General features: G+C 37.2%; 1 protein-coding gene across 3 annotated transcripts; it reads left to right on the forward strand.

Moving 5' to 3' along the window:
- The first annotated feature begins 13,416 nt into the window (after nucleotides 1–13,416).
- Nucleotides 13,417–121,408, forward strand: SCAF8 (SR-related CTD associated factor 8). Of its 3 annotated transcripts, none has more exons than XM_067293590.1 (21): nucleotides 13,417–13,595; nucleotides 35,299–35,382; nucleotides 37,376–37,420; nucleotides 41,597–41,758; nucleotides 44,272–44,428; nucleotides 45,465–45,595; nucleotides 49,019–49,195; nucleotides 56,379–56,458; nucleotides 56,859–56,976; nucleotides 59,757–59,888; nucleotides 60,042–60,154; nucleotides 60,643–60,836; nucleotides 62,082–62,182; nucleotides 63,728–63,841; nucleotides 64,517–64,673; nucleotides 65,881–66,011; nucleotides 67,523–67,667; nucleotides 68,210–68,290; nucleotides 68,911–69,132; nucleotides 69,779–71,492; nucleotides 120,705–121,408. In XM_067293590.1, exons 1-20 carry the CDS (start codon nucleotides 13,566–13,568, stop codon nucleotides 71,476–71,478), a joined length of 4,074 nt encoding a protein of 1,357 aa, XP_067149691.1. In that variant the 5' UTR covers nucleotides 13,417–13,565; the 3' UTR covers nucleotides 71,479–71,492; nucleotides 120,705–121,408. The 3 variants fall into 3 exon arrangements, with proteins under 3 accessions (XP_067149691.1, XP_067149690.1, XP_067149689.1); XM_067293589.1 differs by lacking the exon at nucleotides 120,705–121,408 and adding an exon at nucleotides 111,384–112,545 and having other exon boundaries at nucleotides 13,418–13,595; XM_067293588.1 differs by lacking the exon at nucleotides 120,705–121,408 and having other exon boundaries at nucleotides 13,419–13,595; nucleotides 69,779–74,109.
- The last annotated feature ends 16,389 nt before the right edge of the window (nucleotides 121,409–137,797 follow it).

Below are 137,797 nucleotides of genomic sequence, written 5' to 3' on the forward strand. Positions count from 1 at the left end.
ACCTGTGGTTATTATGCACTTTATCCATATAAAGCCTCAGCTATGTTGCCTTATGTTACAGGTTTGATCCTACCTCATCCCCTACCAAGGGATAGCTGTATAAAGAAGCCTTAAAATTCACCAGTGCTAACAATAATTGAGCCTTGTGTAGCCCAAACAGGTTGGAGTCCTGTCTTTGTGCACTGAGCAAGAAGTAGTCCTTATCACACATAGCCTGTGACCTGACAAGACAGCTCAGAATGTGAGAAAATATCTTTGTTTTAAAGATGAGGAAACTGAGGCAAAAAAAGAGTGGGTTTCTAAAGGCAACAATGGACCTATGCATTCCCATTTTCATATAGAAAAAAAAATATATATATGCTTATACTTTGCATCCTTTCACCTCAAATAACTAGGAGATAATGCAGGACATCTCCACCAGAGGTAGTTCAAGACTTGCATTTATTTCAGTAGAGCTCTGTAAGAACACAGTTATCAATGGACAAAAGCTGAGTTCACAAGTTCTGGGCCTCAGCTTGTGAAACACCCTAGATATAATCTTGTTACTAAACCAAAACTTATGCATGCAAATTTCATTTGAGTTGGAATAACTAAACTGAATAAGTCAAAACTATAGCTGAACTGCAAGACTCCTGCAAATTAATCAGGGCTTTGTTTTGGTGTGGCATATACAATAAGCATAGCACTGAGTAGCATAAAATTAAAAGCAATCCTTTATTATTCTGATAGTTCTATAGCAGAATAGTGTTTTTTGTTGTTGTTGGATTTTTTTGTTTGTTTGTTTTGTTTTTTTAAATCACTCCTGGCTATGGGAAATGGAAGGGGGAGATAGGAAGGTCTTAGGAAAAATGAACATGCTTAGTTGGCCTGCTAATGTTGATCTGTCTCTCTTCAGCTCCATTGTTAAAGCATACTATTGGAGAGGATGTACTGATTGGGGGAGAGCCAAGGCGAAGGATGGTCAGCACCTGTGAAAAGGCAGGCAGGTATGGTCTCCCAGATTTTTATGGCGAAGTACATTAGGCAAGCATCATTGGAGGTTTCTGGTTATTGACTGTTGGCAAAATTGCACTCTGAGGATGGTATGCATGGTGCATGGGACTTTTTTTTTTTTTTTTTTTGAATGGAGTTTATTTGCATGGGGAGTGAGGGGGGAGAGAAGGAATACAAGGGACAGATAGAAGGAATGCTTGGAGAGAAGGGAAGCCATGCTTCCCTCCACAAAGAAGTGGAAAGAAACAGGTTGCCTGGAAGAATGCTCTTTCCTGTTTTCTTCCATCCATGTCAAAAGTGGTCGTTTCTGAAGGAAAAGCCCCACTTCTCAGAAGTGCCTGCTCCATCTCTCTGTGCTAACAGCGTGGTGGTTTCTATTGCAAGCACACCCCGTTTCAGTACTGTCTGCAGAACAGACAGGTTAGCCCCTCGCTTTCCGCCCGGACCGCGGGGACTGTTGAGACGCCTCGCGGCTTTCGGCCGTGAGGCCCGACCCTGCGCGCCGCCGGCGCCCGTTTGAGCCGCCCGGGCCCTAGGGGCAGCCCGCCCGGGCCCTAGGGGCAGCCCGCCCGGCGCCCGCCGGCAGCGGGGCGCGGCCGCGGCGCGGTGCCTGCGTGCCGCCGCGTCGCCCTCGGCCGCTAGGTGTCGCTGTCGCCCTTCGCGCGGCGCGTCCGCGGCGGCGTCCTGGGAGCCGCGAGATTCCCGGCCGAGGAAAAGCTGGCACCGCTCTGGGTGTGATCTCTCGCGGAGGGAGGCGTGGAGCAGAGCTACGTGGAAATGCCTCCCTGCGGAAAAAAGCCCGGGGGGGGGGGGGCGTTCTGGTCAAGCAGCCCGCTGGCTAGGCCCGAGCTTGAAACAGGAGCAAGGGGACTGCCTCTCGTCGTGCTGCTTTCAGGGGTACCAGACTGCACTTGCTCTCGGAGCTTGCACGGTTGTCTCCACGGAGAACTGGAGTTGATTTTTTTGTCTTGTAGAAAGCAGCCTGCAGTGCTCTAAATGCAGGCTGAGCCCAGAGCTAAAAAGCAATAATGTTTTTTTACCCACAGCTATTCAACGGTTAGAATTGCCTTCAGAGTTACTTAGCTGTTATTTTGCTGCTAGATGTCTGAGTTTGGTTGCAGGCTGAGTTATCTGTGGCACTGGCTTACTTGCAGTCCACAAATTCTTGATTAAACTCTGCAGAATTGTGCTACCTTCAGATGAAAGTTTGATGGTAAAGAAGCATGACAAATATTGAGAATAGACAATGTGTCCCAAAAATGCCTGGGAACCAACAGTTCAGGCTTATGTAAGCTACTTTAACCTGTGAGTGGTAACTGCTATTGCAAATTTTCCGTTAGGAATGATGTCAGGCATTTAGTAAACATTGTCTGCATATTCGGAAAACTGAGGCTCAGGAAAGCTTTTCTCAGAAACAGCTCTCTTGGTATGTCTTATCTGTAGGACATACAAACATATCTTAATATTTGTATGTATATATATTTTAATATAGCAAGAATAAGGTAAGATTAACATCAAGTGTAAAGTAAAGCAAAAGTTATTAATCCATTGTGTTTTTTATTTATGCTATTTGTCAGCTTTTTGCATTTTATTTGCCTCTGTCCTATCACCAGAATAGTTTTAGATCACAAATATTCATAAAAGACCTTTTTTTTTTTTTGATAGCAGGTTAGCTTTTTGTCAGTTTAGTTATACATGGGTATATGTGTATGAAGATGAAATGCTGAGTTTGGTAAAGAGTGAAAGCAATTTTGGGCCTGTTAAGATGAATACAATATTTCTGGTTGCATAAAAGGTTTTAAATAACCTGGTTTTATCAATCTTGCAAAGCAAGCATAAGACTGAGAAGGATGACCCAGCTCAAACACTTAATTCCCCCAGTGGCTGGGCTTCAGACTGGAGAAGAAACTGGCTTTTTTTTCTTTTTTTAAAACCTTAATTGTGCATGTATGTGGGGGGTGGGGGGGCTTTAAAGCAGTATTGTAATTATTGTAACCAGATCCTGTATTTTGGTTTTAAAACTAAAGAATAATAAAAAAATTAATACAGAAAACTCTGTAGATCAGGCCAAAGAGAGCTTAATTAAACTTTCCAGTTTCACTCCTGAGAAATATCAGTCAAAGGATAACTGTGAAAGAATGACTGTTTTTTTCTGTGCTCACTACCTTCTAGACCCAGGAAGCAAGTTTTGCTGTTAACCTGAAAAGCTCCACAAGCATATCCAAACCCTGCCTCTGCTGGAGCCTATTGTGCTTGTGAATACATCATCTAGTAACTTTGAGTGATTTGGGCTAGCTCAGTCACTGCTTAGTGAGAAAGTAATTCCTTGACTAATACATTTGCACCAAGAACAGATCTGATAAAAAAATGTTCTTGAATTTTCATGTTCTTGTAGTGGGTTATTTTGCCTAAATAATGGTACTTTCATTTAAGACATGAAGAGTCATACTGGTGTTAACTCCTTAATGCTTGCCTTTTGAAGAGAATGACCGTTATAAAACTTATCAAGCATGACAAGATGACTTCTGCTGTGTTGCTTTTTAAAAACCTGTGAGAGTCAAAAATCCAGGTTCTAAAGCTACAAAGGCTTATAAAAAGCTGGCAAAGGACCTTTTGAATACCTCACTCTATAACTTCTGATTAATTTAAGATCTATTACTCTAGTTAAAAGTATTTGATCATATTAAGACCAACTCTTACAATATAAACTGAATATAAAATTTCTCAGTCTTTACATCCTTGTAGCAATAATGTTGCACCTGTGCATCTGGAGTGCCATAGAGAATTGAAAGGATAGATGGGCCATATACCTATCATATCTAATACAAGGCTATAAATGCCCTTAAGGAGGCTGCTAAGTTTTAAGAGCTGCGGAGTAGAAAGTGGAGCGTACTCTGGGACAAACATGGTACAGTATACTTTGTTAGCAAAGTATATTTACTTAAAAGGGTTAGGTAGAGCACAAGCTGTCCTGTATCAAAGCTAAAGCAAACAGAGGGGTCTGGATTATGGACTATGAAGTAAATACCAGTATTCAGAGAGAGAGAGAGTGTCCATTCTTGCCCTCTAACTCCAGCAATATACCTGATTCCACTACTTTGTGTACTAGCAGCCAATATGCTTTTCCAAAACTCTTTATGCCCTCCTGTTTAACACTCACAGGAGGGTAGTTGTGCTGACCAGAACAGTGCTTTATGCTGGTGTTTTGGTAAACAAAGCCTTGGACTGGGAAACTGTAGCAATTGCATAATGTTTTTCTCAAAATGAGTTGTGTAGTATGCAGTATCTGTTAGTATTATGTAGTATGCTGTATCTTTTCTCTTTTTTCTCCCCTCCAAATGATAGATAAGTTACCCTAAGAAAGAGCAACTTTGTATCTGTTTGATTGTGTCTGCATAAGGGCTTGGTCCTGTATTTTAGTCTTAAAACTAAAGAATAAAAAAATCCCCATATTAATACAGAAAACTGTAGATCAGGCCAAAGAGAGCCTAATTAAACTTTCCAGATTCATTCCTGAGAAGTATCATTCACAGGATAACTGTGGAAAAAAAGAATGACTTTGTAGTTTTTCTGTGCTTGCTATCTTCTAGACCTTTTGTAACCCAGGAAGCAAGTTTGGCTGGAGGCAGATGGAGGAAATAACTTCTCATGAAGTGCCATTAGATGCTTTCCTGATGGTAAAAGCTATGTAAGAGTTTTGAACTGGGTAAAGTTCATCAGGAACCTCATGGACACTGAGTTGCATCCTGTAATTACTCTTTGGTTACAAATTTGGGAGATATTCTCAGCACTTAGGTGTGACAGGTCTTCTGACTTTGCATAGCACAGCATGCACAGACCATATATCAGGAATGTTGCAATAACGCCCAGCTGGGAATGTCCCTCTTAACACAGATTTTGCCAGAAGACAGTGTTTCTGGTTACAGCCTCTTTCCTGCTCTGAGATCAGAGCTTCCAGTGAAACAGAGCAGGAAAGCTGAAGTATCATGCTAGTGTAACTAGACTGTTTTGGGAACCACTCAGGTCTAGAAGGCGTTTTCTTGCTTTTGTGCTTGGCAGACTTAAAGACACCAGGGAATTTGACTGCTAAGCTCTGCGTACCTGAGCTAGCCAACTTCCAAATTTGTCATCATCATGAGTTGAATTCTGCGTAGTCACTGGAATGTCTCTGCACTGCTGAAATCCAGAGATATGGATCTGGAGAGTTTAGTAGTCTGGACACACATGGGACAAGCTAATTTTCCCCTGGAAACTGCCAGTGTTTGGGAATTGCAGTGCTGGCATACCTGAGTTATTGCATGTGTCAGCTCAGCACAGCTGGGCTTAGGCGCTCTGATTCGGCACTATCCATGCTACAGTCTGGGTGGTGTTTTGCAGAGCTCCACAGTGCTCCTTGTATGCAAATTTCCTCAGTTTCTCATTCTTGGTAATGAAGAATAATCATTACCAAGAATATTATAGGTATTCAACTCATTTTTATAGATTTAAACATCAAGTTCAGTGTTAAATGTAGCTATGCTCAAGTGACAAGCATTTCCTTTCCAGGGTGGAGTTCCCAAATAATTTTGGTTAGTGACTGTCTTGCATTAGTTTTTGGCCTAGAGGTAACAAAGGCATGTAAGCAGTGTGCAGTTGTGGACTCATGAATCTTGAAGACAGCTGAAGGCTTGAAAGGTATTGCTAGACATTAACCCTTTGGCTTTTGTGGACAAAGAATACTGTACACTGTATTTCTTTCCCTCAAGCTGTATGTATGCAACACTACCATCTCCTGCTATATCAGACTCTGCTTCCTCTTTTCTGCCTATACTTTCAGAAAGCAGAGTATCTGATTGGCCAGCATGATCTGTGGGGTGTTCTTTTGTTTTGGGGGGTGGTTTTTTTGAAATATCTGCTGTGAAACTTTAAATGTTTGGGTTTTTTCCTTTGTGAGCTTGGACAGAAAAGTTTTATTCTTGGAGGAGGAGGAAAGGGATTTGCTGACATTCCTTTGGTTTAGTTTTCATCTACCTGTTTCACAGATGACCTAACTACTGATGAAAACTAGTAAGCATGTGTGCATGCCTTGCCTAAAGTATACTGATAGCGTGATCTAATAACAATCAAGAAGCACAATCATTTCCTCATGCAGAATTTGAACATTACAGTTGAAGGTTTGGGGGTTTTTTGCTTGTTTTTTCTCAACTTTATATGCCTTAATTGAATGAACTATGTTTTATTAGGGCATCTGGAGAGAAATCTAAGTGTTGACACAAATGGCTGAATGCCATGTCACAAACATATTTTGAAACAGTATATGTTCGTGGTATAGAGACTTAAGTTTTCTTTATCCTTTTTTACTGCCATGCTGGTATCTTTACTGAAAACTTGCACTTGAAAGTATTTGCTATGTTAAGTTTGTTCTGCAGAAGTAAGTAGCAGTGTGGGGCGTTTTTTTTGTTTTATTGTTTTTTTTTTTTTTTTCTTACCCTCCATCACCCTCTAAATAAGGTGGTGGTTGTCTAGAATTCTTTGGTCTTATGTTGGCTGCGACCATATATGCACACTCCCACACAAACACTCACTCATTCATCTATATTCTGCTTGTTTTCTCATAACTCTTTCAGTGCTGAGCTTTCATTTAGACTGATGTACCTTTTTTCTTTAAAGCACAGGTGCGTATTTGTGAAGAAAACAGATTAATTTCTCTGTCTGTCTTAGTAGCTTGCTGTATAATCTGTACCAACATAGATTTCTGATGTCTCTCCTATTGCTGTGTGAGTTGCTAATGAACTTGGTCTCACTGACCAAGATCAACAGTACAAGTAAGTGAAATGAAATCACTTTATTGTTTTCCTGGAGCTACCATTTACTAAGGATAAAGAAGTAAGGACTCTATCTGTTTAGACAAAAAAGTGCAATTGATATGACTGTAATGAAGTCATAACTCACCAAAAGTTCCGAAACTGGAAAATCAGGCTTAACTGGTGAACATGAGGTGAACTGCCAATTTTATAAGAAGGTGTACTTCATCTCTTATGACTTTCTTCCTCAAAACACAAGAACACTTTTATCAGTAGTGAATTAGGCATTGCAGACAGTCAGGTTTAAGTATAATATAAACCTTGGCTATTTATTTCTGCTGTTCTACATAATACTGTTTTGGTAGCTATCAGAATAGAAACATGTGGTGAGTGTTTAACCACTGCAGGAAATCTTATCCAGTTCCATATTTATCTGTGGTAAAGATTTATGCCTAGGATATCTGCCTACTGATTTTATTCTGTTTATTATGCTATTTTGCGCTCTTACTTTTGATAGAAAAAGTGATCTTAAGCCTTGGCTGAGATTTTGATTTCATGTCTATGCAGATTCTTTTATTAAGATAACGAATGTGATATTCTAGGTCTTATTTGTTAAGCCTGAAAGGAAGCCAAAAATGCTTGAAGGAAAATATCGAATTAACCACTTTCCTACATTATCTGTTTGAGACAATAAAGAGAAATGACAGAAACAACTGTTAGTGTATTGTGCTCACTTCTGTTATGCTCTGTAGAGTCAAATAAGATTGCCTTAACAGACTGGGAGAAGGAATTCTGGTTTTGCAGCCTTATGGCATCAAGCTTTATGGTATGTATGGGTAGGAGAGAGGAGGTAAAATGATGTGAAGGAATGATTCAAGTAATTGCTGGTGATGGACTGGCTCTCTGCCTGTGTGTCAAAAGAACATGAGCCAGCAAGTAAACACTTTATCTTATAAGCAGTTGTATTCTCAGTCATTATCTCTTACTCTTATTTAGGGCTTTTTGACCCTGGGTTGGATGGTTGTTCTATAAACAGCACTATTCCAAATAAGTTTATTTTGCTACTTCTAATGTCTAAAACTTATCAATGAATCTTCCTTGAATTTTCCTTGAAATATTTAAGTCTATTTTGAAAGGTTTATTTTTTGGTGCTAGAATTGAGTTCCTCAAGAAAATTTTAGTACATCTGTTTTTTTACATAGATGTACTGAAAAAAAAAACTATAATAGTTCTTATTTTAGCTTGAGCTTCCCTCAAGCACAAATGGCTACTTGTAGCTGGAATTGGCTAGGAAACATTTATCTTTTTCTGTATTTGAAAGCTGAGACCATAAGAATGTTCTATGTTCCATTCTTGTAGTTCTGCTGTTTCATTAGAACAAGATAAGCATGCTATAATTGCTACTCCAAACCATTGTCTGACCTCTATTTTAAAAGAACTGTCTTGTTAGGAGTAAAATGTAATGTTGACTATGCAGCTGTAAGAAACAATGATCACTTACCTTGTAATTGTACACTGTAACCTGAAACAGTACAGCACAAAGTCCAAACTTCAAGATTAGAACCCTGTACAGAATAAGAAAGTGTTAGGAAATGCTTCCTGGCTGGGCTTATGTTAGCAATGTTGGAAACAGCCCAGTATGTGTGACCTGTATTGCCAGCACAGTTGCATCCAGTTATCTAAATCTCCCAACAAGCAAGTCTGAAAGTGGTTATGAAAAGTATTTTCCACATCCTTCTTCCCCTTTCCTGATAAAAGCAGTTCCCTTTGAAGTCAATGTAGACTTAATAAAACATGCATCTGAAAGCAGAAGCTGGCCTGTCAACTAAAGCTTGAATTGCCTTTGAGCACATTTCTTCCAATGAGGTGATCTTTGACTTCCGTGGTGTCATGATGAAAGTCTGACGCTATTGGGCTAGGACAAGAGCAAGATATTCAGAGTAAGTCAATCTTGACCAAAGGAACTGGATAGTAAACTGACTGTGGTTTCCAATAATCAGGCTATCATGAACGAATGGTTACAAATAAAGAGCTTCAGACTTTCTTTTGTAACTTCTGAAATTCATAAGTACTTAAATTCTTCATGAGAATCTGCTGCAAATTCAGGAAAAGTTCAATGGAAGATTTAACTATATACCTTTAATGACAAATCAAGAGCTTTTAACGTAGTTGTAGTGGAGTGGCAACTTGAGTGGAAATGAAAAAGAACCTTTGTGTCAGAAACGTCTAGAACAGTTCAAGGAGTAGTTTCAAATGCCTCTTTTGAAGTGGTCACCTGAACAGAGCATCCTGAGTGGATATAATGACACCACATGAGCAAAACTGGCTGTGTCTAAGTGAAAAAGAGGCACTGAAAACAAATTCTCTTTGAATGATCTGTTTTTATTACTTTGAGATTCCTAATATTGTAAACAAATTGTACTGAACTCCCACCTTGAACATGTAACAATTTAAATCTGAAATACTTCCAACTCTCATGTTGTTGCAATAAACACTTTTAACTGCATGCTTGCTAGAAAAACAGGACGGTAACAAATATCAAATTTCGTTCTACACTTTTTCCCAAGTCTGAGAAATATATCAAGTGGAAGGAGAAGTTTGTATGAGGAAGAGACTTGAGCAGGAGTTGTAAGAGAAAATGGTATGAGGCATGGGTATGGAAGAAGGATGAGTTAGGGTTAGTGAAGGATAGAGGACAAGAATGTGCTAATGCTCAGTCAAAAATGTAAGCAGCGCTTTGAAGAGACACTGAAAAATTAAGTAGAGGCTGGCAATGTGCAAGCGGAATGACTTGTTTTGACTTGCAAATGTGTGTTTTAAGTGTGGAGAGAGTTATTGCAAAGAAAACTCAGTGCCATCATTCTACCAGAAGCCACAGGTGGCTAATAACAGATCTGCTTTTCTCTGCTCTCTCTGCCTACCAGTGAACTGTCTCTCCTCACACTTGCGTGTGATTTTGAATCTAAAAGGTGCTGCTGAGAAGAAACAACAGGGAATTGCTCATTTGGATGGAGGACTTCTTATGGACATTCGCAAGTCTGACACTGGTCTACTGAGTCTGTATTTAGACTAGTCAGAAGTAGGAAAAAGGAGGACATAAATATTTTACCTTTTATGAAAAACTTGCTACAAGACAGATTAAAGGTCTGTTCACTCTTGCTTTTCTCTCAAAATGCAACAGTTTGCATCCAAACAGGAAGCATGCCCCATCAAGTGGGAATCCCACATATAAAAATTATTCATTGACAGGTTGGAAAGCAAGTATGCTCTTATTTGCAGAATTGAAAAGTTTCTGGTATGGGTTTCGGTAGTTATGCAGTTATAACTGAAGAAGAAAGCTTACATTGCTAATGAGAGCAATGCAATGATGAGAGCTGTCACTCATTCTGTTCCAGAACAAGATGAGAAATCTCTCAGTTTTGGTGTGTTATGACTAAGAGTCGGAGTCATGGAATTGACACAGTCTCCTGGGGCAAGGTGGCGTTACCCCATAATAAGCCAATTTTCCTGCACTAGTACTGTTTTGTTACTACTTCATTTTTATGCTTGCTTAATTTAGCACATTTAGTGCTATAATCAGGGAGACATTATAGCATACATTCTGTTGCCTAATTTTTATTCTTAGATGAGAGCTAACTCCTTATGAAACCAGGGATCTACTTTATTCATGTTGTGTTTCTACAGCTCAAATTCAATAAGGTTGTTGTTATGTTACTTAAAATCTGCAAGTGGTAAATATATTTGTTTAAATGCTTATTACAGATCAAAACCAAACAGCCTAAAAATGCATTTAGTTCAAATTAGGACTCTCTGCTTTTGAGGAAAGGCTGGTTGGGTCAAGGCTTCACACATATATCTGTAAGTGAGAGTCCTGCCCCATCTTCTTTCTCCTTTATTCACTATTCCTTTTCCTTCACTAGAAGAACTTATGCTTCTGGAATACATATTCCGCAAAAGCACCTGCATGGGAGCTGTGTGGTCACTTTGAGGGCTATTTCAAAAAAGTCTTCACAAAACTTTCTTGTGTGGTATTCCATATGTTTTAATAGGCAAAAACAGACCTGCTTCAATTTCACCTAAAAGGAAAGCTACCAGATCCTGAAGGGTTGTTCATAACTGCAGTATTTATTTAAGAAAGCTTTCCAAATGAGTATAAAGCCAATAGTTTTGCCAATTACTGATGTAATGTAATGAATCCCATGTAAAGCCTCTACAATAATTTGAACATCTTCGCATCTTATTTACCCTTTTCCTGTGAAAGAAAAGAAAGAACAGAAGAGGAGCAAAGGCACCTTGTCCTTCCTCCTCTTAAATCATCTGTGAAGAGAGGGCCAGTTCTGTCCTTTTGCTGGCAGAAGACTGCCAAATTGAGCTATGCAGTTCATGGAATCACAGTGTTACTTGGCTTGGACTGAGAGCTCCTGAGCTACCTTCCAACTTCCTGTTCAAAGGAGGGACAGCTGTGAGCTCGGACTCAGTTACTCAGGACTCTGTCACATTGGGTTTTGAAAAAGGATGGAGACTGCATAACTTCTCTGGGCAACCTGTTCCAATGCTCGACAGTCTTCGTGTTTGTTTTTTTTTTGTTGTTGTTGGTTTTTTTTTAAATCCTTGAGTCAGAACCTCCCCTGTTTCAATTCATGACCACTGTCTCTTGCCCTCCTGCTGCGTACCTCTGTTAAAGAGCCTTACTCAGTCATTCAGTAACCACCTTGTAGATACTGCAAGGCTGCCAGCAGGTCCCCCTCCAACCCCAGTACTGTTTCCTCTCCAATCTGAAAGGTCCAGTTCCCTCAGGCTCCCCTAATAGGGTGATTGCTCCAGCCCCCTGACCATCCTGGTGGCCTGACACTGCAACAATATTGGTTGCTAGACATGGGCCTTCTCTCTAAGTGGGCCTGTTGGAAAAAATTCCAATTTTGTCTGTGACAAGACTTAATCTTTCCTTACTTGAAGTTGTGTTTCCATAAGATATTAGGTCTGCCTTAAATTCTGGGTTTATCTTAAATTCTAAGGTACCTTGTTTGTAAAGTTTTTGGGGGAGGGGTTGGAGGGGAGGGCCTGTAACAGGAGTATTAATTGGCATGGACACTCTTTATGGCTCAGGTTTGAGGAGTGCTCAATGAGGGTAGGTTTGTACTGTCTATCCTAAGAATGGTCTAGAATCTACTGGAAAATAAAGCACAACTTGGATTGGAATTTAATTCACTAGCACAGCTTTTCTGTGTGTAGCACTGAAAAGACAATGGTACTCTGAAAAATAGCAACTAAAGATAAATCTAAGGCTTTATTCTAAATGCTTTTGAGCTCTGATAAAGATTGGCCTCATGTCAGACTTTTTGGTTCAAGAAAGCAAGTACTCATGTTTGATAAAGCCAATGTTTTGATTTGTTAGCTCAGGTAAGTTGTGTTGTGCTGTAAGCAGAAATGGGTATTTTGTATAGCTGAAATCATTGTAGGACTTCACTAGCAGCTACTGGAAAACTCTGGGTAACAATAGTTTTAGCTATTATTTTCATATCAGAAACAACCTGAAAATAAGCAGTTAGTAATAAAACAGTAAGCTTGACACTGGATTGGAATTTTTTTGGTGTTGGTTTGATTGTCAAGTTCTAATATTTATGTAGTAACTGCACTTGAACTTGTGATTTAGTTTTTCTCCTTTCCTCTTGATATTTTTTGCTAATTGCTTTTTTTTAAAACCCCTCATGTCCAAATGATTCTCTTCCCTATTGTATTTCTTCCAACTTACAAAATGTCTTTTTTTGGAGGGGGGGGAGGGGACCTGAACAAATAGGGTGCTACAAAATACTAAACTTTATAAGTGTCCTTATTTCTTCTCAGCTTCCTGCAGGTTTGTGGGCCCAAGGCTGCTGTATCCTGACTGTAGCCTATCTCCCCCAGTGCCTGGGGATAAAGCTTTACCAGCTAGGTGCAAGGAGGAAACAGTGCCGAAAGCAGTCACCTTCCTCCCACAGCTAGCTTTCTGCTTACGTGATCTGGCCTTCGGTTGAAAACATAACAAAAACGCTGTCCAGAGAAGCCCTCAATCTACCTCAGCTATTTAATAATATGAAGTTTTAACGTCATGGAACTTCGGCTTATTTTCTTTAATCCTTCAGTTTATGCTTACTTGACGCGGCCCTCACAGCAGTATGCCTGCAAGCGCGCACGCCGCGCGGCAACCGTTAGCGGAGGGTGGGCCCCCCCCTCCCCCCCGGCTCCGCACGGCTGGGGGGGCCGCCGCGCCGCCGGGGGGCGCTGTTGCCTAGGCGGGCCGGCGCTGCGGCCTCCCAGTAGGGAGGGGCGGGCCGGGGCCGACATCCGAGCAGCGCCTCTATGGTGCGGGCAGGCGCTGTGCGGGCAGGCGCTGCACCGGCAGGCGGCGCTCTAGCCGCCTCCGCCGCTCTCGGCTCCTCTCGGAGCTGCGCTGCGAGGAGCCCCCGTGTGTCCGCCATATTGGCGTCCGCGCCGCAGCTGCTGCGTGTTGTTCCTCCATCTCCTCCCGGCGCGGCCGAGCGGAGCCGAGCGGGGGAGGGGACGTCGGCGCCGCCGGGCGGGAAGCGGGGCGAGGAGGCCGCGCGCTGCCGGGGGGCACGGAAACGAGCGGGGCCCGCGTCCCTCCGCGCCCGCCCCCTGCGCCACCCGCCATGGCGAGCAGGCCTGGCGGCCCCTGAGGAAGACGCACACACAGACCGCGACCAGCCCCCTCCCGTGCGCGGCCCGGCCCGGCCCGGCGCAGCCGCCATCAGCGGAGAGCAGCCGCCCGGCTCCCGCCTCCGCCGCGACATGGAGGCCGTGAAAGCCTTTAATAGCGAGGTGCGTAACCCCCTCCCCTCTGCTGCCCCTCGAGGTCGGGGAGCGGGCGGGGCCCTAGGGCCCCGGCGCCCTCCCTGCCCCCTCCCGCTGCGCCCGCCTCGCCCGCGGAGGGGGCGGCAACCGCGGACTGCCCCGCCGCCGCCGCGGCCTGGCGGGGCAGGGCCGCCGGGCAGCGGCAGAGAGCGGCCTCCTCCGCGGGAGAGGTGGCGGGTGGGGGCAGCGCTCCCCGCAGGCAGTCCCGGGCCCCGGGGGTTTCTGCCCCGCGTCGAGCGGGAGCGGGTTGTTGTCACAGGCCCTGGGAGATGTGATGGGGGGAGCGGCGGGGACTTTTGCCGCCGCTCTTCCGCTGCGAGGCTGCGGGGGGACTGAAAGAAGAATAGATCTGGCGGCGGGATGAGGGGAGAGGAAGGGAGCGGGAGGAGGATGAAGTGGCAGAGGCCTTTTTCCTGTGCCTGGCTTGCGGTGAGGTTGGCGATGCCCAGCCAACTTCATGCAGCGGGCTCGAGGAGGTTGTGCTAGGCGATAGGGGAATTTTCTGGTTTCGCAGGCATGGGACTTGGTCTCTTTTCCGAATAGCTCATCTTTTCTGCCACCCTCTTTCTCCTCTCTTGTTAAACGAAAGCCTGCAACCCGCAATGCATGCTTTAACGCCTCATGAAGCTATTTTTTAATCCGGGGATGGGAACATAAAGGCCTGGAGACTCATTTTAGTGATTGAAAATAGTGTATTTATTGTGGTCAGGATAAAAGCAAACATTCTATACTTGTTACATAGAATTTATGTGCTGCACCAAAATGCTCACTTGAGAATGGTATAGAAAACCTGTAAACGTGCACTAACAAGCTCAGATATTGATACAGAACTTGGTTTCTTCTTCATGCCAATAGTTTATGCTACTTTTATTGTAAGATAGTTCTTTCATAACTGTTTTGTTCCTCAGTATTGTAAGAATTTTTTATCACTTATCTTTGAAAGTTAATGCGAAAACAAGGAAAATAAATTCATTTCTGTATAAGAAGTCGTATGTCATAAGAAAACTAGATTTATATTACAGATCTGAAGTATCAGCTCTGGTTACAATGTTTACTTTTCCAGACCGCTTACATATTAGAGATCCCAGATAGCCCTCTCTTTGCCCTGAGTATGGAAATGGCATGGTTTTAATCACTTAAGTAGTACAATGCTGTTTTGTTTTTTTAAATAATGCTAATTTGATTTGTAGTAGAATGATGTGCTAATCATGCTGTTTCTACAAGCCAAAATAAGATAGGTTTTTTTAAATGGGCAGATACTGTCTGATAACATAGCTTGAACAGCTATAACTGATGTACGAGTGGTCTATGCAATTCCAGGTATTGCATGTTATCGAACTTTTAAGTAGAGGAAATCATACTGTGGCCACTGGAAGAAAAATAAACACTAGAAACTGTTTTTGCTCTATTTTATTTTTTAATTAACTTAGGTGCCATATTTTTAAGAGTATGGACAAAGGAGAGCCTGATCACAAGAATAAAAGAGCATAAGCAGTTCAGAATCTTTTTCTCATGTACACCTACTTGTGCGAGCGAAAGTCTTCAGTTCCATATTGAAAAAAAAACCTTATGGCTGACTTTCTGAGCATTCGGGTATAGGGACTGTCAAAATAATTAACTCTAAAGATTTAAGCTGACAGCTGTACCGAAAAAGTAGAGCTTTTGAATCATGGCTTGAATCTTCGAAATGCATGAAAAAGAGTAGACTTTGGGTTGTAGGAAAAGCAAATATGGAAGATCACGCTATGATATTTTAACCAGCTCTTTTCCTCTGGCATGAATAGACATTATCTACAAATAGACTTATCTTTATGAATTCTCTTTCTGTTTTGTTTTGACCTGTGTCTCTGTATTTGAATGCTAGTCTACACTGATTTTAAAGATGCTATAACCCAGACCCTCATCCTGGAAGTAAATGCTACAAATCTTGCTACATTTTGGGAATCCTGAATATAATTGCTAGCCAGTCTAACACCTCTGTACCCAGTGCAGAACTTGGCTTCAAACTGACTTGTCATGGCTGTCTCTAACTTAACTGACCTATACATACATTGCGTTTTAGAACTGTGAAATGATTAATAAACATTTAAAATAGCTGAACTGTATGAGTCCATAGATTGTACTCAGTACTATACCTGCATACTTATGATTAACTTAACAAAATATTTGTATTCCACTTTTAAAATTCCTTATTCTTTTTTATGTTGTTTTAAGGTCATGTTAAACTCCAGAAATGAAGTTCGAGTTTTGTTCTAGAGAATTTTGTCTTAAAATAGATGCAAATTAAATTTAGCAGCTGATGGGCTAGGCTAAATTTGTAGAAAAACTTTTACTGTGCTTTCTCTTATACAGTTTGGATTCAGTTAGTAATTTTACAACAGTTTACATAACTTACTGGCGAAATCCAGATGACAAGTTTAGAAACAACATTCCAGATACATTTAAACACTTAAGTCTGCTGATTGGGAACTTCTGTTTTTTTTTTGTTTTCAAGGGAGGAATTGTGTTTGGGTCCTGCAATGAAACTAAAATAAAGGCAGCTGCCCATCTGTGTAGCATGGCTTACTTCAAATGTATGTGTAAGCTGAGCAAGATCCTGTCCTATAGCTATCCTATATGACAGTCATCATTGAAGCAATTAATATGGATTTGTCATTAATTTCATTAGAAAGAAATATTTCAAGTATGGTGGCCTTTTTCTTTGAACTCTGACTACTGGAAATAATGCCTGTTATTGTGAGAAGTTGTTCCATAACTAGTAATGCTACTTGTCATTGTCAGTGTTGTACCTAATTGTATATAGAGAATTAGCCCTGAAATTTTTGATTCTAGGAAGGATGAACTCAGACACGAAAAATCATGCTCACAGATAAAACATGCTTAGTATTGTTGTTGTGTAGTAGTTATTATTTTACTATTTGATTAAAAATGCTTAACAGTTGAACAGAAAAATGCAGTATTATATAGGTGATTTAATATACTTTTTAGTTAATTGCCAAGGTTTCGTACTGCACAGTTGTCATCTGCTATGGTTGACATTACACATGCTATCTGTCGCAGAATCGTTTTACTTCAGGTCTCACTTCAAGCTCTGAAATTTTACTGAAAAGCACAACATCAAACTCAAGAACAGATCTTGATGGAACAAAACATTTTAGGATGTTCTTTATACATTCTATAAAATGTATTTTGTTAAAAAGGAATTGAAATAGACCAGAGGCAAGCATACATGCTGACACAGTTTCAGCACTCAGATGATAATGGTTTAATTGCAAATTTACGTATATAATTAAAATGCAGTATTTGTTATAGAGTTGGTTCAGTAATAAAGAGTTGCTGTTGGCTTGACATCTAGCCATTCTAAAATTGGTCTCAGGTACTGTGCCTGAAAATGAAAAATTGTTTTGTATGCTATACTCCCTAAAGTTTTCCTGCAGTACTTCTGCTTTTTGCAGTGGTAACTTTGTGTTTCCAAATTATTTTTCACTTTATTATGTGAAGAATGTATACAGACAAGCATGAAAGGAGACCAACAGACTCTTCAACTCTGAAAGCACGTGTGTTTTTTTTCTCTGGATTTATTTTGTTTTGCATCTGTAGAATAAATGTGAATAGGATTAGAATTCAGTTTAGGGAAAATGGAGATAACAGACTGGTGTTAAATACAATATAAACTGGGTATTTGAGGTAATTTTTTGTTAGTCATGTTATCTGCATCTTTAAGTATTGAATAACAGGAATCTTGAAATGTATTTAAGTTGATTTAAGTTTAAAGAACAAAGTCAGCTTAGATGGTTATTTCTTTCAAAACTCTCCAATAGTAATACATTGATCTAGTTGAATTAAACACAGTATTTCTGTGCATTTAATATTAGTTATTCAGTCACATACGGGCACGTCTACTGACTTCTTTAAGCCTTGCTGTCTGTGATGATACCCTTACTGTATTTTTGCATGCTATTTATGTAAAAAAAAAAAAAAAAAAAAAGCATAAGCTGTGTTCACTTTGGACAAATCATGGAAAATTACTTTGTCTTTTTAGTCTAAATATGTTTTAGGTTGTGAGAGCCATAATTAAAACTGTTTCACAGAGTTGCTAGACTGATGTTCAACTGTTACCAACAATGGTTGTCCTCACATGGGTCATCATAAAGTGGAGTCACAATGAGCTTTTGGTGCGGAGAAAGATTGTGAGAGAGCCACGTAAGATGCTAGGATGTGATAAATAAATAATCATTGTTAATTTAGGGTTAACTGGTACTACTGAAATTTATAAGTGATATGGACATAACTTATTAGTCAATGATCATTTGCTGGTTGTGTGGTCTATTTGCAGTTAAATGCCTATTGGTCACCTTTATCATGATGTTTCTTTAGAAGATATATTTTAACTGATGGTGGGGAAGAGTTCAGTCAGCTACAATTTCAGAACTATGACATTTGCAAATAACCCACATTTTAATTATGGAACATTGGAGTATAGAGACGCACAAGTACAGAAAAGTAAATCAATTACTTTGTTTTAGAATACTGTATTTTACTGGCATATTCTAAAAGACAGGCAGCTTTTTCACAAAAGAATGCCAGTTGATGCTAAAGTTGATGCTAGTTTAGCATCACAGAGATGTTAAATAGAGTTTCACCTTGGCTGATGCACCTGAAACATCTGCAAAACTTTTTCCTAGCTGCTGAGAAAATGAGATATTGTGTCTCTTTCCTCATTTCTCTTGTTATTAGTTTCAGTGGTGAAAAAGAGTACCCTTCTTTCACATCCTCTGCTATTTTAAAGGATTGTGTAACTGTGATGCTTTTGAAGCTTTCTTGATTAATTTCACTTAATCATTTCATTTAATCATTTAATTAATTATTTTCATTTTTGCTGTCAGGAATATGAAGAGCACTATCAGTAAAATTTAAATGTTTTACCCTGCCGCTTCCCAGGAGGAGTTGAACTGTGGCAGCTCTCAACTATTTGCCCTTTGTTAAAAGGACATAACGAAAGCAGTTTTCTCATCAGGAAATAATAAATATGATGTTGATGTTCATCTGGTTAAATGTTTCCATGTGTGCTGAATAAATATTTACAGTTTTAGTATCACATTCTTGTAGACTGATTTGACCTTTGCCTTTCTCCAGATGCAGAATCTTGAGTTTTACCTTTGTAAAGATATGATCATGCAGGGATCTGTTAAAGGGCCAAAATGCTAGTTTTCTTTTGTGCATATCTTGCTCAATACCCTCTGATTTTGATAATTTGTCCTCATTTCCTTTGTGAAGTAGTATAGGGCAGACTGATTATTTTTCTACCTTCCATACACACACTCTAAATTAGTTCTTAAACTTGATCTACATTAGATCCCTATTTACTTGGGAAGATAATGCAGATCTCTGGATTCTGTTAATGCTCTTGAGTCATTATTTGGTAGTTAAAGTGTGAGTATCAGTCCTGCCTGCTACTCATTTAGAGAATAGTGAATCATATTGCAGTCTAACACAAATACAGTTCTGAACTCTCATGACTTCTGGTCCTTTGCTTGTCACATACTTCCTGAGACCTCACCTTGTGCTACAATCTTTTGCAAACTACTTGAGATTTTCTTAACAATTTTTACTTGAGTTTGCCATGCACAGTCTGTTTTCCTCTGGCAGTTATAAGAGTGGACTCTAGTAATCAAAATGTCTCTCTTATAAAAAAAAATGATTTAGGACAAAAGTATTTGAGAAAGCAGGCCTTAAAGTATGGACTAGACATTTGATCATTTTCATGGGGGTCTTTTTTACTTGGGAAGAGGCCCACTTTTCTTCTTCTCTGTAAAACTGGTCCATCATTCTGTCTCTGGATAGCCACTGAGAAATTTACCTCCTGAGTGGCTGATTCAGCATTCTTCAGATTCTGCATTCCTGGCCTCAGCAAATACTGGTGTAACTTCATGGTAAGGCCTAGGATAATGGTATGTAATTGTCTGTTAATTTGTGTATTCAGAGTTTGGCTAGCTTGGCTTTGAACTCAATGAACAATATTAGTCCTTGTTCCTATATCACAACATTTCATGAATTGCATACGTATTTCTTTCCTTCTCTTTCTTCACTTCTTTGGAACTATTTTTCTGCTGTTTGTATGCAGTATTTCTCTGGGAGCACTGACAGCAGCAGTGATCAACTAGGTACTTTTTTAACCTTACTCAACAGCTGCTTCTACTCTAGAGAGTAAGTGTTCTGTAAAAGAGTAAGCGGGTCTTTAGCTATGACTGCACTAGTTCTTGTCTTCATCTGTCCTTGCCAGTTCTATTGAGCAAATGGAAACTTTTCTTTAATTTGAGAATTCTTATTTTGAGGAACTGAGATGAAATAAGGGAATTGTCACCACAATGCTGTGTCAGATTTATCCCACCATAAATGCATATTCCTTGTAACAGCCCACTCCTTGTGCTTTCGTGCTTCTGGCAAGTGAGCTACCGTTTCTGCAAAATGGCAACTACAGGTATATAACAATTTACCATTGGCTTTCCACTTACTTCAAGAATTTGCCTACAGAATTTACCTAATTTTACTGGATGCAGGTTTTGATGTTATGAGATTTTAAAAAAGTCCTAAATGAATAATACTGGATTGTTATCTTTTTTCCTAGCCTTGTGATCATATAAACAGGTAGCTAATGGATATTTTTCTGTTGCTTTTACATTTGGAAATATAATGCATATGGTTAAATTAATAAAATATGTATGTTGAAGGTAAGACTTGGCACTCAAAGCAACAAGACCTTATACATAGGTTAAAATATGTTACTGCATTTGATCTTTATGGTTAATGAGGATTGACAGATAGTGCTCTGGTTCTCATTCGCAATGATAGCACAAAAGATGTGTAGAAGAGGTGGGGGCAGAGCTTAGATCCAGGAGGCAGTAGTAGCGAGGAATGGTGATTGAGCAGTAAGAGGGAGTAGCAACAGTTGATAGATTAAGGGCCCATATTTTGGTAGCCTTCACCTTGCTTATTGTGAAGTTCTGTCTTAATTATAACATCAGTTTTGTTAGAGTGGAGTAAATACCCTTTTTCTGAACGCCAATGGCAGCTGCAGGAGGTATTTTATGGAAGGCACTGAACACAGCTGTCTTACGTTGTTGAATTGGAATTTATAGTTGAAATAGCATGCATTTTTGGAAAAAATATTTCAGAAGATCCATCACCACATGTGTTTTGGCCTAGGATTCAATGTTTCCACATATTAATTCATTTATATTTGAGTGGTGGGGGTTTCTTTGGTTTGGAGGTTTGGAGTTTTTTTAGGATTTATTAGTTACTTTTAAAAACTGAATTAAAATTAATTATGTTCATCCTTTGCTTCCATCCCTATTATTCTATAGCTCATTTTTCTTTAAAGAAGTATAAAATACTGTGAATTGAAAACTACTCATTATAGAACTGTTGGTTTAAAAATCCTGGCCTCACAGCATGGCTTTATGGAGCTGTAATGACAGACTATTTAGAAATTAGTAGGATAGATAGCGGATACAATTTTCATACTCTGATATTGATGTGATTGCGATTTTAAAAAGGGAATTAATCATATTTATAAATGTCTTTGGATTTTCCAAAGGTTAAGACCAAAGAGCTTATAATATATTAAACAGATCGGTGGAAACCCACAGAAAGGTCTGATCAGGCTAGAGTTTTTCAGAATACTAAATCTCCTATACATATTATCAAACCAAAGTTGGTTCTCATGAAAAAGAAATAGTTATTCTCTGAATCTGCTCTACTACAGCTTCAGATAACATGTTGGTCTTTATAGCTTGGTTGCCAGATATGTAGTAGTAGTTGCTTCTTAATTTTTAAAAGCTTGAATGGAAACACTTAACAGGAAAGGAAGAACATTTCTATAATGAATATGCTGGTTTGAGAAAACCAACCTGATGTAAATTGTATTTTTGAATTTAGTTTAAATCATGATGTTTCTTTGGTAGTGGAGGGGAAATTAAACCATATCTACGGAGAAAACATTTTGGAATCAGTAAGCCAGAACAGTTTTTGTTGTGTGCCCTAAAATCAGTTGCCAAAAAATATGTGCAGGTCTTTGATTTCTGTAACATTTAGGAATTATCACTATATTCCATATCTCACAACTGTAGAGGTGTGATTATATTTAGACTTTTGTAAGGTACATGACTTCATACTGCAGCACATTTTACCAAAGTAATGCATTGCAACATGAACCAAGGGAACTTCTCAAATGTGATCAGTCAGTGAGTTAGATCCTGGATGTCTACAGAGATTGACATTGTGCCTGAACTTGTTCAGTTCTCCTGTTGATGATCTAGAATTAGCTATAAAATCATGATAAAATGTTAATGATAAAAACCAGCAATATGGCAGTAATGAAGAAAATGTAGAAGATGAATTACCCCTTTTATATTCCCTTTTTTCTTATGCGATCTGCTTTCAAGGATCATCTGGACATTTTGATCTGCGATAGATCTGAGGTAAAGCCCTCAACTTGCCTAGCTATTTTAGGTGAAAAATTTTTTTTCTAAGCTTTTTGTTCCCTTATAGTAAACCCCCTAAGTTCATGAAGGAACAAGAAGAGAGAAGAGGAGAGTGAAGAGAGGAAGAAGGATTGTATTTTATGGCTTGTAATGGGCTAGGGGCAAGTAAAGAATGTTGTAGAGGCTATTCTGAACTAAACATCTGTTTCTTAGTTGCATGCAATCTAGGGGACTAGACTTGGATCCAGGTGGTTTCTTTAAATTCCAGTGTTATGTTCATAGTCTATTCATGCAAAGCAGCATTCAAACAAAATCAGCTTTAATGCAGTTGAATACAAGGGTGTACATTTAGGGAGGGAGAAGTGCAGGCTATATTTACAGAACTCATAAGCCTTCCTTGAAGGTAGTAACCGAAGAGAATTTAGAGGATATGGGGAAAAAAGCAATCCCATGTTGGTATGAATTGAATGTGAGCTTTCTGTGTGACAGTGGAAAAGCTACTGTGATTCTTGGATGTAAGAAGTAGCAAGTCTGTAGGATAATTTTATGTATGTATATTAGTTCTAAAAATACCATATGGTACTAAAAATAGCCAACATTTTTAAAAACAAAATATAGAAACAAAGGAGAGCTGGAAAATTGTTGGCGGGGGGGGAAATATTTGAAAGAATTATCTGTTTACCCTCTCTGAAAGAAACACAAGATATGACTTCGTTACATCTTGTAGAGAGAAAATAGAAGGTACTAAAACTCATCTACTAGAGAAGAAAGTATTATTAGAAATAGTGCTTAGAGTTGGAGTCAGACTTCAGAATTTTAGATGCTTTTTTTTTTTTTGAAAACAACAAAAGTAGTAGGTTTGTTTCATCCTTATTTTCAAATCAAGCCTGAATTCCCTTTTGGAGGCATGTTTTAGTAAAATACAAGGTATCAGGATGGAGTAGCTTGTAAAAATTTCGCGAACAGCAGAATTTTGGAGCTTGGAATAAATACTCTAATATGCCTTTTGGCTCTAAAATATAAAAAGTAAAATGGAATTTTGTCCATTCCATTTCAAATTGCTACGGTTCAGTAAATTTGAAAGTTGTGGGTATGTTTTCTCAAAATGAAGTAGATGGGAGAAAGACTGTACAGAGGCAATGATGGTAATACCTGACTTTATTACAGACTAAAATGTTACTGGTTAAAGAATGGCTTATTGGCTTTTCATCTTGTTTTCCTCGATTACTCAGATGCTCAGTTAGGAAGAATATTCTGATATTCTCTTCAAGCAAACCTTTGTGAAGAATGGTGTGTAATATGACTGACATGTAGCCCTTAAACTTTTTGAGACCATATTCTTGGTGGCTTTTAAGTATTTTATATATAAATTAAAAGCAAACCTAAAAGGAAAACACATACTGGCATATCAAACATACTGACTTTTTATAAATATATAATTATTTATATAATATATTTAATATTACATAATATTACACATATTATATATAAAATTCACTATCTAAACTTATAAATTGACCTAAAGACATAGTTTATGTGTGTGTTAATATAAACCACATCATCCAGTGTTTAAAAACAATTGTTGGTAAAATGGTTGCTGTTGCATTGTAATCCTCTGTTGTATTGCATTGATTACTGGAAGAAAAGAATTCTTCATTGTTCTCACTCCAAACTTGGATATATTATGGGGAATGGAGTATCTGCTATTCTGATCATCCTACATGCACACCTGATCCATAGTTTGAAACTACACAGTGTGTGAAGCAGTGGAGTGGTGATGGGGTTAAAATAAGAGTTACTGCTGGTAGGCCCTAGTCAGCACCAAGAAAGCTTCCTTTTCACTGAGGAGTGGGCTTATGTAATGCTTAGGTAACTTTTCCTAGAGAATAAATCTCAGGAGAGTGTATAAAATGCAACATGATAGAAGCTTGTTGATTTTTGTCCTTTTTTTAAAGCAGTGACTGACAATGCTTTTTTCTTTGTAGTGTGCAAAGATACAAGTATTTGGTAAGCAATTCAGTGACTATTTCTGTTTATACTGTTGGATTTATTTCTAATGGCATTGAAACATGAAAGAAATTCACCTAATTTGTTAGGTTAATATGTACTAAGCGTGACTGATGAGTATTTATTTTGTCTTCTGAACATCAAATTTAGGACTTGCTGAACATTTATTACATATAGTGTCTGGTTAGTGTTGCATCCTGGTAGCAGGCATGGCCAAAAGCTGCAGAGAAAACCGTAAGGATCTCAGTAGAGGTACATGTAGTTGATTGCCCTGATACTGGCTCAGGTTGTGATCTCATAGTTAGAGTTTGGTGTGAGTCCTAAAGCAGGCAGCTTAATATCAGTATCAAAATTGCCTTAGTTGTTGTAACAACAAATGTCTCTATCATCTATATGAATATCAGTTTCTTTGGATCACATGAAACCAGGGTTTTTCTTAGTTTCCAAGCCTTCTTATGGCAAAATTAGTCTCATCCCTTGCCATTCTTTTCTTGCTGGCTGTGGCTACAGGTGTGAAAAAGGCTACATTACTTATGCATCTGTATTTTAATAAAAGGAATACCTTACTTCAATTTTGTATTCAAAATACCACTATAAATACCACTTGCATGTTGAATAAGAGTGGTGAAAGATTTCAGAATTAAATGCTGGGCTTTACAGAAGCATAGTATGCCACTGTCACTCATGGAGGTGGGATAGCTTGCTCTGTAAGCAACTGATCGTGCACAGACTAGGTAGTTGGTGTGCATGCTGAGTGGTCTTAACTTGAGAAACTTTATAGAAAGTGGCTTAGCTCCATTCACTGCAATGACTTGTAAATTACAGATATTTACAATAAAATTCACTTTCAACATTTTTAACACTCTTTGAAATACAGTTTTACCAATAAAAATATTTGTTTGCGTTACTGAATAATCAAATTTTGAAATATGCTGATGAGTTCTCAGGCTTGCCGTAATCGTTCTCTGGAAGACCATTTCTCTTAGCAGAATTAAAATAAAAACACAGAGCAGAAATTCAGTGCTTTAACTATAGCATCAATCTGATCTGTCCCCCATCCCCAATACATAATTTATACAGCTCATTAAAACTTTGAGCAAGCCCATCTTTTTTCCCCTAAATTTGGAAATAGGACAACAGTTTATATAAAATGATGTTGGGGAAGGGGACTACTAATAATGTTGTTAAGCCTAACTCATATACACTGGAATACTGGCTGTTACCTAGTTACTTAGCTCTCGTTATCATTAATTTTTGCTGTAAAAATCATTAAATTGCTGTATCAGATAGAGAAAAATACAAAATTGTGAACATAATTGTCTTTATTTGCCAACCTGCTCATTTCAAGGATATGATACTTGAGTCCAGATTTATGTAGTAAAATCTGTGTAATTGGTTGCACTTGCAGACTGTTATTTCTGAAGGAGATCTATGAGGAACTGAGACATTTTCCCTTGTCCAAGAAATGCATACAAAATTCCACTGATGAGAATGTCATCTATTTCCAGATAATATGGATTGCCTGGAATGGAGAGGGTGGTGCAGGAGAAACACTTGTTTTAGGATGTGATAGTAAAAACTAAGTCTTAAGGTTCTTTTTGACCAATGTAAGAACAGAAGAGATGGGGGTGATAAGAAGTAGCAGAATTTGAATTTGTTTGAAAAAGTACACAGATAAATATGATAAAATGAGGAAGAATTGATGTGGCTTTTATGAAGAAAAATAATATGTCATTTATGTATTAGAGTTCCTTGAAAGGATCAGCAGGCATGTGGACACAGGAGAACCAGTTGATATTATTTACTTGGATTTCCAAAAGATAGTTGACAAGATCCATCCCTCAAAGTTTGAAAAGAAGCTGAGTTGCTGTGGAGTAAGAGAGAGTTCTCCTTACATGTGAAGATGACTGCTAAAAAGCAAGGTGGGGGAAAAGTCCATATGTAGAAATACTGTAAATTGTCTTTTTGCATGATGGAATCCTATAGGAATCTGTGCTGGAAATACCTGCATTTCAGTGCATTCATAAATGGTGTGGAAAAGGGGTAATAATGAGGCAAAAAAGTTTGACAGTATTAAGTTATTCAGGGTGGTGACAGTGGAGAGACAGCCATGATGGACTGTAGAAGGACCTTGCTGTATTGAATGAGTAATAGATTACAGATTGCAATTTAATTAAGCTAAATGTACAGTAATGCAGACTGGGGAGATGAGGATGAAAAAGGCAATCCTTGCATTATATACACGATGATGGGCTCTGAGATGCCATCATTTAGTAATTAATAAGATCTTGCAATTGAAATGAAAATGTCTGTTCAAAGTTCAGCAGTAGTCAAAAGAGCAAACAGAATTCCAGGAATTATTAGGAAAGAAATAGAGATCTGTTATACTGCTGTTACGCCTTTATCTTGTGCCACTGTCTCTCATTTCCACCTTATAAGACTGTATTGGCAGAACTGCATGTGCAGTGAGGGGTAAAAAGGACAGTCAAAGTAATGGAACAGGTCTGTGTGAGAAATTACAAAATACTAATACTCTTTTCAGGGTAGAACAGAACTCTGGTTCCAGAATCACTGAGCTCTGGGTTATTGGTGGCTAACATGATATACAGGGAAAGTATCGTTAAAAGGTCAATTGTATACTACCTTCTGTAAACATCAACTATTAGATGCTGATCCTATTGGTTTTCCCTGCACTAAATAACATCCCTTTCACCATTCCCTAGCTCAAAGAAAGGCAGGAGAGGTAAAGAAGAAAAAAGAGGAGGTAAAAATAAATTAATGTAAGATGGGAGAAGGAGGTTAAAAATCAAAACAAAAATATAAAAAAGAGGGAACCAGAGAGGGACAGAGCAGAATAACCCTGACAGTAACTGCAGCTTCTTGAAGGGGTGCAAGTAGCTGGTGGGTGCTTCTGGTGATGCTCTGCCCAGAGGCATGATTAGACAAGGAGCTTGAAAGCCTCCTGCAGTTGCCAGATCTCTCATCAAGGTTCCTGCTCCTCCTGGCATTCAAAATGGCCAGGTTGGCTTGGGCCATGTGAAAGCTGAGAAGAGCATCCTGTGACTTGGTGAGGCTTTCCTTGGATGCGGACGGTACATAAAAGAGGGAGTGGAGAGTGTATGTGCAATGTCAGGAGATGCTGTAGGACCTGGAAAAGGAACCTGTCATACTTGATATTTATATGCCCTAGGGTCTTCCTTTCACCATAGGACTGCTGTGAGTCAATATCCTGTGAGAACACCTGATCCTCTGTGGTTCAAATCCCTCACTGAGGATTTTTGAATTTACAGTCCTGCTGAGCAGTGGAATTGATTAACAGTATAAGCTACCCTTGCTGGGATTTTTCACCCTCCTGCGGTAGTAAATCCTGCTACTTAATGTTTTAGTGTTATGCAAAGCCAATGAGTTAGAGGGGTGGAGCAGAGTTGATTCAGGATGGTTTTTGAGGCATGATTTAAAGGTGACCTGGTTGGCTGATACACAGTCTACTCAAGAGGCTGGAGGGGAGCCATTGAGCTGGAGACAGGATGCAAGTTTGACCTTCTTTGTCTGTCTGTTATGTTTCTGCATAGTTGACTTATGGTAAGAGCTTGTGAAATAGAGAGGAAAATACATTTTTTACAATTCAGTAACAAAACAGGTTGAGAAACAGTCTTACAGAAATAAAATCAAAACAAAAATTCACTCTAACAAATGTTTATTCTTTAGATCAGCTCCAAGACTTTGTGTTAGCTATCTAATAAGCTGGTGTGTGCTTATGGCCTTGTGACTGGCATCTAATTCTTATCTTGCAAGATCATTACCCTGAGAATTGCTTTCATAGAGACAGATTAAGATTTGGTGATAAGTGTATCTTTATAGACTCATTTTGTCCCTGAAGTGCCATTCAGGTTCAGGCCTCCTCTTTAAGATTTCCTGTGATTTATATTCAGTGTTTAATCAAATATGAATACTTTTATCAAAGGTTTACTGACAGCCCCCATCTAGTTATGAAAATGGTGATGTGCTTAGAGCATGACTAGAAGGAGTCATCATACAGCCAAGCAATAAAACAAATCTCCCCCCTCTCCCCAAACTTGTTGAAAATTGGTCCAGTGTTTTCTTTAGGTGTAAATGCAATGGGAAGATTAATGCTCATTTTTATTTTGTAGTTTCCAATTTTGTTTGCCATATATTTGGAGCTGAGTATGTTAAACCATCCAGAATACCTGAAGTAGCCAGTTCACTCTCTTGTCCGTGATTTTTCAGAATAAACTGAGCGCGTTACATTTTCGTGAACGCTACAAACAAATGTATAGTTGTATTAAGTGCACTGAGTTGAAAAATCACTGACACTTTTTCCAATAATGTGGAAGTATTGTCTTTATTTTTGCTATGCTTTTTGTTAGGGAGAAAAATAAAATTATTCCCCACAAGTAGTATGGGAAAACTGCATTTAATGTTCTTTATGACTTGATTCTTTAACGCCTGTTTTTCAAAAACTGTTCCAACAGTTTGGAAGTGGTTTCTCTTTTACCAGCACAGTAAAACTCCTCATAACTTGTCTCTGATTGTGTTAGACCTTTTTTTTTCCCAAAAAAACCTCTGTAGAAGTTCAGTCTTTGTCTTTAACATTTGTGCTCAGAAGACATTAGATTTTTTTCCTTCAATATCAGACACACTATTTTCTTCTGTGGCTCAGTTAATTTCATGAATGATGATGCCATCAACCTTCAAAGGAGGAAACTTTCACCTTTAGTTTTTTGAGTAGCATGCAGTAGTTCAAGAATGGATGGTACAAAACAAAGCTTTGCGTAATTTTGTCATGGGTTTTAATACTCTTTAATCAGGTTTTAACTTTTTAATTAATTCAAGTCAAGTGGTCTTACTGAAATAAGAGGGGGGAAGAAACAGTTATCCCGAATGTTGTATTTGCATTGTGATGACTTCACTCAGGAGAGCCTTTGTGTCAGAGTGAATCTTGGGTGAATACACAAGTGTTCGTAGCAGCACTGTTTTCCAGGAAAATATGAAAATACCTTTTTTTTTCCCCAGCAGATTTTAAGAGAGTTGGGAAACAGTTATTAATTTTGTATGGATTGGCATATTCTTTTTAGTTCTGGTGCAAAATCAATACTGAATGAATAGGAAAAAGAAATTGATCTTACAACGTGTGAGGTGGTTTTTGAATTAGGTTTTGAACAGATACATGTGTATATCATCAACTATTGATAGATATGCCATGTTCTCAGAGCAATTTTTATTCTCTGAGAACACATTTTAATAAGAGACCCCAGATTGAGGTATTCACTACAGCAGTGCCTCAGATTTTAAAAGCAAGTTTCTGTACTTACTGATGTTTCCCATAAAAAAACTGATGCAGTCTCTTCAACTATGCAAGTCCTTCCAGCTGTGAACTTATGAAAATAACTAGAGAAAACTGGTTTTGTTAGTAGTCAGATGTCTTTTCATAGTTATCAGATGCTTAAAGAAATACTGATCAATTTTTTTCTTTCCAGGCAGGTGTTTATAGGGGTGTTTGATAGGAGTTCATGTTTATCCAGGAAAGTAAATAAATGACTAGTGGATGGAATTAAGTAGATTCTCTTCAAAACACACCAAATCATGTAGCAACTCAACTGTAAAGCACGTTTTTTGAAGTTTGTTTGATGGTTTGTGTGTATGTGTTCCTTTGCTTTCTTCTCCCAGCTTGTATTGTAATGTAACTAGCCTATTTCAAAAACTCTGAAACTTCCAGGGTTTGTCTGCTATTTGAAGATTACAGCATTTCACCTTTGACCTTCTTAAATGAACTGGATTTCCACTGTGGAAAAAAAAAATGCAGCTGCCTGATGTGATAAGGCTCAAACTTCATTTGAATAAGTTCTTTTTGAACTGAGAGCTGTGTTTTATACTAGCATACAGATTGTTAACTGTATTTTATACAGTAGGTGTGTTCATTACAGTATCTGGGTGAAGACTGACCATGCTGGTAATAACCATTTAAAGGTGAGTCACATCGCCCTGAGGCACGCCAGAACATCCCTCAGAGGTCTGGAATTCCAAGGAATACAAACTCAGAAACCTAGAGCCACCTTCACCTGCTTGGCTTTACCTTACTTCCTGCTTGGTGCACTCCTCCTCACCCCCATCATCCCCAGTGGACCTTCTCCATTACTCAGGACTGTATAGACATCTGCCATCCCCACAATAATCTTATCTGCAGGCTGAAGAGTCCTAGTTTTTCACTGAGAAGCTACTCCATAGTTTTCATTATCCCTAATGATTTCCTGTAAATCTTGGAGAGTGGAGAGGAAGGCAGAAATTCAAGCAGTATTCAAGATGAGAGTGCACTGTAGGTTAATACAGTGGCCTAAATAGTGTTTTGGTCGTAAGGTTCTGTTTGCTATTTTTACTGCTATTGAGATATTTCTGGTTTACTGTTGAACTGATGCTTTCAAAGAAATGGCCCTTGTATCAGCAGATCTCTTTCCTGAATAGCAGTAGTCAGCTTCAAAGCCTATGTCTATTACTTCATGTATACTTATGCTTATTTTGTCTGCCATTTTATTACTTGTTAGTATCGCTTATGTTCTCTTGCAGCTTTTGATAGTTAAACTTCATCTTTCCTATCCAGAACAGCATAGATGCTCTGGCAGTGCACTGGGACTTAGCTTTACTATAAATAGAATGACTGTTTATTCAAATTGTTTGTCTCCTGTTTTTAAAGAGTAATTTATCAGGTTATTTGTCATGTCTTTTTTATTATTTTTATTAAATGCCTTCTGGTAGTCCAGGCGGACTATGTCAGTGATTTCTCTTGCCTGTGTGCTCATTGAGCCTTTGAAAGAATTTCAGTAGACTGAGATGTGGGCCTTCCCTTACAACAGCTGTGTGGAGTTATCTGGGTACCTGCTAATTCTGTTCTTTCAAGTAATTTCTATAAATTTTTCTGGTGCAAGCATCAAACTTGACAGATCTGTTGTTTCCTAAGTCTCCTCTTGAGCACTTCTCAGAAATTCATGTTGCCTTTCCTGTATTTTGGTGCTACAAGATTGGGACTGTTTTAAGTGAGAATTCACAAATCAGAGTTAGTGGTTATTTCATTCTTGAATTCCTTCAGAATTTAGTTCTGGCAGTTCATTATTTTTCACTTTGTGAATTTGTTTTGTAGCCTGTTATAAACATACTTCAGGAGGATTTTGATATGGGAAGTCTCCACAGTTCCTCCTCGGTGAATAAATCTAAAAGCAGGGTAGGGGGCTTTTTCTGTAGAGCTTTATCTCATATGAGTCCTCCTTTATATGCTGATTATCTTTTGGCCCTAGAGGAACCCTCTCTTCCTTCTGTCTCTGGAAAAGGGCTTATTGTTATGCCTTTTCTTGGTTGTTTCTCAAACTTCTTTGCTTTATTTTTTACATTTAACCTGATAAAACTTATAGTTGCTTATTGTTTTCCTCATTTAGGCACTACTCATTTTCTGAAGATATCCTTTTACTTCAGATAGCTTCATTGACTTTACTATTTGGTCATCTTGGCATTTTTTTTTTCTAGTTTTCTTAAAGGCTTTTTTGATGCAAGGGCAAGCAGTTATCTTCTGCCAGTGAGCTAATTTCTAGCAAACTGTTTTGGCTAAGCATTTGTACAAAAGGCATACAAGAAAAATGAGCCAGAAGATCAACAGAAGTTCTTAAAATAATAATAATATATATATTTTTAGCTCTTTACTTTCATATATTATAATCCTGAATAAATTGCAGTTGGTTTGTTTTAACTAGATTTGAAGAATGTCAGATTTCTTTAAATGTGTGCTGTCGTAAAGAATTTTCATGCGTGCTAGAGACAAACCCTGGGTTTTGTTCCTAGAGGGGCAACAAAGCCTTGCTTCTCTGCCTAACCAGCCTAGCCATAGCGCAAGTGGAATGGAATCCCTGGTTGACATTTTATAAGCATAATGTATGAATTTGGTGAAGCTAGAGCCAAGAACATGTGTGCTATCAGTTGGTATTCAGGGAGGTATTTGTGCATGTTAGGATATCTCTGCATTCAGAAAAGCTGTGTTTTGGCCCCCTTTGATTTGAATTAAAGTATGCTCTGAATTCATATGCTCTACCTAGTTGAATTCTGTTCAGTACTAAAAGATTCAGTGAGGAAGTTTTAAGAAATGCCAAATCTTTTCATTTTATAGATGGAACTGTTACGTTAAACGTGCAAAAATTGTAAAAAAATATTCAGCACTGGGCTGTCACTTTGTCCTATCTAATATTACAAATGTTGCTTTTTCAGACTTCCTCGGTAAGGAACTGATAGATCTAAATAACCAGTTCTCCAAGTGAATATTGATTTCAAAACAAAATGTGTTTATCAGAAATTAAAAGCTTCTTAAAGACAATTAATGAAAAATAATTCAGAGTAATCATTTTGTCTTGGCTTCTTCCAATACTAAATTTAGGATTTGCATTTCCTTTTAAGCCACTGTTAGAATCTGGAACAAGTCAGTGAATATTTCTGTTTGTACTTTGTCCAAAAAGCCTGTCTCTAGAGAAATATATTCTTAATTTTGCTGTTTCTTTGGTGCCTTTTTTTGCTTCTAATAACAGATAATACAAACTAGAAAACTTATGCTATAATTGTCCTTCTGCTATCTGGAATAGAATAATGGGATGCTATCAACATCCTCTATTATCCTGTTGCTTTGGGACATACGCTGAGATGTGTGGTAGCAAGATACCTGACTGCACATAGTCTGTGCTTTAGAATCAGTTGTGACTGTTCTGTGGTTCCCAGCACTGTGGTGTTCTTGACGCTTTGAACTGCCTCTTCCCGTTTTTCCTGATCATTTCAAAGGTAATGGACTGGTCAGGTGTGATCCCAGCACATCTGTGCAAGTCAGCGGTTCTGCCTTCTCCTAGCTCTGTGTGTCTGTGGTTGCAGAGCTACTATTCCTGTTCTCTTTGGTGTGCTTTTGGAATTGGCCAGGTGGCTTCTTGGATTTAGGCTGATTTCGACCTGTGATTTGCTTTTACTAATAGTTTGGGTTTTGAGAATGCTGACCAGGAATATCCAAACTGACTCTGCTAAGGCATTTGCATGAAAGTTAGCCAATTGCTTCTGGGACGCTAGTGGCACCAAAAACAATTTAGCTGTACTTGCACATGATTCCACCCAAGCCAGTAGCCAGGCCATGGATGGCCAGCAGTCTAGCAAATCACCTATGGATATTTGAAATTTGAGCACTGAACTATTAGTATAAAACAAAGAAGAAACTGACTGGAGTCTATTGATTCTCCTCCTCTCTTCTCCCTTTCCCCTATACCAGTTAACAGCATTTATATATTTGAATTCTAGAAAACTTTCACTTTTTGTTGTGTAGGAAGCACCTAAGCACTTCAAAATATTTTGCAACAGCAATTAGCACCCTGTAAAATGAGAGGTAATAATAGGGGTTTTTTTAAGTGAATGTTTAGCTGTGAACTGGTAATAAAAATTTCTCTGCTTTAATGGAGATCCTTTCAAGCTAAAAAGACTGATATCTATGCTTAGACAAACCAAACTTTTTCTCAGTTTGACTTTGACAGCTGTGCAAAGTTTTAGCTAAAACCTTTTCTGACAGGAGAGTACAGAAGAAGCATTTCACGTTTGCAGTGAGAACAAATCCTTATCTCTTGGGAACTCAAATACAGCTGAAGAATATCTTCTTGTTAACTTCAGAGCAATAAATTATTATAAGCAGCTTGGGGAGCATGGCCTATATTTAAGATTTGTCAAATCCTTTCCACTGTGTGATCCTGTTTACTGTTGCATTTTACTTTGTTAAATGTAAACCATTTTGAATGATGTTTTCTGTGCTAGCTGTTCACCTACATATGGTTGAATTTCAGGAAGTTAAAGGATGAAATATACTGTATTGCTCAGCACATGTAGGGGGAGGGTTGTTTGTGGTTTTGTTTTTGTTTCAGTGACCATTTTATGGAAAAACTCCAAATTTTCCTGAAGCTTTAGGAAAGAAATCTTAGATTTTGTATGGATGTTCATTCTGGTATCAGGGTTCTATTTTCAATCTGAAGAGCTTTTAAATAAGTTTTGTAAACAAAAATAGAATGCAAGTTAGGTCAAGAGCCTTAAAACTGGTTTGGCATTTTGTATCTGGCGATTTTGCATATGAAAGTAGCAAAATGTTGGACAGGCCTGTGTTTCATAACATACGGAGTTGAAGGAATAAAGAGCAATATTTTTTCACAGCCATATACTGTGAATAATCTGAGGTTTTCACAGCAAGTAAATAGCCTTGGAATATGGATTCCAGACATTTAGTGTGAAGGAAGGAGTTGTTTTCAATTATCACCTATCACTCATAGCTATGAAGTTAGTTTATGTACAGTTCTCAGTGTGTAGCAAATTTCTGATGAAAATCTGCCATTCTGGATTGCTTCTGTCAGGAAGATGTATGTTCAAATAAAAAGAATAAAGTTACTGTTGCATCATGGGGAAAAATTGATGCACAACTCCACTGCTTGTGTATTGTGGCTGTTTTGTTAGTTAATACTAATGAAGTTGTGTAACTATATTATAACTGAGAACCCAAACAAATGCTTGCTTAAGCATTTGTACAATTTATAATCCCTTATTTCTCTGACTACAGTGAATGAAGTAAGCATTTTTTCCAAATCTGCTGTTTCAAGTGGCAAAATTACTGCATGTTCCTTTCTCACTGGGCTGGAATTTTTTGTTTAATGTTGGATTTTTGTTTTGTTGGGTTCTGCAGGCAGATGATGACAGATAACATAAGTATTTGGTTAAAAGTCTGTTATGCTTGCGTAAAGGTCATCATGTATACTACTATAAGTTTTTTGCCCTGGAAAGAAAACCTTAAGGAAAGCCAACATGTTTGTGTGCTGTATGTATTACCTTTGTAACTCCACCTGCAGCTGTCTGCTGTATTTAGTGTTAGTAAATCTTTGTATACAGTGACCATTGCAAAGAAAAACTTGTTATCTTTTAAGCATTTTGCATGTTACATTATATTTTATTGGGCCTTTTTTTTTTTTCTTGAATGGGGATGCCTTTTCTGGTATGACATAATTAAAATCAAGTAAAAATGAAAAGTGTTTTTTTCTTGTGACAAATACTGTATTTTTTTACTATTTTATAATTGCAGAATATACTTCTGCTGAATTACTTTTTTTTTCCTTTTTCCTCAGTTGTACTCGCTAAATGATTACAAGCCACCTATTTCCAAAGCTAAAATGACACAGATCACCAAGGCAGCAATCAAGGCTATAAAGGTAAGAAATTGGCTAACAAATTTTCATTTTCTTTCCATTTCTCATCTCTCAAAATAACTGCATAGCTTAAAGAACTTGCTACTGAACTTTCTTCCCCCCTTTTCTATGTACGATTTCCAAGTTATGATCAGATGTGATGGTAATGGATTTGCAGAGGTGCAGTAGAGGGCTTAATTTGTTTTTTGACTTTCATTTACTGATTGTCATATGCGAGAAGGAATTATCCCAACTTGGTTCTTGGATCAGATCTGAAAGAGAGATTTTTTTTTTTCTATGTTTAAAAAGGAAACTAAGATTGCCCAAGAACAGGTGAATAAATATAATACTAAAAAGAGTTTTCTTTATATTTTCAGAAAACATAAGATATGTATGCCTTTTGGATTAATACAATTGTTAAAGATTTAGTTCATTTTCATAAGTTCCTGGCATACCTTTTCATGTGCGTTGTTCGTAGATTTTATTTTTAATGTTGTTTGGATACAAATGTTCTAAGTTTTAGTGTTAGTGTATTAATTAAAGAATTCTCTTGCCACAAAATAAAATTAATTGTTGAACAGCAATGAAGCAGCAAAAAACAGCACTGTAAGAACAAGGGAGAAAAGTAGTATGCCATTAATGTTAACCATTAAAACAAATGGGAATTCACTGAAAGCAGGATAGGTGAAAAAGAGGAAAAAATAAAAGCAAAAAGGCCATTAATTTAGGCTCTTCCTATCTGCATTTCTCTGCTGAGAATGCAGAGATGTTTTCAGGTTAATGGCATCCATATTGGCACTTTCTGTAGTTCAGAGAAATAGCGGGTCAGTCACAGAAGAATGAAATTCATTGGGTTTCTTAAATAAGAGAAGTCTATGCAAAGTGGAGTCTGTGGGTTGAGACATAATAAAAATATTATACTTTTTTGACAAAAATAGTAACAAATGATTCTATAAATGATTAAATAATATCAAAATATTATATCATCTATTTCACTTGGAAGTCTTAAAATGTTTGAGTTTAAAAAAAAGTTTCACTATTTATTCTGTGATTGAGTAAAGTGAACCTTAGAGACATCATAACCTGTCAAAGTCATGTAAGTTGTAATTCTAATTTTCCAGATATTAACTTGCAACTGTCAGTCCAGTACCTGATCTTCCTGACTGTGCTATTTTCCTTAGGATATTTAATGCTAGAATGATGTACCAGGAATTGAACGTATCCAGTAACTTGAATCTGGGATTGACATATTTTATTTCACAGAAATTAAAATCTTTCCTAAATGTATGTGGAGCCTACTCCAAGTGTAATGTATACCAAGCAATTGTTCCTTTTTGTTACTGCACAACAAACAATGACCATATGCAACGGTCAGGAGAAAACAGAATATAAAGTAACTGTTACATTTGCTCACCCACTGTATTTGAGGTGTGCATTTCAGTGCACCTTATGAGATAATGGAAGAAGGTAGCTCATGCTTCCATTTTTATCTTTTCAATAAAAACATTTAATTGTACAGAGCTTTATCACTATTGCAATGATGTGTAAGATTAAAAAAAGATTCTGAAGAAAAAGTATTTGGTGGATGTGATCTTCCTATACTCGTGTTTTTAGGTTATGAAATGTTTATGTTATTAAAGTGAACTTGGAAAATAAATAAAATATGGTGAAATTATATGCTTACTAACATTGGGCTAACATCTTCAGTCATGTACAGTGAAATAACTATAGGTTTTTGAAGGAGTAATTATATTATTCTCATATCTCCCAGTAAACAAGTACTTACTTAAAAAAAATCCATTTAAAAAAAACTCAGATGACAAGAACAAGTGAGGTTTAGTTTTCCTTATGCCATTAAATACTGTAAGGAAGACAGTGTACTCAGCTGTAGGTATTGAATTGCTGGTTAATCAACCAGAGTTTCTAATTCTGAGTTTACTGTAAGTATTGCATTACTTGAGCAAGTATATGCATTTTCAGGTTTTCTCCTCTGTTGAAATCCTCTTTTATTTTCCAGTTCTACAAACATGTTGTACAGAGTGTTGAGAAATTCATTCAGAAGGTAAGTAAATCACAGGTATTTCTTGTCAGCACACAGAAAAATTCCTCATTTCATATTATGCAGAGTATTTAAGACTGTCATGTTTTTTGCTAGTAATCAGTTCAGCTCATCATAACCCATGGTGCATAAATACAAATACTTTGTGCTCATTTTGTACTTGTGATATACTTTGGTCTGGATGACTGCTGATACAGTCTGTGGACTACTTCTCTGTGTGTATTCATTTAATGTTGAAATAGGCTGTCAGTTAAAATATAGTCCATGTAAACAGCTAACAGCAAAAAAATTGAAAGTGGTTTGTCAAGTGATAGTTGCTTTTGCTTTTCTGCCAGGCTTTTCCATACATTTTAAAGTTGAAGGGAAGATAATCAACCAGTCTCATCATTTGTGTCACATGAGATATAGCATTTCGGTCAGTGGTTCCTGTCAATAACTTAAAACCAAAAAAATTATGGCTAGACTAGCACGACTCTTTGGGAGGATGTGGTATTAACTTAAAGATTCTGAACAACAGAGAATTATATTGCACTTTGTTTTCTTCCAACAGTTAATTGTTCTCGGGTAAAACTTCATTTTACTTCCAGTTGGAAATGTATGGATTCCAACTTGTGATTATTGTCTCCTTGTCTGCATTGTACTGGATTGCTCAGTTGGTCACATTTGTACTGAATTTCTTCTCCTCTTGTAAATAGTAGTAAATTGTGGTCAAATTGCCTCTTTATTTTCTGAAGCAAGCTAAAGAAGTTAGTCTCTTAAAGTTACAGTGTAAGATGCATTCTCCATTCAGTTCTCCAGTACACTAATCAGTCTAGATAGCTCCATGTCATTAACCTGTCTTCTTCCTTAACTGTTGTTCCTTGGTGCCCAGTGTATACTGTGATGTCTTTTGGCAGTAGTTGGATAGTGTGAATGGGGTTCAGCTCCAGCATGGTGTTTTTCACTGTCTGAAAATAGTTCATGAATGAATTATTTAGGTAATAGAAGATTAAGCCTTATATGGAAAAGGTGAGGTAAGCCTGTGTGTCATACCTAAGTTTTGTGGCACTAGTGAAAACTTAGTAGCATACTTTCACCATCATTGCTAGTGTCTTGTCAAATAGTTATCTTTTGGGGCATTGCCTTTGACCTCTTTCTACTTCAGAGGAAAGGGACCAGTATCCCCTGGTCCTTATTTACTATTATGGGTAGACATAGGAGGATGTAAATATGTGTCTGTCATCTTATCCATCTGCACATCTCTGATCAGTACCATTTTGTGGTGTCATATCCTGAAATTAATCCTGAGTTGACTGAGTTCCAAATACTGATATTTAGTTGCAGTGGTTGCTGATTAACTATTCCATATTCAAAGGCAAGAGAGGAGGTTTCTCCTCTGAATGAAGAACTGGCAGTTTGCTGGGAATTGCACTGGTTCTTCCTGACTCTTCCACACACTAGCAGAGTATGGAATATATTTACACATTCTGTGTTCAGTGTCCCAAACTACTTGATAGGGAATGTACTGAATTCTGGATCATTCATTGCTGGTTATAGAGAAGGCAGATCTATGTTGTGATTGATAACCTTGTCTAATGATCCCTCTGCATTAGATGTTTTCCCTTGGTGGGCTTAATAATTCTTTTTTAGTCTTTCATGAATAATTTAATGAGGGCAGTAAATTATTAATAGCATGAAATAGTAAGTTGGTATTTGAGTAGAATCATAGACAAAGAGGTGAAAGCTCTTTTCTAGCTATTAGATGTTTATGGACTGATTTTATGTGTCTGGATGGTTGGATTATTTTTCTGGAAGCGGTCACCTCAAGCTAAAGCTCAGACCAATGAATCTTCCATTAAAATCTGCTATGGACTTGTCCAGAGTGATGTCAGTTCCATCTTAATTAGTTTCTTGTGGGTTCTTTCCTACTCCAGTCATTTCTTTCCTCAAAATTCATCCAAAAAAATTATTGAAACTTCATGTAAAATAATTCTTCATGACATATTTTACGACACTGTGTATCTCACTGGACTATTGTCATCTTGACTGACTCTATGTCTGGCAAGATAGCAATTCAAGGGTCATGTGACTACATTCCATATACAGGGATATTCTGTTGTGAGATAGAAACTCAGATCATTTTTCTAAGTAGCCAAATTTAACTATTATCTTCATATGTAGACATATTCACGAAGTGAACAGTTGGTGTATTACAGCTGTCTTATCTGGGTTTGTGCATACTTAGGTTCACTGTCCCAGTTGTAATTTTACTTCTTTATTTTTTACTTGTATTTTATTTTTATTTTTTATCTGTATTATTGTATTCATTATCATCTTTTCTTATGCTTAGTGTATTCCATGTTTTTAAATACTCCACCTAGCATATTTGCTGAGTTTTCTTACTAAATTTCCATGTTGTTTACTAGTTTGAACATTGTGAAAGATTGTATACATGTATGTTATATATACAGAATACTCTATTTTTGATGATCATTTAGCTAAAATTTAAGTAGCTAGGATACATGAAATTTATTTTCTGAAGACAATATAATACCTCCAGTTGCATTGTAATTTCATAGTTTTAATACAGATTCTTAAAAATAAAGAATGCCATACACATTCTTAGAAATGAAGAATGCCACAACTGTAAACACAGATCTACGTTTACAGCATAAATAAATCCTATATTGAGTTTGCAAATGTTAGCAAGTCAACACTTTTCAAAGCAAAAAAATTATATCTAGGCTCTAATTAAACTGATAGTCTGGAGAGTTTGTTTTTAAACAATTTAGACAATTTTTGTCATGCTAGTATTAAAAAAAATAAAAAGCAAAGGCAAAATTGGCTTTGTGTACCAAAGATTTCCTTTATACCTGAAGCAATAGGTTTATGTTTAGAAACTTTCGCCTTCTCTCTAAGTTGTGTTAATAATAGAGGTGAAGATAATTTGAAATAGCTAGTCTGTATGTACCACCTCATATGGAAAACTCAAGAATGAAGTTACAGTCAGTCCTATTTAACATCTTTTTATTAATGACCTGAAAGAAGGAATAAATGGCACACTGAGGAGGAAGCTATACATACCGAGGAAAGAGAAATAATATATAAGGACCTAGCAAGATGGAAAAAAAAAAAAAAAAGTAGAAGGTGACAAAATAAAATTCTGCTTGGAGAAGAGGTAAATTAATACATTTGAAAATATGATCTGCAATATACACTAAATGCAAGGGAGAAACCTGGGAGGATGTGATGCTCCTAGACTGGGTTCTGCATTAGAGATAATGAATTTACAGTGTTACATAATACATTTTTAGACTGTCCAGACCAGAGAGGGAAGGGGTGTACTTTCTCGTGTTTTCCATGATATCCTGTGTGATAAGAGTGTGTAGCCAGTGGTCATAAAGTAAATCCACATCATAGTATATTCCAGTGATGATTTCATTGTAGTTCTGTACAACTTTTCATTCTGTCTTTAAACTGATTGCAGTAGTCTGATGCAATTTTTTGGAATTAAAAGACCAAGATTTCAGCTATAATTGTTACCTAGGTAAAATTACCTAAGTAATTAGAATTGCAGTTGGAACACATGTGCTTTATAAATACTATGCTGTTTGTAAATTTATGTCTGTAAATTTTCCACAGTTTTAAAATAAGCATCATCAGTATATTCTCAACCAAACAGGTGCCCATGTAAATACCTTCTTGTACAAGGGGAGCATATAGCACACACTACTTAGTGATTCAAAATAAAGTTAACCTTTTGACTTAGATAATCAAGAAGGAGAAAATATTTTGAATAATGTTTCTGTCAAGTTCCAGTGTACTACTTAGAATTTTTTCATGCTTTGTGCTGTTCTACCTCATTTAAAATAGTGGTGCATTTTAAAAGAATACACAATTCATGTGCTAGATTTTGATAGCTAGAGTCTAAGAAGTTCATTTTTTTAGTGGTAGGAAATTGATTTTACACCGTTTACATATTTTCAAAATATGCAAAAATGCTATAAATTGAACATTAAAGCTTAGATATTTCTGTCTGAGACAGTTTGATACTTCAGGAGCAACTTATAAGATAGAGAACATTTTGCTGATACCTTGAGTCATTTAAAAATTGTAGTGGACTGTCCATATTTGCTCTTAGGTGTTAATGGTTTGTGTTATTTTTCACATGTGCGTATTTTAAATTTTCATTCTTTGTAGTGCAAACCAGAATACAAGGTGCCTGGTCTCTATGTCATTGACTCCATTGTGAGACAGTCCCGACATCAGTTTGGGCAAGAAAAAGATGTGTTTGCCCCAAGATTCAGCAATAACATCATCAGCACTTTCCAGAACTTGTATCGTTGTCCTGGGGATGACAAGGTAAACCATTTACTCTTCTTCTAATCTAAACAGTCTTTAATATATTATCTGTTAAAAGTAAATTTTAACTCACTTTTTGCTTACTACAGTGAACCTGATTATAGACTTCTCTTTATGCATTTATATATATTTCTTTTAATTTTGCTTGTCTCAGTGGAGTCATGGAGCGAGATGCATCCAGCTACATTAAAAGGGGTCTTTCCATAAGGTTTTCAAGAAGACTCAGTGAGTGGTAGTAAGATATTTTGAAGGGGAGAAATTAAACAGGCATTTGGTAGGACAGGGAAGTGTTGTCAGTCTTCTGTTCTCTTCCCTTTTTCACTGAGAAAATGAATGAGCAGGTTTTTTAGTGTTAAGGAATAAGTATCTTTCTTGATAGCAGTATATTCAGTGCAAGCTAGTGTGTTTTGCTCTGCAGCAACAGTAGAAAAGCAGCAAAGTGTCTTTAAAGTTATCTTTCTTTTGGAGCTAAAACAACAGTTGAGTAAGTTCTAAGTTGATTACTTTGACCCAACAGCTCAGCTGATCCCTTGGACCACAGTAGTCAAGATTGCTACCAGATTATCTTTACGCAATTTGAGATTGGTTGGGAATAGCAGAAGGTGCAGACAGTTTAACTTCCTTTGTTTTTGTCACAGTGATTTTACAATAGCTGGAGTGTCTTAATATTAGCACATTGAAAAATTACAAAATGATGGGAAATGCCAAGGGCATCATCTCCACATATATTTGTGTGATGCAGTTATTAAATCAAGTGGTAGGTGAGGCAGGAAAATGCGAGAAGAGAAAGACTGCTTATTCTTAGGACAGTTAAATGCCATCCTGCAGCTGCATTTTTCAGTCACTGATCTGAAAACCAAAGGCATCCATGAAAAGTGACTAAGGCAAGTTCAGCCACTGCATGCCTCCTGTAACTGCCTTAGGATTCCTGCCTTTGTATGGGGGTTAGGACCTCTACAAGAAAATATGTCAGGATCTGCAAATTAAAATTAGTTGAAAAACTCTAGCATGGATATCTGTCTTGTTTTCTGCAGTGGAGTTCTGAGGTGCTGCTGAACCGATTAAGCTAAATGACATTTTTCCAATCTGGTTTTAAGTGTGTCTGAATGATCAAATTGTGCTACTTCTGTTCCGTGATGTTTTTAAATATATATAGGTGTGAACTTCTGACAGTTAACCTAAATTTTTATTCAATTAATTGTATTCCTTAAGCAGTATTAGTTTGTTTTGTATAATAATAAATATTTAGCTTACTACTCAGGGAAATCTAGTAACACAAAGATAATTTGTCCTGTTCAAGAGTGCAAGGATGGCTACAAGTACTCGTTTACATCTGGCTTTAAAAGATATCATAGTAAATTTATTGTTAGGTGAGAAATAGTTCCGTTTATCCTGTCATTTAATGCTTCTCTGATATCTCAGTGCATGAGAACTAATGTATTACATTACAGGTGTTTGATGTGAAAAAGGATAGTGTTCGATAAAACATAAAAGTCTGTTTATGGTCTGTAAAGCTCCCGTTGGTTTCTTTCTAGGGTATTTTTCACTTCACCTAGGGAAAATACATTTTGCAATCTGAAATCTTGCTGATGTGTTGCATATGGGTTCAGTATTATAGGGAAGACTGACTGCTGTGGAAGTAGTTCTACCATATATCTGACCCAGCAAAAAATTGTTCTAATTATTAAAGATATCAAAATCTTGCCATTGGGTAATAATAAAGCTTAGAAGAGAAAAAATTTGGGAGCAGATCAAAACAAGGTTGGAATGGAAATGTATTTGCAGCTAGAACAATGAGTTACCTTTAATAGAGTTGTATAAAGACTTAATTTTGATTTTCTTTCCCCATGATCCACATTTTTATATATTACTATGTGATTATAACTGGATGGGAATTGTATTCCAGTTTAAACTTTTAAATTCTTCACTTTATCAAGAAATAATGTAAGAAACATGGCCTTTATTTTTAGAGGACTTGTGAAATATTGAGCTTTTACTTTTCTATAGAAGTAGTTAGTAGTCTTATTAGAATACGTCCATTTTTCAATTGGTGCATGGGTAAACCAGAATTACATTAATATGTTGACCATAAAAATATAGGAGGAGACTAAAAATTCCCTGTTTTAATTATTAGTAATTCTTTAAAATCTTTCCTTAAAATTATTTTCCTTCCATAGCACCTTTCAAGAGTAAAGATATAAAGGACCCAGATATACTGGCTTTGTTTTGTTTTGTTTTAATCTATTTGATTTTCTGTGGAGAGAAGGCAATGTCACTGTGTGCATAGTGTGTCCTCACTATTCCCTAGGTATCCTGTATAAGTCAGCCTCAGGACTGTGGGTTAGATGTCTTTGGTGTGATCTAGTATAACTATTCCTATGTTTCTTACTGTTTGTAACCAAAAGGTACTTAAATCTAGACATACTAATATTGCCAGTTGTTAATTCCATAATTGATAATAACAAGAAATAGAATCTTGACTCAGATCTTTTGTTATCCTTTCTTCATTTTAGAGTAAAATTGTTAGAGTGCTAAATTTATGGCAGAAGAATAATGTGTTCAAGAGTGAAATTATTCAGCCTCTCTTGGATATGGCAGCAGGAATTCCTCCTCCAGTTGTGACCCCAGTCTTGCCCAGCACTACAGCTGCTATGAGCAACAATACACCAGGTAAACAAAAATAGGCTAAGAGCCTACTCTGAATTAAACACTTGTGTCAGCCTTGGTATGTTGACTGTCAACATGCTGAAAAATCTCACTGGTTTCCTTTAGACAGCTAGAAGTAAATGTATCCAGCATTCACATCAAAGGAAATAGTAAAAACAAGAGCTAATCTATTGTGTTTACTTTCCAACTATGTATTTTTAAATATTTTCAGATTCTGTAAAAGTGCAGTAAGCATAATTTTACACTTGAAAGTCAGAACAGTAGGTCATTGACAGAGTTAAAACCAAAATAATACTAATAAAATCTCGGTTTAATAGTGGTGCCACAATTGAGAGAAAAGCTTACTGAAGTTCACTGTATCACAGTCACATGAAAGACAAATCCATCCGTTTTTAGTAGAATCCTCAAGGCTCTGCCTGAGGATAAAACGCAAGAGTCCAGTGAGTTCACAAGTTACTGGCTATCTCACGGACATTTCTGAATAGATTGGTAACAATTGTCATTTGATATGTCTTGCTTCTGTTGAATGGTTTGGATTACTGTGTGAAACCTATTTAGGTTTCTTGACATTCTCCTATATTTTGCATTCATCAGTGTTTTTCTTCGTAGTTCCCACAAGTCAGCAGCAGGAAGAACTGTGAACTACACTTGCACAATGTTTTTGAGTAATCCTGCTGCTTGAGGAATGCTGATTGAAGTTTGTGTTCATCCTGTGTGTGTGTGTGTGTATGTGAGAACAATGTTTTCAGCTGGTGTTAATACAATGCCTTTCTCGGTATTTAATAATTGGCAAGAAAATATATGCATCTTTTATTTTTTATTTCTTTTAATTTAATTTAATTCTTTCCTGGAAAGATTATGGTATCTTTATCATTTGATTTCTTGCTGTCCATAAATCTTTCCTATAAAATAACAGGAGTGTTTGTGTCTAGTTTGTTATTTTATACAGTATTCTTTAAAAAATAAAAAAAAAAAAAAAAGTTATCTTTAACTCTATATGTTAAAAGTATTTTGGCATATTGTATTTTCTCTTTTTCAGGAACACCTGTGACTCCAGTTACTCCAGCCAATGTGGTGCAGAGTTTACCTGATCCCTGGGTATCTCAGATTGCTAATACAGATACACTTGCTGCTGTAGCACAAATTTTACAAAGTCCCCAAGGCCAGCAGGTAAATATTTTGTAAGCAGTTGCACTGTACACTGTTTGCCCTGTGTCTTTAGCTACACTTAAGGGAAAACAGGTTTCATGAATTTCTCTTAGTTTTGTGTCCAGTACCCATGTTAATTATCCCATAAGGTTGTTCATCAGAAGTACGTTCCAGGTAAACCACTTAAAGCTTCCTATTACCTTTTGTAAAACCCTGTTGGTTCCTTAAAAGTATCCCAGAATGTGACTTCAGGTACTGGAAAAAGCCGAGCTTCAATACATACAATTTCTTCTGTGTATAGTATTGGAGACAAATCAAGCAAGAGCAGTATTAAGATTTCATGGATATAGTTCTGAAATAGAATGCCATTTTAAGCCCATTTCTCTGCTAGATGCCTCCTTGAAGCTAAACTATGCACAGAATTTAGTGAGAGTATACTCATTGTGGAAATATGTTGTGTGTTGGTTCTTTTCTTTATCTTGCATTTAGCTTTAAATACAGTTTTTATTTTGCAACATTCAAAAATAAGATCTTCATTTAGAAGAAGTGATTAATTCTTGTGTTCCACAGTTTCCAAACGTTCGACTCAGTAAAGTGGCTGCATGTGCAGAACTTGGGATGGCCCAAGTCTAGGTCTGGCACTTTGATTTTTGTTTGGACTGTAGTTATTGGCTGAGGCATAGGATGTACCTGTTTAGTACCTGATAGGGTATGAAAAAAATACTATGCATGTAAATCGGGAGCAGCCACCAGTGAGCTGTTGTGAAGCACTGATTCGGGCAGCAGCAACTTCTTTGCTTAAGTGAGATGGTTTTACAGTGTTCAGCTAAGAAGTGTCATCTGTAATTGTTCATAAGCCATGTGCAGGCAGTTTTTTAATTAGATCACACCAAGCAAAATTGATAGGGTCATTGGAAAGGAGAGCAGGAAGAGTTTGTGGGATACTTCATGAAGTGTGGAACAAAGATAGTGGAACCGCGCTTAAGCAGAGGAGGGATGTAAAGTGAGAAGACGAAATACAAGGGAAGTTAGTAAGGTAGTTTTAAAAATTGTTAGCTAGAGGAAAAAAATAGGAAAAATATTTTAAAATTAGGAAGAAGCAGAGGAGAAAGATAAAAATTAATGAAAATGAGACAGGAATTACAGTTTTGAAGACAGCAGGTCACAAAAAAATCACATTTGCATATTTAGCTCAAAAGGGTAAAATGAGAAAGAAAATGGATTTAGGGGGAGAGAAAAGATGGGCCCAAGAAAAGTATGGAGACAGACTGCATACACAAAGATATGTGCATATAGATCTTTAGGATTTGTAGATGAACTGCAACATTTGCTTCCATCCCCTTTCCATCTCTTTTTTTTCTTCCTGTTCTCCAAGTCACTTCCTTTCCCATAAGCTCCAGCCAAAGTACTTGATTTCATCTATAGGTTGTGTTTTATGGGTGAGAAGAATGCATGCAGGTAAGATGAGAGTCTAGATACAGGAAAGGTCAGAAGGAAGGGAGGTGTGACCAACAAGAATATGGAAGCGTTTGGAATGGTGACCATCCAGGATTTTCCCACTCTAGGGCTTCCATCTCTGCTTCTTCAGTTTGATTCCTTCCTACACAGAGCAACATAGAGCAAGGTGGACCAGCCATATTTGCTTATCTTTTATGGATCAACCAAGAAAGGTGTATGGGGGGCAGTTCTTCAGCTTTGTCTCTTGCAGTAATCACTAAAAGCTCTTCTGGTGGAGTAAAAAAGTAACAAGCATTTTCAGAGGCTTTGCTGGATAAAGAGTCTGAATAACTCATTTTAAAGAAGACTTGCTTCTCAATGTCAGAGGCTGTCTCTAAAACAATCTTTGAAAAAGGTCATACTTTTTTGATGCAATGTTGAAGAGAAGATGAACCTAATCAGCTTATGCAGACTTTCTAGTGAGCCCTAGCAATAAGGGAGTAATCCCAGAAACTTGAACCCTAAAAGAGCTCGATGTTGAACTCCCTGAAGAGATTAAATATGAATTTGAAGATAATCAGGGACTTACTTGAGCATAGTTTGGACTATCTGGATCTGCCCAACCTTTATCCAGAAATATCCAACGAAAAGGCTTCAGGGGCTTACCTCGTGGAAGTATTAAAGGACTGCTTCCTCTAATTCTGAGGTACTTTATCAGGGCTTCTCCATAGGGATAATATCTTTTTCTTGTGCATTAAGATAAATCTGTACAGTTTTATGGGGGGATCTCCATTTAAAAGATGTATAGATCTCCACATGAAAATGTTAGCCTTGCTTTCCTCAGTGGCACAACTCCTTTTAAAAAGTTACATACAAATAGTAAGCCAGGATAAGGAAAATATGAGATACCAAACAGTTGGATGGTGCATTTGTTTTAAAAACCCTTAGAGGAAGATGTATTACTTTTCTTTATTTTCCTCCTCTAGATATGTAGGAGGAAACTCTTAGGGCATCCTGATATACTCTGATCAAATATTTTAGTTTCCATTCCAGTAGATTCACTGAGCTTTTGAAAATTCTTTCTCTGCTGATGTTTACTACTTACTCCAGTAGAATACTAGACTTCTCCTGGGTTGCACAGTGGGGTTGTTAAAATAAAGTTTTTACATCTGCCTTCTGGCATTCCCCATACTTTGTTCTTTAAATCAGAAAACTGTGGATGCAGCCATTTGCTGTATTGTTCTTTGCCACAGTGGATGGAGGAGTTTGGGGTTGTTGCTGTACTTTATCTTGCCCCAGAGCTGCTTCTTCTCATTCGACATTGTATCTCCTGAACTGTTCTAGGTAATTTTTATCGTAAGATAGTGCTATACAGAACCCAGCATCTGTGCCATTGCAAGAAGTCAGATTATATTCCCAATTTATGCTAATTTGCTTTTTATGGTTTTGTTGAAATGGCTGGAGTTGCACTCTGTCAGTTCAAACCTGAGTTTCAGCATGAGATTTTCCTTGTGACTAATCCAGAGACACTAGTGCAAACTCTTAATATAGACATTTTGCATCAGCTTAAAGTGGAGCTTGCAACAGTGTAATTATTTTCTCTGTAAAAATGTTGCTACATCATACAGATTTTCCTAATATAGGTGAGGCCCATAGGAAGCTGGAGTAGGCTAACATATTTTTCAGGTCAGAAGGAATCAAACTGGAGAAACAGAAGAGGGGGAACCCTAGAAAGCAGGAAATCCTGAGTGGTGACTGGTCATCATGCAACCTGTCAGAGCAAGTTAGGAGGAAGAAGCATCTGCATGTCTTGTCAGCCACAGAAAACAAATTAGCCAGTAAGTGGGAACATAATTTGCCATAACTGAAAACAGATTAAGATGAAATAATAGCCAGAGGTTAGATAATACTTCATTCCTGAGGTTTTTTTCCTAATTGGAGGGGGAAAAGACTAGTTTAATTTTTTTGCTTAATTTTCTTGTTTAATGCAGTTGTCCTCTCTTTCAGCTTCAGCAGTTAATACAGACACTGCAGATACAACAGCAGAAACCTCAGCCTTCGCTACTTCAAGCCCTGGATGCTGGTCTTGTTGTTCAGTTACAGGCCCTCACTGCACAACTTACAGCTGCAGCTGCTGCTGCCAACACACTTAATCCACTGGAACAGAGTGTCTCTTTTAATAAGGTAGAAGTAGAGTAATAGAAGTTTGAAGAAATATTTATTGTTAAAATGTATGTGTGTGGGAAAGAATCTTCTTTTGGATTTCACTGTCTAAATTTAGAAGTTTTAAAAATACATGAATATACTATAAAGTGCTTTATCTTGAAAAATCCAAAAAATTGTCTAGAGAGAATTGTATAAATGAAAATACATAGTCTTGTATGAGTTTAAAGCTAGATAACATTTATATGAAGTTGGATTTAATTTAGCAAAGTTAAGCCATTATGTGTTTTTTCCCCCTTTATAACACAGCAGGGAAGAGGAGCTCAGATTAGCTGCACATAGAGGAAAATTGAGTGTGTCTTATGTCCTCCACTTCCTGTGTATATGACATAAAGTAGGAAATGATTTCTTAAGACATAATGAAAGGGAAACATGTAGAAATGTATATACCCTGTTTTCCCAGAAGATTAAAGGGTTATTGGACTTACAATTTTCTTACATTATAAGTGCCAAAAATATTACTAATTTTAGCCACAAAGTGATAGTGAGTGAAAAAGTAAGTTCATGACTAGCCAAGTGACACTTCTATAAGGATGTCAGAAACAAAAAATAAACCCTTTAAGTAATTTTGTGTGTATTGCAAAGTATGTATCTATATTAAAAATAAATAAAAGTAGGGAATGCAGGAATCCAAGAGGAAAGCTAATACAGTTCAAGGCCAGGTGGAAATAACCATGCTGGTAATATGTAATATTAGCTACAGTATTAGCAGTTGAATATCAGCTAGAATATGAAGGAAGAACTTCTACTCAAGGTACAGAAATATGTTGTTTCAGTATCTTTGGGAAAAAACAGCTTGTGAGTCAATAACCTCTGTAAGATTGTCACTGAGTCAAAAAATAAGAAGTCAGAGAAGCAAAACATCTTTTTTTTTTCTTCTTTCTTTTTTCTGGACAGTCTCTTTTCTGGCAATGATCTGGCCTGAATTTGATGTGTGCTGCGTCTAAAGTTGCAGACCAATTTCTCTTAAATTTCTAGAAGTTGGTGCGTTAAACTCAAGTCTTTGAAATAACAGAGTCGTCATTACTGGTGAAAGTAATACAGCTGTAAAAATAACCGAGGACAAAAATATGGCCTTTACTGATGCTGTAGTGCAACTGTAACCATCTACTAGAATAGCTTATAATCACAGGGAATGAATGGATCAGTAATAGGGACTGCCTTAATTTATAGGTACAAAACACAATAAAAAGCACATGGTTGTATTGTGTTTTTATTCCACAGACTTGAATTCCAGCATTTATGTGGATAGGTGTACTAATAGGTGCAGCTGTCTTGAATGTTGGAGAGGTTAACTGGAGCAAATTGAAGGAGTTGGCATTGGGCTGGCTGAGATGTTTATGTACCTTGTGAGAGTTCAGCCTGAAGTTCTTTAGTTTATGGCAGTAATAGTATACAGGAGTCTTTTTGTCATGAAAGTTCTCAGCAGAGTGAATGTACACGATTGTGATTTCTGGGACTCTGAAGGTAAGTGTTGCAGAAGGAATTCTTGTGCAGGAGTGGAAATGTGATAAACTGCAAGCTCTTGGTGGGCTTATAGTGTTGATTTGTTGTTCCGGGAAGCTGGGGAAGAGTCCTTGTGTTTACGACATGTGATCTGTACCTCATTTCTGCACTGGAGTAGTGTTAGGTTTTAATACATTTCAAGTTCCTTGTTCAGTGTTCTGTAGCATCTCTATGAATAAAGTGGTAATGTATATCTTATTAGTCCATTGAGGCTTTACTCAAAGATTGTTTAGGTTGCATTGCAGAGACAGCATGTACTTTTAGAATGTTTGCTCTTTTTTGTGACATTGCTGTTACCATACCTATTTTCTCCTTTTTCCATGGCTTGAGGATTTGCAAATCTGGCTATTTGAGAAGTATATAAGGTATTAATGGGCAATCTTAATTTTTGCAGTGAAAAGTTCGGGAGATAGTTATTTTCCCTTTTTTTTTTTTTTTTTTTAATAGTTTCTTAGTGCTGATATCTGCAACCCAACTCCCTCTCCCCAGTAGCTGAACAGCATGAGTCATAATGATATTCTATTTACTAGAGTCTTTCCTTCCATTTCATTATATAATTATTAATAATTTTTCTACTAGTTATGGCAGCCTTAATAAAAGAAGTGCTAAAAAGGCAGTGTTTTGTAAAATGTATCTACATCAGTATTTTAGTTTGAGTTAGCATTCCAAAAAAAAAAAAAGTTAAGTGGATTTTTTTAATGGGGGAATGCTTTGCTTCCTCACTCCAAATCTTTGTTAGTGATCTCCAAGGATGCTCTGAAGTTCCAGGGTTTTAATATGTGTTTTAGAGAACTTGCAGTAATAGTTTTATATTTAACACAAAATGCCTCAATTACAAGTGAAGTTACTGCCAGAGATACAAGTATCAAAAAGTGGGTGTCAGAACAGAACAAGAAACAACAACGCTATATTGTTAGCAACTTTTGTTTGAGCACCAAATGTACACTTGCTTAATCCCTGGGGTTAGGGTGTACAAATGTTCTTGTCTTTAGAAGAAAATAAGATGGCAACAACTTTCTTATAACAACAGAGTTATAGACAAATGACCCTTGTTTTAACAATAAATACAATTTCTGTAAGTGAAAATTTTGTCTCAACAATTTTGTGTCAAAACAGAAAATGAAAGAGAACCAGTTAATATACATTCTTTGACTTCTCAGAAAGCCTTCTACTTCAACAGTTCTTCATAAGAGACTGAAAAATAAAGTAAATAAGATGATGAATTAAAGTATTTCACAGGAGAAATATGCATATTTAATTATCCGGAGGAAGGAGGTAGAAAAGTCTTTGGACTAAGATCAGTCTTGTGAAGACAAAAGGACTTTGAAGAGCTAGGGTGTATGGTTATCAGGCAGCACCTAAAGGTCGAAGTTGATGAGTCCTATTTGACGTACATTGTGAAAGAAGCAATTGAACAGGTTGTGTACTTTTCTGGTTACAGAATAATTGAACGTTATTTTACATAATATAATCAAAATTGCTTGTTAGTGCTCAGCAACAATTATAACTTCCTTTAGATACTTTTCCAAAAGGTAAGCAAGTAAGTAGGTGAAGAGGAGGAGTTCACTGACAACCGTTGTCAAAAAAGGCTAAAAGGTCAACCTAGGGAACTGCAAGCTGGTCAGCCTCACTTAGGTTCCTGGAGCCAGTCTTCCTGGGACACGTTTCTGTGCCTGTGAAGGAAGAGAAGGTGATTGGGAACAGTCAGCATAGATTTACCAAGGACAAATCATACCTAACCAATCTGATTGCCTTAGATGATAACTGAATGACTGAATTAGTGGATGAGGGGAGAATAGTGGGTGTCATCTGTCTTGACTTTAACAGGGCTTTTGACATTCTCTCCCACAATATTGATATATCCAAGTCAGGACATTACAGGTTGCATGGGTGGACACCTGGATAGATTAAAAAAAATGAGCTGGATAATCAGGGTAGTGATTGATGGGTCATACTTTACCTGTAGATCAATAGCAAGTGGAATACCACAGGGATCTATCCTGCAACCTGTCCTGTTTAATATCTTGGTCAAAGAGCTGGAGGAGGCAGAGTACGCTCTCGCCAAGTTTGCAGACAACACCAGACTGGGGGGACCTGTTGATGTGCTAGAGGACAGAGCTGCCATCCTGGGAAACCTAGACAGGTTGGAGGAATGGGCCGACAAGAACCTTATGAAATTCAGCAAGGCCAAGTGTAAGGTGCTGCACGTGGGAAGGCAGAGCCCCCTGCAGCAAGGCAGGTTTGGCATGACTGGGGAGAGCAGCTCTGCTGGGAAGGCCCCAATGGTGTTGGCAGACAGGGAGCCCATGCCTGCAGATGCCCTGGCCGCAAAGAGGGCCAGCAGCATCCGGGGCTGTAGGAACAGGAGTGTGGCCAGGAGGTTGAGGGAAGTGATCATCCCCCTTCACTCAGCAGTCGTTGGACTGCATTTACAGTACCATGTCCAGTTTTGGACCTTCCAGTACAGGAGAGATGACAAACTGGAGTGAGTTCAGTGGAGGTCCACCAAGATGGTCACAACTGGAGCACTCAACCAGTGAGGAGAGGCTGAGGGAGCTGGACCTGTTCAACCAGGGGAAGAGGTGGCTTTTGCGGGGGGAGGGATCTCACAGCAGCCCCCCAGCACTACAGGGAGATCAGCAAGAAAGTGGAGCAAGGCTCTTCAGAGCAGTGCATGGCAGGAGAACAACAGACAGCAGGCAGAAGTTGAAATGAGAGTTTCAGACTGGATACAAGGAAAACCTTTTTCCCTATGAGGACAGTCAAGCAGCAGGACAGGTTACCCAGGGAAGCTGTCATCTCTGTCCTAGGAAGTTCTCAAGACCCAACTGGATAAAGCCCTGAGTGACCCGTTCTGAGCTCACAGCTGACCCTGCTTTGAGCAGGGGATTGGACTGAGACTTCTTGAGGTGCCTTCCAACCTGAATGATCCTGTGATTCTAAAATATGTAAGGAATGGAGAGTAAAGATGTTTTGATCTAATGGAACTTGATGAAGTATTCTTACCTGAGATAAAGTGACTAATACTGAAAATTTTAAGAAAGATGCAGCAGCAAAATGAAAGAATCTAGAGAGTCATGAAAGCAGTCATTAGAAATATTGAGTAGTTTCTGTAGAAAAGACTAAAAAGACTCTCACAATTGTTTAGTTTAGAGAGTGGAGGAGGATAGACTGTAATGACTGAAGGCAGTGTCCAAAGGTGTGTGGCAAATGTTCTGAGCTGGCAAACGTTAAAAAACAAACAAACAAACCCCCCAGCTTTTATGATACATAAGCAGTTTGAAGCTTAATTCTGTTTCCATGGTACAGTGACAGTAAATTGGACAACAAATATAAATATCACTGAAAGATACTTCTGTTGAATATATAGGTATCTACTTTCTTTTTAAAATCTCTAATTTTAATAAATTTGGCAGTTCTTCATATCCTTTTTCTTTGTTTTCAAGGTCTTGAGCATCCGTAGTATCTTGTAATAATAAATTGCACAAGGTAATGAGCATTGTGTGAAAAATTATTTTATCAGCATCAAATATGTTTATTTTCTGATTTTGCTGGATGACCTTATCCTTATTGTAAAGGGAAGTGCTTGATTAACCTCACCTGTACCTCTGTGTCCTATTCCTTTTATTCACATTTCTAAAGAGAATAGTCCTGATTCTTTAGAGTAATTTTGTTTGTTTCCTTTGTAATAAAAAGCTTTTTTCATGTCTTTAATCATTCCCGTTGCTTTTTCTGAACATATTCTATTCTTAGGTAGTTAAAGTAACAGGTGTAGCACTCATGGAAAGTTCTATAGTTTTACATGTGTATGCTAAGTATCCTAATGTTTCATTTGCCTTTAATTTCTTTTACTTAGTTGTACAGAGCATTTAAGATATTCCGTTAAGATTTATTTTAAGATTAAGGTATTTTAGTTCAAATCTTTCCCTTTTATGCCTACTATTTTATATTTATGAAAAGCATATTTAAATGGAAACCATGCTGCACATCTGTTTATCTTGGCTTGAAGTTCTTTGCTTTCTCTGGTACCAATTTACCTAAATACATTTTTTCTTGTCTTCAGTCATTGACTTCTTTCCATTTGATCCCTTCCTTAGGTGATTAATATTTAAATAGTGCATATTCTGTTATTTTCCTTTCTACTTTGTCATGATGGAAAGCATATAACTATTAATAACTATTTATAGATGAGATTGGGCATTTTTCTCAAATGCATACTGTAGCTCAGAGAAGCAGCATTTTGCAGATGAAAATAACATTCTAACAGTAGGAAATGAATGAAAAAAGAAGACCACTTTCTCTTAAAGTTTAGTTGATAAAAGTTAGTTGATAAATTGAGGTGCGTATGGTGCAAGTCCAGGATTTTAGCATTCCTTCTCCCATGAGATTGGTGATCTGTGTCTCTGCTGTGTTTTCTCAAAGATGTATTCAGTCCTGCTTTCAGGAAGTCTCTGTTCAGATTCTCCTATTCCTACTTTTCATACTTTATGTATGTTAGATTATTTCATTGGGAAAATAGTTCTAAAAATTCTTGATTGATCAGAGTCTCTCAGTCAACTTATGCTTTGTTCTTCTTGCTGAACTCTTCTAATTGAGAATACATAGGGCACCCTGAAAAAGAAGAAAGGCTACTGAAACATAATGACTTATTATTTGAAAGGTTTTTGCCCTGATATTTCCAAATGACTGGCCTATGTTCTCCTCTCAGTTTTTCTTCTGTGAAACCAGTGTTCTGAGAACAAGTTATGGTAGTTTGTAGTATAGTGTTAACTCTGCTTTACAGAAAAATTCCAAGCTGTAACCGTATGTGGACATGTGGTTGGTACCACAGCTGTGTCAATGCACAGTTATTGAAAAAAACACAATTTCAGTGAGAAATAACATTTGTTGTATTTCTTCATCTTTGTTCTTTAGTTTTGCCTTTAAAAAAGTAGAATGCTAATGAAATGCTTCTGGGCTGTTCAAAAAGAAAAAAAAAGAGGCAAAACAAAATTTTTTGTTTGGTAGAAATACAACTTAGACGTCTTTACAGATAAAACAGGAAGCTTATCCAGCTTTTTTTCCGCCAGCAGCTCCCTTGCTTTTTATCCCTTTGGAGGCTTCTTCCTCTCACATAACTGTTTGCTTTGCTTCTTCCCAGGCTATGTGAGAGGTTGTTTATAAGAAGCAGTATATTTGAAGGAATGTACATTGTTTAAATGACATGTATGTGTAAAAGTACCGTAATTCTTTAGGAAATAATCGTGCTGTTGCTCTTCTCTTGATGTGAGCAGAGTGGTTTGCTAATTGCCAAAGGATTGAATAGTTTGGCTCTTTGTAGTAATTCCTTCTCATTAAAGGTATCTTTGCACATCTTTTCTAAGCCTTCCCCCAAACTAGCTGTTATTTACTATGGATAGGACACATGGTTTTACTTGGAACAGCAGCCAGAACTCAAGAGAGCCAGGGCCAAGACTGGGGATTTGATGCTTTGAAGTGTTTGGTAGTACTACCAGTATGATATTTAATTTTCAGCTCAGGTTCTTTGCCAAGCTTGCTTTTTTCAATTCAGAAAAAAAGCATCTTTCTTTTGAAAAAGTAAACAGAAAGACATGTTTTATACGGAATACTCACTAATGCTTATTTTGCTTTCTCCTAGAAGCTGATGGACAGGTTTGACTTTGGGGAAGAATCTGAACAAAATGAAGAACCTAAAAAGGAAACTCCTACTTCCCAACTGTAAGATCAAGCTATGTTTCTTAAGGAAAATGCTAAATTGAACATTAATATTAAATAGTAAGCAAAATGTTTCTTTCAGAGCATAAGTATACTAAAACAATAGGAAGAGAAAAGGCATTTCACTGAATTAGATGAGACTTGTATACTTTTTTTAAACTTTTGATATAAGTCTGTGTGCCAGAAGTTTTGATGACTTCATCTTAAAGTTTACACATGCTTTGCATTGTTAGTTATATTTAAAACTGTAATATGATAATGATGGCAACTAAAGATAGTATTAGATACATTGTCTTCATTATTTTATTTTTTTAGTTCAACTTGAAACTCAATTATGAAGGTTTGTTTACCAACTGTTTAAACCAAGAGAAAAACTGGGATTATTAAAATTATTTCATTTTAGGCCTTTAGTACCAGAATCTGTGAACAACTCACTTTTTCATCAACTAGCTGAACAACTACAGCAACAAAACTTAGAACATCTCAGACAACAGCTTCTGGAGCAACAGCAGCCTCAAAAGGTAAGAACTCCATCTTGTGGTTGTCATAATAATTATGTTCTCCACTAATAAAAATGCATACTTTGCTTCAGGACAAAAAAAATTGTCTTGTTTCTGCCGCTTCTCTTATAATGAGAGTGTTTGTCAGTAGCTGATCATCTGACAGAAACTTGCAAAGTAAGTGGAATAAGCAGAAGAAAGTGCATAAAGCAGAAAAAATCAGTACAACCAAATGTGTGGGGTGTACTTTCTGCTAATGTTTTGAAAGAGTACCCTTCAGCTGAGTTGCAGGCTGACTGTGCTTTTGTAGTTTAGCTCTTACATAAGAAAAAAGGTTTTTTTTTCCTGCTGTTGTGAAGTAGGAGATAAGCACTAAAGGGGATATGCTGCTATCTCTGAGGGGAGAGCAGTGTGCAAGCTGCTGCTACAGAACCAACAAGAGGACAGAATAGTAGATTGTGGCATACCTTAACTTTCCCCTTTCTAGCTTTAAGTCATGGCTGATAAGTATCTCATTCTGTTGAATAGTCTGAACTAACGAATATATTAAAGTCATGTATTTTCTGTGAAATTAATAGTTAAGAACTGATGGTAGAAGCAGCCTGAGTTTCCTTCTTAAATATGTGAGTTGTGTCCTCTTTACTGTACAATGAGGTAAACTGATTTATTCTTCTGAGGGTAGTCCTCTTTGTTTAGCTGCTCTTTTCCCCTCCTGATTCTAATTCCTGATCCCACTAGAAAATAAAATGTTTGTGCTGTCTTGATACTGGCCAAGTATAGTGTGGACTTTCTATAAAGCATTTGGATGCAATTTCACAGGATAATAAAATTGTTAGGCTGAAAGAAAATGTAAGGGACCACCAACTTAACAAACGCCCATTGAGGACTTTAATTTAACTTGTGCAAAGGTGTAGTCACTCAACTTTCACTCAAAAACGTCTTGTGGCTTTTGACTTTGAGTTTTTAATTGTTTGGAAAATTAGTAGTTTTATTTTTACTAAATAGATTTCATTTTCCTTTCTCTTGTAAGTGCAGTAACTGAGAAAGCTTGTACAGCGCAGCTACAAATTGAATAGTTTTTGATATAGGTGGATGATCTAGCAATTTCTGGCCTTAACCATATAAAAAATGTATAGGAATATAACTTTGCAGGGTGTATCTTTGATGTGAACTTTGATGTGACTTATTTAAAAGTAGGTATCTAATTTGAAAATAAAAATGCTGACTACCTACCTTTGTTGTAAAGTAATTTCCTTTGAAAAAAGTAGAATTACAGTTTAAATTAGATTTCATTTACAAAATTAAATTACAGTACATCTGTAGGTAGAGTGTTCATATGACTCACTCCTTATTATCTGTTCTTCTATTCCAAGTGTTCTTCCAGAATTTGTTTCCCTTTAGGTCCCCTTATCTTATTGTCTAGTCAATATGAAGGGCAAGTTTCATTTTTACCCTGATTGCAGCTAAAAGATATAAATTTCTGCCAGGACTCCTCAGTAATGACTGCAGCAAGTTATAAGGAAGGTTTTCTTTAGATCCATGTTTAAACATCAGTGACAAAGATTAAGGGAAAGAGGAGGAAAGAGGAAACACAAAATGAAATTGTTAAACATAAATAAGAGCAGAGGGAGAGGAGGAAGACGAAAGAGATGGAAGGAGCAACAAGGCATATAGGAACTGATATCAAGAAAGAGACAGTTGAAGAATCATTGAATATAAGGAAAATGAGGTGAGGCAAGTGGATGGTGTTAGAAGGCAAATACATTAAGCAAATTGTAGTAGGAAGAATTTTTAAAAAATTCTGCAAGCTGCCATTATAAGCTTTGTAAAAATATGAAGATAAAACCAGAAAAACTTTGTACTACCGGCCATTCTGCAAACTTTCTATCATTCATTCTCCTACCAGATAGAGTACTTAACACATTTTTGATTAAAGCAAAAATGTAATGAAAATTGCTGAAACATTTAAATGTAATATTGGATTATAGGTTTAAAACTACTTGTAAAAGTTGCCCAGCTTGCATTCCTGCATGTACCTTTGTATCTTCCAGATATATAAACTAAATCTGTGCTTTTAACCTAGTACTTGTAAACAGGGTATTATGTTTTTTTCCTTTTATTGCAAATTAATAACACCTTTAGTGTTTTACATTTTAAAATTACATACTTAGCTTTGGGGTTTTTTCAGAACTACCTGTTTTGTTAGATTGCTTATAATTGACACACTGACATAAATGACACAGCAGCCTCCTTTATCCTGTAGTAATTTATCGTCTTAAATCACACAATGTGTGAAATGTTGGAACTAAATGTAAATGTTTTAACTAGTTCAGTTGGTATGGTGAATATTTTCATTTTATTTATAACAAAATATAATTTATTAATGCATGTGCACAAATGAGCAATGGGTATCTTTGAGTGTTGCTGTGTATGTGCCTGCCATTGCTATTGTTTGTCCTGTCAGTTTTTATTTTCCAGCTAGCCAAGTAAAGCAACAAATAGTGTACTTTGCTTTTTGATTCATCAAATAAGTAGTAATATTTTGTATAGTCAGGAGTATTAAAGTCTTTCAAAAATATGTATTTTATGACAATACATAAAATGAAGTGGAGTGACATCTGGTTCAGCTTGTAGTTCTCAATAGATAATTGCCCAACAGTAATTGGAATTGGGAAAAGAGACACTTGATAAACTGTTTTTCAGAAATACTTGAACAATTATTTCATGTAAGCTTATATTTTGACATAATAAGCAGTCTGAATTATGGGACTTTTTATGATATATTATTATTTGTTATTCAGGCAAGCCCTGAGGAAAATCCAGAGGGAAATTTTGGCTCAGAGCATTCTGCAACACCTTCACAAGGGAGCAGTCAGCAGCAATTTTTAGAAGTGGAAACAAATGTAGATGATTCAATGGATATTCAACAACAGGTAAAACTATTTTAAATTTGGTTATGGAAGTATAAAGGAAAACACATAGTATTAAGACAATTTCAAAATTAGTAAAATAGGGCTATTTTTTCACATGCTTGTATATATTATATTTATTAAAAGTTACTGAGCATCTATTATGTCTGACCTCAGGACATGGATATAGATGAAGGACAAGATGTGGCTGAAGAGGAGATTTTTGAACAAGAAGAAAAGAAATCAGCTGTTCGTTCAAGATCAAGAACACGTTCAAGATCTCGTTCAAGGTTTCTTAATGCACTTGTATTAAGTAGATAAAGTTTTTCAGAAACCAAGTTGATGCTTGTGATTATCATTCTCAATTCTGTATTTTCCAAAACTGTCATGAGCAGTTTTGCCAATGAACAAAAAGTACACTAGGTGAAGACTTTTTGTATGACAGTTTGTTTTGCATACCTTTGGCCTACTTTAATTTTTAAGACCTGCTCAAATAAAAAAAACTAACTAAAGCTAACAATTGGACAGGTTCTCTATGCCAGAAAAACAGAAACTGTGGGACTCTTTGAATGTGTTTTGGTTTTTGTTTGTTTTGTTTAAAGCTCAGACTATATGTTCTGTTCCTCACAGTAATGGCAGTAGTTTAATTCCTGAAACAGTTTGAGTAAACATTAAGGAAATGTCCGTGTCATGCTTTAAGTCTGTAGTTAAGAGAAAACAGCGATTAGTAATTTTTTTTTTTTTCAAACTCAGCATACTAAAATTAAGTATTTTGTAGATCACCAAGAAAACGAAGGTCTAGATCACGATCTGGTTCTCGTAAGCGTAAACACAGAAAACGTTCACGCTCAAGATCAAGAGAAAGGAAGAGGAAGTCATCTCGGTCATACTCCAGTGAAAGAAGGGCTAAGGAAAGGGAAAAGGAACGTCAGAAAAAGGGATTACCTCCTATACGGTCAAAAACACTAAGTGGTAAGTAGCAGCTACTTACTGTTTTAATAATTTAGGTAATTATTAAAATAATTTAGGAAGTAGAATTTAGGGAATAATTAGGGGAAAAGGCTCTATCTTTTGATTGCAAAAAAAAATCTAGATTGAGTACTGTTATGAAATTTATTTAAGCAACCAAAATTTTGTTTATAAATTTTGTTTCTAATGCATTTTTTATAACTTACGCAAGTACAGCATTTCATCTTAGATGAAAGCAAGTATCATACTGTTCCACTGATGATTTTACTTCTGAACAAAGAGTAGCAATAACTGTGCCTCAATTACAATCTGCTTTCTCTTTAATGCTGGCTTTTATGGTATATTTAAAGATGATCAGAGCTTGATTTGAATGTTGGTATGCTGATAAGAATCAGGTTAAAGTGTACAGTACAAATGTTGGATAGTTTGCTGAATATGTGAAATGAGGCCAGTCATTAAACCTTAAACGTGGATATCTTCAACTAAGTGGTGGACCACAAGCAAGTTTTTCTTTCCAGGTTGTTGTTATATACTTTGAGAACTCATCTCATGAATTTTGTGGGGGAAAGAAGGGGACTTTAATAATTTATATGACAATTTAAAAGAATATCAGCAACAAACAATTGAATGGGCATCTTTAACATATTTGTTGCAGAACTCTACAGTACTTTTTTTATACAAACGGAAGATGCTAGAAAACATTGTGGTTAGCACAGTTGCAGCAAAAATGTTATGTATTCCCCAAAGTAAAGTAAAAGTACAGCTTCCATTTCTTCCAGGTGACAATGTAGTGCACAGTACTGCAGTTAAGTTCCTTTTATAGTACATTTTTGTTTCAAAATACATATTTAGCCCCTTAGAATTTAGTCTTACTTTGCTAAATCTGACTTTAGATCCTACAGACATGTTTTATGGAAGATTGAATAAAAATTATTGGTTTTTATAAGTATTACTTTTGCGGTTTACCATAGCTATAATAACCTGTAATTTTTTTTTTCCAATCTCTTTTAAAGCAACTGTTTTGATTAACAAGAAGAAAAAGGCAAATAGTTCTATTAAATATCTGTATGGTGTCTTTTAACCATTTTGTTAATTCACTTTATCTCTGTATAATGAGTAATAGCATTACAATTCCTACTTTTGATCAGTGATTTCTCTGTTATTGTAGAGCCTTTTAAATCCATGCTATAAAGTATGTTATAAGCAACAATTTGGTGTTTTAATTAATATGAATGTTTCTCTTCACAGTTTGCAGTACTACTCTTTGGGTAGGTCAAGTAGACAAGAAGGCTACACAGCAGGATTTAACCAATTTGTTTGAAGAATTTGGACAAATAGAATCTATTAATGTAAGTGAGTGTGGTGTTATCCATTTTCAAGGAATACAGACTAGCAACTTAAACAGGCTTATGCTTCAGAGTTCCTTTTAACAGCCTAAATTTGTATTTAGGAGGGTAACATGTCACTGTTTAGAAACTATAGCTATGATATTTGCTTGTGGGTTTCCATGTACTGGCTTTTGAAATAGTAAAGGTATTGCATTTCATAGTGAAATGGCTCTTCCCAAGTACTAACTATAGGATCTGGTAATTAACCAAATTTTTTAAATCGGTTCTTAACAAATACAAGGTTGTATCTTTTCTCTCTTTGTGATGTCGCACTGGGGCAGGTATCATTTTGCTTGGGCTAATGGACATAGACTGACTTGCGTCCACATTATTTTGGTTACATCCCATACAGAGGGGTGCTTAAGTGGAGTCAATGTGGATAAAACATTTAGAAAAAACAGAGGAATTGTACTAAAAACAAGTATTCATTTGAAAATGTGACGATAAAAAAAAAGCGTAGGTTAGTAAGAGACGTATTTCTCATGATTATTGAGTCTTTTAGAGTCATACTTCAATGTTGACTATAGTTTGAGAGAAGAGTCTTTTTCTCCTAAAATAACATATATACATGAGAGAAATCTGGATTTTTCCAACTCCAGCACTTTTACAGTGCTTCTCATGCAATTTCATTCATTTCAGATTTTTTCATTATTTTTCCTATCACATTAGTATACTCAGATATATGACTGGTCAAGAATAGTTTTTATGGCATTGCAGAATGTTTTACAAAGTTGTGCAAGTAAAAAAAAAACATAGCTTGACATTAAAGCCTCATTTTGATTTGCAAGGATTAGCAATTAAGAAAGATATCTTAAAGTTGAACAAATTTCAAAGGAAAGTAATCTAGCAACAAGTGCATGTCCCAGCACTTATCACATTTCAGAGGCAAACCATGCTATAAATATCTTATCCTAAGCATTCCACAAAACTTTAGTTAACTAAGATAACATTGCTGTGTAATCTTATAACAACCATATTAAAATCAGTCATCTTAAATATTTTTGTTGTTCAGTATGTTACCATATAACATTATATGCATATATGTAACATTATATGCCACATCGTACTTTTCTTTCCTAAATTAAACATTAAAGCTAGTAGGAATCAAGCTTCAAGGATGAGGTCTCTGCCCCTCAAAAACACCCAGATACTTTTAATCACTAGTATTGTGCCTCTGTGCAAGGTTGTTGCTCAGCTTACAGTAAATTTGGAGCTTGAGAAGAGGTAGGAACCTCTGCTTTTCTGAAGTTGCTATAGCTCACAGTTCTTGCCTGCTGAATGCTATTCAAATCTTTTGTGCCATCTTTAGCGCTCTCTCTTCAACCTGCTTCTTCATCTTGAAAATGTTATAATTGGATTACTCTGCCAACATCACTCTCAAGTTTTGCTAATGCTCAAAATTACTAGTAGTAGTAGTAGTAGTAGTAGTAGTAAATATTAGCATTCATTTACTGTTGATCTGTCACTGGTTTTCCTACTTTTTAAGACCGTTGCTTTTTTTCATAGATGATTCCCCCAAGAGGTTGTGCTTATGTCTGCATGGTTCATAGACAAGATGCATATCGTGCTCTTCAGAAACTTAGTTCTGGGTCCTATAAAATTGGATCTAAAATTATTAAGGTAAGTTGATTTTAATCTGGGAATGCTGTTCTATTTCAAATACAATACTTTTAGTATGTTGATTCATCACTTGAAAGCTTTTTGTTCAGATGCACAAAATGGAAAAGGAGAATGGAGCAATAAGAGGTAAATTGTTTTCTTTTCTCTCCCTGTAAAATGCAGGTTTTGAAAGGCAATATGGAAGAAGGGCAAATTAAATAATAACTTGATGCTTAGGAAGTACTTGGAAAATAGGTTATATATATGCTAATGCTTAGACTACAAGACTGTAAACAGCCTAAGTTCTGTACCTGACCATATGGATCACTTAATATTACATTTGGGAGTATTCTTGTAGAGTTAAGTAGTTTAAACGCTGAGCAGATCTGTAGTTTTTCTACTTCCTTTGATGCTTTAGGGTGAGTCCTTGAAATACCATGCTTTTAATTTCTGTATATGTCTGTTAGTATTAATGTAGAACAAATTTAAACTTTTTGATGTAATTAATCTTCCACATGCCTTTCGTTGCAGAGGCCAAGTAAACTTTCTACAAATTATTTTAAAATTAAAAACTTGTTAAAACTTAAACAAGTAGACATTCAAGATTGATCTTAAGTGGCAGAAATATGAAGGAAATTATCTTAAATGTTCTGTTTATTGGTTTAACCAGATTATCTGGTTGGGTTTTGTTTTCAGATTGCCTGGGCTTTAAATAAAGGTGTGAAAACAGAGTACAAGCAGTTCTGGGATGTGGATCTGGGAGTTTCGTATATCCCTTGGGAGAAGGTAAAATTGGATGATTTGGATGGCTTTGCTGAAGGTGGTATGATTGACCAGGAGACAGTCGATACTGGTATGGACACTGATGATGATTCTAATAATTACAAAATTTGTTTATTTCCTGATAATTGACACTCCTCAGAAAGTTTAGTATTTTAGATAATACATACTCTTTTCAATTTACATTAATCATACTATCTACATGTTTACTATACAAACGGCACTGATACCTTGAAATCTAGATTGTCTTTGTAGTTGAGTAACTAACTGATCGTCATAACAGTGTATCAGTTGTCAGGAGAATGAATTTAAGCAAGACAATAAGGATTAGCATTTTTAAAAGGAGTTCTGAATTTTCTGTGTATTGGTTTCCAAACACGTAAAATATTGATTTGTGTAAAATTTAGGATCTGGTTGTGACTGTGAAAAATCTTATATTCAGGTGTAAGATTTAAGTTGGAGTTGGCACTTGTCCAGATAGGTGTCGGTTGGCTGGACCTTTAGGTGTTTTTTCCAAAGAGACAAGAAGTAGATAATGTCAGATCTTTTCCTGAAACTCAGCTCGATTGAGAGGGGTTTGTTAGGTTTGTGAAAAAATTCACAAGTATTTTCTTGAAATGGTTCTAACTCATAAATACACCAAATGACTGGACTCTTGACAGAACTGAACGGTGGATTAATCCAGTTTTATACTAGAGACAATAATTTTTCAGGTCAAAATGTACCCATTCATTAAGTAAAAATTGTATATAAATGCCAGAAAAATTGAAATGTGAAACATTACTGAAATACATTCAACAAGTTATATTATACTTCAAATGCAAAACTTTTTTCCTTCTGTTGATGGAAGTGAATTCGAGGAAGAGGAGAAAGGAAGAAATTTGGTGGGTGTTTCGTTTTAAGTGAGGATCCTCTCTCATTATAAGCTAGCCAGCTGATAACATAGATATGTTGTCAACAGTAGTATGTAGAAAACTGGAACATATACTGTGTTACCAATTACAGAATGATTGTTGAAAAAACTTGACATGAATTTAAAAATTCAATTTGTATACAGGCATAATTAAACAGTATATTGCAGGTAATTAGTTTTTTATAATATTTGAAGAAAAAATAAATATAATTTCACTTGCTGTTTTAATAGTAATTTTGGAGATCATTTGTAATGACTCTAGATAGCAGTTTAAAATTTGCTATTTAAGATATAAGAGGACTTTTTAGTTTGTGAACCAAAATAACACCTTAATTATCTTTTTATATAAAAATATACCTTTTTTAAGAATGGGAAACAGCCAGAAGCTCAGAAGCTGCTAAAGAAAATGTTCAAACTACGCAGAGTACTGCAGTTGATAAGAGCACAGTTATTACAACGCAGACAGAAGCTTACACACAACCAGTCACTATGCTTCAGGTTTGTATTAAAGTTTGGGTTTACAAAACTTCCACAGATGTGGAGGGGGAAGTTTTTATTCAATACAGATAAACTACTGAGTTAGATGTGTACTTATCTCTGAAATACTTTAGGGAAGATTCAGTTTCATGATTTAGCAGAGTCCTTAATCTCATGCTTTAGCACAAAGTATCCCAAACTTGAGTAGGCTCTCAAATATGCTGAATGCTGAAGGCAGAATGAATGTTAAAAGTACTGGAACCTTAATTTTTTAAAGAGAAATTAGTGAGCAAACCACCAAAGCATCTTTCTGTAAACTAAGCAACTCAATATTATTTTCTACTTGTGCATATTATCTATTTGCATTTCCCCATATATATCAACTTTGAATAAAAGTTTGAATTACTTTCGCAATAATTTTGGGCAGAATTTCGTAGGGAGAGCCTCATCTTTAAAAGAGCTGATTATTCAAAGGAGTATGTTGTTGAAATCTGATATATGGAGTAATTCATGAGAGTCTCTCTGCTGCATTTTCTTCTGTCTGGTAAAAGAGAACTTTTATTAACTTCTAATCAGTAATAAAGTATTGTGAAAGGCTGGAGGAATGTAGTATTTGGTATTTTTCCTCAAGTATACCACACTATACATGTTTATCAAATATTTATTCAGATGCTTTTTGTCAAACTCTTTAAATCCTTTTTATTATGACAAAATGAAAAGGAGTTGCTGAATGTAAAACTTCTTTGTATTTGTATTTTAATACATGCATCTTTCTTGATATTTATAATTATTTCCAATACTTGAGCTGTCATTAAAATTAGTTTGAAAGTTAATGTTTTTGCATGTCCTTCGTGGAAGTTTGAGCTTTTTTCTTCTCACAAAAATTGTCTTTGGTCTTTTTATTTCAGCTGTCTCCTGGCATACACTGTGATCAGTATATACTTAAATATATATATTTAACCTTTTATTTTGCTGCTTATTACTCTTAACATTCTGCATTGAATCAAAAGGCATAACTCAAGCAGAAGTTTGAGAAATAAGAGATCATTTTCAGGGTTTCATCAGGATTATTGGCCTGAAACTATATGTTAAGCTCTCAAGTTTCCAGTACTGTTCTAAAATATGTGAATTTTTCTAATGAAAATGGAATCACTATTTTTTAAGTGCTCTCAAACTGCCATTTTATCTACATTTTTCTTCCTTTTCTCTCCCTCTTCCTATTTGTATTCCTCTGTCTCCCACAGGTAAATTTTTATTCTTGAATAAATATAGTATTTAACCATGTTTTTTCAATTCTTTTTAGAATAAAGAAAAGGTAACATAGGATTCTTCAGGGTTCTTGTTTATCCATAGTGTAGGTACTATTCCAGAATGCCATCTCATACTTCTAAGTGTTCAGAATATATGCAAAGCCTTTGGTACATTTACTGCTAACAAAAATTGCAGTTCAGTCAGTTTATCCCTCTTTCAGTGTCATTGAATACTCTAAGTATTGAAGTTGCTTGTTTGTTTGTTTGTTTCCATCAAAAAAGATTCCGGTAGCTCCAGCTGTGCCTGCTGTTAGCTTAGTTCCACCTGCGTTTCCTGTCACAATGTCTGTCCCTCCTCCTGGTTATAGCGCAATTCCTCCTCCACCCTTCTTGAGAGCAAGTTTCAACCCTTCACAGCCACCTCCAGGTAGGTTAGTAAAAATGAAGGTGAGCATGTAATGACTTGTGTGTGGTCTGTGTACATCATGCTTTGTATATTTTTCCATCAGCTGTTGTTACTGTTGGAACAAGTTGGCCTTTGAATCTCTAATTTAACCTAGTATGGAATTTCTTATGTCTAACTTGATATTATTTCCTATCACTGTATTCAGTGGAGAACATTAATTAAAGCTGAATCCTTTTTGATCTTTCGTAAAAATTAAACAAAAAGAAAAAATTCTCAACATTACTCTCCTGTCTTTGGAAAATATGGAAACTTTGAAAGATGAACGTTGAAAGTTTCTTCTTTAGATATTGCCAATGGAAATCATTTTTAAAGATACACAGGCAGATCTTTTACAATAAAGATGGGATGTTTTTGGAAACAACTGCCATTGGTACCTCTTCCAAAACATCTGTTGTTTGCTAATCCTCAGTGAGGCAACTTTTCAGGATGAGTGCTGTTAGTGAGGTTTTAAAAGCATGATTTTATTTACTTTCCATTGTAATAATGTTATTTTTTCCATATAGGTTTTATGCCTCCCCCAGTTCCACCTGTTGTCCCACCACCTGTTGTCCCACCACCTGTTGTCCCACCGGTAGTTCCAACACGTAAGTTTAATTCTTCTAATGATTGTTGTATGTCATGAGAAGCTTAATTGTTTGAGCTACTACTTGTTAATTAATCAAAACTGTGTTAATTCTATCTAATGGAAAATAGTAAGGTACAGGCTATTGGTTAGCTGTATTAAGTAGGTACTGAGAAGAAGATTTACAGGACTTTTCAAGTTGACTGAAAAATAATACTTACCGTGGAGTAATTGAAAAAAATTATGGCAAACGAATTTTTTTTATTCATATTTATACTTTAATATTTGAATCTGATTGTGTACATATTCTGGTGTTTTTGTTACTTGAGCTATTTGGTGTTGCTGAGTAATTTATAATTTATTTTGCTTCAGCCTTTTGACTGTATCCATTCAACATTTTAAAATGTCTGTTGAAAAGTATTTATTGCTTAGGTTGCCAGTAGTTTATGGTTGCAACAAAAAAATTAACTACTAGAGTGTTGGTTGAGGATAAAAAGTGCTATCAAAACATCATAAATCTTGTGGTAATTAAAACAGTTTCACTTGTTTTGATTATATGATCTGACAGCTTGACCTTTGCCAAACTAAACTTGAAGACTGAAAATGCGCTTATTGTGATACACTTCTGTTATTTCTCTACAGCTTTAGTACAGCCTCCATTACCAATTACTCAAGAGGCGATGAAAGACGTTCCTTTTACTAGCCTTGTTCTACCAGTTGGCACAGTTAGTAGCAATATAGCCACTCCAACATTATCCAGTGGAAGCGTTTTTAATCCTCTTCCAAGCAACAAACCAGAATCAGATGAAAAAGGCTCACATCTTACAGACCTTCAGATTTCTTCCAGTGAAAACAATAGATCTGGTAAGAAATGTTTTTATTGTCTGATATTTTCACGTACAACAGACATCATACTTTTGAGTTTTTAATGCAGATCCTTGTTCATTGCACTAATAGCTACAGAGGAGGAAGTTTTAGGCCAGGTTTCATTTTCAGTTTAAGATGAAGGAGTGGTGGGAATCATCTTTATCATCGTCTGATGGTTGATTTCTGACATCTCATGCTCAGGGGGCGAGACTTTGTAGACTGGAGAAGTAAAGCTGAGCCACTGGGAGTCTTTTAAGAATACTTTTAAAAAGTGCATTCTTTCTACATAAGTGGCAGTGGAAAGGAGTAGGAGAGGGTAGGATAGTATAATATTTAAAAAATTCTGTCAAAGATTCTGACTCTTCTCTTTCACAAATTAGGTGATGGTTGTGGGGTTTGTCAATTTTAAGCTGCTCTGCATTCTTTACTGTGTAGAGATAGTGGTTTTCATGGCTTACTGTCCATTTATCATGTATGTGATTAAAATGGTCTATGTTCATTATACAGAAACGGTGACAGATCTTGTCAGTATCATCGCTCTGACTCTGTTAATTAAATAATGGATTAAGCTGCAATTTGTTTTGAATATTCTGTGTTACATTGGTAATTTCTGTTAACTGTTCTTGTTGTTGCTGCGTTTTAGTGCAAAATGATGTCTCAAGTAGCTCTGGACTTACTGGAGGAGTGCAGCCACCCAGCATTTCAAGCAGTTCTGGGCTTACTGGAGAAGGGCAGCCACCCAGTGTCTCAAGTAGCTCTGGACTTGCAGGGGGAGCACAACCACCAAATGTCTCAAGCAGCTCTGGACTTGTGGGAGGAGTGCAACCACCAACTGTTTCAAGCAGTCCTGGTCTTGCAGGAGGAGTGCAGCTACCCAGTGTCTCCAGCAGCTCTTCTCTTACTGGAGGAGTTCAGCCAGCCAGCGTCTCAAATAGCTCTGGACTTATGGCTGGAGTACCACCACCAAATGTCTCAAGTAGCTCAGGGCTTCTAGCTGGAGTGCATCCACCAAGTGTCTCGAGCAGCCCTGTGCTTCTGACAGGAATGCAGCCACCCATTGTCTCAAGCAGTTCAGGACTTCTGGCAGGAGTGCAACCACCCAGTGTCTCAAGCAGCTCTGGGCTTCTCATAATGCCACCACCCAATGTTTCAAGTAGTTCTGGACTTATGGGAGTGCCACCACCAAATATTTCAAATAGTTCTGGACTTCTGGCAATGCAGCATCCAGCTGGGGTTCAAAATATGCCTCATTTAAATATTAGCAATCAAAGGATGCCGGGAATGCCTATTTTAGATATCCGCCCAGGCCTAATGCCCCATTCACCTGGACCAAGGTTTCCGTTAATGCAGCCTGGAATACCACCACAGCGCAGTATTCCTCCTCCAGCAATCCTTGATCCATCTCTTCACCCACCACCTCGAGGTCCTTTTCCCCCAGGAGATATTTTTAATCAAACAGAAAGACCTTTTGGAACACCAGGAAGACAAAATATTGATAGCATTTCTAATTCAGAGAAAAGACTCCCGCTTGGAGGTGATAACATTCAACAGGAAGGAGACAGAGACTATCGCTTTCCTCCAGTAGAAAACAGAGATAATCTTAACAGACCATCCCCAGTGGATGTCAGAGATTCTGTTGGACGACCACCTGTTGATCCAAGAGAGGGTATAGGAAGACCTCCAGTGGATGGAAGAGAACATTTTGCAAGACCACATGTAGACATGAGAGAGAATTTTGGAAGACCAGGTATAGATAATCTTGGTCGAAGGGAGCATTTTGGTTTCAATTCAGAGAAGCACTGGGGACAGAGAGGAGATTACGATGAAAGAGAGCACCATGCCTTCCCTATTTATGGTGGCCCTAAAGGCTTCCATGAAGACAGAGAGAGGTTTCGGCATGTAAACTATAGGTTTGACAGTAGAAGTGGTCCCAACTGGAATAGAGGATTTGAACAAGATGCTCACAGAGATTTTGATGACCGCAGAAGACCCTGGGAAAGACAAAGGGATAGAGATGACAGAGATTTTAATTTTTGCAGAGAAATTAACGGAAACAGATTTGGAAGAGACAGAATGTCAAACAACTGGATCCCCCCTCCACATCCGAGGGTTTTTGAATATTTTGATGGGGCCACTTCACAACGCAAAGCTGATAATATGCCCCAGGTAAATGGTGAAAATACAGAGACAGAAAGTCAGCCACCAACTGCGCAGGTGCAGGACAATCCAGAACTTTATGAAAAACTGACATCTTCCAGCGAGATAAACAAAGAGAAGAGCGACACAGAAGCTGATATAGAAAATGAACCAGTGGTAGAAAGCACAGAAACTGAGGGGACATAATCATCACTCAGTAGGTAAAAGATACCTTTTGTAAAGTTGTCATCTCTCTGTAATAGATAAATGGCTGACTGGACCTTAGCAGTTCACTTTTGTCCGCCAGAATTAAGTTAATCTGATGTTCATGTTCATCTTTCACTTAAATAACTGTACAACTGACTTGTATAGAACACTGTTCTTAATTTGAACATGGTAGGTAAATGTTTTTTTATTTCTCTGGTAAAGCATAAACTTGCCCCCACTCGCTTTTAATTTCACAAAGATAAAACAACAGCTTGTCAAACAAAGACTTCCTATGGAAGAAAATGGAATTTTTTAGATACTACCCTTAGGTTGGCTATCGAAATTGTTATACTTGGAAACAGGTGCTGGTGTATCTTGTCCGTGTTTTTAGGCTGCTGCAGAATTTTAAAGTATAGACAAAGCTGTGATATTTTATGTTCCTACAATTTGGCAGAAAAAGAAATGGCCCATGTCATTTAAGGAGCATAACACAGAGATTAAAAGTGATTTTGTAAAATCTACACTATAGTCTCTGTTTTCTCTAAAGTAATTGTTTGTGATTTGTTCCTCGTACTGCAGTGGGTTTAAAAAAATGAAAAGTACATTTTAATGTTGGGTGCATTTTGTTTTTAGATGCCAATAAAGCATATTTGTTTGATAACAGTGTTCTAGGTATTGTATTTTTTTAAAAAACCTGCAAGCTATAAAAACTTGGAATCAGCTATGATATGTGCCTAGATAGTTGTTGCAAAAAGGTTTATATTACTTTGTAAGACCAATGCAACAGTTAATGTGCAAGAAGGAAGCATATGCTTTTTACATTGAAAATCATGCAGTCATATTAGTTGATGTATATAACATATGTATGTAAATATTTGTGTAAACTGTATGTAGATGTCACTATTTCTGTGCGTGCCCGTGCATGTGCACACACTCACAGAATAATGTAGACAGTTTAATAAAATTGAAGTGAAATTAGGTTATAAAAATTTGCCTTTCACCTTCTTTAGGTAGTAAGATAACATTTATTTGGCTGCAATGTGTCATGTTAATCTTCTCATGTTCATAGTTATGTACATTCTTACTACTTCTAGAAGGTGGAACATGATATGCTGTAAGGATATACAGTAGGATTTTAGGTTACTTTTTGAAAACGCAGTTATGCATGAAGCCAAAACTTAAGCAAATATTTGCATTGTCTTATTCTGTAATATATTTGGTATTCTGGATAGGTAGTGGTAGTATTAAAGTATTTTGTGGCTATTTGTTTTCAGTGACTCTCCAAAGTACAGAATTGTTGCACGAAAAGTTAAAAGCTGTTGTTGGTCTAAAAAAGCCTGTGTGCTTTTAACGGAAATAACAGGGGCTTTGTGTTTTGGTGGCTTAATATTGAAATAGAACCTCTTGCTAAATTGTTGAGATGAATTGGCTGCTTAGGTAAATTAGTAACACTATTCTCTCATGTTTCACTTACTTTGCTCCTTTTTAAATTGGTGGTGAAAGATTTGGCTATATGGTAATGTAAGATTTTCAATTTGTCCACTTGCGTGCATTCCACCAACTTTTTTCAACATAACTTCTGTTGAAATTCTGTGTCTGAAAGTATCCTTTCACTGAGTTTTGAGAGAGCTCTTTTTTTTTTCCTCTTGCTTAATAGGATCAAAGAGTAGATTCTGTTAAATCAGTGCCCTGTTGGTAGAAGGAACATTTTTAGCTCACACTAGATTTTTGATCTTTATCATTAAAGCCTAAACAAGCAAGTTTAAATTCTTCTCCCTCTTCCCCCAAAGTGATGAAAATATGAGGATGTTATGTGAATGTAATGCATAAGCATGCCTTGAACGTAGAGTCCAGTTATGTATGTATTTGTTGCCCTCCCTCTTGGGAGGGCGGTATTTTTTCATTTTGTGTCATGGTTCAGTTTTAAAATTATTAGGACTTTTATTCTGGATAGCAAAGAAACTGTCAGCTTAATGAAGACGGCCTTTTGAAAGAGTGGACATAAATGATTCTTTGTCTGCTGTGCAAGTAGTAGTCATTAGGATGCCGTGAGATGTGCGTTAAATAATTATTGCTTTGTAATAGACCTTGCTGACGTGCTTATTACCAGAACATGTCTCAGGAATTGAGATGAACAATATTTAAGGCAAAAGTACCTTCATCTGCAGACTCTGTGGATCGAAGAACTTGACTGATGATGCTGCACCTAGCAATAGTACTTTGGTCAGGCATACGTGGTTGTGAAAGTCCAAACACACAAAATAGCTGTAAGAGTTTTTTATGAAATTAAGTGATTTTATTTCATTTAATATGTGCAGACTGAAAAGATTTCAGTTACAGACCATGTAAATACTCAAAATCGAACATGAATATTGGCAGTAGCTTTTCTTTTCAAACATTTTAAGTGCTTTTTTAAACTAAAAGTTAATCTGTTTTGCATTTTTCTAAACTGGAACTTGTAGTATGCCAAATTTCTCATAGTATGATGGTGCAGGTGAGAGAGGTTAAAATAATGCAGTTGATAGTGACATAAAACAATGTATTATTGTATACATTGTACAATGTATTATTTAATGATTTTTCATCTTTGCTAATATCTTTCAAACATTAATAAATTGGCTACTGTACTTAGTATGTGTGTTATACCATCAATTTCCAATAGCTATTTTAATTTTTTCATAGAATAAAGTTTATTTCACAGTCTTTAGCTTCATCATGTTTAGAGCTAGAACTGTTCCATTTCTTATTTTATTAATATAAGGTGCAGACAGATATTACCAAAGAGAAGTATTCAGAAGGGACAAAATATTAGCAGATAGGGTGTGTTTTCTTCATCTTGTCCGTTGAAATTTTTAAATCTTTCAGAATTTGAGTGAAGACTGTCCTCTCTCACTGTAGATTAAGCCATCGTAAGCCAGCCCTTGCACTGAAAGGAACTGTCCAAATATCCAGATTAATTCCTTAATGTGGTTCACAGTACAGGAATGTAATTTTTGCTGATAAAAAGGAAAGGGTGAGAATGGGGCAGAAAGAAGACAGGGGTCAGACATTTGGGCAGCAGTTCTGGCCGGTTTAAAGCTTCCTCTAATGATGAAAGCTAACTGTCGATTCCAGCAACTAAAGAAACTAATCCGTAATGTTTTGTCCATGTTTTTATTTACATAAGCAATATGTATATTGAAAAATACTACAGATAGCTTTGCAGACAATGCAAACAATGTATTAGGCATACACATTTACTGGAAAACCGTACACATTAGCAAGTTGTTTTAAGCAGCCTGTGATTCTGATTTCTCACTGTACTGTACTTAAGCAGATTACTGTGTCCATACAGATGACAAAGATAAAACACAGCCATTGTTTGCCATAATGACATGATTTCTTTGCTGGAGCTTTTTCTTCTGTGAAGTATTGGTATGCTTTCTTTTTTTTATGTAGTGTCTCACATTATTATTACAAACTCAAGGGAATAGATTCTACTAGATTATTTTTAGTAGAATACTACACCACTCTTTAAGGCATTTGAGTGATTTAAATGACTTTATTTATGAAGTTAAGGCAAGACAGGAATACTGTAATCAACCCTGTAGTGTGGCACGAATAGGCATTATTTAAGCGCTGTTGGAAAATTATCAAATAAATTGTTTATAGAAGGTATTTGTAAAATAAGCCAATTTACTGCAGAGAATTCTCCCAAAATACTATATCAGCAATTTTGAATGTGTGCAAGGATACACTATGTCTGTGAACACTTAAAGTGCTCATTTTCTTGATTCATGTTCCACTAACTCTCGAATCTTTTGGTCATTTAATTTGAAATTGGAAAAAAATGGAGCCCAAATTTCCTCTTTCACATTTCCAATAACATGTTTTAAAAATAACATAATAATGATGGCTTCTCTGTTTTAATAATGGGACCTGAACAGATATAACCTATTCAGAATATCAGGAGTCACCAAGAATAACTAGGACAATTTTTCATTATTGTTAATTAAGGTAATGAAAAGATCTCTCCTCCCCTGCTGACAGTTATTGCTGATTCTTTGAATTTACATTAGTTACATTTTCCTTTAAAGTGCTGGCTTACACAAGTAAGAATGTTCTGTGAAGTCATCTACTTCTTGTGTGGAGGATTATGTTTGGACCTGTTTTAGTCAAATTATTGCTGATGAGAGATTGATTTAAAAGGCATGAAGGCAGGGTATCTCTCAGCACTTTTCTACAGAATATGTATTTTTAAACTTTTACTTTGTTTTCTAAATTTGGAGATACTTATCTGAACAAGAATGACAAAAGCATCTTTCAGTCATACCGTTTTACTGTATTCATTCACATCAGCAGAAACCTTGCAGTGACAAAGATTGTATCTTACTGGACAAACTTCTTAATTGCAACTAGTCTTATATCTTACATTTTTCCTTTGAAAGGTCTTATTTGTGGTGTTTTTCACTCCACTTAGCCTGTACAGGTTCTAGAGTTCTTTAGATACTCAGTAAACATTTTGAAGCTTGTTTTAACATATGTATGACATTTCATACTCAAGAAAGGTCAAGTAGAGCTACCAAAATGAGAGTGCGTAACATCTCTTTAAAAGTCATAACTTCCAGCAAAGGTGTATATGATCTGAGCAGTGTTTCTTGTCAGAGATAGGATGGTGTGAGTCTTCTAATTGTTCTGAAGTTGGTAGGCTGTATAATTATATTAGCCTTATTTCTTATATTCTTTCCTATCTTGCACAAACGTCATGGAAAAGAGCAGTCTCACTGAACATCCCAGTCTTGGAATTTTTTAGAATATTTTATCTTATAATTGGCTCTGATACCAAAGATTAAAAGAAGGAAAGACTAATGATGTATACACTCTTAAAAATTACGTGCAGTTGAAGATGAATGTATTTTCTCTTCTTAAGAAGTTTAAAAAAAGTTTAAAATACACATTTCAGCACTTGTATAGCAGCAGTGATAGTGATATCACTGGTTTACTAATTTTATTCTATTCTTTGTCACTTTTTTTTTAACAGTTAACTCATTAATGCTTGTTTAATGTTTTCTTTTCCTCCTATCAGATGAAATTATAGTAATGCCCTTAGTCAAGGAGTTATTTTATGCTTTACAGGAAAAATATGGTCAGAGAATATTTCAACCTGTAGATAATTTAGTTTAACAGTTTTGCTTCCTGACTGGTTAATGCTTTAATGCTGAAATGTTCCCCTTGAATGATTTTCCGTATGCATCTGTGTCATAATGGATATAAGGGTTCACACTAGCATGTCTCAAGATTTTTGCTGAAATAAGGAAAAATTACAAGACTCTCTAAGGTAGATAACTTGATGTGTTTCTAAAACTAGGGCAAACTTCACATACAGCTGTATTGATCTACATATTGGAGTATTATAACTGTGTGCAAGCCAGTGCAAAAAATCTTCACTAGGTAAAGAATATCAAATGGATATAGAATTGTTAACTAAGACCTAGATAGATAGGAGTCATGTAGGCCATAGATGCAGGGGACTTTGGATCTGAACGCGTCTTTCACACTAAAGGAGGGACTATAATATAATTGCATTCGACAAACTGAGAAATGTAGCCTGGGGGGGGGGGGGGTTGGCAACACTAGAAAAAAATCAAAGCATAAATAAGAAATCTGTTAAATAATTTCAAAATGCTTAAATCCCCTTTTTAAAATTTGTTTACTGTCTTTGAATCAAAGCTATATCATTGTCACTGTAGTTTATCAAGAGAAAAAAATGGTTTAGATTTATGCTGTTTCTGACGTCTTTTAACAATGCAGTGAAACACAGTTTTCAGTGTGCCTTAACTTCTTTCCTGTAAAAAGGAACATATGTTACAAACTAGGCAAAAATGTGGTCAAAATCAGCAAATGCTTGTCTACAGAATTTGAAGTGTAATTTTGGGTTCAATGATTTTTTTAGAAAATTTTTGTCATTTCAGTAGTATCTACATAAATACTAAGTGGAGACTTAACTTTACAAACATTTATAAAAATTATACTACAATATAGGATAGTCTACTGTACTAGAATATTAATTTTTCATTTATTGTCCTATACATGCAATATGTTATTCTGTTAAGTAGTGCCCCCACAAAATTCCTCTTACCACAAATAAGAAATATTTTTTAATTATATGATTGAATTACATAATTGGATTATTTAAATCTAAGATAATCAAAAGTCTTTCTCTTGAAATTCATGGTTTACTTGTGCAATGTAACAACCAATATAAGAAATTCAATACTGAGAACCCTGTTAATCAAACTATCTGTGATTAAGAGGTATCATTCCATAATATATTGAAAACAATTTGAAATGTTTGCTCATTCATTTGGAATTCTATTATTTATTAGAAGCAAAATTAATAGCATATTCTCAAATTTCTTGTTGATGAAAAATTTTACCATATTAAAAAGATTGTATAAAATTGATGGGATGTAGTTCTGTGCATTCTTAAAATGAGTGAGGAATCCATTATTTTTGTTAGAATAGAAACCTTTGAAGTAATTAGGTTAAGGATTTTATTTATACAAAACATTGAAATGTAGTCTTAAGTTTTGTGTGCATCCTGTCTGCAATTTTTAATTTGTATGTATACTTTGTATGTGCTTTACATCTGCAATCCTTATAGCATGATCAAAACTACTATCAAAAAATAGAAAAAAATGGCATAAAACGGCAAGTTCTAGCAGACTTTAAGAATATTGTACAGATTGGACCTGTATACACACAGTGGATAATGTTGTTTCAGAAACAATAACTTGCTAGCTTTATTTGAAGTCAAATAAAGACTCAGTTACAAATATCAATAAATCTTTCTTTTTTTTTAGGTTTAATAAAAGCTAATGCACACATTCTGATTAAATATTCACTGATTAATAAGCATCCAAAGATATTAAGTAGTCCTGAGCATTTTTCTTAATGTTGCTCATATGCTCAAAAACAAAAAAACAAAAAGACACTAAATGAAAACCAGGAAGTTTCAGCTAGATGTGTAAATATTTGTAAGGCTACAAGTTTCTTGGAAAAAATAGCTTGATAGAAATGTTAATATATGTATTTGATTATTTTTTAAGTAATAGATACTGCAGAACACAGAAGTCATCAAGTAAAAGGATGATAGAGATTATTTTGTTTATGAAGAATATGTTGAACTGAGATGTCAGTGTAAAATCCAAGATTTGGTTTTCTCCATTTGAGTTTTCCCCTATCTAAATACTGACTTTAATCTGAATGGTGATTAGAGGATATTCTGATTTGTTATATTTTTACTCGCCTCTCATGTTCATCACTGTAATACAGGCACAGACAGCTACTGAGAAGTTGGGAGTGATGTTGTTTGGGACAAAACCATCTGAGAAATCTCTTAGGAGTCAGAAAAGGAGGTTACTGTTGAGTAATGTCTGCTTAGTGCAGATATAACTACTGGTTAATTTTTAGTATCTCAGTAGTTAAAAGGAAGAATGTATTTCACACTTAGTAGCATCCCAGTTTGGAAAGTCCTGGCTACAATATAATTTGCTTTCAGCTGTCTGTAGAAAATACAGTCCTTTTGATGAAATTTAGTACATTGGTTTTCATGGTATTTCTAGAGACCCAGAATAATGCTTCTTCAGCCTTAATATAAAAACTGTGTGTGAAATCCTGCTTCAGTTGATTACCAATCGCTGTTGCCGTTGGCTTCACTGGATCCAGAATTTCAACCCCTTTCTCTTGTGTGTCTCAGTTCCTTCTCCTGCAGCTTGTAGAAAAGCAGGTGGTAGAAGATTATCTGGTTCTATGTTCATTGTCTGATTTCTACTGCTTTTGAGCCTAAAGCCTTCTAGGGTGTATTTTTTTTTTCTTTCAATTCCTATTCCCCCTGTGTAAGTATTTGAGCAGACCGCCCTGTGTAAAGCCTGTTTTGAGAGTCTAAGACTATGAGGGAGTAGCTTGTACTAAGTGTCTGAAATATGGCCAGCCCTACGCTCATCTATCACATGGTAGGAAATTCATAGAATAAGAAAGAAAGCAATTTAAAGCTAGTTAAACACACTGGGTTTTGCTTCTGTCTCTCCAGAAATGTTTCTGAGTAGATTATATCAATACAGCATGTAGCTTTGTAGAGCAACCCTGTAAATTCATGTTCACTGCTCTTTGTTCAAAATCCATGATGTATTCTCGTTTTCTTTTCTCCATCTGCCTACTGCTTTTTTGGAAGGTTGTGTTTTGTTCAAGTAGCTTAATCTTCAAATGATTTAAAGAAAAAGTAATGTTCTAGGTTAATAAAGTTTTCTTCATTTTAGAATGCACTGCCTAATTCTCCTCAATAATTTTCATTTTCCAGTGGAAAGTTCTTACATTTCTGTATGAACTAGAGTGGAGATAAAAATGGATGACACATTAAAAAAAACCCAAAGCAAAAGACAAATAAAACTTTTATCCAAAATATATATTTTGGGGGTCATGATAGTTTGAGGCCAGCATGTTCAAGAATATAACTAAAATGAGACTTTGCCCACCACCTAGCTGTTTAGGCTGTCAATGCTTTTCACAATTTATATGCGACTTGAGAAGTTAAGCACAAGTTAGAGTGACCTCAGGAGTTATCCCATGCAACACTGTTGCACAGTGTGATGAATGCAAAAGTCTTGCATTTCCCTTTTCCAGATAATATAAGCTTTCTTATTCACAGTGAAGAAATTTAAGCTAAAAAATGTCTGAAAATGATGAAGGATTTCACTTTTCCCAACTTTGAAAATTCATTCATTCTAAATCTGTCTCATCTTTTGAGGAAAAAGCAAGCAAATATGAACCACAAGGAACAAATACGCCAAGACAATTTTTTAAACATTTCTAGCATTTTTATGGATAAGATAATAAAATCCAAGGAAAGTCTGCTAAAGAACTCAAAAAGTTTTAACTCATGTTCTGTTATACCAGCCTGATTGCTCCTTTTAGAAAGGAATCTATTTGAAAATTTTATTTTCTTAGAGGAGCTCCTCAGCAAAGTTCACTGATTTTCTTTTCTCTCATTCAATTTTTTTCTGAAATGGTATCTAGTAAACATTTGATAATATAGCTTTGAAATGGTACGTCCTGTCTTCCAGTAATTGTCTAGCATTGACTTGAGATGCATACTGCAAGATACCCAATACATTAACATTTATTATTGTTAAACTATTGAAGTATATTTATCAACAGCCATTTGTGGAAGCTTCTGGAAAGCTTAGTCACACTATTTACGATCTGTGCATCACATGAAAGGATACACAAAGCAAATACATGTCAAAATGTAGTATGGACTCTTCCTCTTGCTGTACATCCTACAGTCGTGGGTTCCTCTAGCTGAAGCATCTTTTGAGTTTTATCTTAAAAGTCTTGCTGTGTCAAAGTTAGGCTTGGGTGTATTAGCATATAGATTCAAGTACACATCGTCTCTGAAAATCAGGTCAATATTAAACATCTGAATTAAGTTAGGATTTTAAATTTAACTTGCTATGAAATATTTGGCTGGTTACACCAGATTTTTATAGCATTTGGTGGTTAGAATCTTATTTTTTAAGTAAAACTAAGCAAAATTGTCAGTATAAGTCTAGACTTAAAAGCTAAAACAGTGTCAAGAGATCTTACAACTATAAAATCATGGTATACAAGAACAGTGTTAAAACACAGCCATTACCAAGAATTCTACAGTTTCATTAGGAAAACAAAAAGTGTAAGAATATCTTCAAAACATGATCACAGTATAACAAATATACTGCTGGCTGAATTTGGGGAAAACATGAAAAAATAGATTTAAAAGATATAAAGAAGTCCCACTTATTTTAATGGAGCATTGACTCACTCATAACAGTTGACAATTTAAATGCCATTATTAGCTACAGTTTGCTATTCAGTGTCTAATTGCCTCCCTTAATGCAGAAGACCTGCTGATCCCTGTACCCCCATGTCAACATCTACAGCTTTTCTCTTAACTCCTCTCTCCCATTTTTCTGCAGTTTCTAGAGTACTGTTAGTCAATGCGACATTTTCAATGGCAGAGGAGAGAGATGTGGCTATGGGTGAACAGATAATTCCTTAGAAAAAGGATTGTTTTACTGTTATTTTTATATTTAGATTTTTTACACAAACTGTCACAGAACTGCCATTTAAGCAGTGCAGAATCTGTAGACTTGCCAGAAAATTTAGGATTAATAATAGAGTTAGGAAGATGTGGCACTAATATTTATGATAGCTTTTCTATTTACTGAAAGTGAATTTCAACCAGAACTGTAAATGAAAAATAGAGTAATCTAAATGAAAATGAGTGAATTGCCCTGAATATCTAAAACGTAATTAATTTACACTAAGATACCTTTTCCTCAGGACAGTCATAAAGTCTTTTGGCAGAAATTCTGTGCTTCATAAAAGGATTTTTTCTCCTCTCTTTGAAAAGTGTATGTCAACTGCAAGTTTCTTCTTCCAAGGTAACAACTGTCTAGTTGAAGGGATCTTACTTTCTCAAACTTTAAAGCAATTCTAATCATGGCACAGTTATTTTTTTAAAAAGTTTTAGTGCTTACTAGTGTGTTAGTAGTAGTTGAATCATCTTTTATTTTCATTTTAAGGAATCAAAATGAGGATAACATGGGGGAAAAGTATATGTAGCGTACTTATGAAAGGCTCAGTCTTGTCTGTGATGGGTTTTGTTACTTGCGAGTTTACTGTTCTCAGCCTTACGCTGTAGAAAACAGTGTTCTGGTGGACTGTGACACAACCTTAATTACTTTGGCATTTTGATTAGAAAAACCACGTACCAGAACTTTTCATCTCAAGCTATGAAGTAATGAAGGGAGTCCAGGCAGGTCCAGGCAGTGCTGTTCATTATGGATGCATTTGCAAACTGCTAGAAGGTGTGCCGTTCTTGTGTAGTATAGACACAAGGTTCCAACTGACCTGTGGATCAAGGTTTTCTTTTCTATTTGATCCACAATAAGATTATTACCACCCTAAGTAGCAGAATAATCTTTTCTACTGAACTTTGTCAGGTGGTTAACATATCACTTAATATTTATAAATAGACTTTTTTGAAGTTAACTAAAAATACATTCTTCTTCAAGTTAATCATTGCTAGCTAGCCAGATTTGTGAATGCAGTGCTGTACTTGAAAAGAGCCCTGTTAAAAGCAAGAAAGAGGAGGGATATGCTTAAACTGCTATGCGTGCTTGTTTGGACTGTTTTTAAAACAGATCAAGATCTAATAGGTCTGTGAATTCCAATATCTAGGTATCACTTTCTGGGGAAAGGCCAAGAGTTAAATTTCAAAACTCTTCAGGGCTTCGACCTTTTAAAGTACTAGTGGTAGGTGGATGCCTCAAACATACCTCTTGCATCTGACTTCCTACTCCATGTGCAGTCTTGACCATGGTTGGCTACAGCCCCTGCAAAAGTGCTACATCCCATCCTCATCAGTGTTCCTAACCTAGATGTTCTTCAGCCTCCGTCAGTAGCCTTGTCAATCCGCCTGACACTGTTGTTCTCAATTAATTTCTAAAAAGTTTGAAATTCTAAATTTGGCATGTTTTCTTTGGTACGATATATCTACTGGAATAACAAAATACTTCCCCAACTTGTATTTCCTCTGTCTTTTAATTTCTTCAGCAAAGTTCTTTGCAATGAGCATTTCAAAGCTGATTATTATTGCATGGTTTCCAGCATCTCTAGTCTGAAAGTAAAGATGTTTTAATATGTTTTGAAGGAAATGGAACACTTAACAATTTCCTTATACTCTTGCTAGTCCATAATGCTTCTCCCACCTACATAAAACAGTGGTGTCCAACCAGTCACTGCAGCCTACTTTCTTGCTTTCTCATGGGGGAAAGTGCAGTATGTTTCAAAAAGTTCGGATTTACAGCTTCCATGAAGAGTAATTGCTCAGGCTATATACAGTGAGAGAAGCGTGTGAAAAGAGTGAGTCTCCTTTGCCAGGACACCTTATCCAGTTTTGGCCCCCTCTTAGCAGCAAGCCCTTGAATATAGGCAGACTAGAATGACAGCTGTATGAGTTGCTCCCATTGTTAACTCTTACTATTAGTGGGGCTCTAGGACCTTTTAAGACTTACAAGTCCAGCAGCTGGTTATCCCTTTCATAAAGTGTGGCCAGTTCTCAATCATTCATTTCAAATACTCTTGAAATACTATGGTTTGGAGCTTTGCTTAGTAGTACTAATAAGGTATGCAGATACTTAGAATCATTAGGCCTTGTCTGTGACATTAAGGAGACAACCACCCTCTCCCACACACATACCTTTTTCTGTCTTTTCTTAAAAAATATATATATATAGCTGATCTTTCACTATTTAAATCTCTCCTGCATTAAATAGAGCCAGCTAAGTGCAATAAGGATGGGGGAGCTGTGTATCCCCTGCTCACAAAATTAATTGACATTTAATATGGTGTAGATCCTTATACTCTACACCAGTGCCATTCAATTTGCCATTTCCAGATGGTAGTTGAATCTTCTTTGACCACTCTTTCTAAAGCTAGCACATACAATCTGACTGTACAGAGACTACAGTACAAGAGTTTTGAATTTGTTTCTTTTTATCCTTTTATCTTTTATCCTTTATCCTTTAAACTTGCATTGGTTCTATATACAATGTGCTCCTGGAAAAAATACCTTAGTAAGAGTTATAAATTATGTTTTCTGCATTTATTTCCATCTGAATGTGTCAAAACATAATGGAGTGAGAGGAGTATGCAAAAATGAGCAAAAAACAGCAGAATAGCATGGGAGTTGGGAAAGCTACTCTGTGAGGACTAAGGATTGAGTTGTGTGCAGAGGCAGTAGAGATATTTGAAGCTCAGCCACATTTCCTGTGGATAATTACATTATATTTTAATCTGCACTCTAAAATTATGAACATTTTCACAGTTAAATTCATAGATAGTAACAAGCCGTTATGTGACAAAGTACACTGGGATTTTTCTTTCAAGAGATACTAGTTTTGTGAGAATTCACATTAAACAATATAGAACCTTCTGTCACAAAGATGCAAAATGTTAGGTATTCGAAAACATTTTCTAAGAACTTGCCTCTTTTGTTAGTGATACAATGAGCTTGAGACTTGATATTCCTTTCTTTAGCGTTTTAGCACTGATTAAATTTGTTTTTTGAAGTGTGAGCAGTGAGCCACAGTGACTGCCATGGGGTTTTGATGAACTGTGAAATTAAAGGTTTTGTGAAGTATGTTAAGTGAAATTACTGTGTTTTACATGCATTTCACTCAGGTGTTATGCAGAGGAGGTGCCTAACTAACTCATGTAAGGTTATTGGTGAGGATTAACGCAGCCATACTTCAGCATTGTTTGCTTTGCTGTAGTTTTTGGTAATTTGCAGATTTCAAAGGTTTGCGTTACTTCAGCTTTACCATTATTTACCATTACCATTATTTCAGCTGGTGAGAAAATACCAGACTTACTTTTAAATAAAATGTACTCACTGACTTCAGTTTCTTTGCTAAGCCTTTTAAGGCTAGTTTAGTGATTGAAAAAGAACAGAATACTGAAATCTAACAAGATTCTAATTTTAAAATAGAGTATTTTTGAAAAATGCAAATAGTCTCTAGCAACTGTTGAGAAGTTACAGTAAAACATAGGGCAGGTAATTTTGCCACCTGCATGGAATATCTTTGAGCAAGGTACACTACCCAATATTAATTTTCTTTTTGTAATTTCAGCATAGAATGTTTTTGCAAACATTCACTCTTTTTCATTTTTGACAGAAATTTTAGTATCAGTTTTTACTGCTTGCAATTAAGATGACTTTTCTTCCCCGGATTTTGATTCAAGTAGATTGTTTCGTGATGCTTGGTTGCTTGCTGCTCTGAAGCCAGCAGAGGGTGCACAGAACATGCTAGTCACAGCTATTTCTTCATGGCCCACTGAGTTATTGATACATTGAAGCCAGACAGCTGCCCAGTTAAACCTTACTGAGATGAGGTACCATGCAACTAAAATATGATTCTCAAAATAATTACATAGTTGTGCTTCACTGCACTGTTTTCATTCCAGTTTGTGAGGGTATGTGCTAATTGGTGGTAATTTTTTGCTCTATTGTATGCCAGGCTCAGGATAAGATGCAAGGTCTTAATCTTTTAAACACCCGCTAAAATTAACAGGGATTACACATTTATCATTTTGAAGGATCAAGGCCTACTTTAAGAATTATTGGTGAATCTGAATTGTTTATTCTACTTTAATTGTTTATTGTTAATTGTTTATTCTACTTAAATTGTTTATTCTACTTTAAGAATTATTGGTGAATCTGAATTGTTTATCACTTTGATAGCTTATAAGAAAGTTCTGTGAAAGTGGATATTTAGTTATTAGTTGTATCCCTGCTTTTTTGACTGACCATGAGAAAAGACTCTCAACACTAACCTGTGTTTGCACTGAGGCTCTGCGGTAACTACCACAGTCCTTCCCCACTCGGACCTAACAGCATTGCCTACCTGCTCCCAATTTGTATCTTATCTGGCCCATTACAAAATAGTTCAAGGGGCTAGATAACTTCTAAAAGTTTGTTTCCATTTACAAATCTTGATGAGAAGCGAACAGTGACTGCCTTGGGCTACTTTTTCGCAGAATACTTTGCTCTGCTTCATCCTGAAATACTGCTTATTTTATAAATCAGAGAAGCATAATCAGGAGAGCTCAATTAAGAAATGTAGTTGAGGGAATCTGATTTTCATTATCTTTAGTAATTTTTTTTCTTAGAATCTAAGAATACTCTATTTAAATACTGCTTAGTAAGTTTTATTATGTCAAGTACTCTATTTATAGTATAACATGTCTGAAGGAGGACCATCTGCGTATGTTTCTGAAGACAACTGGGAAAAGAGCTTTTTCCTAAAGCTGTCTGCTCTTGTGTTGGGGACTAGGATTTGGGGTGCTTCATAGATTTGTTACAGGTTTTAGTAGCATGAATTCTGATTCCATCATCTTTCGCATATGATTATGCCCCTGTATTTATAGGGAACCTCAAAGATATCAGTTTTCTTTGCAGACTAATGTTCATGGACTTGTATGTAGTTATATTAATATAGCTGCTGATTTTCTGAATGTGATTATAGGACTGCTCTACCCCAGTAAAACGTTAATAAAACTTGTTTCCAGAATAGGAATGTTGTAAATATATTCATACTTTCTTGATGTTTCTGGGTAGTGTGACCCTGGTGAGTGATGCATGTCATCAGATGGCCTACTTCATCATGTTTAGACTGCTCAGGTTAATAAGGAATGTGTTTTATTATCAACTGTGTACGGAAGTTAGCATTATCAGAGGAATCCAAATACTACTCAAAAGGAGAAAAGGAGGTCGTCAGCTCTCAGTTACCACCCATTTAAAAAACCTGATTCTCTGATAGTGACTAGTTTTTCTTTTCAGCCTTCTCCTGCCTCCTGACAGGGCTGCTGGTATCTCACCACTCCTGGAGTGTGGCGTGTGTCAGAGCAGTGTCATGTTAAATCTGTTTTGATGTCAGCCTATCCCACCAATAGCAACAGTTAAGAAACTGGAAAGTAGATGTAATCCTAGATTTTCAACTATAATCTACTTCTCTCACATCAGTCTTGTGAGAAATGCTATGAATGCTTTGCAAAAAAATTTTTGCATAGTAATTGGTCATGTAAGTGATCAAGTCTAATGAATAAAGACAATCCTTTGGCTTTAACCCCCAACAAATTTGCTCAAACATGGGTAGTATTTATTTTACTACATTCATTATCTGAAAGATTTCTTCATGAAATCATTGCCTTTATGCACCCTATTTAACAATTAATGTATTTTAATACTGAATATATTATACTATATATATAATGTATATGCTTAGATGTATTAGTATTCAATAATAATATATTCAATGTTTTGAGTATATTGAAACCTTGAGCACATTTTTTATATATCTAGTTTCAGTTGCTTAATGTAAAATATAGGTGCTATTTTCAGAGAAGAAATACTACAGCTTAGAGTTAGACGTAAAAGGAATCTTAATATGTTCAACATGTAGGAACATATAGTTGTGCCACCTGAGCAGTCCTAATTTAATTTCTTTAACAATATTGCAAGGAAAGGGGGGGGGGGAAAGCAATCTTTAGTTCACATTCTAAACTTTAAAATACATTTATTACCAGTGTGATAGCATTGCGTAATATCACTTTGAGGGAGTTTTGTCCCACAGTGATGCATTTTTATCTTGTATTTTGTTTGGGATTAAATTTACCCTTGTGTCTGGATATCTGAGTTTTTAATGCTTGTTGTTAGAATAATTGCATAATCCTGTGAATTAGCTTACTACAAATCAGTGAAATAAACTCATTAGCTTAATTCCATTTTAACATGTTTCTGCTTTGTAATTTTTCTGGTTAGTAATTTTTTTCAAATACGTCTTGCTTTTTCAACATCTTGTTGGAATCAAATTTGTTTTATCAAATACATCTTGGTTTTTTGCTTGTTTCTAGCAGGCCAAATTCATCTTTAGCTGAGTTATATTGTAATTAAGTATCTTTGGATCTCAAAGCTTTTTAAAATTTTCTTTTGTAGTATTGCTTGTAAGAAAATATTTCTTCATTCCCATTGAGTTGTTTTTTGGTAGCTTTTAGGTGAAAATAGAAATCCAAAGCAGCAGTTGTCCTAAAAAACTTTTCTTGTGCACTTTCAGATGCCTTCTTATGCATTTCCTCTCTTCCTCCAGCAGATTGTCCTTGTAGAGGTAGGAAAGCCTTAATCCGGATTTAGAGTACATTGATTTAAGTAAGTGGTCTAGACTGAGGGTTTGAAGCTTCTTCTGTTTGTTGAGATCCCTGAAAACGTGCCACGAAGTTGATTGGTCACTGCAGTGCCATACAGCAAATTTCAACCTACTTGTATGAGGTTTGCTTTCCTTAGGTGCTTCTTGCTTAACTTTTAAAACATGGTCCACAGGTATCTAGGATGCACAGGTCAGAAACAAATGACCCAGGCAATTCATTATTTATATAATACCAGCAGTTATTTATTTTTCTGTCTCAAAGAATGTCCAGATGCCTGTAAACTGACTAAAGCTCATAATATCTCTTCTCTTTGATGGCTGGTCTTACAGAACAACATGGATTCTGCAGTGAAATGCAATGTCTAGCTAGTATAGTAGGTTTGAAGATTATCTTTTTTGTGCTGATTTGTGGTATACTTGCTCTCAATTTTACTGACTTGAGATGGTTGAGAGGAGCGATGATGAAAGGAGATTTGCATCTAAAGGAGCAAGTGATTTGAGGTCTATTTTGCTTTATAAAAATCCAGATCTCATTGCTAATAAAATTAGTTTGAGTACAGTTTGGATTGGTTGAGATTTGCTTTCAAGACAGTGTGATGTCTGCATTGGTTTCCATAGTCCACTATTACCTTTAATACTTTGTTAATTGGATTTTGTATTTCAGTTTTTTCCCAAATGCTTTGTACTCGATGCATCAAAAACAACCCACAGATTTACTTTTAGAATGTTGAAACGTGAAGGGAAATGCCAGGAAATCAGTGATTTTCACGAGGTCATCTTCATTGTAAGGGACTAATTTCTCATTCATCTGTTGAATAAGATCTTTTGCAGTTCTTCCCTGAGGTTCAAATCACCTTTGTTTTTTTTCCATACGGTACAGTGGATATCTTCTCACTCTGTTCAAGAACAATGTGATCGTAACATTCTCTGTAGCTAGACAGTAACGATTAAACTCCTTAAACTCTATTCTTTACTGTGAATTGAAGGAAGTGAAGGAGAATCTGATTTTACACCTCTTTAGGCTTTTAGTATAAAATATACTTTCAGCTTTTACATGGGCATGAAGTTTTGTCAAATACAGATTAAATAAGGTGTTTTTGTAAACTGTTGTTTAAAAAAGGCAGGAGGTTGTTTTTTTCACAGGATGTTATTCACAGAAATCCTGATGTCTCCTAAAGAGCAGGAAAGAGGTGTCATTACAGGTTTATATATCAGCAAAGGGGGAAAAAAAAACAACTTCTGTAGGGCCTTTTCTTCTTGTTAATACAAGTTGCATGACGGAAATGCAAAGAATACTCTCCACTCAGCCATAGCTGAATTTGGTGTGGTAGGGTTATACTATTTGGTTGCTGTTTGAGTTATCTTTTATCAGGGTAATGCAGTAGCTACAGCATGCACACCTTTTGACTAGGTGTCACCATGTGTATGGGACAAGGGCTACCTGTTTCCTCATTCATAACCACATGTCCTTACTTGTCTGTCTTGGATTGTTCTGCTCCTTTGCCATCTTGCCACCATATTACTGAGGGCATGTTAGTAGGTGGTAAAATCTCATGTAGTCCTTTCCTCCTGTCAAGAGCTCCTCTTCCTGCACTCCTCCTGTAGCAGAGAAAGAAAAGTTTCCCAACTTCCAGATTTTCTAGATTAGAGCTAGCCAGCTCCTTTTTAGACAGAAAAGAAGCAGTGTTTGAATGGTTAGTGAGTAGTAACTGAAGAAGTGTCAGTTGGGACAGATTCAGACTACTTGGGTGGAGAAGCACAGCAGCAGCATACATAACGTGAAAGCCTAAGGGCTGCTCTCCATGTCTGGATCAGTGGAACAAGGAAATGGATGTGCTTTTGTACAGTGACTTTGTTCCCGTGGCTGATGAAGGAATGCATACGGCTGTACAGAAGAAAATTGTGTTGCCTGTTTAAAGTGAAAGACAAAATTCAGTACATAAGTAATGACAAAGCAGATAGATATTTGATTACTTCTTCAAGTTTCAAATATTGTTTACGAATAACAACAGTATATAGATTCAAAGGATGAAAACTGAAGATAAAAATTATCACCTAGAAAATAAGATACATACTATCTATATAATTCTCTTACATATAAGAAATAAAGGGTAATTTTGCTTTTCCATATTTTTCATTGTCATTGTAAATGACCTGCGATTTTACCACCCTGACCCCATATCAGGCCATAGTACATGCACAGCCTAGCTGCTGTGAAATGCTACCCGGCTGATTTCCTGCCCATGCTCTAGATGCAGCTGCCCAGCAGGTCTGTCCACCTGGGTTTGATACATTGGCTGCCCTGGGAATGTGTGATTGCCAGGGCTGTGGGGTGGGAGGGAGCAAGTATGTCATCTGTTAACCTCTTTCCTTTCCAAGTAAATCTGTGTGCAGAAATTTCTCATTCCTTGAAAAGTGTATGTTTTACTGGCATTTTTCAGGGGATGGTTTACTATTCAGTGAATGGTATCAGTTTCCAAGGGTCAGCTTTTTTAGGATACTTCATATATCAAGAAAATACTTCTATTTTACATATTCTTGTCATTAGGTTATAAGCCACCTTACAGTCACTCATCCAGCAACTGGCGTACCTTTAACAAAAAAACAGTGTTTCTTTGAACACTGAATCTCAAACAGTTCTAGCTGAGAAGCCTAGACATTCTCCTGGTAACTTGACAAACCTTGAAAAAGCTGTTGCTTCTTATTTCATTTTACAGTTTCTTGCTTTCTTTTAAGATGCATATAAAAATCTATGAGGCCCATAAGAAATTTTATCATTTGGAAAAAGTCAACAAAATTACTTATTGTTAGAGCCAATTCTAAATCTCCGACATAGGAAACCTTTTGCTGCCTAGAAAATGGATATGATTTTGAGAGCAGGAACTATGTATGTATTCTATAATGTGTTCATATTTTACATTGTTATTCTGCAGATACTCAAATTGTATGCAAAAGTGAAAGTATGTATTAAAGAAACTGGCTCTTCCAAAGGCAAAGCTAACTCAGTTTGTAAAACCCAAAGCCCATCTGCTTGGATTTCCTGGATTCCTGACATTCCTGATTTCCTGGAATTCTTTCAGTGTTGAAGACGGACATATTGGTACAGGCATGCAATGTCAGCGCATAGGAGAATCCTTGCATAATAACTAACATACAAATGTTTGCAGAAATCAGTGTAGATAGAAAGGAAACTGCAGACATCTCTGTCATCTCTGAAAGGTTTGTCCGATTTTGGACAGACTATCCCTTGTGTGCAAGGAAGTGGAAGGAGTTTGGTGCTGAACCCAGCACAGATGAGGCTTGCTGCCTGCCTGGCGAGCGCTCTCACTGCGAGTTCAGCTGTGCTGTTTCCAGGCTCAGCCCAGCTGCAGGGCGTCTCGGCTGCTTTTGTGGGGCCCACAGCTCGGGCCAATTACACTCTTTGAATGTGAGGTGACTTTGTGCATGGCAAACTCAGGTATCGCTGAGCTGTGTTGCTGGAGCTGGCACTGGAGAGCAAACACATATAATGAGTTTTTTTATAAAATTAGCGCTAGGCCGTGACTGTGTTCGACCTGCCCAGCACCACATGGAGTCACATAAAAGGGTCTACTTTACTGCTCTGGGCCTGTTTGGGGTTCTTGTGGTTATTCAGGTCATCACAGTTCCCCCATCATTATTTCTGATGGACTTTATATCCCTGACAAATATTTATTCTTCTAAAGCGTATTTTAAATATTCAGCAAAGACACAACTAGAAATGTTAACTTACAGTAACTCAGATATCACTATGAAAAGCAGGGCTTTGTTGTGATAGAAGCTGTTCATGCACATACTAAGAGAGAGCTCCTGCTCTTAAGATATAGGGTCTACATATTTAAAATAGCCAGAATATTCTGGAAAAAAAAAGACTTGCTTAAGGGTACACCGCAGGTGTGTGACCAAATTAGGCCTTTTGAGAGTCTGGCTTGAGTTCACAAAGGGATGTAGCTGGGCTGGTTAGATGTCGATGTCACTTGTTTCCTGGATTGCTGTTTGATGTGAGATGAAGCCCTCACTTATCTCCAGGGTTGCGCTGGGCTATGGGCTCTGCTGGCCTGGGAGGAGACGCTGCCCCGGCTCGGCCACCCCATCCCCGCTGTGGGGCACAATTCCCAAGGGGGGCAAGGAAAGCATCTATTAGACACGCTTAGGCAACTGGATCAGGCTGAGGCTGTTGCCTCAAGATCAGTACCGAACCATACTGATCTTCAGAGGGCATAAAGAAAGTTTTAATTTAATCAGAGAAAAAACACTGCATAGGTATAAAATCAGGTAGATAGAACCTAGTAATAGAATTAAGTCAAAATGAAATATTTAAGGTTTGATTAGATACACCTCTAGTTTAGATGATTTGAAAATTATTAGACCATTCCTTGACAGGGGACAGGTGGATGAATTTAAGAAAACTCATGAGAGGTTCCTGCCAGTTCAAATTAGACTAATATTATAGACTAGATACAGTGTTTTTTCCCTTTCTCTTATGTGTAAGCTAGTGGTGGAGGTGATGGATTTTGTTTTGGTGGCTATTCATTGCACAGTTGCTTTGTGAATCTAAGGCTACAGCAGTGACCATCTGAAAGCAATAATTTACAACTATTTAAATATATTATTTAATTTAAGGCCTTCCTGCCTTGCTTTGTACACTTGTATTTTGTCCTTGACAATTTTTCAGGATCAAACCATATTTGAAGAGCTTGAAGGGCAAAGCTGAAGAAGAGATATCAGTAAAAAAAATAAAATCCATTGAAATATGCGCATTGGAAACACAGTAAACTTGTGAGAGTGCTCATTTAGACACTCAGCAGTATTTTACTTTAGAAAGTGCCTTTGATTTTTCACTAATGCATTGAAAAGCAGATTGAACTACTTTCCTCATTGTTTGTGTTGTTTTGTTTTAATCAGTCCTTTTTAGGATTAATATTAAATTTAAGGATCTAGATCCCAACCCAGCAAAGCACATAAAATAGGTCTAGTCGGACTAGAGTAACTAGAATTTCTCACATGCTTAACTTAAAGCAAATGTGAGTGTGTGGTTGCTGTACTGCCTACATGAAAAGGGATAAAGCAAATATGGAGTAACAGAAAAAAATGTAAGCAAAACTTGTAAAAAGTTAAAGATGAGTTTAAAAACAATACTCATGTTTGCTAGCAAAAATCTTTGCTAGCATAGTCTATAAAACTTAGTGACAGATTTTAAAGTCTAGTAATGTTAAATTACACCATAGGTTTGTCCTTCTGTTCAGTTCAAGTTTCTGTTTCCCTGACATTGTGATTCAACACAGATGAGGTTGTGAAATGATTTTTTTTTTTATGAAACCATTTTTTTCTATGCTAGAATGTGCATTTCTATTCAAATAAACATTTCATGAAATTGGGTTGATTTCACTAATTTTCATATTAAAAGAAAGTTAGGAAATATTATATACCAATGAACTCTTATTTCATGGACCTACCTTTGGAGAATTTCAAAATCTTTAACAAAAATGGAGTTCCATCCTCTGCACTGTTCTGTCCATGATCTTTCACACACCATTCTTTGAGATTCTCCTTTGTCCTATCTCCTTCCAGAGGCACATCACCTAGGGCTTTTTTTATTTATGACAGAAGCAGAAGGCAGATTTTTCATTAGAACTGTGAGATGATACTCTCCTTCGTTTTTAATTAGATTTTCATAAAGCAATGACATTTTCCAGATTGTAAGATATTTAACCGAGACACATTTCAGTGATGTTTTATTTAATATATGTGTATTAAACCATACTTTAATACTACAAATGAATATTCATAAGCCTGGGTATTGTTTGAGTAAATATCCTGTCACCAGGCTCCCTGAAGCTTTAATTATTCTCTCAAGCTGATGGTTTTTCTGATATCTGACTGCTTTTAGTCCAGTATGATATTTAGCATGTCTCTTTTAAACAGAAAAAAACTTATAGCACTTTTAAATCCCTATTAGAATATTAGGATATAGATGTATATATCTGCGCATCTTAATTTGTCTCTTCATCTGCTTTTTCTATATGAACTTTGAAACTGTATTATTGAATTACTGAACTGTTTAAAAAAAAAAGAAGACTCAAACTAAGATATGATTTGTATGAAAGTTGCTATACAAAATAAAGATGTGTTTAGTTGCTTCCACAAATCAGTGTGTCATCACATTTAAAAAGGACTCCTGTGCCATAATAGATTATTTTTGCTTTGCAGGATATGAAAATGCCATTTTATTCTTCGTTATTGAGGAGTCTTTGTTTCAGCATAGGAAACAAATGCCTCTACCTTTATCAGGTTTATTTAGCTTGTAAGTGTGTAACTATTAAAAGTAATCAATTCCAAGATGCAGCAATTCAGGCATTCTATACTAATGATAAAGTAATAGATTTCTGTGTCTGGGGATATGGAAGTTCATTGTTCCCTTCCTTTGATATATCTCTTCATCCTGAGTTTGATAAAGAGCAGAGTATAAAAACACAAGTTTTTAAAGACACAAATTCCCCAGTATGTGTATGTAAATCCCAGTGGAATTGCCCCTTGGAAGCGAAAGCAGATTTTGACCCTAACTGTTTGGTAGTTCCCCTGAAATCAGCTATTGAGAATTAAATTTTCTGCTTACTCTGTGTGTGCTTATAAATGTGCACTTATATAATCTTTCATGTTGATTTTTCCTTTTTCTTCCCACAAAACATGTCTCTCATATTTAGGCTTCACTTTAATCTAGAACTTCCCAGTTCTTGCATATGTCGTCATCTTATTTCCCAAGGCATTTGAACCCATACTTAACTATGTGTTCAAACATTTTGACTTGAAATACTTAAAGAACAATGCTGAAGAAGATTGTGGATTTTTTAAATTGTGGCCAGTTACACAAATGTGCTATTTTATCTTTCAAGCTGTCCTACTATTTTTAAAATGAAATAGGAAGGTCACAAAATATGAAATTTCATGGCAATGATTAGAGCATTAGGCCTGCTGAAATTCTGTAAATTCCCTCTTCCTTGTCCTTGTTTTGCAGAGGTCAGAGGAGAGTATAATATTAACTTTCATTAACCTTGACTCATCATTGCATTTTTGTTTTTTTCCTTCTTATTGTTCCAAACACCTGAGTGTTTTTACTAATATGCCTCTGCTTCTATGCTATGCACTTCCCATTTCAGATGAGAAGCACCCCTCATTTTATTTCTTGTTTGAAGGAGTCTGGTGCTGTCATTTAAATATATCGAAACTACAATTTCAGAAAAGTCAGGTCAATCAGGCATTTCTATCTGTGTAGACACCCTTGTCTTATAAGTATTGCTAATTCTTAGAAATATTATCCATTACATGAATTACAATGTAATGGGAGATGCAGTGAATGATGTAATGTTAAGACACTAGACTGGATCTTGGGTGGCTTGCCATAGACTTTCAGTATGATATTGAACAAATTGCTTAATGTCTCAGTGTCTTGGTTTACCCTTCATGAAAAAGGGATAACGGTAGTACTTCCTTTCTCCCCATTCTTTCTCTTATTTGTTTAAAATGATATTTTAGCTGAGGAACTTTCTGTTGCTATGTGTTTATTAGCTTTCAGCACAGCAGTGCTAGAAACAAACTTGGGCCCTACTGTCATGACTTGTAATAAGAAGTACTGTGATATTTCCTCATGTAGCATCCTATAGACTTTCATGGAGATTTTCACTGAACTGTTCAAGAAAAGTGAGGATACTTTCATGTAATTTGGGAGGTTATGGGCAAATTTCCTGTCCTTGGTAGCTCATATTTCTTTTCTGCACCCTCAATCTGTAGTTAGCATGGTTTCTTCCACATTTATGCTGCCAAAAATGTCTCTAATAGTTGTTCAACTTGCAGCAGTCTAAAGAGGAAATCTTGTGTAGGAGAAACAGGAATATTTGCACTATATTCATAGCATTTAGCTGATGCCAGCATTCAGTAGAAAGACTACAGCAAATCTTAAATAGGGCAGTCTTACATGATGAAAAGTCAATGTTTTCAGGAAATTGATAATGTCTGATTTAGCTGCGTGATTTTATAGGCAGTTCATCTTCAAAATTATCCTTCTTCATAGGTCATCGTCAGCCTTGTAGTTACAGTCTCTAGTGACCTAAGGAATCAGAGAAGGAAATAATTCTTTATGAGAGTATTCCTTTGTTGGCTGTTTCTGCATTACAAACATTTCTGTATCAGTATAGTATTATTTCTTTTATATTTTTTTCCTGCAAGGACCGCTAAAACATACAAATCTGATTTTTTGTAAGCTGTACAGCCTCCTTCGTTGTCTACATTTGTTAAAAAAAAAAAAACAAAAACAAAAACAAAAACAAAAAAAACCCACTAATGTAATTACACTGATTTTGAAGTCATACCAGGAAAATCAGGTACTCATCAAAAATTAAGTATGGACTTATTTTGTATTATAACCTGAGGAAGTTTTTTCAGCAAGCAGTTAGGTTTGACAGAAAAATAGGAAGAATGAATGAATAATTGACAGCATCAGTTTAATCCCATTTATTCATGAATTTGCTTTTCTGAGGGCGAGAACTGTAGTTTGTATTGTTGTGCAAGGAGAGAGTTTCAGCTTGCACAGTATGTTATCCTGTCTTTGCAGATCTTCAAATCTCTGTGTTCAAGTGATCAAACCTAATGGAGGACATCTGGTTATGTCTTCATTGTTTTCTATTTTCCTTTTTTAAAGAGCAAGTACTTTGTTTTTTATATATAATTTTGTTTAAAGCTATAACACTGACAAGGTATCTTGGAAGCATTACACTGCACTTTGATTGCATACACAATAGGTTGGAAAATGGATTTAGTCCACTTTGAAGGCTTCAGATCAAGGCAAGGTGCTTTTATGGTAGATATACTGTAGTCAGATGCAATAAATTTAACTTTAATGTGGGAAAAACCTGCAAAGAAACTTGCCAGGATTGCAGAAACACACTGAGAACGCACACCCTAACAGCAGCTTCTAGCCTGGCAGCCTCTACCTGTCCAACTCAATGACTACTGTTAGCCAGCTTCCACATAGATTCGTTTTGAAAAGTCTGTATTAACTTCTGTTGAATTCTACACTTTTTATCCAAAAAATCAGTAGTAAAAGAGATCTAGGGTGAAATCCACCAGCGTACAGGGCAAAGCCACTCTGAGTAAGTGCCTGCTAAGCTTGACCCATTGATGGGAATCAGAACTTCCTGAATATGCTATGAGAGAGCAGATGGCTTTCTTGGCACGCCAGGAAATTGAGTGCAACAAAGACACCTGCTTTCCAGCAATCGACAGTGAATTCCTGGCAACAGAACAGCCTAACGTACAGCCAGTTACAGGAGACAAACTCCCGTGGGGGGATCAGATAAGAGTCCTTCTTTGCCTGATCTTTACTCCTAAGACTCTTTTAAGGGAGACAAAACTTGAAGGCCTAGTCCCCTGCTTTCCTTTGATGAAGGCTATCCTCCCCATTCCCTATCATATTTGGGTTTCTGATGCTATTGGTCAGAGCTAATATTCATAACCACACTCCATTTGCCTGCTTCATGCTACAAGATCACAAACCTTGCTAGTAGGGCTGACTTCTCCCCCTGCCCCTGGTTTGGGCAAGGCAGCTCATCAGTATGCTTTCTGATTTACCGCCTGTAGCCACCTGCTGCGCTCCCCTTCACGGGAGGCTCCATTCCTCGGTCTCTTGGCTTGTCACCCTCACTCTTCCATGTACCATTTGCTTTCACTGGGCTGCTGTCTTAATAACAAGCCTGGTCCCTGCCTGGCATTACTGCAGCCTCTGTCCTGCCTATTCCTTTTAAAGTCTGTTCAGCTCATTCACAAGTGTTATATACCTAATTACTCTATGTCGGTCCCTATGAACCAACGAAAAAGGCTTTTGTCAGCAAAGATGAAACGAATAAAGGTACGGCTGGATATGAGTATATAAGACAATTAAAACAGCATACAGCAGCGACTAAATGTGTGCTCTCTGCTACTTCCACCCAATTGAATTAATTAGCTAAACTGATTTGGGAGATCCATCCCTTGTCCTGTAGGCTCAGTCCTTCCTGGCAATTATTTCAAGATAAATTACAGTAGTGCACATTGTTCTATTTAGTCTCTTTAATCAAAAGTGTGTTTTGTTTCTGTGGCTAAGCACTAAAATGTATGGCTAGAAGGGGTCTCAAGCAGTTACCGAGGCTGCTCATCTGCTTGCAGGTAGGATCAAACATACCCAGGCTAATCTTAGCAGATGTCTGTCTAAACTGCTCCTGTAACTTCCTGTGATGGTATTACGAACAACCACTACTGATAACCAGTTGCAAGGCTGACAGTCCTTATGTTAGAAAGTTTTTCCTAATGTTTGACTTAAATCTCCATATCTGAATATTGTGTGAGTTACTTGTCGTGTTCATGATGGACGTTGAGAACAATTAGTCACCATCCTCTTTCCATAACAAATTCTTACGTATTTCAAGTATGTTATCATGTCTTCTCTTAGTCTTCTCTTTTTCTAGACTAAACAATCTAATTCTTTCAACCTTCCCTCCTTCTACATCTGTTATCATTTTTTGTAGCTTTCATCTGGATTCCCTCCAACTGTCTACTTCCTCTGAAAGTTTGGTAGACAGAAAAGGACACAGTAATACAGTCAGGGCCTTGCCAGTGCTGATTGGGGAAGAATAATTACTTGATTAGCATATAGTATTGTCATGAAAATAAATCAGACTGCCTTTTTCTGCAACTACATATCATCCTAATTTATACTTTGTTTATAGACCACTAGAAGTCCCCTGCAGATCCTTTTTGCAGTACTGTTGCCTAGCAAGTCTCCTTTTCACATTTGTGCACTTGAATTGTCTTTTGATGGTAATTTTCACTTGTCTTTATGGATTTAATGCTGATTTCAAAACATTTATCCAAATTACTGTCATCATAGTGAATTCTAATCTGATCTTGTAAACTGCTTGCAACCTCACCTGGTTTTATATCACACCAGATTTTATAAATCTCTCTACTGAAGTATCAGATCCTCAGATATATTAGGCATCAGAATTACAACTAACTTTTTTTGAGAATCCTGATGAAAAGGAATGATTGAATATCACAAGCTCTTTTTTTTGTTGTTGTGCCCACCTCTCTGGTGGGTACTGGTTATGTTGTACAACGTAGATAAAACTTTCCTGTGCTTTTCGGCTATGCCAGTGTACATAGACTCAAACTCACTGACATTTCAGCCACAATAGGCAATAGTAAGATTGTAGATTAGCCTGTGCAGAGCTTCAGGTTATTGCAGCAATATTCTCTGATGCACATCTTATTTCAAACTAGCAAGGCTATTCTATGCTGCATTTTGTTTTCTAACACATTTGTAGGGTCTTTTCCTGTTGTATTTCATTTTCTTGTCCCTGTGTTAGATTGTTAGATTGTTTGCTCTTCTCCCAACATTATAAGCAACAGGTCCTTATTGATGCTTCTTAAATTATTGCTTTTGGATTTTAAGGTAATTAAATAGCTCTTGTTATACTATACTGCTTACTTACTCTTCATTGGGTTAATTTGCTATCGTGCCTTTAACTCGGCCCCTCTTAGAAGCAGGGGGCTCATCTGAACTCTTCTCCCCTTGCATTTTCTTTGCTTGGGGGCTTCATGGATTAGTCCCTGGAGTTTGCTGCAGTCTGCATTTTTTAAATTCACTGGCATTTTTCTACTACTCTTATCATTTCCTTTCCTTTGAATCATGAGATCTTTCATTTTATAATCACTTCCATTCAACTTTCTTTTAATCACTAAATTCTCAACCAATTCTTCCTTGAAATTAAAGTCAAAACTAAAATACCAACATCTACTTATGTCTTTTGACACTTTATGGCCTCCCAGGTTACTTACTCAGAAAAATACCTGAGTATCTTTTTCTTCGTAGAAATAAAAGACATTTAATACCAAACTTTGTCCCTTTGCTGATTTTGACAGCCTTTTGAGTTTTTGTCTGCTTTCATGGCAGAATTCCTCTATCCAGGAGGCCAACAGAAGACTGTCTTTGAGGTTGTCACCAGTGATGCTCCCTGAAGTAGCCAGTAGGATTTTTTTAATGAACTAGTGATCTAATCCCTTCTGCAAAGCAATTGCAGTTAAACAACACAGCCTGCTCTGATCCTGATGCTTGACATTATTTAAAGCTTGAGCTGCATCTTTTTAAAATGACTTTGGAAGACGTTTCTTTAAGATACTGCAGTGAGTGATGTGCCTCACAGTATAACTTTGCCTCACAAAGTGATTAGATGTAACCAGCTAAGACCTTACTGTTGTGATAGATAGTAAACGCACGGTGTTATACGATCTTCTCAGAGCTGAGAACAAAACAGAGCTAAGTCTGACTGGTACTTCTAAAACATATATGGTATGAGAAGAGATGAACAAGATACATCATTCCTTTATTGAACAGTCAATGTGACTATTGGGCTTAGATTAATAAACAATGTTATAATTGATCTGTCTTTTTTTATGGGCCAAACTGCAACCCTACATCCATAGCCTTTTTTTTCCTTAGGAAAGGATGTATGTGGTTCTGCTACTTGAGCATATTTCTGTTTTTCTTTTTCTAAAATGGTCTGTAATGGTTATTTCAGACCTCTGTAAATAGAGGTCAAACAGCCACATTTCAGTTAAACCAGAACTGTCTTTTTAGCCTTTTTTTACCCTGCTATCAGTGCTGTTTCAGTAGCTCTGTGGGAAACAACATCATTTTTCTCTCTTCTGAGGCTCCAAATATTAGAATTATTTTAGGGGAGTGGTTTTGGATTCAGTTTGTAGTCAAACTGATAGGTTATATATCAATCCCTGTAATTTAAGAGTCCACAAGGAAAACAAAACATTTATTATATTCTGAGGCATTTCTAGGGGGTGAATAACTATGATTAACTGAATAAGCCATTAGCTACCACTATTACTCCACTCAAATGCAGCTGAAATAGCATTTCTTCAGTGGTAAAAATATTTGGCAGCACTGCAGTTGCAAAAAAAAGTTTACAAATGACATTTTTGGAAAGTCCTCTACATTCTTAGGAAACGCCAAAGAAATTGTATTTAAAGGCACCAGGCTGAATTTTCCTAGACTGAAGCTGTTCAAGATTATTGTTTTTCTAAATACCTAGATTTAGGTGTTTTAATAAGTGTATAATTTAGGTAAATGTTATATCTCACTAATCTTGTGTCCATATATGTATTTATATACATACATACATACATACTATATATATATATATATGGGGGGTGTAGTAATTCAATAATTAAAGTAGCTACAGTGATAAAGTTTAGTTTGGATTTATTAAACCTTCTCACTCTGTTATCACCATTATATTATATGTATTCTGGTTAGATCTTCTCTGCAGTAAATATATTTTTCCAACTGTTTATATCACTGCTGAAGCATATGCAACAGTAAGAGAATAAGATATAGTCTGGTTAATTTTATAATAGCAAAATTGTTAATGAAATACTGATAGCAAAATTTTTTTATTAGTGATATGGGCCAAAGAGCACAACTCGATAGTTGTACAAGTTAATCACCTTTTTTTACTTCTGATTTTTTTTAAAAAATGCTATTTTGGAGTTTAGATAGATTGTTCTTTTTAATACATCTTTTAACACTTTCTACTGCAATGCCTTGTTTTATTTACTAAAATCTTTGCTTAGAGTACAGGAATTTGCCTTTGTGCTGAATTTTTGTTCAAAAGTAGAAACATAATATTTCTTCAGGGTAAAAAAAAGAGTCTTCAGATTATTTTTGAATTGAATATTTTTGATAGATTAATCTGATTAGAAACTCTGAAGTTTCTTTATCTTCCTCTGGCTCACACAACTTATTAATGTATCTTTATTCTTTGCATAATGTCAAATCTCTTCAGAAGTTCTCGTAGTAGTTACAGTTAGAAAAGATCAAAGCAATTCACAAGAATATTTCTGTTTTAAATGCTTTGGAGAACAGGAATGATGTGAATTTGGTGATGTTGCTCTCTGGGATTCTTGGCATCGGTAGGCAGACTGCGTTCCTGCGCTGTTGAGAGACGATGAATAACTTACTTTAGATGGGGTGGTCTTTGTTGGAGCTATGGAACAAAGACGCTAGCTATAGCTGTAGTCTTTTTTAGAAAAATGATAATCTTTGCATGATTAAAGTTAAATTTGACTTTGATTTTTGCTACTGTTCCTGAAAAAAAAAAAGTGTCTATTGGCAACAGTATGTTTTGAAAAGTAAAAGGTTTTTAAGAGCCTAGTACTGAATGCCCTTCAACTTTGAAACTTCACAAGGTTTCTGAAGAGGCATCATTTTCAAAGCAATGATATCAAACAAATACCAGAAAACTACCATTATTAAAAACTAGATCCAAATCTTTGTTTGTTAGACTGATGGAGAAAATGGTGATAATGGAGATTTTTCATTGTTGACATTAAGAGTGGCTTGGTCTGTACTTTAGAAAAGTGAATTCAGTAGCTGGTAAAACAAATTTGCTTGTCTTCTCCACTTAAATTTCTTTTGGTCCTGCAGTAATATGTAGATGACTGCTTTCTTCAGTATTTCTCTAGTTATCTTCATTAATAATACAGAACTATTTTAGTCACTGTTTATTAAGAAGTACATTAAAGATTATCCTTTTTCTAAATACTTAGATTTAGGCATTTTAAAATGCCTAAAATCTCACATGAATAAATATTGAAAGAAATTATATTGAATGGTTAGTCCAGTTAAACCTACAGTGTAGATTTAATAGTCAGTCAGAGACCATGGCTGGAATAATAGCAGACATAGTCTTCAACAGGTGCAAAAACCTTGCATAAATCCCAGGACACTGTCATTTGACAATGGTTAGTGGAGGCAATTTTAAATATTGTGGTATTTTATTAGCATAACTGAAAAGGATGTGTGGTAGCACCAATATAGATTCAATCAATTTTTTTTTTCTAGAATTTGCAAAGAAAGATAGCTGACTGGTAAATGGGGTTAATGATCTGAAGAAAATAATCTACAGAAAGATTATCCACTGCTTATTATCCAGTGCTGGACAGGATAACCATCAATACAGAGACATTTAAAGACTAAGCAGACTATGGAATTAAGAGACATTCTGTTTGCATGATTTATGAATTTGAATTAAGGGTGCCAGAATATTTTTAGTGCGAGGCCCTAGAATCATCACTGAAATTATTGGCTTTCTGATCAATAACAGCTAAGGTCGCAGAAAAATCAAAAATAATGATAGATCGTAACTTGTAGCTAAAATAAAGTTATTTAAGGCATTAATTAAAGATTATTCTTGTAAATAATTAAATGTAAATGTAGACTGATATCAGTCAAGCAATTTTCAAGATCTTTAAGAGAGTCTGTAGGTTGAAAGGTTCAACTTTCATGGCTGTTCATGCATTTTTAATTCTCTGGGGAGGCAATTCCCGCACTACAGCTTTTGGAAGTGGTATTTCCAGAATGGGAATGGGGATGCAGAATGGGAACAGTGAAGGGGATGTGGGAAGGAAGCTGGTGATCTCCACTGAGGGGCTAAAGCAAGAGAGAAGACAAAAGTGTTAGATAGCAAAGAGACATGCAAGCAAAGCAAATATATTCATTCTGCAGGTTGGTAAAAGTCTAGAAGGTAACTGCAGATAGGTATTTTTCTTCGAAAGGGAACATTGTTAAAACATGGGACATACCAAAGGACTGGAAAGAAGTGTAACAGTATAAATGTAAAGTCAGGCAGTGAAAGAGATAATACACAATTTCTGCAATTACTTGTTGGAGACAGTAAAACGAGGAAAAAAAGCAAACTGTCTTTGTTAGTTGAAGATGTCTGTGAACCATGAGTGTAATGCTGCTGTGAAAAAGGTAAATGCTATCTCAGGACATACGAAGCAAGGTCTTTCCAGTGGAGACATTGAAGTATCAGTGCCTGTATAGAAGTCCTTTGTAGGATATAGGATGAAAGTCTCATCAGCCATGTTCAAGAAAGGTTAAATCAAGCTGAAACAGACACAGAGGCGAGCTATTGGGAAAGAAAAGGAAATATAACAGGCAAGAGGAGACTAACAGATGTTGACTTATTTAACCTAGTTAAATGAAGCCTGGGAAAGAGACTGTGAACTTGTTCTCTCCAAATACTTTAAAGTGGTAAACACCAGAAAAACAGAAAAGGTGCTTATTGTAGACACAAACCTGAGAGATATAGATTGATCATGAATAAGCATAAGCTGCAAATTAGAAAAAAGGTTTCTAGCCATCAGAGCAGTGAATTTCTGGAACAGTAATTAAAACAGAGTTACAGGAGAAAAATAATTTAGGATAGAGCTTGGTCAGTTTATGAAAAGCAGTAGCAGGTGTCTGGAATCTATGACCTTCCCATCTTGTGTTCCCATGCTTTGTGTTCCTCCTATCCCATATAGCTAAGGGCTGTGGACAATTTATAGGTTCCTGAGGTTGTCCTTGAGAACCAGAAGTTCTTAAACATTCAGTGAGATGAAACACAATAATAAAAAAGCAAAAAGAGACTTTGGCTGTAAGAAAAGAGAAAAATCTAGGTCTGTTAGTTTGTCTCAGGATCTCTGCAAGTCCTCAGTGTGGCACAGCCCTGACAAAGGCACGGAGAGGTATGAGAGCTTCAGGCCTGTTTCAGAGTAGTGCTGCTGCTTTCAGTTTAAACTTGCTTCTTTGACGTTCTTGGTAGCTCAACAGAAAAGTTCACAGAGTTAACTGCTTTGAGACAGTATAGGACACTGCTCTATGCTGCCAGCAAACTATTTGTTATGTGCTTCCAGCTGATATTCAGTGACTGCTCAATGACTTTTATCCACTTTGTCCCAGTATGACCAGCTACAGGTGTGCACAAACACTGCAGCTGGGAGGCAGCAAGCACCAGCAGTGGCAGCTACTTAGCTAGTTGGTGGTGCTTTTCAGGTGGAGAGAGGTGTTGGGCTGTGAGGACTTGGCTGCTGCCTGCCTCCACTGGCACTTTATCTTGGAGAAAAGCCGGAGTGAAGAGCAGTTCAGTACAAATTACCAGATTCACCTGGACCTGGGAAGCCAACAGCTTGCCAAATCAGTTCCAGCTGACTGTAGGCTGCTCCGGTTCCCTTGAAGACAGAGACATACAGCTTAGTTTAAACCCTTCAGCAGAACTGAGGCAGGGTGGGAGCAGTCCCGCAGCCAGGTCCTGCCCTCACCTGAGGCAGAGATCACACAGCAGAGATGCGCCAGCTCCTCATGTTGACTCTCAGCCTCTCCTGACTGTGTTAGCATGTCCTCACTGTACCAGAGCAATGCAAGGTTTGCTCAACCTGTCGCATATGTGCATATGACTTTGCCTTGAGGTGGACCAGAAGCACTCATGCAATCCACCCAGCTGAGGAGAGATTAAGGCCACTCATTAACACCTTTCAAGTGTTTTTTGCAGTAACAAAGCTCATACACTGAACCTTACTAGAATCACCCAAATGAGCCCTGTTCAGCATGAATGTAGCAAGTGTGGTAGCAAGTATGTCAGGAGTTGGCTTGTGTTCAAGAGCTAGTCACGTAATTGTGTAGACATACTCCAAAACTAGCATAAATCTTTGTCTTCCTCATGGCAATACAGACCGTGATAGCTACTTTAGCCTGCAAATCTGGCAGACATCAGATTTGTATGTTTCTTGTCTTGCAAATGTCAAACGTTCAAAAATCATGTCTTCAAAAATTATGAGACTAACTTTAAAATTTTGAGAAATCTTAAAATTAGTACTCTGGAAATCCCTTTTATTTTGCCTTCTGTTTTTCTAAGCCTCTTCTGAGTCTATCAGAGCATAAAGTCATGTTTTGTGCTGCTGCTTTGCATCTACAAGCATATAACAATAAACTAAAAGATGAAAATTCAGAACATCACATAACCAGTTCTCTTCAGAAGGTGAGGCTTTACAGAAAAAAATAGTATCATGAAGCTCATGAGAAATTCTCCAGAGTTAACAGCACTGTATTTGATAAACGAAGCCAAGGGCTGAGTTTGGCCAGAGTTTGCACAGCTGCATTAAGGATATTGCTTGGATCACAGATCTCTTACTGAAGAAGGCTATGTAAGAAGTGAAAAAAGCCGGGCACAGACTACCTGAAAGGAGAGGAAGAAGGGGAGGAGGTCAGGGAAAAGATGGCTATAGTCATTGGCTCATGCAGTGCAGTACATACATTTTCAGTCATACAGCAGGCAAACTGCTGCAAGTTCCCCATCCAGAGCAGAACTCATCCAATCCCCCCCAAAAAAGTTGCTGGGTCCCAGGCTGTATGTTTAAGGACTGGCAATTAGATTATCCTCTTATTTTGTACCCTAAGCATATCTGAATTGCAGAGTGTAACACGTCATTGGATGTTTGTTTCTAACTGATGTCACATATACCACTACATTCAATGCAGAAAAGCGTTTTAAATTAAGCAGAATTTTTGATGAGTTATATAGCATTCTTTCTAATAATTTTAAATTGTTTTAAAGAATGGTATATATACTATTTATATTGAGTGTAGAATTTTCTTATATTTTAAACTGTTTCATAAGATTGTCAAACTGGCAGGTTCCCGTTGGTTTTAAAAAATATTTCTGAATAAATTCTTTAAAAAATTGGAGATTTCATTATCCATTGTAATAATTATAACTAGAATTTCTTAAATTGTAGCTTCCCTTCATGATTTCAACACTCTTAGATATATTATAATACTTTTGCTTAATGTTTGCCTGTGAATTTGTTTTAAAACATCAATCATGAGAATTTTTATATAGTACAGGTACAGAATTATTACAGCAATACAGATATTGAACATCACTATTCGCTTTTCCCAAAAAACATTAAATTGACCTATATAAAAGGTCATCATAATTTTTAAATTTCCTGCTGCCAGTTTAAGTATAACATCAAAATGTACGACATCAAAATATACAACATGGCGTGAGGTTCCAGATATTACCTTGATAGACTCCCCTCTAACGTCAGGGGAGGAGGCTTCATAATTAAAGTGTGTAAATTAAGGTGTGTAAAATCATCAGCACTTCTGATGGCATGTATCGAACTTGGCCTCACATGTCCCAGAATTTGGCTATGCTCAAGAGACGTTCCCTTGGGCCTGTGAGACACTTCCTGCTGTGAAGACAGGACCCATCCAGTGTTTACAAGCAAATGCCTCTTCTTTTCCTCCCTCTTCCCCAGAGTGGTATCATCAGATACATATTTTTGGGTTGGGAAGTTTATTCAGGTGACCTCACTGTGCAGGTGGTAATGGCCTTGGAGGAACAAAGAAGTATCCTATCCATATATTAGAGCTCAGGGCTCTTCAAAGTACCTGCAGCGCATTCCACTATTATAGGCAAGATCTGCATATCCAAATAAAGACAAGACAGTTCAACCACTGCGTATTATGCCAACAGGTGAATTGGTACAGTCCCCCTTTCTCTGCCAGGAGATGATCGCGTTGTGATACTGATGCATAGAAAATTGAATTTGCCTCCTAGCAATTCATCTTTCTATGACTGCAAAGGAGATGAACTGGGCAGATTTCATTTCTAGACCACAAAGGGTATTACGGAGATCTTTTAGGAGAGAAGTCACCATGATATATACATCTTTCCATGTCAATAGAATATCAAGTCTTCTGCTCCTGAACAAGTTGCTACCTGGATTCTCTCTCAGTTGTATTTCTGATTGAGTGGTTTGTCTTTCCTTCATATCCACTGCTGCCAAAAGTCTCGATCCAAGGAAAGGAAGGAAGTCCTGGCCCTGACTCTGACAAAATGGCAAAAGTGGTTTTGGTATCAGGATGTCTGCGATTCTCAGTGAAGTCTCTTAAATCCTTATAATTTAAAATCCCTAGAGCTATTCTGTGAAAAGTGAAGAGGTCTGCTTTATCTCAGCCTCAGAACTTTTCACTTCCCATAATGAGAAGAGGTTTTTACGAGAATCCTTCTCTGCCTCTCCAGTCAGGTAGCGTGTTACACATCACAAAAAAATTCTGCTTAGGCTAATTAGCCTGTCTTCTCATCTTTCCTTCTTTTCCACTGAAGAAAGTAGAAAGCATTTGTATGTACTCTTTATGCTATTGCATCTCAGTAATCTTGTATTTTTCAAAGGAGAGTCAGTTTCCTTCTTTTCACTGGAAATCTAAGGGGACACATCCCTAAATATCAAATCAAATGAAATTTCTGGTTAAGTAAAGGTTGTTTATGTTCACTAGTTCCATATTTCAACTTCTGCTGATCTCCAGTTTTTCCTGTCCTGAAGTAAAAATACAATGTTGTACATTACTGTACAGGAATCAGGTGCTCTGTTTCCATTTCAGGAAGCAAGTTATTTCACTTTTGTGAGTAGCTCAGATAGTATAAACAGAATATATCATAGGATAGGAAAAGGTCGGCCAAATAACCCAAATTAGGTTAGAAGAGTGATTTGTGCCTCCCATAGGTGTGGAACTGGCTTGTAACTCCATAAAGATTAAGGTAAACTCTAATCCTTTCTTTGAAAGTATCAGTATGACTAGTTCTGTTGATTTTAGTAGTCCGACTTCAGTACGTTTCTGATGGAACCTGACAATCAAGAACCAGGCACTGATGCAAGATAAACAGTAAACAGTAATTATAAGAATACTATGAAGTTTTGTAGCTTGGAGTTTGGTGAGAGTATGTAACTGAATTATTTCCAGATAAAAGTATTGTAGTGATATGTCTTTGTTGTTTTCTAAGTGGAGGTTTCCATAGAACAAAATTCAGTTTTAGGAGGCTATGGAAAACTTCCCTTAAGCTTAAATTCAACAATATTCCAATAGTGTGAATGCTTCATAAAAGTAGTTATATAGATGTAAAATCATTTTTTAGCAAGATTGTGTATTCTCACTTGAAATTTCTTCTCCATGATACTTTCATTTTCAAACTATTTTACAAGATATTTACTGATATTTCCTGCTTTATTTAAATAAGACTCTATGGCAAAATACTTCATTTGAACTCAGGAAACTGGGCTAGATTAAGTTATTATTAAATGAGTATGTAACTGATTTGGAAACCATATGCAGATAGTATTTCTCAATGATATACCATTAAGTACAGTTCTGCAAGTGTGTTTCCTTGTTCTGATATTATTCAGTATTCTCATTGACAGTTTGGATGAAAGGTTAGAAAATATGCTTAATAAGCTCGTAACATAGAGTAGAACAAGCGTGTTAGAAGCAAGTCTTGGAATTGAAAATGATCTTGATAAAGTAGAGGAATGACCTAGAAAATACCAACTTTCAAGCAGTTAAATTAGGACACATACAAAACTGTACATATAGTTAGAAGTAATCAGCTTCACAAGAATACAAATGGGAAACAGCTAGCCAAGCAGCACTTCTGCAGAAAAGATCTGGTGCCATAATGATCCCAAGCTGAACATAATGTCAGCGATGTCATGGTATTGCAAACAAGGCCAGCACTACTCTGGGCTGTATGAATGGGAGTAATAAAGCATAAAATGTAATTATTTTGCTCTTATCAGCACTGATAAGGCTTCAGTTGAAGAGCTTTACCAACTTGCAGGAACTGCAGCTCAAGTAGGAAGCTAGAGAGCATTGAGGAGGGGCCAGTGAGACCAATCAAAGATCTAAAACACATGGGCCTTCGGGGAAAGATTAAAGGGTTGTTTAGTCTAGAAGTGAGGAGGCAGAAGGAAGACCTGATAGCAGTCTTTGAATAGCAGTAGGTCTCTCTAAAGACAATTGGACTGACATGTATGCTGTATGTATGGAAAAGGAGTAATAGGCTTAAATCACAGCAAGGATGATTTAATTTAAGCATCAGGAAAAAAAATTAAGCAGCAAGGAGAAGTGGAGCTCTGGAATAGGTTGCTTAGAGGGAGTTCATGTAACCTTCAGCCTTGCAGATGTTTAAAATGATTAGACAAACATCAGCAGGCATGGCATAGGTATCCTGTCTTCAGATCAGGGATGGGTGAAGTGATCTCTCAAATTACCTGCTAGTGCTATTCCATTAATGATTTCTGTGGATGTGAAAATGGAAAGGGTAATAATTATACAAACAAGAAGCACTTTGGTTATCTCCATGAAATCATAGAATATGTAACAAAAAACTCTAATATGAGTTCTGTAATTTATTGCATGACTTCTATATTTACATTAGATTTATAAGCAGTTATGCTTTTTCTAATTTTGCCCATTTCAGTAATGACTGAAAATTACTACTGTCTAATGGTCTCTATGAAATAAATAGGTAAACATAATCAGATTCCTATGGTAGGATACAAAATAAAGCTGTTTGCTTTGTACCGATTCTGTAGCAAATATATACTGCGGGCACATTCTTGGTCTTGGCTTTTCTCAGTGATGCAGTGATGGTTGGTTTCTTGGGAACCAAAATGCCTGGACTTTGCAGAGGAGTATCTGGATAAAATGTAATTGACAGGAAATCAGAGTAACGCAGTGGTCTTTTCTGACCCTCAGTTCTGTGAAACCCATTGAATTAAGACATTTGTGAGGGGAAAGTAAGTGATGAATAGATGTTATCAATACATAATCCACATGACTAGTATGTATTAGAGTCATACACCAAACTTACATAAGCAGACTGTTTCCTGGTCTGTTGGATTCTTACTCATTCATCTTATTAACCTTCTCAATTATTTATGATGTACCTTGTGTATAGTGTGTATGAGAGACAAAACAGCACTTTTAGCCAGCAAATCTGCTATAAAAAAATTCTTCTTTATAGACATAACATTTTAATGAAGATTTTAAAATAAAATTTTATTAATTTTTATTATGTATTTTATTAATTTCAGATTTTAAAATTAAGCTACTGGGGAATGTAATGGCATGCTAGCAATATTTTTAAAATAATGTTGATTAATCCCAGATAATATGTTAGGAACCATGCAGTATAAAATGCCCCTCTCCTTCGTAAGCATCCTGTAGCTAACAGTGAGTTTGTAAACCTCATCAGAGGTTTACCTCCTCAGAAATCTGTCATTTATGAAACAGTTGCTACTGCCTGGTCTCAGCTCTGATTTACAGGACTTTTTAAAAATTGGAATCACACTCCAGTAACCAGTGATGACCAGTTATTGTTCTTTTGTCAACAGGCAAGATGAAGGAAGTTCTGGCAGCTTACTATGTCCTGGGCTCTGCAGAGTTAAGTGAGAAGTGCTCCAATGCGCTAGTGTGCATCACCTCGTGGCTTGGGGCTGACGTACTAGAAGGATCCCAGCGCTGCAGACTGAGACGGCTCTGAGCACCTCAGTACCCCGTTTCTGCTAGAACCCAGGGATGGCAAATTTACATACCAGTATTACCTGTCTGGAGCAGGTTTAATTTTATAAATTAAAACCATAAACTCTATGAGTTTCTAGACTATATTTGTGCTGTTGAGGATGATCTGCTCAGATGAACAGTTTTGCATCCATCGGAGAGACAGGTTCTTCTGCTGGACCAGAAGATGACAGTGGACTGTATATTGTAACTAACATCATTTGTAGCATCTCCTAGTGCAAATAATTGAAGAACAGGTTGCAAGAAAATCCTTTAGGAAATAAGATATGTTTTGTTTTGATCTACCAATTTTAAAAAATGTTTTGTTTTTTAAAGATAACCACTTTTACATAACACTATATGTGCAGTCTGTGTGCAGCTCTTCACTGTGTCTATATTCCAGAGATGATGAATTCCTTATGAGACACCTGAACCTTTTTAGATTTGTGATGAACCCTTAAATTATCAAAGTATCATGAAAAATAGAAAGGAAAGTTCCAGGGCTTTTATTTGACTAGATGTCTCCAATTACTTCTTGTTAGTGTCCTGAAAGGCGGAGGACAGAGCAGGAAATAGTAATGAAATACAAAATGGTATATTGCATTTCTTTTTGGGCATATGCACCTACCAGAATGTGTGTTTGGTCTAATAACCAAGGGAAAAGAAACAGCTTAACTTATCTGGGCCCTCACATGAAAAATCTTCATTTTGGGGCAATATTTGCTAATTTTGTCTCCTGAATAGCTATAGAAAAGAAGGAATATGTATATGCCTCTCCATAGGTGAAAAGGACATACTTGCCATTCCTTTATTTATTTTTGCTCTTTCAAAAATTAAAGTGCCAGTTATTTGGAATGCTGTAGTCTGTGGTCTCTTTAAATTTGATTAGTGAGATCCTTTCAGCAAGATCATTCCCATTATGGTGTAACTGCATGGTGACCACAGCTTTGGGCCTGTATAATAAAGATCTGATTCAAAATTTTGTTTCTGATCATTTTCTCTACTTTTATGTCATATCTCCAAGTGTTTGATTGGAATCATGCTTATTACTGAATACTGTTTGGAAGAAGATGTGAAAGAAAAATGTTAGAGAGGAAAGTATTTGTACAGAAAGTATTTGTACAGTGAATCTCCTTTGTAGCATTATTTACACCAGGTTAAAGGGCAGAGGGCTATAAAATGTTAGTAAATCAAGAGTGATGCTTACATCCAGTTTGCACACAAGGCCCTGGGGCAAGAGAGGATTAGGCTCTTCACATCTCGAATTTATGTTCTTACCAAAGTACTTGACATCTGGTCTCCATTAATTAGTAAACTTGGAAAGGGAAGGGAAGAAAAAGCTCCAGAAAAGCTGAATCTAAACTGTCTTTGATTTGCTGTGTGTGTGATATATTGTGCTGAACATATGTACATCAGAATTTAAAAGCTAATTAGATTATTTTTCCTGGTTCTTATTTTCTTCTGTTAATGAGAAAATTTTAAACTATAAAAATATTCTTCATGTAACATGTATGAGCAAAGGCTGTGTATATACCCAGGGTTTTGGCCTGCTGAAGCTACAGCTGGCTTATTACAAACACCTGAGTTAATGTTGTTAGATCAGCCTTGACCTTTGAAATCTCTTAATCTGGTGTCCCTCTTATCCTGTGTCTTATGTAGTTGAATAAGGCTGGAAGCATGCTTAGCACCCAAGAGAGCTCACTCCATAGCGATGCATTTACATGTGAGCAAGGGTCAGGCAACAGTGCCTCTGTGGGGTTTCCTGAGCAATTAAAACTAACCCAGGACTGGGCTCCTGCTCAGATGGGGCAGCCCTGTCTTCCTCCTCTGCCCCTGGTCACACCTTCCTCCTCCCTCCCTTGCCGAGCACTAACAGCTGTACTCCTACAAGGCTTTTTGGACTGATTGAAAACTATACTGTATAAAAGTTTAGCTCTTGTGCCAGTTCTGCCCTCACAAAGAGGGTGGCAGTTTAGTCTTAGGCTGACTTACACTGATGGAGGAACCATGCCTTTGGTCCCTCTAACTTTCAATTAACTAATCCTAAAACTTTAACTTCCTATTTTAGCACATTTTTTTATGGCTAAAAACTATTCCTTCATTTGGTGAAACTACAAAGAGAATAAAGACAATTAATTAAATCCATAGAAATTAAAAAAAAAATCTTTAAAATTACCTGTGCAGTGGCATTATTTTAAGCACAAAAAAAATACATTGCTGTGAAAGGACCACATTCTTGCAATTCGATTTGTTCTGTAGACAAAAACATTTTCAGAAGAACAGGAGTGAAAGCCGTATCCTGTAGCAATGCCAGCGCAGTGTAAGTCTCTTGTGCTAACAGATCTTTAGCTATTAATGGGACATAAAGATGCTCAATATGTGGACAGCTGAACTCACCAGAATTGTAGAGGACTGAGCATGACCATGGCACCATTTGAATTTGAATGTGAAAACTAATTGCCTCAAAAGAAGGGCACCTTTAGAAAAGCTGAGAAATGGCATTTTGTCTGTGCCATAACAGGAGGTGCTATAGGCCTGACCATTCTATCGGGAGAACTTCTCTGAAGAGAAGATGTATAACTGTTGCCTCATCTGTTAAAGGAATGATTAAAAGCCAACACAAAACAACACGGGAAAACCCTATGGCACTCCAGGAAGGGCAGAGGCTGGAGCTTTTTGTTCTTTGGCTGAATCCCCTTTTCAGAAGCTCCCACGTACTTTCCCTCAGCATCTGGACAAGCCTTTCTTTGTGAAGGGACATGAATATGGAAAGATCTCCAGTGCATGCCTCTCTTCAGTCACCTTTCAAAGGAAAGTTTCAAAAGTCATTATTTTCTAGCAACTTTAAACGTTTGATTCATGGTAATAGTGGTTTTACAGACAGCGTTAGCTGACTTTGATGAGTTGGAGCAGTTCAATATTTGCACAATTAGAGCAAATACTTTGTGTGGCTTAGAAGGCAAAAGTGTTGGTTTCTCTAACTGAATTTAGTATGTGAATATGTAGTTCACATTCAAATAAGATGGTCTTAAGTCATTTCCTTAGCAGACAATAATCCATTCCAAGAAAAAGAACATCTGTTCAGGGTCCAGACTTGAAATAAATAGTGGGTTTAGAGACAGGTCTTTTATCCAGTGTTGTCTGGGTATTAGGCTCTTGACTCTTCAGGTCAGAGCTGGGGTTTTGGTGACAAAATATAAGTGTGTTTCTGCTATGTCTAACTACACCAAACCTCACCTTTGAATGCAGTTTTGTTCCCGCTGCCAATATGCACTGCTTTGACAGCACATACTTTTACAAATAAATTTGCTTTAAATTACTCACAGCTACATTGACTTGCTTTTGAACTATGTATGTGTGCACATGCCACTGTTGATTCCTGTTATTCATACAAGGGAAACCCCAACAGTTGGCTATCAAATTTTTGTTTATTTATTATTTGTTGCATCAAAAAAGCCAAGCTTTTGAGAAACAGTGACCATATTTTATAAACAATTAGCTATTCTACATTTTAAATTTTCTATTGCAACCTTCATCTAGAAATCTCCAAATACTTTTCAAATATTAAATAAAGGAGCCTCACAACACTTTCCATGGAGCAGATATTTTTATTCTAATATATAAGTAGGTAAACCAAGTCCCTGGAGAGCTAAGTAACTTCGCTAATACTTCACAAGAAGTTGCTGCACTTTAATCAAGTAAACAAAACCAATGATAACATTATAAGTAAAGCAACATTCTAAAAAGCCCTTTTAACACTAGCTTTCTCTTTCACTGTTGTGTTTTCCTTTTGCGTGAAGAAGGCCACCCTGTAAACAGTTTCACTTGACCTCATCTTCTCCACAGGCTCAATAGATGTCCGCTCTCCACCTTCCAAGAAAAAATTAGATTCTGTTATTCCAAGTGCTAACCTGAACTGCCTCCTGGAAATAGCTGTGAATGGTCATTTTCACACTTTGTATTTGGTGAGTTCTCAGCCAGTTTCAAGGCTATCTTCTTTTCTGGCTTGGCTGGAACCTTTACTTCCTAACCACAAATGACGCTCTTGAGATCACATCTGTTTCTGAAGCAGTCACTGATGATGAAGTGAGAAAGCACCCTCTTGGGGTATGCTATGAAGAAGGAGAATTTCTGTGGTGGGGCACTGGGCTCTGCTCAAGGCCCTCCCTAGGTGATGGCCTGCAGCCACTCCAGCTGTCAGACACAAGCTACAGAGTTAATGAAATTCTCCCACTCAGTGAGGAGTTTATTTCCAAGGTGCACTGTCTCAAAAATATACTTAAATTGTGAACTGGTGAAGTTAGAAAATTGCAAAGCCGCACTGAAAATGGAGAATGTGCTGTTTGCATCAGTTCTCCTTCTCACCAAGACTCCTTATTGCCTGGGCAGAGCTTTAAAAGACATTCTGTCTTTTTGGCTTTATTATTATCATTAAAATAAGCAAAAACAAATTTGCTCAACTTTAAAAGAAAAAACAGTTGTTGCCACCTTCCAGCTTACAGGGAACCTGACAGACTCAGTATTAACTTAAACAGCTGAATTAAATGTCCCTGAATTTAAAAGTATGAGGAAGCAGTGCTTGCTAACTGCCAGAACAATGCTCTTTCTAGCTCAGTTAGCTACAGGGGGAGGCAGAACGCACTATTCATTCCTGGCCCTGTAAGGCGTGTTTAATGTCAGACGATCTTCAGCAGGAGAAGGAAAACTTTTCCTAGCTGTTTGTTATTCCTGTGTACTGGACAGCCATATAATAGTAGGAATTAATGAATGAAAATTGAACTGAAGATAGATGTGTCAGTAATACGGTGACATTTTTAAACCAATAATAGTTACTTACTATACTGAATTCCCAAGGAAAGTGATGGATTCACCATCCTGGAAATCCTCAAATCAGGCTTGAATAACCGTTCAAAAGGTGATGAAGTTCTACTGCAGGCAGAAGCTCTGTGCTTGATGCAGGGACTGTCTGATGATATGTACTCTTGGAGGATCAAAAAGACCTCAAGACCTGAGATTTGATGATCAGAATGACCCTGAGTTCTCTGTTAATCTAATCCCAAAACATCTTTTATAATTATCATCTTACATTCATTCCGGGATCTGCTTACTGTTTATGCACACAATGGTTTATGCCGGTCTCTGAGAGATACGGCAAGTGCAGCACTCTAAACATCAGTGGATGTCAGAAAAATAGGAATTTTAGTTGTACCTGTGGTGGTCAGCCAAACAATAGTTTTGTTTTCTTAAATCCAAGACCTATAAGCTCAGACTGAACAAAATAAAGCCCCTGACTCTTACCCCTGACTCTTATCTAGGCACAAAGCTTATGATTAAACCCAGTTAAACTGAAAAATTAAAAACTAAATATTTGAATCTGCATCACCTTCCTTCTTCAACAAAATCCTGAAACCTAGCCAAAAACAGAAGAGGCATATTTTTGATAGCCTACTTACTCATTTGCATACAAAATGTTTTGTTTTTAAAAAATTGCCTAAAACAATATATGAGATCCAGATCAGATTCTTACCACATAAGTGCTATGAAACATTTCTATTAGTCTTGCTTTTGTTATGACATTGAAGTATTCTGTGCAATATAGATTCAGACTGGGTCAGGATTTAGTCTCCTAACATCTTTATTTATAGTAGTTTTAATCAGGTGGTTTCTAATCAACAAGTTTCATGAGGCCCAGAGTAGGAGCTGCTGTATTTTTGTTTTGTTAATATTGTACATTAGCAAAAGAACTGCAAAGTAAAGTTCAGAATGTAAAAGTGAAGATATTTGCTGTGTGTCTCCAGGTAAACTAAAGCAGAGCTTAATGGTTTGCAGGAGGGAGGTTCCCTATCTGGTGCCATAGCCCCCCCCCGTGCCCACACTCCCCACAGTGACTCTGTTAATGCTATATTAAGCAGCTGATTAGTGCAGTTCTGCAGTTTCTGGGGTGAAAGCCCTGCCCTGCACAAAACCTTGCTTGGTGCTACGTGACCAATGTGAGGTGCTGAACACCTTGACTTTTCTTTAGATTTTGTAAAAGCTGAAGCTCTCACAAACCTGTAGGAATGGTGTCTCTGAAGAATTCAAACTGTAAATGGACAAAGATGGGACCTGCCATTTATTTTGGTGAAATATCTCCTTTGCACAGCAGGGGAAGCAGGAACGGGCTCTAGCATAAGTAAAACCAGCTCCACAGAGTTTAAACAGTTATTGTCATCTGTATCTGGAAGATATTCAAAGGAAGTAAAATGTCTTTCTCTTTTTTACCCTTTTTTAGAATATGTATTCTGTACATCAGTCAGTGGTGTTTTGTATGGGCATTCTCACTGCTTTCCTGTACATAGTTTTTTCCTTTCATTTGTATTGATCTTTACCACAGTAACAGAATAAGAGAATGGCTTATTGGTGGTTGATAACATAGCTCTGAAGTCATCATTTTTTACCTCAGTTTTGTAGCTTAACGTCACATAACTTATTATAAATGCTATTACAGGAAGGGCAACATGGGATTTCTTAGCTGTTAAGGTAATCTCCAAAGAAAAAGACATTCATTCCTATTCTAGCTCCTTTTCTTAGGCAGTTTTACAACAGACTTCTGCAGAGAATGTCAAAGCAACAATTCATCATTAACAGTGGTCCATCCTATCCCATCTCCTGTCCAGAACACTAGATTTCCCAGATATCACAGTTTATAAACTATAGTCAGTGACAAGGCGTGCTTTTTTGTTCTGTTGTTGCTGTTCTTTTCTGTGTTTGTTTTTAAGATGTTCCAACCCAGGAGTGTGCAGAGTGAATTTCTCTCTCTCTATTCATACACATAAATTCAGCACCATCAGGAAAACACCAAACAACATATATTTAATGTTAATCATGATGAATCAAAGCCGTCTTGGAGAGTATCATATGCTGTGGGAGAGGCAATCAGTAGGAGAACCTATATGTAACAGATTTGTTTTAGGACAAGTTGCTCTCCAGTTCCTGCAACCTTGTTGTATGTAATCCTGCTGTTACCCATTCAGGTAATGGTATGGAGTATTTGCCTACACTGTTTTGCAGGATATATTTGTGCTAAGAATTATGGAGTGAAATCATGAGCCTGTTGAAGTCAATGGCAAAACTTGCACAAATTTCTGTGGGACTCAAGTTTGGTTAAGAATGGTAAATATGTATCGGTGCACAGCAGAGACACAAACTACTAGGCATAAAGTCATGGTTCATCATCACGTAAGGAAGCTCTTATCTACATCATAACAACATCCTGCCATTAGCTAAATTGCCATGAGCCAGTGTACACATAGGGATTTTAGAGAGAAAAGATCCTCCTGGACCAAGAAGCCCAGCACCCTGTTATCAGAGATATCCATGTTGTAGAAGTCTGTTCAGTGGCATATCTGGTTCTTTTCCCAGTTAAGTCAATGGGAACTGGTTAGTCTCTAAATTTTCAAGCCTAGAAACAACTAAACCCAAAAGAAACAAGTAGCAAGCATAGAAATACAGAATGGCACAATACCTTTTCCTGAAATAACTTTACTTCTATATTTCAGAATATATTTTACATTCAGACTACACAGAACTTATATTTTACATTTCAGAATACATTTACATTACATTTTACTTTTATGTTCTGTTTTTCTAATCTTTCAAAATCCCAAAAGGAAAATTCAGTTACCATCTTTAATAAGTTTCCAGTGATTCCAGAGGGCACACTAGGCTTTGAGATATAACAAGGGCTCTCTTTGGCTACTTGTCCTTGAGATTACTGGTCTTTCTTTAAATCAAGAGCAATGAAAAACAGTAGAAACAAATAAGGACCAGTTAAAAGATGGAGCCTCTTTAGCAGCTGTAGCACTTCATATGATGACTGCTGCCATTCAGGTTTGGAAAGGCACTGTTCACAGGATCAAAGTCAAAGTAGCATGTTTGCCTGGTTTGGTGCCCCATAGTTCCTTCCTCCCAGCCCTGCGTTTCTATTTGTGCCCAGGAAAGGTAAAACCGTGCCCTGAGTCACAGTCACACAGTGAAGTTGAAGTCAATGACCACTTTTGTTTTGCTAAAACTGTAATGAGTGTTGCTGATGCTGGAAATTCTGGTCACTGTTTTGTGGCAAAGCTGTATATATCCTTTCAGGGCCATTGGTCATAGTAGAGCCAGCCTGAGTGTGTGGCCACCTTTGATCTTGGGAGAGGCGCTCCTAGCAAAACAGCTGCCCCGTTCCAGAGTAAAGCAGGGCAGGAATAGCTGAGGTTTGAGCTCCAGGAACAAAGCAAAGCAGTCGAATGCAGACAGTTATTGAACTGCAGCCGCTGAGAAGTGTGGATCATGCAACTTTTGACTTCAGATGAATAGAGCCTTGTAATAAAGTTTAACTTCAGTCCTGTGTTTTCAGGATTATAAAGCTATACCAAAAAATAAAATATAGATTCTTTTCCTGTTCCTTTGCTATCACATGCACTATTCCATATAATTTCAATCAGTCTGAGCCTTTACATCTGTATTCTTAAAAAGTCTATGTTGTTAGGACCCATTCAATGTTTACTTCAGGACACCTTTTTAAATATCACACATGCTCCAAGTATGATTTTCTCTAATGGCAACTTTTTGTTCTTATGGCTGAGGACTGTCACTCAAATGGGGTTAAAAGCAATTCTTTGCCATGCTTTGGCACCTTTTGTCTGCACCCTCAAGGTCTTTCTAAGGCAGCTTGTGTCGACCCAGTCCGGGGCTGGGCAGCAGCGACTGTCTTCCTTCCCTTGCCACCCCTTCGGCACAGCCCATGGACACAGATCCCCCTGGCGGCCCCATGGGTGCAGACGCATGTGGCACGTCCTAGTGGGTTTGCCAAGAGTTAAAGGGCTGAGGCAGAGCACGAGGACTGTGTTATTGCCATTGCAAGCTCCAGATGGGAGGGATCTTTGGCAGCATTCCTGGGTCTCCGCATGAAGGCGAAGGTAGCCAATTACTGTAGCTAGATGAAATATTCAGTCTAGGTTTAGAAAAGAGAGAGTAACTGATTGCATTCCTTGGGAGACTTGAAAGAAACACCTCTCAAAAGAGCTCTCACTCAAAAGCAATGATTGTTTGCCCGAGTACATTTCTCTTTTGGCTGACGTAAATCTAGCGCATTTTTTCCTTTACACTGTTAAATCTTTTTATTCTTTCAGAATCAAAGTGACTTAAGACTTGTTTGATATCCCTTTATTTTCTTCTGGCTCACTCCTGTATTTGCGGCCCAGGCGACTTGCAGACGGATCATTCCCACAGCTCACGAGTGGCCCTTCTGCTCTCTTCTGCCCTGGGGCTTCTGCCATTGCCAGCTGATACCCACCAAATCCCAAATGGCAGTGAACAGGCAAACTGGCAACACTTCTCTGCAGCATGCAGAGTTGAGGAAAACCTCAAGAGCACAGAAAACTGTTGAAAGTTTTTTCTCTGTAGCTACCACGAGAGGGAAGCCTTGGCCAGACAGCCCAGCCTGGCTGCTGCTATGGCCCTGAGGAAAATCCGCTTTAATCTGGGGACTGTCAAACAGCCCCAGTGCCAGAGCTATGGGCACTCTCCCCTCAGTGCTGCATTAATAACAAGAAGTAATTGGGGCTTTTACATACTTAAGCTATTTTCCTAAGTTATTTCTGTTTATCCTTACAAAGCTATAGAAGATTCTGTGATGTTGTTTTATTTATTGACAGTAATGGAAATGTTTTAAAAAGGTAGCTCTGAACTCAAACTAAAGAAATGAATTGGCTAGAAAGTTCCCCCTTGTCAAGTAAAGCCACTTAGTGACTATGTACTCCTCTGCTGGGACAGTGTGAAGGAGGGGAGGGACATGAACTTGTATCTGAAAAATTGTACTTGTCCCTTAAATAAAAATTCCACTTCAAACTGCTTCAAATAAAAGTGATTACAAGAAAAAAATATAATCTGGGGTGTGTGTGTGGGGGGGTGTCTTCTAATCATTTTTTCATTTGGGAGGGTTCGAGTATAGGCAGTTTTACTGTTTTCATGATGTGGTCTGATCACTATTTTCCCCCATCTTTGAGGAAGCCTTTCACACAGCAACAAAGAGATAACGTTTGAAGAAATAAACAGAAAAATGTCCTTTTGAATCTGGCCCTATATTTTATAGCCGCCCATTCAATCATTACTTCCATGAGAAATGACATATTCTCCTGCAATGACCATTATTGGTTTTATTGCACAGATTTTGTACATTCCTCAGGACTCAGCTCCAGTTCAGCCCATCTGCAGGCTGCCCAACTGAAAGCAAACACCCGCACATGCCTCTGTGCACTGAAGCTGTAGCTGAGGATTAGTGGATGACTGAGAGATCAGCTTTTATATGCGGGCACTGAAGTGTTGACAGCACTCGCTACTTGAACCAGCCTGTGCAGCTGGCCGTGGAGGAATGGCTCAGTGTGGAGGGCAAACCACGAAGCAGCTAAACTAGCCCACGGCTTACTGTGGCTGTGCTTAAGATGCATCTGATTAGCCAGCATAAATCTCTGTCTCCACTTCAGCAGTCAAACCTGGTTTGGGAGCGTCAGGCCTTCTTGGTCCAAGCAGAGCACTCCCAGGTGTTTTTTAGCAGGGCAGCGTAGCCCAAGTGGAGCTCTGCACCCACATGGCTCCTACCGTTCCCAGTACTGCAAAGCAGCCTGCTCCGAATGGTCTCGGCACTGTGCTGGGTAGATGTAGCTTGACATAAGATAGTATTTTGACCATGGATCTTCACATGGCAAGAAGCAGAAACGTAACTGGCCAGTAAAGAGCTGAAATGACCTTTAGAACTGTTTGTAAAGAAGGATTGAGGCAGGATATGAAGCAAATTGCTTCACCCATCAGCTCTCTGAGATACCACAAAATTATGCAGTGGCTGTAGAGCTCAGGAGCATTTACTGCACCTTCAAGAGTAAGCAAAGAAGATCCCGGAAGACACAGTGCAGGGACTGTGAAAGTTTGTAGAGAGCTTTTTCTGTCTCCCTACTATCTGTGTGAATAATCAGAGGTGGGAAAGTGGGAGAGGAGTCAGGGTACACAGGTGTTAGCACTGGAATAGTGAAAAGGAGCTTGCCCAGAAGAGGAACCACATCTCATCTTCACACCACCTGAGGACCTTCATGCTTGGAGAAGTCAGGGTGAATATTCAAACTGTATAGGCTACAGTGTGAGCTGTAAAAGAAAACGCTGCAGTCAGGCAGAGACTAAGGAATGTAAGTCCCTGGCATACTGGTTAGCAACTGTCTGTGTTTTCAGACAAGAAGAGATGGATTGAAATAACAGACCATCTGATTTCATTCTAGCAGGAGATGAGAGAGGCACAGAGAGATGGACAGGGAGATCTACTATAAGTCAGCCAGAACAGAAGGGAAACCTGAGACCTTCTTCATCAAGTAAGGTCTTTTTTGTCCCAAATAGGAAGTCTCTACCTTTGTCATTGAACCTGAAAGACCCAGAAACATCAAGCTGCTCAGACAAAGGCAGCTAAGCCTAGGTTAAGCAACTAGCAGAAATGACCAGTTGGAGCAGAGGTGGCAGCCAGGGTAGTAATACTCAATTATTTGGACAGATTTGTCTTTTCTTCCATTAAATCAGTGGTTCTGTTTGCTCTGCTTTGTGCTCCACCACAGTTGTAGTGCTCAATTTCCATGCTATGCAGCCAGCGACAGGCCAAGGAGGGAGAAATATAGTAGTCTCATTCTTGCCTCTGCAAGAGCAACAAATGCTGAAAGGGAACCACTAAGCCTGAGAGGTGCTTTTCTGTCCTGCCTTCTGTTCCTCTTTAACAGATTTTTTCCTTCTCTTTTCAGACTATTATACCATCTTCTTCTGCCGTTCTCCTGCTCTGCCATCTTTATAATCATTCCCCACATTTAAAGCATTTTGAGTTTAAACTGCCTCTCTCTCCTTTCTCTTCAGAAACACCTTTTCTCTGTCCCCTCATTTGAGGGCCTGTGGATCAACTCCAAGAGTTGAGTATAAAAGTTGAGTTGAGTATAAACTCTTTGCTTGCTTTCCATGGCTCTTGTACATCATAATAGCATTCAGTAGGCACATGTATTGTTCTCAGCGCATAAACCATCTCTTTCATCAGTGAAAACACCGCCCTTGTGCTTGGCAGACCAGCCCTGTGGTTTTTACTGTGTGTCATAGCAGAGGTATGCCTTCAAGCACATAGTTGTGAAGGCAGGTTCAAATGATCTTCAGCTGTGAAAATTTATCAGCTGTTTCCCCAAGCCCAGGAAGGTTGGATCCAGTAGGCCACTACAGCTCTGGAGCAATTTCACTGCATATGGGTAAAATAAAAACCTAGAGCTCCCCAGAGCACAGCCTGGGTATGTAGGAGCACCTTGGAATAGGGTTTTCCTTCTTCCTGGTACACATTTACCCTTATGGTCCCACCTGCAGTCTGCACTCAGTGGCCTTGGCACTACTGTGCCGTATTGAGCCCCATGTGGAATTTTTCAAAAGGCTTGTGTTCCTCCCAGACATGTTCGTAGCTCCCTTCCAAACAGAAGGAAAGGGTTACATGCGTCGTTAATAGTCCTTGTTTACACTCAAAACCCAAAACTCTTAAAAGAACGTGAGGTAGGCACAAAGCCAGGCCAGTTGCCTTTTTTAAAAGACAGTGACACACTTCAAAGTTGCCACATTCTGCAGCTATTATATGGTATGCACATGGTGAAGTTTTTCATACTGGTCAAAGTTTGCCTCAGTCTGGTTTTAATTAAAAACAGATTGGGAGGCTGGGGGAAAAAAAAGAAACTGGAATTAGAAATTACAAAAGACAAACACAAACCCTCTGACAATTGTCACTGCTTGGGGTTAAAACATATGCAAAAGCCTGCAAAACCCCTGTCAGTGAATCACTGTTGAATGAGTTGATTTGTTTAACTCATCTGGAATCATTACATGACTCATTCCCAACCTGGAGACCAAACTGAGGGTTTGAAGGGAAAATGTCGAATAAAGGAGGCTCCTTGCAAAGAACAAGGACAGTTTTAATGCTAGTCTTTGAGATCTGATTCATTAATACTCTGCAACGTGATTGCAAAACATGACTACTGTGATTTGGTAACATTAGGTACTCATTTTGTAGTGGTGTAAATTGACTACATGTAGTCTGGACAATGCTGAGTTGGACTTTATTTCAGTAACTAACAAGTGCTTTCTAATATTTTTACGTGCTTTTTGCACAGTTTTGAAAACACTGTTTGAAAATCCATGTGACTAATTTACAGACAGGCTCCTAAATCAGTTAGGTGATGTAAAAAGTATTGCTCAAAAGATACCGTTATTCTTTTTCAGTTAAGATTTGTCAAGCATTACATCTGATTCACATGGGAAAAGAAATTTTGACTGTATGAGTCACTTCAGTCTTTGCATACTTAACAAAATGTACAGTGTGATCTGATGCATGACTAATGCATTTGTGTATTTAAGAGTCTGTTGATGCTAATGGAAGTTACAGAGCTATATCTAGAAATGAAGACACTTCAGAGCATCCTGGTTCATTAACATTAATCTATACATAATCAGCTGCTGTTTTGTAGATCTAAAAAAATTCCTAATGCTCTGTATGTTTTAGGACTGGATTTTCAAATTCCCCTACAGTAAATCTTTGTTTAAACATTTCACTGATCTACCATTAACAATGTCATCTCATTTTATTTCAGTTCATTTGCAAGGACTGCACTCTATTTAATTAATACAATTTTTGCTGCTTGCTGGTAACTTCCCTAGTTACAACATCAGTCGCTTCTCCAACTTGCCACTACCAAATACGTTCACTAGAAATTTTGGCCTCCTTTTGTTAACAAACCACTTGTGAAGTGACCTTAGATGTATTCGTTATTCACAGGGAGTTACCAGGTAACCTGGACAAATTCTCCACGTGATGCATCTCTTATGAATTGCCCTCTATGGCTGTTTATTGTTGGTGTTGTGTGACTAAGGACCTGAACCCTCTAGTTCCTTTTCCACTCCTGTGGTGTGCAACCCTCCATTTGAAAAGGAGAGGCATGAATCAAAGTGCTTGGAACTTTTTAATCAGCCAGGATTTTTTAATGAAAAACCGTGCTTCTAGTAGAAGGAAAAAATATAGAAAAAAGTTGTTACAGTCATCATTCACCTTAACCAAAATTCTCAAGAAATAAAATATATTTCTTGCTGAAAGGTTTTTTTTACTTTTCTCCTGTTAACACATTATCTATATACTCACTGTTTTTCCTGTTCACTGGATGAAAAGTAATGCAAAATTCTTAGAAGAAGAAGGGAAAATGATTTTTACATTTCAGATGAATTGAAAATGAAATTTGTGATCATTTAGAAATTAATGAACAAATTAATTCATTCCATTTTTAATTTACCATGAAAATTAATATTAATCAAAAAATTTCAGTCCACCCTAGTAATACACATTTCTGTTGTGAGTATTCATTCTAAGAATTGCTCATGTTAAACTTAGTGAAACTTTGGAGCTTTGTGAACATTCTCACTAACAACTGGTGGTAGTCTGAAACACTTCGTTATTGATTTTTTTTCATTCTTTGAATCAGTGTTTATCATGACCATTTAAGAATGTTTTTAATTTTTTTCAGCTCTCTGATGTATACGCTCTTGACTCATATCCTTTCCTTTGCTGTTTTTGGCTGCATTTTGCACAGGCACTATCATGGTGTTTGAATGTCTATTGCATTACATTATACTGTAATTAGCTATGGGTGCAGAATGGATCAGAAATGAAATCTGAACTCTGGCTAAACCTAGATTCAAAGTCCACTGTTCAAGCCCATCTCAGTTTACTTAGGTAATATTATCTTTCTCTCATCCTTCTGCTGTTAGCACTGAACAGAGCAGTTATGTGGCTTTCAGCAGGAAGGGGCCAGCAGGAGGCCATTGAACCAAAAATACCTTCTGACTCTCTCTCAGGTCAAATATAGTGTCACATCAGTCCTGTGCTGAATTTAAAACAGTCCCAACAGTGATGCCAGAAAGTGAGACTGATTCCCAGTTCTGCAACTGACAGAGAAATGGTGTAGCAGAAAAGTAATGGCCTGAAAAAGAGCATTTTCAAGGGCTGATTTATTGGATCACGAGGGAGGTAAACTTTCAGCCAGCCTGTCCCAGGGCAGTAGGAACAGACAGCATTTTCTGTGAGCCCACTGGCTTTAGACCTAAAAGGGAACAAGGGCCCTCCATCAAGTCTGCAGTGCTGTGTCCATGCCACACACAAAATCTGCATAGCTAATGGTAACTCCCTATAAGTGCTCAGGATTAGCCATTAGTGGAAGGATTAGCCAGTGATTATTACTCAAGTCAGGTAACAACTTTTGCCTGTGGAGCTGTCTGCCTTTCAACAAGAATCAAGGACAAATTCATGTAGCAAACCAGACTGTGAGTCCATCCTATGCAGAAAATGCGTGTGCTATCAACACACACCCTAGCATCTGCTCACAGTGCTGTCTGAGCACTAAACCCTCCTTGAGAGCATTGCGAAAAAACATTCCTTTCGAATTTTATTCCTAATGTTATCACAATTGTTGCTCTGTGGAGTAGCACTAGATCATTACCTTTCCTTTCTCAGAAGCAGTACAAATCTGTAAATTGGTGTTACAACTGTATCTGTCGCAAATTGGCTGCTTTGCAGTGTTAAAAATGCTGGGCTTATTGTAGTGCTTTTCGCCTACAAGCTAGTGCAATTATCAAACACTGATTCAGGATTATTGTGTTTCACCACAAGAGGTGACATTTGTGCTATTCCGCAGTCATTGGGATTTTGACATTATCTTGGCTTTTGCCAGCAGCCGTACAGTTTAGCATGTTGCAACACCACCAGCTCCCGTGGCAGGCATAGGAGGACTGACGGTCGCTACGGACCCTGCTGGGATCAAGCACGGTAACAGCCGTGTCAGAGCGGTGAGCCTAATTGAACGGGAGGACGTGTTGATTTAGAAACAATGCAGGCACTGTAGCATTTTAGAGGAGCTCTTAAATGCTTAGTCCTTTAGGAGCCAGCTGCGGAGCTGTGGTCTGGATTCAGGCCTGGGCATACCACAGGCATTGAAAAGGGATAGGTTTACTCCATGCTAATATCTATTTACCTCTGGTAAAAGGTTCCAGTAGAGTTTTTGTTTCTTGTTTATTTTGTTGCAGACATGTTTTGAGAAGGCAAATTTATGCATGTATCCATGCTCTGGCTTGAGTAGACATCCTTACTGGTATTTTTCATTTTCTTTAAGCTGCCCCCACCTACTGTAGTGATTGAAGTAAAAACAAAAAAAGGCAAGACCTTGTATCCAGAAAAGAGAGGACAAATTGTGGTTGGTTCAGTGAGGTGGCAAAGCCTGACTGATAGGAAGGGAACCTCTTACTTCCCTACCCAGTTCTTCTGGAATGATGAAATAGCATTTGATAACAGAAGGCCTCCTGTGCAAATCCTAGCTATCAGCCAATAGACTTTCTGGCAAAAAGGGATCTCTTTTTTTCCTGAATACGGTCTACCTGGTGTCTGATATCTGCATCCAGCTGCTGTGACTGTACTCTTTCCTATTTCTGATTTAAAAGCACACAACTTGCTGCTCCCTAGAAGCTTCTCTCCCTGTAGACCAAGTGAGAGTAACTCAAAATGCCCACACTGTGCCTTACTATAGGACTGTATGATCACCTCAGGTGCACAGGGGACACTTCTTTTCCTTGAAAGTTCATTTCTTTATAGTGACTGAGACTGCCAGGTAGCATGCCAGAAGGAATGCCATTGCAATGGTGTATTTGCAAGGAGTTTTCTGGGCTGTGTATCACTTTGGTTAAAAAGAAGGTCAACTTTTTTTCAGTGGAACCTGAACAACAACCCTATTTCACACCAGATATCTGAGTAACTACAATGAAGTGACATGTGCTGACCTGAGTTAAAGTCCAGACAGGGTATTGTAGTGATGTGCTTTCTGTCTCACAGAGGAAGCCTAGTTTGGTTTTTCTTTCACTGTAAGCTGATCAGTTGTCCTAATGTCTCTCTGTTTCTCAGGCAAAACCATTTTAGAAAATCTAATGCCCTTATTGTGGACTCATATAGAAGTGGGAGTATTGCCTTTATATATAATCCTAACATGTGCCAATATGTAATGCAGATCCACACGCACAGAAAGGCATTACTCAGTATTCTACTTCATGAACCTTGAGAAATTTTGGACTTCTGGTATGTGATTCACTCATCGTACCTATAAGCCTGCTCTTGCACTGGCAAAGGGTATGTGAGACGCTAATGGGAAAACAGGCCTTTAAATTGTCAAAGTTTAAAATGCAGAGAGAAAATTTGCTGCCAGTGCTGAGAGATTATATTTGTGTCATTATGCCAGTATGCTTATACATCAGTGCTGGAGCGTGTGGAATACCTGTGTGACAGCTTTCGCTTTCACAAAGTCATACATCAAATTATGGGCACATGTGAATGCTTTTGGAAAAAAGGGCTTTTGAAAAGCTCGTTTTCCCCTGCCTACACATTCAAATTCTGTAAATGGATCATTGTAGTTTATAGCTAAAAAATAGATGGCAGAAATAGGGTAGTGTAATGTAAAATTGGAAAAAATACTGCACAGTCTATTCAGCATCATGGCTTATAGTGAGGCAGGCAGACAAACATCTCTCCCAGATCTCTTCCTCTCCCATTCAGTGTTACAGTGATATGGCTTGCTAAGAAGCTATAACAACCTGGTCATTTTTTATATTTTTTCAAAAGAATACAACTCTACTTGTCAGGAAAAGCAAGTAAGTAAGAGTGGAATTTTGTCAACAGCAAATGTTACTGTTTGGGGAAAAAGATAGGATTCGGTTTTGCATTGAGAAACGCTGTTCTTGTTTGTCAGATGGTCACAAGGCTCTAGAGCTTTGTGAGGAGAGAAAAGGTAGTGTTAGTTTTTGCCATCTTTCAGCTTCAACCCTAAAAGGTGGTGAGGGTGATGAATAACTGCATACTTCCCACAGCAGTCAAACCAGGTGAATCTCATTAGCTCCCATTCAACCGATATAAAAAGCCAAGAAAAAGGAATAATGTATAAACATGTCACTAGTAACATCTGTGAGAACAGGCAATGTCAGTAGGACTTGTGATCACTTTGGCCAGCTTGACGTTGCTTCAACTTCCTGTTTTAAATGACATGATTGAGAACGTGGATTTAAAGCATGTTACAAAATCAAAGGGGGTGAGTTATAAAAAAATTGTGTTTAGTGCGTATAATGGGAGAGGTGTGGTGACAAAGTAGTTAAATTGTCTCACCGCAAATCCAAAACAGCGGGTTGAGCCTTGCTAGATGAATGCTAAAGGTTTCCTCCAGCTTGCCTAGCTATGCATATCTGGGCCATCAGGGGTAGCCAGATACACTTTGGCAGTACCAGTTTCTTACACGTCATAAGCTACAAAAACTCTTCCTTAGCCATGAGGGTCTGGAGAGCAAATAGGGGATTTGTAATTGTAGAATTTTTACTGATTCAACAGATAACAGAGATAGATAATTGTTTCAGATAACTATGGGCTAAAATATTTGTATCTTGATCACTTGAGCTGTTACTGCACCATGTAGACTTTTCTTTATAATGGACTTTAGCAGAAAACTTGAGTTGTCAATAATAATAATTGGTCTTCAGACTTTATGCAATAATATTTGTTAAAGACTATGTATCAGTGAAGAGGTACTAAATTGCAAAATCAAAACAATTTGTATTTCTCATATTCTCTTGACTGTTCTCTGCCTTTTGCTAATCCATCACTACTCCTAACATCTTAGTTTTTTTGTTGCTGCAAATGATCCCAGTCTAAAAATAAAAGAAGAAAGATAATGTTTTTCTTCACTTAATCACTACTCTTCTGAATGTGATCTTCTCCCCCAATGGGTGGTTCCATGGTATCAAATTTACACTGTTAAATTGTATATACACATAATCTCCTGAGTTCATTCATGGTGATAGGACCCAGAAAATTAAAAGGGATACAAGGCCTTTCATATCTAGGTCACCAATGTAAATATAAGTAGGTCAGTAAGGAGTGAAAGTAGGTTATCCAATTGTTATGTGGGGTGAGGGGTGTCAATCCGCTTCTTGGTGGATATGTTTCCCGAGCACAACAAAATAGCATCACAGTTGACATTGACATTGACTGGTGTCCCCCCCAGCAATTGCCACAGAGATGTCAAGAAACAAATGGACAAGGAAACAAAACTATCCTGTCGCATGGGAAAGGGCATACCCAGTTCTGGGCTGAGGCATATTGGGAGAGCAGCGTGCAGCCTTGCTGGTGAAGCTTGTGCTTTTCTATCCATTCTGTCCCTGATTAATGGACAGAAAAAGGACCTCACTTTCCAGAGCTTTAGTCTGACAAATTTCATCAGTGCAATATCACTTGATAATGCGTATAAAACAAATAGTTTTATCCTATTATGTCAGAACAAATTACAGCCTATGGGCCTACTTCTCTACTCCATTATGCCACTTTTAGACTGGTGCAATTCCACTAATCACAGATGAGTTCCACCAGCCTAAAGCCAGCATGACAGCATGAAGATGCAGGGCCTTCATCTTTTAGAGAATGAAAAATAAAGCTCTGAGGCCTTGCTGCATTAATAGAAGTGCTCCTAAGTACAGCCCGTATGAAAAGTAGAGCCAGACTTTGCATTTTGAAGCTAGGTCATTTCTATGGTGAAGAACAGAAAGACTTGGTCATGGTATTTGTGCAGTAGGTGTGTTATAGCAGGTCGTGTTTGGGATGTTTCAGACTTTGTCTTGGGTGGTGCAGGTTACAAAGGGGAATTGATGACTGGTGCTGTGGCCTGAAGTATGGTGCTGATGGCAAGTTTGAGCATTTCTCCCCTTAGCTCTAGGTCCCTTTACCTCTCACCATAGATAGAAGCATCTCACAAAGTATGTTTCCTTTGCCTCTGTCTGAAAAAAATCAGTGTTTATGTTCCAGCTTTTAACTGACTCATTTTTAAGTGCAAAGGCATGTGAGTTTTAAGCCCATTGACACCTGAAATTAGCCCCATGTCACCTATAAAGTCTTCTATGATGGTTTGACAATTGGCATAACACATACAGAAGGGGAAAATGGCAAATGCCACATTAAGAAAAGACAAAATATAAAAGACTGTAATGATCTCAGCTGTTTTAAAGAAAAAAGTGTTAAAAAGAAAGTAGAGCGCAACTGTTTTTTGTAGAAATTTATGTAGCACTCACCCCTGTAATATCTGATTACTCAGTTTGAGAGTTTGTGCTCTTGCTCTCTCTGCTTTGTTCTGGCCCTATCTCAGGGCTACCGAGTTCTTAGCAAACATCAGGAGCACTGTTATTATCTTCAGCTTCCTGGGTGCAGCATAACATGTGATACAAGAACATCCTTCCTCTCTACTTCCCATTTCGTTAGATAATAGGCCTCTTCTGAATGCATTTCAGTTATTATTCAGTGCTTCTGAAAACCCTGTTTCTTCTTTTGTTGGGAGCTGGAGACCCCCAGTATAACTTACTGTGATTCCTTTACATTTTATGAATTATCTGTTGGCTTTGTTGTGCATAGTTCTTTCATACTAGAAAAAAAAAAGAGCTCACACATCCAAATGTAAGATAACAGAGTAACTCAGCATAGATGCTTAGAAATGGCTTGATCTCTATCTGGGGAATAAGTGTTCTCAGAAACCTTAGCTAAGCAGCAGCATGTGTGTCCATCTCTTTAAGGCTTTCCTTTACAAATGGATATTATATTCTATGATATATGTATATTATCTAGCTCTGAGGAGAAACAGTTGCTATTTAGTTTCAGATAGAAGATTTCAGGGTGCTTAAGTAGACACATGGGCTATATCTGTACTAGTGAATTAATATCCAGGACCACTCTCTGGACTGAAGTCAGTTGGCATAGAACATGCTATGTCCTTATTCTTAGACCCAAAACTGCCGACTGAGAATGGTATTCGGTCTACCCTAACTGCACCCAGAAATAGTTTTGGAGGCAAAACTGTGCAGGGCGTGGCTCGAACTATTTAACAAAACCAAGCTCCATCAATCAATGTCCAGCAATCAAAACCCAGTGGCCAATAATGTCTCCTGCCACTGTCTAATTTAGTAGTATAGACAGAGAGAACTTGTGTTAAAACACAGAACAGATCTCTTGAATCCCAGTTCTTCTTTCCAGAGGGGACCTTAGGTCCAATGCAGATCTTAGGACATCATTGCTGTAAGCTGCAGATATGTATGTTGGGTGTATACTCAGAGCCTGGAAAGGAGATCATAGGAAAAGACAGTGAGCCAAACTGTGGGGCCACATAAACTAACAAGATGTATGTATCTGGCCTTAGCTGTAAGTTAGACTATCCTTGCACTTAAGCAGCTAAATTCACCATCACTGATGTTGTATAGAGAGTACTGTGTTGACACATTCACAGGAAAAGTCTAAGTGTGACTGTGAATCACATCTCACTTAGGCTTGCATTTCTATATATCTCTTTCACATTGCTACTGCTCTAGGCAGAACTTCCTACGATTAGTCATCCGTTTCAAACTAATTATCATGTCAAGATAAGTTTTCTAAGTGCTTACAGAGAAAGCAAGGAGTTTTCATGTGCTGTTTGCAATCACAGCATTTCAGAAGAGACAAAAAAACATATGGAAAAGAGTGAGCAGGGACAGACTGGAAGGAAACAGAACTAGGAAAATATTTTGGTTGCAGAGGAAGCTGGCCTGTCAAAGTGTTCTTATCTGTGTACAATACTGTTTATATTCCAGTTAATTTTGTATATGGGATATTGGTTAACGAAAGGATTGTGAAGAAGCTTTCTTAGCAGGATGGACTGTATTTATGGTCCATTAGTCGGTTGCAGAACAACCATAAAGCATGCATTAAATCAGTGCCTTGAGTAAAGATCTGAAAGGCAGAATTGCATCCTCATGTGTAGGTATTTCACACACTTGCATCCCGCCCTTTTGTGTTAAAAGCATTTGGGCATGTGATTTCCTTTTACTGAAGGAAGAGCGTATATTTAGCATGCCCTGAGCAGAAAGAAGGGCAGCAGTACTGCAAGTCAGCATAGGCGGACTTCAGTAGGAAAGAAAGACTTTGCACTTCCAGCAGCCATTTCAAGTCAGTGTTACAAAAAAGACTGACTTTGGACACTCCTTATATGGTTTTACAAGGTGAGAGAATGAACAAGGTACCTGATACACACACATTTACACAGACATGTTCCTCTACCACCATGCAATAATTTGTTGGAAATCCACTGATATATATATATATACAGGGGTGTGTGTGTGTGTGTGTGTGTGTGTATACATATATATTTTATTCTCAGTACCCTTATAGGGTCTAACAGTCATAAGAAGTGACCAAGAATAATGGTGTTGCTGATCTAGCATGCACACCCAAGGAAACTGCAAAAGAAATCATAGCGAGACCAGGAATGCTTTTGCACTGGTTCTCATTAAGGTCAGTCCTTTTACATCCTTCTAGACAGCTCAATGGTATATCACCCAGGCAAATAAAAGAGCTGATCCCAGCTCACTAAGGTCAGTAATGCTAGACAGTAGTTTTTCCTCACCATTTTTGAGTTATCTCAGTCTCTGTCCAATGACATATCAGCATTTTTTTTTATACCAGTTATAGGGGGTAAATAATACATTTGGAAAGGACCTTTCTAGTAATTGACTTGGCAAAAATCTTTTCTTAAAATTCTACTGCATGATCACAAATTGCACACAAATCTTGGAAGTCTTTATTTATAGTTAGTCTGTATATTCAATAACACTTAAACTCTTTGCAACACAATCTTCCTGAGGCTTCAAAAAACCTCAGTCACTTGGTTTCAGTTAACTGCATATATAAAGAAAGGTTGATTGTATTTACCTGGTAGCTTCAGGAGCATCATGACAACTGGTTATTCAATGTTTGCAAAAGGATCTGACAATGAAATATGCTCCAGGCTACTTGTGTCCTATTGGGCACATAAAGCATTAGATTATCTTAATACAGAATTAAAAGGCTGTCTATTTAAAGGGACTATTCCCCCTGGATGTAACACACACCTGTAAAATGAATGCCTAGAAAGCCCAATTAGGCTCTGTGGTTTTTAGAACTGCCTTTAAAGCACACTGTCCCCCCTAGTGAGAAAAAGCAAAGGCTCTCAGCAAGCAGAAATAGGCAGAGGTGTCTTATATTTGCTTCCTACTGCATGGCATCTCCTGCCATATGTCTTTTATCTCCAGAAGGCTGTCTGGGGTTTTCTGGAAACAAAACTCATCAGCCTTTACTATTCTCAGTTCAGAGATGCTGCCCTTGAGGAGGCCTGCACTAACATGGTTAGCTTTTCAGGCTTTGCTTCAAGCTGCCCGATGTCTAACCAAAATCTGGAAATGTGCAGAAAATGTAATCAAACCAGTTAGCTCCTCCTTAAACCATTCAGAGCCAAGTGGAGGGGGTTTCATGGGAAAAACAAACAAACAAACATATCTTAATATTTTATTAGCCATCCTCATGAGGACTGAGCAGAAGGGAAGCCTAGCTTTTACAATGAAGTGGGTAACACATACGTTCATGTGATAGGCAGTTTATTTTCACTCTGTGAGTCTGGAGAGGAAGGGGAAAACAAAAACAAACCAAAAAAAAGCAAAAATCCCATGGGCCCTAAACTGCTTCTGGGTCTTGAACTCAGGCCAATGTATAGTATTTAAGGCTGATGTTTTTCAAGATCTTCCAAAGCACATGCAAGATAGAAAATGAAATGTGCAGTCAATTCTTGACAGCTTTATTCAACAAGTCCAGTTACCTAGCTGCAGTGATGGGGCCGTGGTCCATAGCAAGAAGGAGCTTGCTGGAATTTGGTAAGGGAATGAATTTGAACCAGCTGGAGAAGAGAAATAATCTGTCCTAATGGGTTACTTTCTGGGTTTCTGCTCTACCCTCCCTCTAAACTTCTGTCTTATTTTCTTACGTTCGTTCTCCCTTCCAAAAACAGTACGACCAGCTCATTTCTGTGCCCCCATTGCCTCCATACCACTGTACCACTAACCTCTCTCTGAGGCCCATTCTTCCACTACCTCCAGCTCCTTCCCAGGCCTTCTACCTTTACTTATCCCAACATTATCCCAATTAATATGCTCATCTGACTCGGCGTTAAAAAAGAGAAAAGGAAGGTGCGCTGGTCATCCCTGACTGCTGAGAATCACCAGCAGCATTCAGGTCTACTAAATCCAGAAGCTCTTCCTTTACAAACTCAGTATCATCCTACCCCAACCCACTCTTCTTCACTGCTCCCGTATTCAAAAAGGAGTCCAAGAATTCCTCTCATTCATACAGTTGGGACTCCTAAGTAAAACACACCCTGCATAGACTTGTCCTCGCTTTATGATCTGTCCCCAAAAGCAGTGTTTGTTTGGTTTTGTCTGTCTCTCTCTCTGGCCAGACATCATACTTCTGTCCCTTTCAGTGGTTCTGATGTTCAGCCAGCTCGGGGTGGAGCAGAGCAAAGGGGAGCTACCTTCTCACTGGCAGACCATCACTGTGGCCTGAAGTGCTTGCTCAGTCTTGGGGTAGATCTGCTGGAATATCAAAGGTGGAGCAATGATTATTTCTACCACTTCAGGAGGAAAAGCAAGCTGCATCTTCATGGCAATGTCAATCTTGAAAAAAAGGAAGAAAAAATAACTTCTCCCAAAGGAGACTCATTCAAAACTTCTCTCTGAGGAGGGATATATTTGCTGTCTATGAATATGTGAGAGGAAAAACACTAAAAGAATATTTTGATTTAGAATATGATACTAAGGCAAAAACAAATGAATATGATCTGATACTGATTACCTGTAGTCTGTTTATTCAAAGGTTTCTCATTGTCAGAAGAAAGAGGTAATGAATGATCAGAACAGTGAAGGAGACAAGAACCTGGTAAATGAAGCTCAGTGAATGTACGGGGAAGATACAATGCAGTTGCCTAGCAAAGGTCTGTGTCTGATGACTTAGTAATACCTTCCATCCCAAGCTCTTGGGTACTTCTCTCATACCAATGCCTCCTCTTGACTCAGATCCTGAAGGTGCAATTCAATGACAACAATCAGCTGTGAGTCATTCCACGTTGTGGAACTATCCCCATTGTGCGGAAACTGATGTGCAAAAAGGACCACAGCATTGCCTAACACTGTGGTCAATCCCATGAAATGTCATCTCTGTCATGTTCATGGAGTCCTAAGCTGTGGTCCTAAGTGTGATTCACTGCTGCTGCCCAGAATCTGCTCTAACTTACCATAGTGGCTGTGACTTCCAGTTTGCTCTTAGTTTCCCACCTGGGAAGAAGTGTTTACTCCTCTTTGAATTCCCTGTCACTTTCTCTGCCACCAGCTCCTTTCTCAACTTTGGCCCAGGAAGTCCTTGTGTTGATAAGGATTCTATCAAACTTTCCAGCAGAATTATGTATGTGGCCCTTTCTTCCTCTGAAAATCAAAAATGAGTAGGGACTCAGATTTTGTGGTGATGAAAACCACTATAAAACCCCTAAGAAGGGAAGGAGAACTATTAAACAAGCTAGTCTGTCTTTTGCCAGCCCTCAAAAGACCTGAAACAACATCTACAGCATGAACTTAAAATGGAAGACCATGAAAACTGGGTCTCTGCCTTAATTCTGGATTGTCTGTTCTAAATTAGTAAAAGTCCCATTTGTAAGACACATACAACTAGACCCCAGGCATCGTGCTCTGTGATTGTCTGCTTGTTTTGCAAAGCAACAGCACAGACTAGCACAACCCTTTTAAACACTCTTCCTCATCAGGATTTAATTATAAAAAAATCTGTATGCTGCAGAAACTTGTGGTCTGGGATTTAGTGGTAAAGACTGATTATGCAAAAGGATACTGGCCTGCCTCTGAAATACATAATTCTGATCCTTTTCTCTACCCAAGCGCTCTTCTGGAGCAACTGCTGGCAAAGAGAAGAAATAAGTCACCGCTGGGTAGCTCCATGAATTCAAATGCTACAGTACATAGAAAAGAGCAATAGCATAATTTTCCTGTTCCCGAAAGAAGCTCAGTCATGTATGTGAGGTTAAGCTAGGATGCTCTGCATATCTAGAGGTCCTTTGATATAAGTAGTCTTTTTTAACTCTCAACCTCTATATGTATTTGTCTGTCCTTTTTCTTGATTTTTCTCAGTAAACATTTGCTCTCGAGATCCACACAGCCCTCTATTTCATATGTGCCAGTGGTCACAGTTTGCGTGACACTTCCTTCACTTCTTTGCATT

The sequence above is a fragment of the Apteryx mantelli genome, chromosome 3, assembly GCF_036417845.1.
Source record: "Apteryx mantelli isolate bAptMan1 chromosome 3, bAptMan1.hap1, whole genome shotgun sequence".
NCBI lineage: Eukaryota > Metazoa > Chordata > Aves > Apterygiformes > Apterygidae > Apteryx > Apteryx mantelli.

Coding starts and splice junctions, on each gene's coding strand:
- SCAF8 (XM_067293590.1), top strand. CDS start 13,566: ATGGAGGCCGTGAAAGCCTTTAATAGCGAG. Junction 56,977..59,756: donor AGCAACAGCAGCCTCAAAAG/GTAAGAACTCCA, acceptor TTTGTTATTCAG/GCAAGCCCTGAGGAAAATCC. Junction 67,668..68,209: donor CCCTTCACAGCCACCTCCAG/GTAGGTTAGTAA, acceptor TTTTCCATATAG/GTTTTATGCCTCCCCCAGTT.